The following is a 144,179-nucleotide window of genomic DNA, read 5'->3' as shown; positions in this document are numbered from 1 at the left end:
GTTCTGATGATGATCCCCATATCTATAAGTGGGATCGAAACGTTGTTGACATACAGTATCATAAGTATCACAAATGTCTTGGTTTTATAAAATGATCACATTGGTACCTTTAGCAACTGTGACAAAAACAAATCATCATTTTTACAGCCACTACAAAAATGTCTGAGCTGTAAAATAACTTTTCAGTTGTACTTGTTGTTCCCCACTTACTTCTTTATTTAGTTTTTTTGTGTGTTATGTGATTGAATAAATACTTGCATTTTTCATTTTGAAATTATGTTGACATAGAAATTATTTATCTTCTATGTTTAAAATTTAGTTTTAAAATTATATGAAGGGACCACTTGTTCCTTTACAAAAAAGTTGCACAGTGTAGCAAGTTACATTAATTTTGACTTGAGATACAAATCGGTCTTAATGTAATGAGTTGTTTGAGACCTTGGAGTGCCCGGCTTTGGTCACAATGTTCAGGATTTAGCACAGCTGAGGGTTGAGCATGTAATGTACTCACAAATTGGATGATCAAGGCTTTCTGCAGTAAACACTGTGTTTTTGCATGTTTCCTGTCAGGACATGCAAGCTACATGTCCTTCCTATGTCATCTGTGGCACCCTGCCTTAGTACTCAGTAGGCCTGCCAAAGAGATGATTTAAACAGATGTACAGAGGAAGGAATGGCATTGCCATTGCTTTTAATGGCAAAGTCAGTCTAGCAGTGTACAACTGCTTGGCCAGTCTTCAGTGGCAGACTGTGAGACTTGTTTTACTAGGGGACCTCCAGGATGGCACAGCCAGTGCTGCAATCCCTGGGAACCCTTCTGAACTGACATGCCCTGTGTACCAGGGTACCATATACTAGGGGCTTACACTTAAGTTAGCCATTTCTAATTGGATACAGCCAATTCGACATACACTTTAAGATCAGAGCACTGGCACTGAGGTCTGGTTAGCAGGCCTCAGTGCCCTCTTAAAAAACCAGAAGCATCAGTCGAAAAACGTGGGGGTTACTATACAAAAATAGGCATTTCCTTACAAGGCTCCCTCCAGATGAAAGGTGCTGAGCAACTAACCCTTGCCCTGGTGAGTCTCATCATCTAAGTGGGAGAACCTAGAAAGTCCATTTGTATTGGCATGGTCAGTCTGAGGTCGGTGTTCCACTGTGATGTCCAAACCCTGTAGGGCATTGACCAACTCAACAACTTGAGGCTTTCTCCTCTCATATGTATCAGCCATTTGTGGGGTTTGTGATCGGTTTGAACCATGAAGTGAGTCCCAACAGGTAGAGTCCTAGCTGCTTCAGGGACCAAATCACAGCAAAGGCTGTGAAGGCAACTGGCTGATCCTCGCCAAATTTTTCACTTCTGACAATACTGTACCTATCCCATGTTCAGGAGCATCTGTCTGGACAACAAACTCTTTGCTGAAGTCAGGCACCTTCAAGACAGGTGCTGAGCACAGTCCTTCCTTGAGAGTGTCAAAAGCCTTCTGACATTCCTCATTCCAGTTTACTTTTCTGGGCTGCTTTTTGGAGTTCTAGCAATTAAGTGGTGCCACTATGTATGGTACCATAACTCTTTACAAATCTCCTGTATTTTCCAGTCTGGCCTAAAAAGTGTCCTACCTGGGTCTGAGCCTTAGGAGGCTCCCAAGCCAGAATGGTCTGGATCTTGCACTGCAAAGATAGTAAATGGTCTTCACCAATGTGGTGGCCCAAATACACAACAGAGCCTTGCTCTATCTGGTAACTACTCGTCTTGATAGTCAGGTATGCCTACTGCAAGGCCTGAAGCACATCCTTGAGGTGGAGCAGGTGATCCTTCCAGGTGGAGCTAATTACAGCTATATAATCAAGATAAGCTGCAATGAAACTCTCCAATCTTGACAGTACTCAATTCATCAACCTCTGCAAGGCAGCAGGGGATTTCTCCAACCCAAAGGGTATCCCTTTGTTGAAAGAAGTCATCAGGTGCAGAGAAATCAGACCTCTCCTTTGCTCCTTGAATGAGGGCAATCTGCCAATACCCTGATGTTTGGTCAAAGGTGCTCAGATACTTAGCTGTTCCCAACTAATCAATGAGCTCATCAGCACTTGGAATGGAGAGTACATCAGTCTTAGTGACTGCACTGAGGCCCCTTTAGTCCACACAGAACCTCATCTCAGATTCATCCCCACCCCTTGGGGTTGGGTTTGGGCACCATGGCCCATGGACTACTAGAGGGCACCATCAACCCTAGCTCCGACATCTTGGCAACTCCGCCTTGATGCTGGCCATAGCCTGGTTAGACACCTGGTAAATTTTACTTTTCCCAGGCAGGCTGTCAGTATTGCCTACATCATAGATACACCATGTTGTCAGAGCTGGTGTCAGTGAAAACCGCCCAGCAAATTGCTTCAGCAGGTGATAGCAGTCTTCCCCTTGCTGCTAGCCTATCAGTGTGGGAGAGAACTACTCCTTCCAAATTTCCATCATTATTAGAAAGAAGGTCTAGGAGAAGGAGAGGGTCACAGAGTACCTAAGTCATCCAAGTAGATGACTTTCCTTTCTTCCCCAACCCAAGATGGGGTAGGGCCAGTCCACTTGTCTTGTAAGGCTCTGGGTGCTACAGGTTTTATGACCCACACCAACTGTCCTGGCTGGTATTCCACCATGGAGAACCTTTGGTCATACCAATGCTTGACAAGCTCCTGACTGGCCACCAAATTCTCGTTTGCCTTTTTCATATACTCATCCATTCTGGAGAGAAGGCCAAGAACGTAGTCCACTATGTCCTGTTTAGATTCTTTGAGGGGTCTCTCCCACCCTTCCTTAACCAAGCTTCGTAGACCTCTCTCAGGGTGTCCAAAGAGTATCTCAAAGGGACTGAAGCAACTCCTTTTGGAGAGGCCTCCTTGTAGGCAAACAATAGTCATGGGAGAAGAATGTCCCATCTCCTCCTGAGTTTTTCAGGCAAACCCATGATTATGCCTTTCATGGTTTTGTTGGCCCCCTCATGTAAACCATTTCGTTGGGGATGATATGGGGTGGTGAACTTGTATGTCACACCACATTCATGCCACATTGCCTTCAAATAGGTGGACATACAATTCATGCCCCTATCTGAAATGGCCTCCTCATGAATCCCAGTCCTGGTGAAGATTCAAAGAGTGCTCTAGCCACTGCAGGAGAAGTGACTATCCTAAGTCAAATTGCCTCAGGGTATCTAGTGGCATGGTCCACTACCACCAGGGTGGGCCCGTTTCCTGAGGCTGTGGGTGGGGCAGTGGACCAACAATGTCTATCCCCACCCTCTCAAAGGGGGTCCCCACCACTGGTAGTGGTATTTGGGGAGCCTTTAGTTCGCTTCCTGCCTTGCCACTGGCTTGGCAAGTCACACAGGAGCAATAAAAATCCTTGATCTTCTCATACATCTGGGGTCAGTAGAAGTAATTAACCAGCCTTTCCAAGGTTAGCTTTCCAGAGCTAGCTCTGCCCCAGGTGCCCAGTCAAAGGCAAATCAAGGCTAAGTTGAGGAGGAACTCCCTTTACTGTTAAGGGACCACCAGTCTCTTGGATGCCCCTAGTTTTGGGTCCTTTGGCTTACTGCACAGGAACCCCTTCTCCCAGTATACCTTATGGGTACCACTGGTATTTCCCTTTGGAGTCATAAATCACCACAAGGACTCATACAGTATCATTTCATCACACATGAATCTTTAACTTATCCACAACTCATGTACATGCACCCCAGCCTAAGTAAAGTGCCACAACCTTTACTGGCTTAATCAAATCTTTAATAATAAAATAAGATCATTTTTTCAACTAACAATTTAAATTTAATCTAATCTGATCATTCATGTGCATAATAAAGCATACATTAAAACATATCTAAAACAGTTAAAAAACTTTTTTATATACTTTTCTATTTAAAAATTCATAATGTCATTAAAATAAGATACAATCAACATGTGTATAAAAGAAAGGAGAGAGCAAAAAAGACAATACACTTTGTCTTAATTGTTTGCTAATTCGTACAAATAATCAATGCAGGCACATGATTATGACAAGGTTCTCATCTAGTATGCCAGTATGTTGCACATTTTAGCACTGTATCTGTTTCGAAACGTTTCGGTGGTTTGAAGCCAATACTGACCACCTTCTTCAAGACAACAGACTATCTCTCATGTCAATGTTTATCGTAAATACTGCGTGGACACCTAACTTGGTTCTTGTTCTGTTTTTTTTATATAGGTCCAGAACCACTACATTTATTAATTAAACGATCTGGGTGATTTGACACAATGTGGGTACTCTCGTCCCCTGCTGGATCAATCTCTTTGTCTTAAATGAAGGCTCCCTTATCGCTGAATAAACCTCCAGATTTCCTGACCAATTCAAGCACAAGCTGCTAGTTGCCTGATCAGACCTTCAACAAGTCTCATTAGTGGTGTGCCGCATGTATGCCTCTGTACATCATCCTCATTGGGTTTAGTATATTATTACAAGTATGTTACACTTCAAAATTTTCAAAACAAATTGCTTCATTTTAGCTTTTCTAAGTACTGATACATTCTGAAATATGGGTACATTTCATTTACAGGTACATATTTAGTTGTGTGTTACAGAAAAATGACATTCTACAGATTGTTACATAGTTTACTTTAAGAACTCCTCTCACTTTGCAGTCAGAGAAAAAAAGAAAAGTAAACACCACCCCTCATTAAGCAACAATTTTTCAGAAGACATAGCCTGACATTTGACCCATGTCTTTTATTTAATAGACAGTGGTATAGTTGTAGGTTATACGGCGACTTTGGAACAATCACACACATATCAGTTCAGGATAGTGTTCAGTTACGGTACTGTAAGGTGAGGAGAACCACGAACCGTCCCCAAAGTTGTGGCCAAAGCCAACTTAAAAATTCACAAACGCCTCAGCAGACGTGTGCTGAGGATTTTGTGAATTTCAATGTCTTTTATTACTCTTTTGCAAACCACCAGAAAGGGGCTAGTTGCCCACCAGTGGGTCACGACCCAAAGTTTGATAAACACTGTTCTAGCCACCTGCAGGGAACTGGAGGCAGGAAGAGAAATTCCCTCACTCATGAAACTCTCCCTTTTCAACTTCCAGACCTGTAGTCCTAATTTGGACAGGGTGTTTAGAGGTGGAAGGGGATATACCAGAGGAGAAGGACATAATGGTAGAATCCACATCTGTGCACCTCTAGATGTCTTAGGATGGCAAACCATGATGTCTGTGAATAATTGAGTTGTTGGTTGGCGGGATGAAACATTACTCAAGTGACATCCACAATCCTTGTCTATATTACCTTCTGACAAGTCTATACTTGGCCTGCTTGTCTCTTTAATGGAAGCCTTGGAACAAGTACACACTTGGAGCTCCTGTTGTGCTGCCATCTGTCTAGGTCTCCCTAAACTACCTTGGATCATTCTAAGTAGAGACTGGCCGAACAAAGATAAATTCAGTATGGCACCCGAAATGCTAGGCAAAACTAGTCCTGAAAGAGACATTCATGTCATACACTCTCTGACATCGGGTCCTGTAGCTCTGCAAGACCTCACTCAAACTCCTCTGAACTCCCCCAAGCTCCAAGGGGAGGACCCATGGAGTAACTTCAACCACAGGCCAATTGGTTGAATTAATTGTTTGAGTCAGGGACACAAACTGAGAGGGAGCACACTGCACAACAAGCCGCACCCCCAAGTTGTTGCTCCTTACAGCTCCTCCTATATTCTACATTCATGCTGTGGCTGTAAGGGGGAAGCAGCAAGCATGTCAAAGCAGGTACGGTAAACAATTCCTTTCTAGCTGTTCCTGTTAACTCATCAGTAAGTGTCCCCCGAAGGGCCTCCAAGGTCCATGGACTGTGGCTGGTCCTGATCTGCGGTGCGTCCTACAGCACAGCTAATAACCAATATGGAGAAGACAGTTTCAGCTGCAGCCTCAACATTCGTGTCAGTGTTGGCCACACATCAGTTGTGCGCCAAACCCTCTGGCAATCACTGCATTAACTTGACTTTCAGATGTAATCCTTTAGTGTTGCAATACAGCTGTAGAGGTAGGACAGGTAGAAAAAGCTGTAATCCCAAAGCGGCCCTATACTCCTCGAGCAGTCCAGATGTTCCTCCAGGTAGTCGATTCGATTCAATAAACTTTATTTCGATTAATAACTAGAATCATAAAAGTATACACAGATTTAAAAAGATTACATAAAATTTGTTAAAAAAACACGTAATATATCCATATTAAAATTGCAATACATTTAGACTAAAGGGGTCACATATATAAACATATTGTAAAGTGCTTGTGCATTCCATTAAAGTACAAATCCACACAATAGTCTATTACAATAGATTTCCAATAATAATACTGTTCAATATCGATTTCTAATATTGAGTGCCAATCTAATAAAACTAAGCACAGCACTACATATAGCTGAAGATGACAAGGACAGTAGATACTCATAACCCTCTTTATAATAACGAGATCCACGGGTTAACAAAACAGGCTTAATAAACCGGTTTCTTGGATCTTTATACAAAGTACAAAAAAGATGAGGTGCACTGTGCTTTGTAAAGCCTTATCGTTGCAAGGGGGTAGTCTCTCACACCACCCCCCTTGTTTTGGGAAAGCAAAAAGAAAGTGCAAAGAGCTGAGACGGAACCTTGTCAAGTAAAAACGCCATTGAGTATGCATGATATTCGATAGGTAAAACTGCTGCTGCAGTTTACCCCTATTATATAGTGCATGCTCACTATTTCTTAACATGCCTAACCTGGTACACTAAGCGTTTTTAATCATTAACTTAGACTCCTTGCCAACCATTTCGGGATTTTGGAATATATGTCCTAACCCAATCTTATAAAGGGTTTCCCTTACATATAACAGCCATGGGATCTCCATAGAATAATCAAGCTTAAGGCAGTCTTGTAAAATTTCCTTTGTGAGTTTCAATTCTTCAGACCGCCAAACCTTGCTCCATAGCAGCAGAGGAGAGACATGAATAATATCACTCACAAAATCAATACCCACCTCAGTATGGCAGAAACTATTTGAAGTACCAGATGGACAGATAAAAGGCGCTTTATAACTTTATTTTCCATAACTTGGATCTTGTCACAGTTTTGTATCCCCCACACTCCTGCACCATATGTGGCAACAGGGAGGCATTTTGCTTTATATAAAGTTTTTAGTTCTGCAATCGGCTTTTGACCCAATTTACTAGAAAAACGAAAAAGGGCCTCTATAGATTGTGTAGCCTTTTGGGCGCGAGCTGATATTAAAAAGTCCCAACTCAACGTTTTATTAAATAAATTCCCCAGATAATTAAAATTGTCCACTTTCGCAATAATTGAGTCTTTCACCATAAACCTGCGAGATTTTACCCCTTTGGGACCACAGGTCACCTCCAGGTAGTCAAATCATTAGACTCAAGTGTAAGTGTTTCTAGATGAAATGGATGAAAACTGGAAAAATGTAACTATGTGGACATATAGACTTGTGCCATCCATTTAAGATTTCTACAGTTTTATTATCCAAATATTAAAGTTGCTTTTCATGCACATGTATTAAGGTGTATTTAGGGGAGAGGAGTTGGCCTAACGGCTAGGGCGCTCGACCTCTGACCTGGGGAACTGGGTTCGAGTCTCGGTAATGATGCTGAACATCCTGTGATTCTGGACAAATCACTTAATCTCCACGTGCCTAACAAAAAATGAATGCGTGTCCTCATGTAACGTAACTGGTGCTATGTAAAGCGCTCTGATACCCGATTGGATTCGAGTCGAGTAAAACTCTGCAAAAAAAAATATATGTTTCTAATACAATTTCCTAATTCGATTGTTCGATGGACTGCAATAAAAAGATCCCATTTATTGGATGTACATAGAATTGTAAGTGTCTCCTTTGATCAGCGTATTGCAGATAATATACATGCATCCATTCAGAAGAAAGAAGAGGCAATGTCATTCCATTCAATTAGTTGCATGTTAATACCACAACTAGTAATTGCCGAATGAACACTTTTTCCAAACCTTGTGCATCAATGTTTAATATAAATGTAATGTAAATGTGCAGATATTTATATAGCGCAAATCACCAACCGGTCTCTAAGCGCTTGCTTAGGGAACCCATCCTGGTATTCCCCTGTGAGATAACAAAGCAGGGTATCCACAAGGTGAAAGCAAGGCATCCCGCCGCGAGGGGCCATTGTGGAGATTAAGCAAGCTATTGCCCAGAGTCGCAGAGTGTGAACCCATGAATCGAGTATGCACTGGAGCGAGAATTATCGAGTCCATGGACAATTTATGGACTCAAGACCCAGCCGAGCCGGGAATTGAACCCTGGTCCCGGGCTGACCTCTGCTTCCAGGTCTGCCTACTCTAACCAGTGAGCCACACTTCTCCACTTCTCCAATATAGGGATTCAATGTATTTCAAACCTTGTTGTTCTTGGATATATGTTTAAAGACTGGAGGTTCACACATCAACCAAATAAAATGGTTGAAAAATATTGAACACATTGAAAGTATAGGACTCTAATATGTATTTGTATTATTTAGTCTGCAAATAATAGCCCCTACCTGTGATTCTAAAATCAAATCAAAAATAAATTGGGTGCTTTGTGCATGGGTTCTGATCAATATGCATGCATGAGTGAAATCACCTTGCAAATCTATGCCTTCCTTGTATTTCTGGCTTTGTTGAATGCTCTGGTCTCTTTTCATCATGATATTTGGAACAATGTGAACAGCGCCGCCGTTTGTGAACAGAGGGGGCAACCACCGGTCTCTGGGGCATATCAACAAGCAGCAGCGATAATTATCGCTTGCCGCCCTTAGCGGTAGGAATTTTATCGCCGGCTATCGCAGATAGCGCCGAGACACCTCAGGGTAGTTGCACGCTCAATAAATTGCTTAAAATAAAAATAAATAAATAATTATCGCCATGCTAGCGCTGTATTACCAACACATAGCGCAATGGCGATAATTATTCCTGTGATAGCGATGTTTTCCATGGAACATCGCTGGTTTTCCAGCAATGTTCCATGGAAAACGGCGATATCCTTGTTGATAGGGCTGGGTGGGCTCAGCCCTATCATCCACCACCCATTGACTAACATTGTTTAGTCAAAAGAAAAGCAGGTGTAAGGAAAGTAGTGATAACCAAGGTTAGCGCTACTTTTCTTATCGCTATGCCTGTTAGCGTGCCCATTGATAATTGGAGAAATGTCAGTTAGCGGCATTTCTCCAGTTATTTTGGGACAGAACGCCAGGTGGGCATTACGGGAAAGGGCGCTAAGGCAAGGATTTACGCGAAAAAATCCGAAAACGGACGATAATTTTTTATCGCCACCTTGTTGATATGCCCCTCTGTTTCTTAAATTGTCTGCATTTCATGCATTTAACTCCGAAATATTTCGAGGTATAATGCATGCAGTTTGAACTCTGCAACCCCCTCCCCTAAAACATGCGCCCAAGTCTGGTCTGGGCCAGTGTAGCTGTTCGTGAGAGAGTCACTAGAGGCAATACAGACTGAGGGGCAGATTTATAATAACTGGCGCATCCCTGCATATCAGCAGGGATGCGCCAGTTATTGTGCGCCACAGCTCCACCACCATGGATGCCCCGCATTTACAATGCGGCGCACCCTGGGGCAAAAACGGCACAGATGTGTGACGCATCTGTGCCGTAAAAGTGGCGCATTGCTGGAGTTGCGTCGCAAGCGCGATGCAGCTCCAGCAATGCTTTGGGGGGACCTATCTTCACAATGCTGCGTCAATCCTTACGCCTGCTTCAAGCAGGCGCAGGGTTTTGACGCAGCATGGGCTCAAAAGTGACTGAGTGAAATCTTGTAGATTTCACTCAGCCACTTTTAGGAGGCGTTCCTGCGACGGAACGCCCCCCCCCTGCACAGGTACGCCTACTGCTGGCGCAGGGCTTTACAACGTGACGCATCTCCCAGATGCATCGCGTTGTAAATACCCCGCAGCATGGCGCAAGATTTGCGCCACCGCTGCGTCACAAAAGTGACGCAACGGCGGCGTAAATGAGGCGCAAGGGCCTCATAAATCTGCCCCTGAATGTGCACTAGTACAAATGCGAGCCCAAATTCAGTTAGTGAATACTTTTACTCTAGTGGTCTAAAGGATCCATTTATTTCCATAGTCTACGTTTTTAAAGCTACATGTTCACAAATATGCTGATAAGCACACATTTAAAGAGACAATCGAAACCCGAAGAACTCCTCACTGACACAGTGAAATGTGGCCACATCACTCAGTTAAATGGCCGCTTGCTGCCAAAAGAGCGACATTGGAAAGAAAGTGATTGCCACTTGGCCTTTTCCTGATCAATACTTTACAATTCCAGACAGACTTTTGGGTCATCAATCAGCTGGTTTGATGGGGCACTGCCTACATCTGCAAGTTTATAAACCCGCTATCATGTGTCTGTTTATTCACTGGGCTGAGAGGAGAGGTTAGTAAATGCGGGACCACGATGGTCAGGCCTTCAGGGCAGCCAGAGGTCAATGCTTCCCTCCTCAGATATGCATATCTGAAATTTGACAGTCATCTGCAAAGCAATTTATCCATCTCCATTCTTTTAACCTAAAAAAGAATTCCAGGCAGTGACTAAGGATTGATATGTGCTAGAAGATTCAAAACAGGTCCTTTGTCAATATGATTTGATAGCACATTCCAAATAGGTACCGAACACCCCCCCCACACACACACACGCCATTAATTACAATGGGGCAGATTTATGTTGCACTTGCGCCTCATTTACGCCGCCGTTGCGTCACTTTTGTGACGCAGCAGCGGCGCAAATCCTGCGCCATGGTGCGGGGTATTTACAAACGTGACGCATCTCCCAGATGCGTCACGTTGTAAAGCCCTGCGCCACATGTAGGCGTTCCAGGGCAGGTGGGGGCGTTCCGGCGCAGGAACGCCTCCTAAAAGTGGCTGAGTGAAATCTACAAGATTTCACTCAGTCACTTTTAGGCCCATGCTGCGTCAAAACCCTGCGCCTGCTTGAAGCAGGCGTAAGGATTGACGCAGCATTGTACAGATAGGGCCCCCCAGATCATTGCTGGAGCTGCGTCGCGCTTGCGACGCAACTCCAGCAATGCGCCACTTTTCGGCACAGATGCGTCACGCATCTGTGCCGTTTTTGCCCCATGGTGCGCCGCATTATAAATGCGGCGCATCCATGGTGGCGCAGCTGTGGCGCATAATAACTGGCGCATCCCTGCTGATATGCAGGGATGCGCCAGTCGTCATAAATCTGCCCCAATGTTTATATCGTGGCATGTTGGCCTTTGTCATTATTTAAGGTTGCTCCCATTAGCTGTCAGAATATCCCTTGTTATGTGTTTCACTATTAACGAGTCCTGTCTTTGTATTTTTTTTATTTAGTTGTTATTTTGTAGTTTTATATAACGCGAACTCGACCCTAAGGTATTGGAGCACTGTACATGAGCATCCGTTAAATTACACAAGATCACATTCATGTTTTTTATTTTTTGAGGCACAGGAAAATTAAGGGCCAGATGTACGAAATCGCTTTTTTGCGATTTCCTAATAGCGAATTTTAGCGTTTCACTATTAGGAAATCACACACTGCGATGTACAACAGTGTGTTTGACACTGTTAGGGATTCACAGTGGCTGCAAATGGACCTGCCTCATCAATATTCATGAGGCAGGTCGCAATTTGCGGTCCTTTGTGAATGGCTAAGTTCACAGGGATGGTGGCCTGCTGGGGTCAGCAGACAACCATGTCTGTGATTGCTTTTTAAATGAAGCATTTTTTTTTAATGCAGCCCGTTTTCCTTGTAATGTTTGGCGTACCAATTTACAAAATCAGAATTGACTTTCACACATTCTATCTATAGAGGCCATGGATGTCAATTCCTCCAGCTTCTAGGGGTGGTGGATGTGACATTACACAACTTTTGACCTCCATTACATCACCGGAAGTGACATTGTATCACCTTTGAGCACAAATCTTCCATGAATGTAATTTCACATTACCTTAATCCTCACACACAATCAGTGAAAAAGCTGAATTTAGGAACCTCATGATATAACAATGCAACAACAGTTGCTAGCACAGATAAATGTCTGTTTAAGCTGCCGCAAATGTTTTTCACTAGGATGCTTTCATGATATGCCACTGGAGGCAACAGTTCTAATTTCTGTTTTTATTATTTCGAAAAATATGTATTCGAAAAAACAGCCATGGTTTGATGGTTCTCCAGTATAGGTTAAAGTCAGATGTACTGATAAGTCCCTGGGAGATACAAAAAAATGATTAAAAAAATATTGGTTATGACCACCTGCATAAATTCACATGAGCCATGTCTTGAATATGAACAATGTTATTTGAGGGCATTATGTCTTGTCATTGTTAATACGTGTTGTCACCCATAGGAACCACAAAGGCGGTGAAGATTTTGTTCAAGCATTTCACTTTTCATGGATGTACAATACTGAAACAAGGCAGCAACATATATATAATGTGTGTGTTTATTTTTGGTGTTTCCAGTTTATTTATTTAATCATAAAGCTCTATTTTGCTGACGTCCCAGCAGAAAGTAAACCATTCTCATTAGGACACTGTTTGCCTTCCGATCTTGGCACTGCCTTTGCAACCTCTGAGCCCAGGGGTCGCAAAGGCTGTATCATGGGTCACAAGGGGCAAACCGGAGGTAGCAGATGCTGCCTCTGATGACCCCTAAATGACATTCATGTGGTAGGCTATGAATATGTTTAATTAGAAATGTTATGTACTCGCACATAAATTGGAATCCTGGACATATTTGCATCGATGATTCCAACGACCATGCTATCAAAGAAGTAATATATTTACAAGGCAGGAAAAAATGACTACTAAATAAACAGTTTTGGGTTCGGTTCAAAGAAAAATATTGCATGCACACAAGCAGCATGGCGCTAGGAGCCACCTTTCAATCCATCCCTCACTGCAACACATTCATAGCGCAGCACCCAGTTTATGGAAAAACGTGTGTAGAAATATTTTTGAGTATTTTCAATTTCAGTGCTTATGAAATTGAGTCGACGTGTAATTGAATAATTTTGGGGCTTTGGAAAATATTCCCCAATCTAACTCACATTTGTCATTTAATTTTCATGTTGATCACATAGTATATTTTTCCTTTGTTTATTATATTAAACATGTTCTTTGATCTTGCATCTGGTAAAGCAACTCTGAGTAGAGAGAAAACAGAATTTAGCACAATTTCAAAACAGAAGAATTCCAGGGAAATACAATTGTTCCCCCCATCCTACCCAAGCAGATGGCACTAGCCCATTCGCGTGAACATGATTGCCTTTAGTGAGCTTGCCTAGCTACATAGAGGCCCACAAACAGTTTGATGAATAGGTTCCTCGTGCAGAGTTCACCCAGAGCTGTTGCAATTGACTCTCTCTGTCACTCTCAACCCCACATCAGAGCAACCAAGGAACCATGCACCCACTGCAGTTCCTTTTTGGAGGTGCCCCAGCGCGTTGACCTCAAGCGGCTTTAATTTGTTAACTATTGACGAGCCAGTCACCCAAGAGATGACTGATGACTAAAAGGGCTGCTGGAGGAATAAATATGACCAGTCTACCGCCTCACACCATTTAGACTTTGACTCCTCCACTCAGACAAGAGAACATTTGTTAATTGCCAAAATGTCTGTTTTCTCTGCAATGACTTATGGGGAGCGTTTGACCTTGAAAATTCACATCTTTTAGGCACTAGTCCTATAAATAATATTTTCTGAACCTCTCTCACTGTCACTTCTGAAGTTTTTTCCCTCTCTCCTACTTTCTCTCTCTCTGTGTCGCTCTTTGACACTCTTCATTATATTCTGTCACAGTTTTTTTCTTTTTTCTCCCTCTTTGGTCCCTCTTGCTTTTGTCACCGTCTCTATCTTTCTCTCTCAGTGTTTTTCTCTGAATCATACTCTATATCCATCGATATTATATCTGTCTGTCTTCCACTGTCTTTATATCACCTCCTCTTTCTTCTTCTCTGTCGTGATCTCCCTTGACTAACTCTGTCTTTGCTTGACTTTGTTTCTGTTTTTCTTTTTTTTTTAACTCTCTTGCTTTCTATCTTCCTTTCAGTCTGTCTTGTTCTCTCTTTGTCCTTGGCTCTCACTTTTTAAAACATATAGGGGCATATCAACAACAACCGGCGATAATTATCGCTAAGCGCACTTAGCGCTAGGATAATTATCGCCGGCTAGCGTTGATTTTTATTGCTGAGATAGCGTGCTATTAGCAACACTTATCTCAATAGCGATAAAAATCCTCACGCTAAGTGGCTAACGTGAGATTATCGCTGGAAACCCAGCGATAATCTCACGTTAGCTTGTTGATAGGGACAGACAAACTTAGCCATGATATCCTCCTTCCATAGGATATCATGGCTAAGTCAGAAAAATACCAGACGTAAAAAAGCAGCGTTAACCACAATTAGCGCTGCTTTTTTTGTCTCTAACAGGCTTAGCGATATTCTTGATAATAGGAGAAATGTCGCTTAGCGACATTTCTCCTATTATTTTACTCTGGAACGCCCCCTTTGCATCTCATTAGAGATGCAAGGGGAAGGGTAGAGTAAAAGGGTGCTAACATGCAAATTTGCATGTTAGCACCCTGTTGTTGATAGGGTGCTAGTTTTATCTCTGCTTTTTTGGCTTTTAAAGCCAAAAAAGCAGAGATAAAGCCCTTGTTGATATGCCCCTCACTTCTTTCACATTTGAAAATGGAATGAAACAATTGTTCCCTGTTTCTTTATGCAAAAACAGTGTTACATTGTGTGGTCCTGTTTTCCCTTCTACATTTACTGTTTCCCCCGAAAATAATGCTAATGTATTATCAGAGGTGGCTGCTGACATTTGAAAGTGGTGGTGAGGCAAATTTTTTTACTTAACTTGCAGGCACTGTGAGAAACCAGCAATGTCCTTGGGCTCAACCCCAAAGCACTCAATCATGGTCCATTGTTAGAAATGGGGGTTCTGGTTGGCTAGGGTATGCACCTAAGCCATTTATCTATGATAAGGTACCCCCTGTACGTACTTCTAGGTCTGGGAGAAGGGGAAAACCAACAATAAAATACAACAAAATACTCCCACACGACCTATAGTGATTTCATTGCGGCTATCACAAGCTCTAATGGGCTTCCTTTTCTGTGTGGATCAAAACCTACTACAAGATTTCATTTTAATATTTTATTCAAAACATATTTTTCTTTTTTAGTCCAATTAATATTTTTACTCTATAGTGCACTTTTTTTTAGTATGAAACATGGTAAAGCATCATTTTTGTACATAAAGTGAAAAGCAAAATTTTTACATATATATAGTTAAAACATGACAGACATATGAACAGCACATATCATAGTTCGAATTGTAATACACATAAATATGCTTTCAATGATATGGTAATTGCCTATCTTATCCCCATCAAGAGAAAGAAGAATTTGTAAAGAAAATTCAAGTCATACTGCACCTCTCACTCCATTCTACCGTCACTCAAACCAGACATACATGCACACTTTCACCCTATCTTTCACCACCAAGCTTAAAAAGACGTGCTACTACACTGTATGGTAGAGATCCTATTTATCCATCCATGGTGTGGCCGTCAGCCAGGAGTACATCTAGCCAACGTACGCTTCGGTGGATTCAATTAGTTAGTATCCACCTTCCTCAGGGCCATCCACTTTCTATTCTTAATCTCAATAGTAGAGGTGCGATGGGAGAATCCTGATTGACTAATCAAGAAATTTTCTTTTCCTGCGATCTACTGTTTTCTTGCCAGCCAGGAATGGAATCCTAGTTTAGATACTATTACTGCATAAGAGGTTGGATTATGAACGTGGCGTAGTTATGCTTGTATCTCAGCACTGTGGGGTTCAAGCGTCCGGATTTTTTAAAAGGAGATCTTTTGAGATGGTATCTTCCAATGTATTATAAAGAGACTCTTTGGATAAGCAGAACTAATAGATCCGACATGCCAAATACAAATAAATGCAGCCTGACTGATCGAATTATGAGCCTGCTCTAAAGATCCAATTTATAATTCAAATGAACACGGTTATCGGGAAGTGAAAGAAGCAGTCACAAATAAAATCTATATGGAGAATAAACTGGAGGATCTTGAAAATCATTCCCAAAGGTCAAACCTCTGATAAGTTGTGGTCCCCGAAGGCATTGAAGGTTCTCAAACCCTGCAATGGGTCAACTCCTTTATTAAGCAGAAAGTGCTTCCGGAATTTAATGGAGATCTCACTATTACCAGGGCACATCGAGTCCCAGCCCATCCTTTCCCCAACTCCACGATGCCACGAACAATATTGTTGAACTTTGCAGACTTTCGAAAAAAGGAAAGAATTTTGAAAAAGGCGATCCAGCAGAGGCAGTTTTTAATAAACGAAACCACCAAGTGCCGTATATTTTCTGATATGACTGCCGCTGCTGCACGTAGAAGAAAAGAGTTTGTAAAGATCCTTCATCTGTTCAAAGCCCATGGTGCCCAGGCATCAATTGCCCAACAATCAAAACTGAGAGTTCTAGTTAAGGTAAAGTATTTTATGTTCTCGGATTTGGAAGAAGCACAGGCATTATTACAAGAGATTTCGTATAGACCCGGAGCTTAAGGGAACTTAAGGGAACAGTTTAGAGTATTTTGATTTGCTATACGTGACCACAAAAGGTTTCTCCTGTTTGGTTTTTCATATTATGCTAGGTGTATTTGCCAGCTAATCTTGATTGATGTTTTTGTTTGCCGTTGGGGGTCAGTGGGGGGTCCATGGGGTTACCCAGGGTGTAATTTCATGACACCCAGGAGGCTAGATGGGAGGGACGAAAAGTGGCTAGCGTGGCTAGTGGGGACATTTCCGTATTTCAATGGGTGGGTTCTTTTATGGGGTGGGAAGGGTGGTGTGGGGAAAGGGACTATTGCAGAAAAAAGAGCAGGAGCAGAAGGTACTGATAGCAAGCAACTTAGAAATTCACTATTGAGTAAACCTGGAGTTTACTCTAGAGATAGACACCTTGATAGAAACCAATAAATGTAAGATCCTATCAGTCAACGCCAATGGAACCCTAAAAAAACAAAAGTACGGCGCCCTTATAAAATGGCTGATATCATTTAACCCCCAAGTTGTGTTTTTCCAGGAGACACATTTAAAATCTAACTCTCCTAAATTAATTTTACCCAGGTTTTATTCTAATGCATTTTTTGCGTCTGCTGGCCTTGCCATGAGAGGAGTTGCCATCTATTTTTCTAGAAAATTACCCTGGGAATTTCTACAAGTTCATAGGGATCCACAGGGGAGATGAATATGGATGGCAACAAGGTTACAGGGGAAGACCATGAATTTCATAAATTACTATGGCCCGGTCTCGGATGATATCTCTGGGCTGGTCAAAATTAATGAGCTTTTGAGGGTAGCCCCTGGACAGCGTATTGTAGGAGGGGACTTTAATTTCATGCAGGATTTAAAAAAAGACACTTCAAATAAAAACAAAAAACAACTAAAACCAAACACCAAAAAAATGGTGGGGGCCATTAAGCTAGAATATCAACTAGTAGATCCCTGGCGAAATAGCCATCCTGATTAAAAAAATGTTACCTGCTACTCGCATCATTTTCGAACAGCATATCAAATAGATTTTTTTCTTACATCCAGATCTCTCCAGGTTTTTAATCCAGATATCGGGTGCAATCCCTTCTCGGATCACGCGTTTGTTGGGCTCGAACTCGTATTTGGGGGGGGGAGGGTGGAGTAGAGTACGGCCCAGGTGGCAGCTGGACTGCCTCCTACTCCAAGATCAGGATTGTGTGACGGGCTTTAGAGAATGGATCTCTGAATATTTTAAGATTAATGAAAACACTGCGGAGCCTTTTTCTGTGTGAAGCTGGTTCAAGGCGGCAGTTCGCGGGCAGATAATCGGCTATATGGCTGCCCAGTCAAATGCTCAGAGGCTTAAAATAGCCGAATTACAAACTGCAGTTGAAAAAGAATATGCCCTTTAGCTTCAGCAGTATCCCAACCAACTTGAGCAGGCAAGAACAGCTCTGAGGAATTTTTTTGTGTTGGAGGAGATTTGCAGTTCTAAAATGTAACAGCAAACAGTTTATGAAGATAGCCAGTTGGTAGGAAAACTTTTGACTAATTCAACAAGGAAAAAACAAGAAGCAGCAATAATATCTAAAGTGCTGGACCCCCAGACTGGTTTGGAAGTCGTCAATTGCGAAGAGATCCCATAGATTTTTTAGAACATTTCCACCAAATTTATTCTACAGAATTTTTGGTGGGGGAGGAACTGATCCAGGATTATTTTTCTAATGTAAATATTCCCAAACTCTCAGATAACCGGATCAGTCAATTAGGATCTGATGTAGAATCCGCAGAAATATTGGCATCTATTAAAGCAACAGCTGGGGCAAAAGCATGTGGCCAGGATGGCTTCCCCATTGAATTTTATAAAACTTTTTCAAAAGAATTAATTGCACCTTTGAAAAACCTATTTAATTATTTTAAAAAGGGTGGTTTGGTTCCCGCACCTTTTAAAGAGGCAATAATTGTGTCATTTGTTAAAAAAGATAATAATCCTGAGGATGTTAACTCTTATAGGCCCACTCGGATTATAAGATTTTAATGAAAGTATGGGCCGAGCGCTTCTTATTTGCTGCCCAAGAGATAATTCATAAAGAACAGACTGGTTTTATAGCAGGTACTATGGCGGCCAATACCAAGTTTTTAATACAAGCCCTGGATTATTTTAATACCAATTTTATAAATTATAATGGTCGATGCTGAGAAAGTATTTGACCTGGTTAATTGGAGAACTCTGTTTTTTGCCCTTGGTCAAGTTGGTTTTCCTTCTCAGATCATCAACATGCTACGCAATATTTACCAGGGGGCCTCGGCCCAGGTATTAATTAATTCGAAATGAGCAGGATCTATAAATATAAACCGGGGGACTAGACAGGGTTGTCCGCTTTCGCCGCTGCTTTTTACTTTTTTATAGAGCCATTAGTAATTAAAATAAGAAATAATGCTGCTATCCAATCCCCTATCCCCAGTATGGCTAAGCTGAAACTTTTTGCAGACAACATTATTTTATATTTGATGCTCAATAAAGATAATATGGAAACGGTATTGAGGGAATTTAGGGATTTCGAGCTAATTGGTGGCTATAAAATAAACTCTAATAAAACTGAAGTCCATGTCCTCAACACTGATTTAAATCTTCTCCCATCTTGTTTGAGGACTCAAGCCGCTAAACAAGATCCAATTAGATATCTTGGGATATTTGTATCCAGGCGATACCAACAGCTATATCAACTGAATTATATAAGAATGAAAGATAAAATTAAGAGACTTTTGGATCAGTGGCTTTTACTCCCCCTTTCATTAGTGGGTAGAGTTTAATTAATTAAAATGTCTATACTTCCATTGCTTATATTTTTTTTAGTAATGTTCCTTTAAAAGTACATTTTTCATTTTTTAAAGAAATGGAAATGCTGCTTAGAGGATTTGTATGGGGAAAGAAAGTACCTAGGGTCAAGCTGACTGTAGTACAATTACCTACTGCACAGGGAGGCCTAGCCTTCCCTCACTTAAGAACTTATTATGAGGCTGCTTTTCTATATATAGTGGCTGGCTTGATGGGATCTAAATGCATTCGAGATAGCTTCTTTTTAGATAAAATGTTACAAGAAATTGGTTCTCAAACTCAAGTGTTTTTAAAAACCTCCAAATTTCCCCAAAAAACTAGATACTAGACCTTAAAGGAGTATTCTTTTAGACTCCAGTCCTTTTTTTAAAATACGGGTTCCTCGTATACGCAATATCTGAGATTGAGATAGTGTACCAGCCTCGGCCTCCAGCTTCGAGAAAGTCATCTAACAAATTGGGAAGATTGTGGGTTACGGGAGCTAAGACATTTTGTTATTCAAAACAGATTGATCTCCTGGCAAGAGGTGACGGCAAGGGCTGAGAACCTGTCTTTTTTTAATATATGCAAGTTGTTCACTTTAAAAAAAATACTAATGGCATTTTTGAAGTCCCATATGAACTTGCGGTAGCTCTCTATGGGGCCAAAGTTAATGGCGTAGGAAACTGGTATCGGTTGTTACATCGTCAGGGACAAGTACCATTGATAGAGAGCCATTTGGGTAAAATAGGTGGCGAGACACAATGTATCTTTTCCTTTAAGGACTGGGAAGCCATATGCCATCTAGGAAGTAAATCCCTGCGCGCGGCCAATTTTAAAATGATGGCATTCCTATCACGATGGCTTTCCTATTTGACTCCGGAAGCTTTGGAAAAAAGATATCCGGAGGTTGAAAACAAGTGTTTTCGATGCCAGGCCAACGAAGAGGGCGGGTGGTATCATATCTTTTTTACCTGTCCACGGTTGGAGCCCTTTTGGGGGGCAATTTTTTTAGATATAGAGCTGGCAATCGGGAAGATAATTCAGCCTGAGGCCAAGGCTGTTTTGTTTGGTTTATGTAGAGATAGAATGATGTTAACCATCTTCTGTGGCCTGAATAGCGGAGCGCCCCTACCTAGGAACCATTGCTGAGAAAATCCGAGCAGCTGGACTGTCGTGTGTGCTGGACGCTTTCCCTCCCGCTGCCGCTGCTGTTGATGCTCGCAGCGGTTGCCGAGTGGAGGGAAAGTACTATGAATACCAGAATTCCCGCCAGTGGTACCGCCCCCACACACTCCCACTTCCGCAACTGGAGGCGACAAATACGGAAGGCTTCCTCCGCGTCGCGGGATGCGTGCGGGCGGAGCCGGGCTAACCCCGGGCAAAGGGCGGGCCGTCTGTGGCCATCCGGGGCTGGCCGAGGCTGGGCTGGGACACTCCATTGTCATTTTGAGGAGGCTGCGGAAAGCTACTCAAGGTACTGTTTCATCATTGCTGAACTGTAAATGATTCACCCGTGGTCTCTTGTTACCCTATAGTTATCTATTCGTCTAGTGTGCCCCTTGGAAATACACTGTAAGGGATTACTTTGATCTAGTTACGTTGTGTCATTTTATTTGTTTCTCAACGCGTTAATATAATGGCTACAAAAGTATTAACTTGCTCTGCGAAATTGACCGATAACGGCCAACCAAACTTGAAACATATGAGCAACCCCAAAGGAAACCCCCCACAAGGACCAGCGCAGCAGACTGCAATCGACAGAATGTTGCTCAAGGCTATTGGTGATGTCTCCAATGAAATCGAACGTACTGAAAGACGCCTCTCACTAACCCCCCAATTGAGTTTACTATTATCGCCTGACACTATTTTGCCATTGACTACTGACGATTCGCCCCTGGACTCTCCGTTGACAATTGTTTCCCCCATACAGATAACTCCTATTAGAGGTCCAGAGGTAATTGGTAAAGGGGCCAAGACACGTGCTCCTAAGAAAAAGGCGACTAACAAGAAGCAACCCCAGTATAAGAAGGCTAGGTCTTGTTTGACCCACAACCATCTAGGTGCTGTAGCCGTAGAAGATAGTACTGAACAAATAGTGGATACACAGGTACCACCTGGGTGGGTGTCCCATATTATTTCTAACCTACAGCTACATTTTGAGCAGCTCATCGACGCCCAGACTAAACAAATTCTGAGCAGGTTAGACAAAGTCGTCTCTTTGGTAAAGTCTAGAGGAGGAGGGTTAGGCAACACGCCCTTACCTCTATTGACTAATAACTCAGCCATAGAGCCATTAAGCAAAAACCCATTGACTGCACAAAAAACTAAAGCAATGGAGGAAAAGCAGCCCAACATAAATACGCCTACCATCCCATTAGATAATTCCGTAGCAGGGCCCTCTAGCGCTATTATAAGACCACCTCCATCACTAATCTCGAACCACTCACACAGTGATAGAATACACACATGCCCCCCCCCTGGTTACAGCCCCTGCAATTTTCCCTTCATCACAGATTCCGCTGGGTTCGCCCCAACCGAGAAGAACACCCTCTATTAAGCCTGTCAACAATGGTCCTTGTATAAATTTACCCCCAGAGGGGGTCCCTTATGTCATCATACTCACGGGGGTACCAGAACTTAAATCTGGCTATACAGAATCCCATGATGAGCTTAAGAACAAGGTTACGCACTGGCTGAACAAGTATAGGCTATTGCCAAGGGACGCACAAGGGGAAATCTTGCATGTGAGAAGGGTAAGGTGGTTAGAGAACAGGCAAAAGAACGTTGCAGGGGATTGTGTGGTGATAAACTTTAGAGATTACAGGATAGTAGATCAGATACTGAGCTGGGGCCCGGATGTTTACAGTAGCAATATTAATTCTTTACCTCTGAGGTCCTTTTACACTAATGGAAGAAATATAATGGGTGGACACTGGGCCCGTCAGGATTCAGTTGAGCGTTTTTGAGATGACAAGGATTCCCATGCACCAAAATCATCTGCATTTCTGGGGAACCAAAGTAGTTTAGTCCTGAGAAACAGGTTCGATCCCCTCGCCCCTTTGGAGGAGGTAGATTGACTGCAAGGGACGAAAGATTATGTTGTGCAAACCTTTGCAGCATCAAACACTGACCAAACTGTCTACACAACTAGGACTGTTAACCACCCTAATACGAGCAAGATCGGCACTTACCATCTAACTTGGGGGAGGACCCCGGATAATACTACCGTAACTGAATGCATAACAAGAAATATGTCAGATAGCACGGCACTCATACAGGATAAGGTTGCCGAGGCAGTAGCCCATATGTCCCCACAATCTCAGCAGTTGGAAGTTGCTGACACTATTTCTGCAATTAATATAGATGCAAGTTTGGGAGTATCTGATTATATTATTTATAACAACTCTGGTCCAATAGGGAGTAAATTGCAAGAGGGGATCAATATGGTCTCCTGGAACATAGCTGGGCTGTCCTCGAAGTTCATTAACCAAGAGTGGAGGCAATACATCTCTAGATATCATGTAATCTGTCTGCAGGAAACCTGGGTGGTGGATAATAATCCCTTCCATTTAGCAGGGTACAAATGTTTTTTTGTCCCTGCACAAAAATTGGCCCTGGGTAGAGCAATGGGAGGGCTGATTACCTATGTGAACTTACAGCTAGAAGGAGTATGGACTGTTCTAAATTGGAATTCACCCAATATACAAGCTATCAGGCTTCACACAAGTAAACTCAATATCATTTTGATTAACGTTTATAATACCATGGCGGGGAGTAGGAAGGGGCATATAATATATGACCTCGATAGATGTATGACCCGGGAATTGGAACAAAGGAAGACAGCTGTAGCCCCGTGTGTGGTTTTGATGGGCGATTTAAACTGCCATCTTTGCCCTAACTTAAGGTTCCTGGAGGGCGTCTGGTCTGGCTGCAGATTGACCAAAGGGCCGCATTTTGAACATACCTGTGAAGGGTCGGAACTAGAAAGGGTTTTGAAAATTCATGCGTTAAGGCATACTTTAGACTTGGTGGGTTTTAGAGATAGCTGTGAAGCAATTCCAACCTTTAAGGGAAGAGGAAATTGCTCCATTATAGATTATATAGTGGTGTCTCATTTATTCCTGGATTGGATAACTGAGGCAGACATTGAATGGAGCATATTCAGTGATCATAACCCACTAATACTAAAGATTAAGAATTAGGCATCCCGCAATGTGAAGATAGCGCACAAGACAAATAACCTGGGGGCATATCAACAACAACCGGCGATAATTATCTCTAAGCGCAATTAGCGCTAGGATAATTATCGCCGGCTAGCATGAATTTTTATCGCTGAGATAGCGTGCTATTAGCAACGCTTATCTCATTAGCGATAAAATTCCTCACGCTAACAGGCTAACGTGAGATTATCGCTGGAAAGCCAGCGATAATCTCACGTTACCTTGTTGATAGGGACAGGCAAACTTAGCCATGATATCCTCCTTCCATAGGATATCATGGCTAAGTCAGAAAAATACCAGACGTTAAAAAGCAGCGTTAACCGCGGTTAGCGCTGCTTTTTTTGTCTCTAACAGGGTTAGCGACATTCTTGATAATAGGAGAAATGTCGCTTAGCGACATTTCTCCTATTATTTTACTCTGGAACGCCCCCTTTGCATCTCATTAGAGATGCAAGGGGAAGCGTAGAGTAAAAGGGTGCTAACATGCATATTTGCATGTTAGCACCCTGTTGTTGATAGGGCGCTAGTTTTATCTCTCCTTTTTTGGCTTTTAAAGCCAAAAAAGCAGAGATAAAGCCCTTGTTGATATGCCCCCTAGTGAGGATGACTGATCAAGGGAGACGCCTCAGATGGGAAAAAGTGGACGGGGATGCCTTTTATAGAACCTTAATAGAGAGAGGTAAAGAAACAATTGGGATATGTTTAGATCCCTCAATGGAGGGACCTGCTGTAGTCAAAGCCTTTGAGTCCATGGCTCATCTTATTGATGGTTTATTAAAATCTAATTCCAAAGTGGTAGTTAAATCCTCTCCTAGTTGGTTTAATAAAGATTGCTCTCGGGCCCATAAAGAATTAAAAACATGTCTAAAGACAGTTCCAAGAGATAAGACACGCATTGCACAATGCAGGATAAAAAAGCAATCAAAAAAAGGAAACTGGCACTTCAACTACAGGTATGGGGAGATTTAAGGGATGCAGCAGATAGAAGAGATTCAAGTGCATTCTGGAAAATAATAAATAAACCCTGCTTCCAGGATATTGCTGCCCCAGTAATTGGTACGACTATTCTTCCAGAGCAATGGTCTGATCATTTTGAATTGTTGTATAATCACTCAGTCAAGAACCCTAGGGATAATGAGAGATCCTGTCCATGGGTGTCCAAAATTGAATTTACATTAGAAGAGATGATAGTGGCCATTCAAGGGTTGACACACAATAAAGCTCCTGGTCCGGACGGAATTCCGCCAGACCTTTATTTAAGCAAGGTTGATCTATGGGCCCCGATCCTAACTAGGGTAATAAATACAGCAATTGCTACAGGTATGCCACGATCTTGGTCGGAGGCTATAATAGTTCCAATTTTTAAAAAAGGGAAAAAGGACGACCCGCAGTGCTACCGACCCATTTCCTTAATCGATGTGACAGCTAAGGCTTTGGGCCGAGTAGTCCTAAATCGCCTATTAGATTGGGCTGAAGAACACCAAATAATCTCGGACCTGCAATATGGGTTCAGGACCGGAAAATCAACCACAGATCAGTGTCTGAACCTTTACTTATTAGTGGCTAAATACACCATAGCAAGCGATCAGGCTGTATATTTGGGGTTCATGGACCTCTCGGCCGTTTTCGACCATGTTAACAGGGAAAAGCTCTGGGATCTGATGATCAGATTAGGGGTAGACAAGGGCCTTGTTGACATCCTTAGAGCTCTTCATTGGAACACCTCTGCTAAAGTGCGTTTCAACATGGATGGCGACACTACGGCTTCTTTCCCCTGTACCAGCGGGGTGAGACAGGGATGCATTTTGGCCCCGTTCCTGTTCTCGTTGTATATAAATGAGTTAGAACAGGCACTATGCAAACTGAACGTAGATACCCCTAGAATAGGTTCACGACCTGTACCCGTGTTGCTGTACACTGACGATGCGGTACTTTTAGCTCGTACACCAAGAAGTCTTCAGAGTTTAATAGATGGGTTTGTGAGTTTTATGGCCAGTTTAGAGCTATCGGCCAACCTAAATAAATCCTATGTATTGTTGGCCGGATCTAAACCTTGTAAAAAGTTCCAATACAAAATAGGCACACATAAAATGGAACAGGTTAAGACCTTTTCTTATTTGGGATTACTTTTTGATGGGCTTTTAAATTTTAAATTTTTAATTGAAGAACGGAGCTCAAAGTTAGTGGGATCCATTGGGACCATAATGAGCTTCGGGCGTAGGTTGGGCAGGTGGTCCCCAGAACAGGTATTGCATTTATATGGCTCAATCTGCTGCCCCAAAGCAATGTATGGGGCGGAGGTCTGGGGCTTCACATGTACTCAACAATTACAGATTGAAGAGAATACATTTTTAAGAAAGATTCTCCAAACCTCCCAAAGTACACCGGCCTACATTACCCATTCTGAATTGGGTAGGGCACATATGGAGGACCTGATTAAGGTCAGACCTATTATGGCCTGGCTAAAAATGTGGTCTAATTCAGAAGCAAGTTTGAGCAGACAAATAATAAGAGATTGCATGGATAGAGAGAAGGGAATGAGCATACCATGGCTGAACTACGTAAGGACTGTCCTGGAGGGATTAGGTTGTAAGGACCTCTTCTCTAATCCCATTATGATAACTATAGAGGACAGACTTAGAATTCAAAGAAGTTTTTATACAAAGCAAGCTGCACGGAGAGCGGCCACTGAGGAAAGTAAGCTCACGGTGCGTGCTCATAGCATGGTAAAGAAAGTAGAAGGTATGGAACCGTACCTTGCCCTTATGTATAATGCACAGGATAGGTTTTTAATTACCCGTTTTAGGCTTAATCTTTTACACCACCTGCTGGCTGACCCACCTGGTTTTACTGTTACAATTGAGCATAAGGGTACCTGCGGCTGCGACAATAAGTCTCCGCAGGATACCCTTCATTTTGTTTTATTATGCCCTTTTTATTCGGTACCTAGGCGTAGTTTTCTAGTAAGGATCTTGAAACAAATGAAGTTCAGACATGCCAAGGTTGCTCTTTTATATTTACAAAGGTCTGAAAACCCATTAACACTGGCTTGTATTACGAATTTTATCAAAGTTGCAATTAGACTGAGGAACACCAGGGGCGAAAATTTAATGAATTGTTGATAAATGTAACTGTGGGATTGTAAATGTAATAAGAATGTATTGAAATTATGTTTTCTTTTAATGTATTACTGTACTTTTATGATATTTTTAAATATCGAATAAAGGATATATTGATTGATGTTAACCAAGGCTGAAGATTTTTTTTTTGTTTATTTCTTGTACGGTAGCCCATTCTTTAATTCTTCAGAATTGGAAATCGAGTGATGTTCCCTCTCATTTGAAGTGGTTTAATAAAATGAAAAGGACTCGAAATTTCGAGGAAGTATATGCAAGACGGGAGGGAGCCAATAAGAAATTTGAAAAATAATTGAAATATTTTAGTAACTTAGAAATGTTAAAGGAGGGAAATTAACACTAGATATTGATGTTGAAATTGCAGCAGTTATTGCGATTAAGAGCATTAGCAGTTTTTTTTCTGTGGTTGCACTTTAGAAGCACTAGCTCTTTTCTCTGTTGCTGGACTTTGGAATATTAGCACTTTTTCTGCTGTTGCACTTTATTGCAGGTTTTTGCACATTGCCATTTTCCGAAATCATTGTTGATGCCATTAGTTGCTACAGTTATATCTTTTTAATCTTGTTATGGAAAGAAGAAGCTATTGTATTTTTATTAAGAAAGGTTTCATTAATTAATTTTAATCGCAATATGTATATCATGTACTTAATACTCTGCTCAATAAAAAAGTTTGAGAAAAAAAAAACAGTGTCCAAAAACATGGGGTCAGAGCCCCTGTACTTATACTCAAAATGGCTTTGATGTGGCGGTAACTTCAAACAAATTTGAGAAGTGCACAACACTTCCATTCAATCCCCAGCCCTGACTCCAGACATACTACGGGGGGGGAAACAGCATTGTGAAAGGACAGGCATATCCCTACTCAGGTGCCAGTGACAACTCCTCCCACCACTCTAGCTCAGAAAGACCTATCAGCCTAGTAATGGCCCATCAGAAATGCAGGGGAAATCTCAACTCCCTTTGTGTGACTGTCTAGAGTGAATGCATAAAAGAGACCCCTGTCTATCAATCTAAACCAGATATTGATTGGGGTCTGGCTGTAAAGCACAAAGAGTCATAAGCACATAGAAATTCCCGCTTGCTAAAAGTGGCATTTCAAAAATAGTAATGAAAAATCCACTTTCACAAATCAGCAGGATTTATCGTCACTATTCCAAACATGGCAACACTACTCTTTTCAGATCAGAAATTACCATGGAACACTTATTAGGGAATTCCCAATGCAAACCTATGAGAGGAACAGCTTCACAGCAGTGAGAAACTAAATAGGCTGTTTGTCACTTCAAGGACATGCCACACAACAATGGCTCATGTCCTACCTTTTACCTACACTTTACCCTGTCCCTAGGGCTACCTAATGCTTCCCTTAGGGGTTTCCTATATGTAATGAAACAGGAGTTTCAAACTTGGCAATTACGTTTCAATGCCATATCACTGTGTCAGTAAACTGTGCACGCAGGCCCTGCAGTGACAGAAGCCTGAGACAGGATTGAAAGGCTACTTCTGTGGGTGGCACAAGATGTGCTGCAGGCCCACTAGTAGAATTTAATTTACAGGCCCCTGGGTATGTAGGATACCACTGTTCAAGGGACTCACAGGTAAATTAAGTATGCCAAACATGTGTAGACCAATCATACCAAGTTTAAAGGAGAGAGCACGTGCACTTTAGCACTGATCAGCAGCAGTAAAGTGCCAAAAGACCTAAAACCAACAAAAACAGATCAGGAAAAATACAGAAAGAAGGCAAATAGTTTGAGGATAACCCTGCAAAAAGGGCCAGGTCCAACATCCATTTTAAACAATGTTAATAAGAGACCATGACTAAGAGCCCTGCAGGTAAAATTGAAGGCAGTACGAGTGACTCACAGTGCCTGTCATGAGCCATAAAGCATTTTTAATTAAGAATAATAGGTTTACTTACCCACTACTTCGGTCTTCTTCTCCAGTCCTTGGCTCGAAGGGTGGGGTCCCAGAGTCAACTCCCCTAACCAATCCAAATGTTGCTCTCATGCTGTTAATAATATTAATCAGCATGAGGGAAACACCAGTATTGGATGGAGTGGGGTGCTTTGTTGAATTCATGCATCGGGGGGCTATGCCTGCTCTCCACCTGGCAGTTTAACACAGCATAGGTTGGAGAGGTTTAATGTGTGTATGTCAGACTGGCTGATTCAAGACATCCAGCCAAAACTGACATGTGCACTCAGAGTGGTGACCAATGAGACATTACTACCTCCTGCTGCTGCCAATCAACAGCAATGGTCTGGCTCAGCCCTCACACTTGGTTTGGACAGGCAGAACTTAAAAAGAAAATGGTAATGAAATTATTTTATTACCATAAAATGTGTCACATTTGCTGCATTAGCAGCAGAGGGGCTGACGCTCCTCCGCCCAAATGGAGGAGCCACTGCTGCCTATTTTTACTTTGTACTTTCTCAGAGTTTCTCTAAGATGGCCCAGAGGCCGTATCATGATCCTGCTGCACAGAGCCGAGTGACTTTTTGAGTGTTTGAGGTGTGCAAAGTTCAACATGTAACTTGGAATTTCTCCGGATTGAGTTATGAACTTTAGACAGAACAAGTCAGAAACAGTGAGGGGAAATCTCTGCTCACTGTTTCAGACATGTTCTCTCTAGAGTTCATGCATTACCTTGGAGAAATTCTTAGTTTTATGTTTGAGCTTTAGATATCCCAAGTGAGCTCCATTATGACAGGGCCCCAGGTGTACAGATTACAGAATAAATAGGCTAGCCGCTAGACCACTTCTATTCCATAATTGAGTAAATGTGGTCATGTTTACATAGTCTGAATGTCAAAGAAAATATATGAAAATAAATATTTTTTAAAGGTTAGTGTATACACTTGAAAGTAAACAGACACACATACCATTGTAATGATGCAATCATCTAGAGAAATGTTACCATTAAATACATGTATGACTAAACAAGAAAAGAAATAGTGTGGCCTGAAGATCCCACTAAGCACACAGTTAAGTTAATGGAGAAGAGCTGTTCATAAGTTTCTTTATGTGCCTACCGGTGCATGATTTGCACCAGTACATAGAATTCCTGCATCTGATTGTGCCCCATCACTGGTAGGTTTGGAATATTGTGATGATTCATAGTATCCATTTGTGACTCAGAACCCATACACAGTAATGGAACTCAGAATTAGATCTCTTTTATTTGATGTAGGCTTTTTATATGATGCTAACTCAGCATAGCTTAGAATCAGTGGGCCATGCAAAACGTACAGCATCAACCTCTTCAGAATCATTTCCATGGAGGAAGGAGAAGATAAGAGGCAGAGACTGCTCACAACGTGCTCCCGGGATCCAGACCTCACTCCCCATCTAGACGTGGTAAGCTCCCTCAGTCCTGTTCTTCATGTAAATACTGAAGGCCTTATCGACCTGTAACTATAATAGATCCCAGCTGGTCCCTCGATGTGTGCTCACTTCCCCTACCACTCATCTCTACTCCTGTTTGTCTTTCTATATACATATCCCAGTTCAAAATACATTACCTACTGGCGGTCGCCAGTAGGTAGTTATAGTTAGGACCACGTTTCCATAGGAAATCCGCAACATTCTATTTTGAATAACTTTGGTGCCGGTCGACGAATCCTCGCAAATTTTTCAAAATAGGTGGGGCGCTACGCTCCGCTCCTACCCTGAAAGTCTCGGGGGGATTCGTCAAGCGGGGGCTGAGATAAAAGGGGGGTCCCAAAACGCGTTTTTCCAATGCATTTTTCCATAGGACCTTTAGACAGGGCTACAGCCCGAACGGCTGAACAGAATTTAATGAAATTTGGCAGAGAGGTAGTCCCCAGGTCAAGGAAGTGCCTTTTGTAGGTTTGGTGTAAATCTGTTCAGTAGATTCTGAGAAAATAGCCTTTAAATCAATATATATATCTGTGGCAGCTTACGGTGCGCTTACCGTGCGCTTACCGTGCGCTTACCGTACGCGTACGGTGGCGTGCGCGAGCGCGATTCTGATTGGCTCTTAGATCTTAGTAAACATTCGAGTCGGTCGAAACCAGGAAGCGGCGGCCGCCATTTTCTCTCTCGCTTCCTGAGTTGGGCAGCAAAAACGTACCCCAAATATATGTAAAGAGGCAGTTTCATGAGATCCTAACCACCCAGCATTGATACAGGGGTCCCCAAACCACCCCCAAGCCCAAAAAAAAAAAAATATTTTTTTTCGGAAAATCGCCGATTACGCTTACCGTACGCGCACGGTAAAAAATTATAAAAAAAAAAAAACTATCCACATTCTCCCCACCCTGTGTGCAAATGGTGCCCGAAGAATACATTTCACAAAGATGCGCAAAATATGTCCCCCATGTGCACACGGTGCGCGAAGCGCATCGTGCGTACATGGCCCATCCCGCTTAACGTGGGCACGCGGTGCGCGCAGCGCACCGCGTGACCACTGTGCGTGCACGGCACTAACTGCATAAAGTGGGCGCGCGGTGCGCGAAGCGCACCGCGTGCTCACTGTGCGCGCACGGTGCGCGAAGCGCACCGTGCGCGCACGGAACGAACTGCGTTAACTGGGCGCGCACGCCACGAATGGTGTAAAGTAACTTAGCATTTAAAAAACCTTGCAAATTCACTGAAAAAAACATAGGTTTCACACATGTTATAGTTAGCTGGACATTTTACTGATAAAAAACCAATGAAATTCCCCCGTTATAGTTACTGCAGGCAACTATAACTCACGCGACCGCAATCTTCTGCTGATGACATATGTGTCTTTATGAAAAAAAAATATTTGTAATATATGTAAAGCTAAAATTTAATGGAAGAAGACATGGGCAAATAAGTGTCTAAATACAGTATTAGCATCAGCAGAGGATTGCGGTCGCGTGAGTTATAGTTGCCTGCAGTAACTATAACGGGGGAATTTCATCGGTTTTTTATCAGTAAAATGTCCAGCTAACTATAACATGTGTGAAACCTATGGTTTTTTCAGTGAATTTAATCATATATACAGGCATACACACACCACAAAGGAAGCAAACATTGACAATGTCAATTTTTTTCAGCTATGGTGCAGTGAAATGGTTTTACCAAGTGTCTCTAACCCACTAAACAGGTATGGACTGGGCAGAAATAGTGGAGGTTTCTCTAGAACAAATGACGCTTGAGGTCAAGGGGAGGCAGAAGCAGTGAAACATTATCCAAATTAAGCCTAATTGGGCCTTTTCTGTCAGGTGTAGCTGGGTAACAGTGGCACAGTGAGCAAGTGACCCACATCTGCGCATACCCTTTGCCACTTGGGTATTACATCAAACATACAAACGGTGATGAAAGGAATGCTTGCAATAGGTATAACCACTGGCAATCACTCAGGAAAGTATTCCAACCCATCCTTCTTTTGCCCACCATGCCACCTCAGATTAAACACAGCCATAGGCAAATCAGTTTTGGACCTGCTGCAATAGGAACCTTCCAGCCTCAACTGCCAAGCCAGGTACCAAAAAAAGCAACCCAAGACTGGTTTTGGCCTAAGTGGGCCTCTTTAGTAGCCAGTCTAGGGTTGTTTGTGATCCCTTCTAGAGGGGGCCTCGCTGGGCAGTTGCAATGAGAAGCAGGGTCAGTACTAATCTGCATAAGGAAGGCCTTTGTTTAAAGTTGCACATTGGGTGAAAAAGGTTTGGTTGCAGTGCTAACTTAAGGGAATGCCAGTGGTTAGACTATTTGCTAGCATTCCTCTTATCACCTTTTGTGTGACTTATGCTAATTTATTTTTTTCTGGTTGGAAGGGCATAGGTTATCACAGTGGACTATGAAGGAAGTGCATTTATGGTATATGTAGTGATGTGCACTTCTCATGTTGCTCAGATCAAGTAGCCTCACTTATGCCTGAGGTCAAATGATGTAGAATAACAGATAAGTGTTTGTTCATTTATGCCTGCGATCCATCCATAAGGAAATACATTTTGATTATTGGTTTGGTAGAGTTCCAAATCATCTTATATCCATTCTTCTGAGGGCAATGGCATCAATATATTTGGTTATTGTGATCCTGCATTGTTTGTTAGATAAGTTTCAGGTCTTTGCTTCCTTCTTGAATTTCAGGTTATTGATTTTTTCTTTGTTTCAGGGGAACTAAAAAATGTTGGTGTTTGTGTAAAGAAAAGGTTGCACATATGTTTTATTTCTTGTTAGGGGGAACAACACGTTGAGGGGCTATTCTATAAAACATTTGCTGTTCTGTGAGTATCTTTGAAACTTTGTTTGGATGTAAAATGCTCCCTTGTTGTGGAGAGCCTTAAGGGTACCACGAAGTGTTTTAAATATGGAGTGTCTGGAAATAGAGGGCCATCAATGTGCTTGGAGCACTAATTAGATTGTTTCCAATGAATAAACGTGTACTACTGTTTGATCTCTTTCAGTCGTCACTGAAAGAAGAGAGGATTTCCTAGAGGAATATCATGTGAGTATTCTTGTTGAGACATGCCAAAGATGATTGTGGTTTACACTTTATCTGGGAACCATAGATGTTGGTAGATACATAAAATAATTTGCAGGATGTAGAATGCACTTTCTGTACGTAAGTTTACTTGTGGGATCAGGAAAGAAAGGAGTCCATGATCACTCCCAGAATCGTACTTGATTTCAAATTAATAGTTGGGGTTCAAATTCCTGGCAACAGATGATTGTTGATTTGCAACTCTTCAATTCCATGCAAGTTAAGACCTCAGATTTATAATGCTTATATTTCAAGTGATTTCTCAGTATTTATTCATCAACCACTCAGAGGATTCATTTTGGTTTTCCAGTTTTGGGCTAATTATTATGCCCCCTGCTGGAAAATTGCCCTCTCTGAAGGGTCATCCCAAATGTTTTGTCTGCCTCCTCCTCCATCTCTGACCTTATTTTTGTTGTTTTAGGACTCTAAACATTTTACCACTACTAAACAGCACTACGGTGCATGTGCTCTCTTCTCTAAATATGGAAACCTTGGGGTATACACAATTGACATGTTAAGTTTACTTGTAAGTCTCTTGTAAAGTGGTATAGCATATACCCTGGTCCTGTAAACTAACTGCTACCAGTGGGCCTGCAGCACTGATTGCCACCTAAGGAAACAGCCTTTCAAACCTGTCCCAGGCCTGCCAGTGCCATGTCTGTGTGTGCAGTTGTCTGCCACTTCAACTTGGCATTTACAAATATTTGCCAGACCCTAAGCTCCCTTTTTATTACACCCCTAAAGTAGGTCCTAGGTAAACCATAGGGCAGGGTGCTGTGTAAGTAAAAGGTAGGGCATGTACTGTTAAGTTTTGCATGTCCTAGTAGTGACAAACACTCAAATTCATTTTTCACTACTGTACTCACAGGGATTGAATTCGGGTTGGTGTCCAGAGAGGACCAATTTGCTGATAGGAAACGGTCCCTGTGCAAGAATTGACATCCCAGCCAAAATAATAAAGTTTCACAAATAACAAGCAATAAATGAACTTCTCAAATGTCTGGGCAAAAGCTATTTGAGTGCTATCTAGGCCAAACCTCATATAGGTGAAGGCCCTGATTTGAGACTCTTAGCAAGGTGTCCCTCATAACCAGGGTTCCTGCAGAGGACGACCTTTGCTAAAAACACTCAGGCCCCACAAGAAGGTGGAAACGCATCGGTATATATATTACAGTGGTCAGGAGACAGCCATTTCTAAATAAAGAGAAAAGAAATACATACACGAAGGCGAATAGTGGGTTGACACCTCTATGACCTCCTGAGTGACCTCTGACTACTAAGAGGCCCATTAGGATGGCAGGCGGACTTTAGTCTGCATGCCACCCTAGCGGTGCTGGGACTGGCTGCCAGTGGTGCGGCGGTCCCGCACTGATGATTAGGATGCCACCACCACCATGGCGGTGGCATCCTCCATCCCCAGCATTTTGGCGGGCGGTGCTCACAGCAGCGCCCGCCACAATGCTGGGAATGTACTGCTTGCATTGTCATGCACAAGGTGACAGGCACCGCAAGGTGCCTGCCACCATGTCCATGACAATGCAGGGGGGTACCATAGGTACCCCCAATGTGCACCCCCGACCCCCCCAATACCCTGGGGGCCCACAACGGGCCCCCGGAAGAGAATTCCGCATGCCGTTGCAGCCACGGAAAGGCATGTTTCCGCCCCCATGCTAATATGGATGGCGGTGTCAACCGGGCGGAAAAGCGGTGGACGGTCTTCCTGTCCGCCGCGGTACCTCCCGCCATACTAATATGGCGGGGGTAAATGGGTGGCTGGCGGGGAAGGATGTAGGGCGGATCACCTCCGCCATGCGGGTGGAGGCGATCCGCCCTACATCCTAATGGACCCCTTAGAGTCATCAGGCATCTTTTGAACCACTTTCTTCTGAGGGCTAGAACATGTGCCCAGTTTAAAGACACACATAACCTTGAGCGGTTTACAAATGGGACACTTTCTTACTAAATTGTGATTATATGTGTTGGACTTATAAAAGTAATGTCATCATGTTGGATTATGAAACAAGGATGTATTTTGTGTTTAAGGTTTTGAAGATGTTATTTTGAAGTAAAATCACTCAAATCAGAGACAAATCACCTCCCTTCTTAAATATGCCATGTTTTCCACCTAATGTAAAGTGTTGGTGCAGAGCTCCACATGAAAAAGGGATGTGGGGAATCCAGTGGTCAAAGAAAAGTATAATTTAAATGAAGAATATGAAGTCTTAATTGACAACCACAGATACGACTGATTGGCAATTAGATTGAGATTTATGGTTTGGGTTACATTCTTTTTCATTATACTTTTAGAAAGAGGGCTTTTCTCTGCTCTAACTGCTCTTCATGACTGCAGCCTGTCTTCAATACACGTCTGGGGTGGGTGACTTCTTCACTTTGTGCATTACCTCTCAGCAGTCACAAATACAGGAAGGTTAGGTGTGTCTGAACACTCATTAGCATTCTGATGGCCCATCCTGGGCAGCAAGTGAGGGAGAAGCTGCTACTTGCACCTGAATAGGTAGTGTCCTGTCCCCACACAAAGGGCTGACTACCCCCTGCTGACAGTCTGGAGGCAGGGCTGGGAAGAAAGGAATCTCTGTGCACTTCAAAGGCCCTTCTTTAAACTTTATTTATTATTTTATTGATTATCAAAATAGATACAGCCATTACAATCATTATTGATCACTGTAAAACATAAATATTGCTGTCATGCAAGCATCATATTGACATAGTAGAAGGCATTAGGCAATATCCGATCTCAAAAACAATGATTAATATAATATACGTATTTGCAGTGTGAGGTTGGCTAATCATATTACTGAAGGACCCCTCCAGGTCTATCGATGAAACAGGCTGTGTCTGCTGAACAAGTGACGCCTCTATCCCAAAGAAACATAAATATACTGAAGTGGTGTGAGAGTAGTAGTGTTAGATCCTGCATTGCAAGACGATATCTGATATGACTTGTTAGTGTGTAAGCCAGATGACCTATCCTATACCTGTGGGTACTATACCCGAGCTGAACTGAGAAGTGGTGGAGTTGCGAATGGTGTCAATGTAAACCTTATATGGGCCCCAGATATCCTTGGGGCGAGCTGTGCTGGGTAACGTGCTGGAGTAGATCTCGCTATTTGTGCTGCAGTGAGATAAACTGTTCAACCAGCCTTGTGATGTGGGAGACACCTTGCTGCCCCAGTGTAATGGGATCTCTCGTTTAGCCAACAGGAGGCTAAGGGATGCATGTTTCTGGACTGCTTTAGGAAAATTCACCATGTAACCCTGGAACGCCACTTCCGGAATAGGAACAAGGCTAAGCCCAAGAATGTCCCCTAATGTTGAGTGCACTAGTTCCCAGTATGGGCATATGCAGGGGCAGGCCCAGGTCAGGTGGGCAAAATCAGCGTGCTGGGTGCCACATTTCTGGCATGTATGCGGTCTACTGGGGTCGCTTTTATGCATCTTGGCCGGTGTCATGTAAATTCTTCGCAGAAACTTATAGTGTAATAATTTATGGCGACTGTTCAATGAGATGTCCTTGGTAGCTCTAGAGCAAACGGCCCACTGGTCGTCCGTAATTGGATGACCCAAATCAGTCTCCCATGCCATATGAAGCTTGTCATCCATGATAGGGAGTTGTGCGATGCAAAGTTTGTAAAGTTTAGAGACAATGTGCACTCCGCTCTCATTTTCAAGAAGTAGGGACAGTTGAGCGAGTGAGTCAGGCTCTAACGGAAAGCCATTGATCATGGCTAGCAACGCTGAGTATAATTGTATAATTATTTAAGAACAAATTTGTCCATAAACGTGGCCTCTTGGAATCGAGTCTCCTCAGTGGCCGAAAAGATGTGTCCGTCTGGTTACAAGTCACTTATCGTTAAAATGTTCAACTTAGTCAATGTGCGTTGCACAAGTTTCTCACCTGTAATGGGGAGCCAGCGAGCATTAGGCAGAGGCAGGGCCGAGGAGTACAAAACCGAAGTGCCAGTGTAGCGATGGAGCCTGCTCCATGCCCAGTTATTGGTCGAGACCGTCTGTATGTCGACAGGAGCCCTTGGGCAAGACAGCAGCAAGCCGTTCAGGGAGGACAAAGTCGGCCTCAGGGCACAGAAACTGAATCCTGGTGTCAGGGTGGTACCAAGCAAAGATGAAATTACATTGTGTCACTTGATAGTATAAGTAGAAGTCCGGTACCCCAAATCCGCCCCTATCATATGGTAAAGTGAGTATCCTCCAGCGAACAAGTGGCTGTTTGCCACCCCAGAACAGCCGGATGAGATGGGATCGCAGTGATAAAAGGAAACTATGTGTGAGGGGAATGGGGATATTATTGAAAAGATATAAAAATGTAGGTAAGATCATCATCTTAATTATGGTGATTCTGCCTGCAATGGACAGTGGGAGACGCAGCCATTTCTCTACCTGAGTCTCCAACTTTTCTACCGCTTGTCCATAATTAAGTTAAATAATCTGGACCGGGTCTAAGTGCACATAGATACCCAGATATTTGATTGAATCCGAGCACCATTCCAAGGGAAATTCACAAGTCCAAGAGGTTGTGCTAGTGGTTAAGGGAAAAATAATTGATTTGTGCCAATTAATGCCTAATCCAGAGTGCAACTCAAAGCGAAGGATCTCCCGGAGGAGCGGGTCTAGGTTCAGGTGCGGCTCCCTGACATATAGGAGAGTATCGTCGGCATATAATGAAACCAAAAGGGGGCCTGTTTTAAACTGTAGCCCCTATGTAGATGCCGTTCTTGAAAGTGCCGTATTAAGGAATCCATGGCGAGAATGAACAAAAGGGACGACAAAGGACATCCCTGTGTGCTGCGGGTTAGCGAGAAGGAGCAAGAGAGGGTGCCGTTTATGCGAAGCCTTGCCATTGGTCGGCTATATAATAAGCCTGTAGTGGCTATAAAGCCAGCTGGCATGCCCATGCGACGCATGATGGATACAAAGAAGGGCCACTTAAGTGTGTCAAAGGCTTTTTCTGTGTCAAGGAGAATTGCCGCAGCAGGAACCTCAGTGCTTATTCTATGAAGTACCTTGAACAAGGTCCACAAATTTAAGGAGGTCGAACGATGCGGGACAAAACCAGATTGTGCTGGGGAGATGATGAATTCCATTAATTGCGAAAGCCTATTGGCAACAATTTTTGCAGGTATTTTATAATCTACATTTAGTAGTGAAAGTGGCCTATATGAACCACAGAGGGAGGGGTCTTTACCGGGCTTAGGGAGGAGAATGATTACCGCTTCACTTAATGTAGGAGGCAGTATCTGTTTTTCCAGGGCCTCGGCATATACTTCAATCAATTTCGGTGCCAGTAGGTCGGAGAAGGCCGTATAAAACTCCCCGTTAAAGCCATCGAGGCCTGGGGCTGAGGAGCCCCGAAGCACCTTGATAGCTCCACGTACCTCATTCTCAGTGATAGGCTCTGCCAGGAATTCCTGCATATCTTTTTCTGGGTAGACTAGGGCAATCTCCGAGAGAGAAGCCTCCTGTGCAGTAGGGTCACGGCGCAGCCTAGAGTCATATAACGCGGTGTAATATGACCGGAATTCATCCCTGATATCAGCGGGAGATGTGAGTAGAGTTCCATCTGTGGTGCGGATCTGGGTGATGTACGATTTGCTGTAGGGTGGCCTGAGAGTTTCAGCTAGTGAACGACCTGGGCGATCTCCTTCTCCGTAACGTCGGGTAGTTTGATATTTGCCCAAGTAGGGGATTTCGCGATCCGCTGTATTTCTGTATTCGGAAAGGAGGGCCAGTCTCCTTCCTTGCAAGTAGGATGTGGGGGCATGTTGGGACTCGGTGTCCAGAGCTGCGAGTTCTGCCTCTAGTCTCGTCAGTGTTGTGCGTAGAGCTTTAAGCACCCCTGCATGTTTGGAAATGCATACACCACGGATGTAGGCTTTGAACCCCTCCCACAGCACAGCCCAGGTGTACACCGAGTCGATGTTAATAGTGAAGTAGTCCTCTATAGCCTCTCTGACCTCATGACAGAAAAGGTCGTCTAAGAGCACGCAACCAGGGAAGCGCCACTGCCTCTTGAACCCCTCTGGTCGCGGGACTTGGAGACAAAGCTGGACCGGAGTGATCCCAATACGTTCTAGGATGTGTATTCAACACCTAATAGCAGGAGGACACACAAGGGGAGAGCAACCAGAGATCGATCCTGGTCCATGTGTTGTGTTGTCCTGAATAATGTGTGAAATTGGTAAGAGTAGGGATGCGCCTGCGCCATATGTCTATCAAGGAAAACTGGTTGCATAATTCAAGCAAGAGCGCACCGCGCTCGAGGTTTTGTATCTGGTGAGGCGGAAGTACTATCCAGGTGGGTATTTAGAAGGAGATTGAAATACCCACCTATCATAGTCAGACTGGGTTCTAATTTGGAGAGCTGTGTGTGCAGTGCATGGACAAATTCCGGGGAATCAGTGTTAGGGGCGTTGACACATATCAATGTGACCTTGCGACCCATCATGAACCCTGTGACAATAGTATACCGGCCCTCCTTATCATTGACAACTAACTGGCAGCCAAAGGGGACCCTCTTGTGTATGAGAACTGCCGTTCCTCTCGCATAATTACTAAAATTAGTGAAGTACCTGGGAGCACCCCAGCTCCAAGCAAAGTGTGCAGTGTCTGAGACCGGTAAATGTGTTTCTTGCATGAAGGCAATGTCTATATTGTGGCTGACCAAGAAATGCCCCACCTGCCGTCGTTTACGATTGTTATTGAGACATCGGACATTCCATGACAGCAGAGACAAAGTGGAGGGACCATTAATCAAACCCGGCTGCACCATCCGTGAGCTTTGAGGAGTCTAAATAGATTGAGTTCCAGTTTGGAAGCAGTGGACCAAAACAATAGACAACAATGGCGATAATCATTAATGACGGCATTTGAACTTCCCCGTACCTCCCTCCCTCCACCCAGCCTTACTGCAATAAAGGTAAGGCACACCCCAACCTGCAAACAAGAAACAGAGTACCAATTTATTTTACAGTGGAACAGCGCTACTCCAAAGAGGTACATCAGGACCAACCAGAACAAACCAAGGGGGGTGGCAAAGCCACATCAGACGACCAACTGTGAAGTACATATTGAACCGGATCATAATATAATCCCCATGTAAACTAATAAAAATAAAAGGCAGCAGAACAACAATGTCACCCAACACCGAAGCCGGGGAATAGTTCCAAACTTGCAACAGAGCCACTATGAGGAGGAGATGGGCCACCTCTGTCTTCGTGTGACTGGTCATTGTTGCGCTTATATGTGCGACAGAATTCTTGGACCTCATTCGGATTGTCAAAAATTCATACCCGGCCCCCAAACTCCACCCTGAGCCGTGCAGGATATAGCATGCCACATTTGAGGCCAAGATTTCGGAGGGTGGCCTTAAACTTGCACCTGGCCTCCTGCACCATAACAGTGAAGTCTGGATAAAGAGAGACTTTGGAACCCTGTCAGATAGTGTCCCTGCGTTCTTTTGCCAAGCGAAGGGATGTGTCACGATCCTGGAAGTTCATGATATGGGCGATAAGAGGGCGAGGAAGTAGGCCCGGGTTAGGTCATGGTCCCAAGGTGCGGTGGGCCCGCTCCACCACAAATCCAGGAGTGAAAGACTCCCTCCCGAACAGATCCGACAGTAGGGTTTCTACAAACAGGTCCAGGTGACCTATGGCGGTGGACTCTGGAACCCCGAGGATACTAACATTATTGCGCAGACTGCACGCTTCGAGGTCCTCATTCTTTATGGCCACTTCTTTCAGTATACGCTCCATTCTGTCTAATCTTTTGGTCGATTGCGCTGTGCCATCTTCACTGTCGGAGATCCATGCCTCCGCCAAGTCAAGACGCCTATCATATGCCTGGATTTTGGTGCCCATCGATTCGAGAGTTTTGTCAAGGGAGTCGAAGCAGCTATCTAGTGACCGCAAGTCAGCTCTCATGTCCTGTAGCCATGCAGCTGGAGGGGTTGTGGTGGTATCTTCACGATCAGGGCTTGGGCCACATTCCACCATGTCAGGGCCTTCTTCCATGGTCTTCTCCACAAGTTTCTCAAACGGGAGAGTTCTTTGTTTCGGGCCCTTGCGACCCATGCCGCTGTAGAGTATATTGAATCCGGTCGGCTAGCCATAGATGCCTTAAGATTGTTGCAGGGAGCGCCACTGGAGTTGAGTCTAAGAGGACGCAACTGATCCGTTGCAGATATACAGATCCCTCAGGACATTACAGCAGTTAATATAGTGCCCGCAGTATCTCAATCACCTCAACTGCAGAACCGGGCCCCTAGCGTCGCTCAGGGATATGGCGGTGCGCTCGAAGCAGTGTTCTGGCTGGAGAGCGATAGTTAATATGTCAATCTGGTCTACGGTCTGTGGTTTGAGGGAAAGGCACCAGGGTCCAAAGCCTTGTGGCGCAGTACAGCGATGGGCCAGGGAGCAGCAACTTTTGGGGGCCGGGGGTCTCCAGCCGAAAAAGAACCCCACGAGGTCAGATTAAACGCGGGGGGCCGCTTGAAGCAATGCAGCTTCGCCTGCAGAGGCAGTTGGGGCCGTCACCTGGCTGAAGTCACTCGCACCGCCTGGGCAGTGGAGCCCTCTGTAGGCCAGGCTGAAAGGCGTCAGGGCCTGCACGGGAGATGCACCGGGCACCGGGGGCAACAGGCAGCCTCAAGCTCACCCCCTCAATACGCCGCTCACGCCGCCGTCATTTAGGCCGCCACGGTGACCCAATCTCAAGGGAGGGCCACAGGGGCTAGGCGGCAGCGTGGCCACAAACCCGCAGGGGCGCCAGGCAGGCCCCACCTCTGCCCAAACGATCGCGCTTGATATCAGAGCGGGGGGGACAGAGGCACACCAGACCGGCACCAGGGCCACTCACGGCAATGAAGGTCCCCGATCCAGGAAAGAGGCTGCTCTGATGTCTGTAGGAGCTTCATTCCGCCGCCAAGAGTGCTCGGGTCACCATTTTCCCTTTGTCCGCTCCGCAGGCGCAGGTTTCTACAGCGCCGTCATGTAGGCTCCACACAGTCCCGAAGTCATCGCAAGTTATGTAGCACCGCTTCGGGTGTACAACGACGTCTGTGTCGCCATCGTAGTTGTACAGGATGTGGGGGAAAAGACGTGTGTCGTCGGTCGGCTGGCCGGAGCTTCAACGCCACTCCCCCTCAAGGACCCTTCTTTGAGGTCCCCCCACTTCAAAGGCACAACTGGGGATAAGTAATGGGTCTCTGACTCATCCAAACCAGACACTTCTGGAACTACAACTGGACTCTGTCGGAAGAACTGCTGTGCTGCATCAAGGGCTGAAACTCTGCTGGACAGCTGACCTGGAAGGCCGGCTTTTCTGCTGTGCTGCCCTGCTGGCTGCTGCTCTCTGACCCTACTGAGGAGAGCTGGACTCTGCCTTGCAACTGAAGTGATCTCCAAGGGCTTGTTGGCTTGCCTCTTGTTGCTTGAGACTCAGGGATATCAAAGTCTCTAATCCTGCTCCTATGCCTGGCTCACTGGAATTGGACGCAGATACTTGCACCAGAGAAATCAATGCCTCTCCAGTCTGCTTGCAGCAGAACCGGAGCATCAACCCTGTTACTGTAGAAGAACCTTGCATTCACAACTGCCACATCGCATCCAGAACCACCACATCAACCCTGTTACGTGAGCCGCACCTGGTGCATCATCTTTGAAACCACCACACTCGGAACCAACGCTTTGCCCAACGGACCCAATGCATTGCCACCACTGCTTGTCTGCACTCTGCATCTCTCTGCTTGCAACCCGGATCAAGGCAATCTGTTCACCTGGCCTGCGTGACTCTTGTCCCCAGCCTGCGCTCCATCGCAGTTGGCTTGAACTGTTGACTTTGCCTCAGTGCAACAATATAACCCCCTTTGGCTCTTAGTGTCTCAAAGTACTAGAACCCTTTTTATTCTTTAAAAATTCATAACTAAACTTCTACTTGTTGCATTTTTGTCATTTTGGTGTCAAACTATTCATAACATCATAATCAATTTTTCTAAACCTGTGTGCATTTTTTTGTGGTGTTTGCATTGTGTTACTGGGTGTGTGTGTTGCACAAATGTTTTACACATTGCCTCTTTAGATCAGCCTGACTGCTCTGTTCCAAGCTACTAGAGGGTGAGCACAGCGTATCTTTTAGTGTGTATCTAGCTTACCCTGACTAGGATTGTGGTTCCTGCTTGTTTAGGGTGCCTTCTCTGACAACCAAAAACCCCATCGTTTTAACTCCTTCGGTGCTCATGACGAGCCCAGCTTGTCATGAGTGACAGTGGAGCTGGGCTCAATGCGAGCTGGGCTCGTCATAACGGCTGCGCTCCGCCCAAGCGCTATTGGTTCCCCGCCTGTGCGGGCGAATAAATGAGTGGGCGGAGTTGTGATGAGCCCAGCTCGTCATGAGCACAGCTTCACTGTGACTCATGATGAGCTAGGCTCGTCACGAGCACCGCGACGCCGTGCTCACCCATCCACCCCCCCGCACCGTGGGGGAATTACCCCCGCAGCGAAGGGGTTAAAGCATGTGGTGGTCACTGCAGATAATAAAGGTTTCTGCACTGTTGGCCCATTTCACAAACTGCGTTTTGTAGGACGTTAAGTTGCAATACAGCACTATTAATTACTACAAAATGCAGTTGACAAACCTATGAGCAGAAATGTTGACCTCCATGTCTACTATCATTTCTGTGTTGATTTCTCCACACATGTAAGTTACTTAGGCCTTGATTACAAGTGCACGGCTAAATTCCAATCCCTTGGCAAACAAGTGTTTGCACAGGGATCAGAATTATCAGTTGTGTGATGATTATTACACCTTTAGAGTTTTCTCCTTATAAATTCCAACAGGTCAAACCTGCCCAAATTTATCAGGGGAAAGGACCCATAAAAAAGGGAAAACGTGTTATTCAGTGTGTTAAATACTGATTCCCCATGTTATGCCTCGTTTTAAAGGGCACAACATGCAATTGGCAAAAATGATCAACCTTTTTACACTCCTAGCCCTGTTGTATCAGATTTTAAAATGTCTGGTAATAATCGCGTTCCCAGCTGGCACTCATAATGAGGGCCATAGTAGTAAAGTGGGAAGGCTCAGTAGGATTGGAGGGAAAATTGTGTATTTTTGCTATCAAATGAGAGGAGCTTAAGTAAGGATAATGGGGGGCATTAAGGAAGGGGTGATGAGGTGTTTAAGGAGGTGGCATGCTAACACAAACACTCACCCCCCAAAAAAAACATTGCTATTCACAATCTACAAATCTAAAATTGCTAATAACCTAAAGGTGACAAAATAGTAGTAAATGTACTCCAGTGCAGCTTTTGCTTAAGTATAGCACCATACAAGGTCACTCGTGGGTAATGCAACTTACTGCCATAGAAAATAATGGGGACAGGGACTTAATATAACACAAAACAAGGATAGAGGGACTGGGACTGTTTCAAGGTACAGCACACGGGATCCTACAGCTCTGAGAACAAAGAGTGGGCAGTGCCTGTGTGGGTGTCTAGGTCAGGAAAGTGGTCACCGGAGGTGACTGCTCCTTTTAGGAGCAAGGGCCCTCACACACCCCGAGGGGTGTCATGCTTCATCATCAGGCAGCTCCTCTTTTGGCCGGCGCTGCAAAGCCCAATGGGCCCCTCAATGGGGCTCTTTGCCAGAGAACTTTTCTTTTTTTGCCGAAGTGAGGTGCATGAATGAATGGCAAAAAATGTGATTAGAATGGGTAAGGGTAAGGTGTGTTAAAAATGACTATGGGGATCCAAAGCTAGATCTCGGTTTTAATAATAGGATCACTTGGTCAATGATATTTGAGCATAGAATAGATATAATGGTATATTTACCTGTAGTAAGAGTGCGTAAAGGTCAACATAGGTCAACATGTTTCATGCCTGTAACAGTCCCTAGCAGATCTTGGCATTTCATCAGGACTGATAGGACGTAATTCTACTCCCTTCGGGGGTGGAGGTTAATAGAAAGTATATGCACCATGCCCTGTGTGTTTAAAATAGACATTCATAATAGGCCCTGTATACTTTATAGAGACATTCTGAACATCTCCTAGGAGAAGACCATGACATTTGGGAACAGATGGCCCCAATCCAACTGTACAGGGCGAATGCTTAATAAGCATGCTAACAATGCTTATCGAGGAGGAGCCTAGCGCGCAACCAAGATGGCCGCGTAGGTGCGAGGCTCCCGAGGACCACCACGACCTCCTGAATTAATCCTGGCTATATCCTGTCCTTGTTGAGGGGACTGCATCGGTGAACCCGAGCTGAGGCGCCATCCGTTTTTCCTTTTCGAATCGGACCCCGGACACCGGTGGGAGCACCGATTGAAGGTTGCGGCCTTCTCCGCGTTGGCCCCCCGGATTGGAGTAGTGGGGCGATCCGGGGACAAAGCGAACAACAGCGGCGGGCAGGGCTGGGCGACTCGCGTATCCCGTGCTTTCACTTTCGCTTTTGCGCTCTCCTTGCCCTCAAGCGAGGTAGGGTTGCGGAGCGGGGTGCGGTGGTGTGGCCTTGTCCAGGTGCCCGGCTGACCCGCCGGCCGCGAGTCGTCCCGCGGCCCAGTGGTCGCCCTCCCCCCCCCCGGAACCCGTGAACTGGTTTATCGGCCCTTTCGAGGAGATTGGCACGACGGTGGGAGAGCAGGCATGTCCACCAAACAAGATGGCGACCGGGCGAAGGTGAAGACGACCCGCCGCGGCCCGGCGCCTCAATCCAACAGTATGGACCGCTACACCCTCCAGAAGGGATCTCCGGAGACATCGCGCACATCCCCGGCGGGCCCGACGGAGGCATCTGCTCAACCGGTGGATCTGACCCTCCGGGACGTCATGGGCGCCATCGCAGAGATGAAGGCCTCGGTGGACCAGCGCTTCGACACCCTAGCGCAAAAGATAGACTCGGTCCTGGTGGATGTTAGCCTTGTGAGGGCTGACTTGTCCAAAACCAACGACCGGGTCGATTCCCTGGCCCACACCACAACGAGCCTCACGACGGACGTGGTGGCCCTCCAAAAGGAGGTGCGCCGGCTTGGCCAGGCGAGCGCCCTGATGGACCGGCGACTGGAGGATTCCGAGGGTCGGGCCCGGAGGAATAACGTTCGCATTGTGGGAGTGCCGGAGGGACGAGAGGCGGAGGCGGCAGATCTTTTTGTGGAAGAATTGATCCTTACCCATCTCCAGCCCCGGGGGCTGAGTAAGCTTTTTGCGGTGGAACGTGCTCACCGGGTCCCTGGGGGCAGACCTAAGGCCGGTGCCCCGCCGCGGCCTCTCATTGCCCGGATTTTTAATTTTCGGGACAGAGACGCTATCCTGCAGACCTCCAGGCAACAGGGACCGGTCAAGCTTGATAACATGGATGTGCATTTCTACCCAGACTTTACTCCGGCGGTCCAAAAACTGAGATTGAGTTTTCTCGGAGTTAAACGTCGCCTACGGGACCTGAACCTTAAGTACTCAATGCTTTTTCCAGCTAAGCTAAGGGTGGAGGTGGATGGACGCACGCACTTTTTTGACCGACCCGAGGCGGCTGGGGACTGGTTGGACACTCTGCCTGGAGATCGGGGCCGAGGGGGTGGGGGGGGTGCGGTTGGCGGGGAGGGCCCGCCGGATCAGAACTGAGGGGTGAAGAATAGGCCTTGCTCTGGACAACATTCCTTTACCATTTACTGATCGTTTAGGTTCCCCTCCGATGGAGGTCGTGTGGGGTCTGTTGGGGGCTTCCCTCCTCCTCTGGGGGACTAGTTAGTTTTCATCTATGGGGCGACAGGCACACTGCACTTTGGGGGGGCTGTCTGGGCTCATGCAGGGGTGCAGGGAGGGGGGAGTTCTGTTGGGATGGGGGGGTGGGGGGGGTATGTTGTTTGTTTGCACCGCAAGGCAAGCCCTTTACTGTATTGTTGCTCTCGAGATGCTCTGTGGGGGACGACTGATTGCTTCTACGTATGATGGGGGGTAGGGATTTGACTGTGTTGTCATGGAATGTTAACGGCCTGGGGGACAGGATTAAGCGTGGTGTGGTCCTGCAGTACCTGAAACGTATCTCACCAGATGTTATCTTCCTGCAGGAGACACACCTTATAGGTAACTCCTTTCATGCCATGAATCGGCGAGGCTATCGTTTGGTGGCCCACTCGGGCTTCACCTCGGGCTCGCGGGGGGTGGGTATCATGATTAAGAACTCGCTCCCGTTGGAGATTGATGAGGTGCGCCATGATGAGAGGGGACGCTACACTGTTCTGGTGGGTAGAATGGAGGGTAGAGTGTTTGTTTTTATTTCAGTGTACGTCCCGCCTGGGTTACAATCTACTACATTTGCGGATCTGGGGCGCCTCCTCCTGGACCTCCCGGGTGGCCTGCTGGTGGTTGGGGGGGACTTTAATGCGGTAGTTTCTGGGTCTACGGATCGCCATCCCCCTAGGGACCTCCCCCGGGCACAGGCCTGGCTGTCCGGCCTTCTAGATACTCTGGGCCTGGTGGATTGCTGGCGACTAAAGCATCCCGCACAGCGGCAATACACCTTCCACTCGGGTGCCCATGGTAGCCTCTCGCGGCTTGATTACATCCTTGTCCCGGCGGCCTATGCTGGGAGGGTGGGAGAGGTGTGCCACCTGGCGCGGGGCATTTCAGATCACTCCCCAGTCCTGTTACATCTCGATGTCTTCCCTAGGGGGGAGGGCAGGGTGGCTCCAATCAATGCTTGGTACTTGCGTGACCCCACTATTCGTGCCGACTTGATCAAATCCTTACAGCGATACTTTGATGAGAATGTGGGGTCTGTCCCTTCGGCCATCTCCCTGTGGGAGGCTTTTAAGGTAGTTCTCAGAGGGGAGGCCCTCTCCTCTATCTCCCATGCCCGGAGGCGCGAGCGGGAGGAGGTAACCCGGGTGGAGGCCGAAATTGCGGAACTGGAGGGTGACCTGGGGAGCGGGGTAACAGACGCCAAGTTGCATGTTCTGCACCTCAAGCAGGCGGCCTATAGGGCCCTCGTCACGGAGGCGGCCAGGGGCCTCAGTAGAGAGCAACAGGGGCGACTGTATGATGTGGGTGATAAGGCTGGTAAATTGATTGCGTGGTTGGACAAGAGGGAGAGAGCGAGTCGTGTGGTTCCTTTGATTGAGGGGATGGATGGTGTGCCTGTCACCGAGCCGGAAGCCATTGTCTCCTGCTTCGCGGATTACTTTCGCGAGGTGTACTCCCCGGTTTCTCCCTGCTCGGAGGAAGATTCCCATGCCCTGCTTCGGGACATCGCGCTGCCCTCCCTTACGGTGGAGGACAGGGATTTGTTGGACGCTCCTCCCACCTCGGACGAAATTGCCCTGGCTATTCGCTCGGTCGCATCCGGAAAGGCCATGGGCCCCAATGGTATCCCCATCGAGCTTTACAAGCTGCGACCGGATGTACTGGCGCCCCACCTGCGCGCCATGTTCCTGGCGGCCCACTCGCAGGGTTCCCTCCCGCCGGACCAGCGTCTGGCCACAATCGTGGTGATCCACAAGGAGGGGAGACCCCGTGAGCGGGTTACATCCTATAGGCCAATCTCGCTCTTGAACGCGGAACCCAAAATCCTCGCCAAGGTACTGGCCAACCGGCTGGTTGGCGTGGTGGGCGATTTGGTCCACCAAGACCAATCTGGCTTTATACCCCATCGCAACACGGCTCTTAATCTGCGACGCTTGCATGGGGTGCTCGCGCGTGTCCCGTTTGTGCGGGAGCCGGCCATCTTGGCGTCCTTGGACGCCACCATGGCGTTTGACACGCTTGAATGGCCATACATCTGGGCGATGCTGGCGAAATTTGGATTTGGACCGGGATTCATCAGCTGGGTCAAATTGTTGTATTCGGGCCCATTGGCGCAGGTGGTGGTGAATGGGCGAGTCTCGGCCCCCTTTGCGCTGGGGCGGGGCACGCGTCAGGGTTGCCCCTTGTCACCGCTCCTGTTTGCATTGGCCTTGGAGCCCTTGGCGGAGTGGCTGCGGTGGCACCCCTCCATCCGTGGTCTCCGCTGGACCCCCGAGCATGAGGACCGCGTGTCCCTCTACGCCGATGATATCCTTTTGTATCTCGCCTCCCCGCGTAACTCGCTGATTGTCCTGGTTGATGTTTTGCGCTCCTTCGGTCGCAACTCAGGCCTTGTCATCAACTGGGCGAAATCCTGCGTGTATGTGCTCTCCGGGGAGGCTCCGGCCCTACCACGGGACTGCCCGATCCAGATTGCCTCCCAGGGGTTCCGGTACCTGGGTATATATATTACTCTAGACCCGGAGGCCCGCTACGAGCGGAACTTGCTACCCCCCCTCCAGCGCTTGCGGGAGGACGTTGCGCGCTGGCGGCGTCTTCCGCTTTCGCCGCTTGGCCGAGCGGCCTTGTTTAAGATGATGTCCTTGCCGCGCTTTCTGTATGCGCTTCAGAACACTATGGACTTGGTTCCGGCGCGCTACTTCCGTGAGGTGGAGAGCCTGCAGCGGCGCCTGTTCTGGGACGGGAGGACGCGTATTGCTTTGGCTAAATTGACGCTCCCGTGGTACGATGGGGGGGTTGCCCTCCCGGACATTAAACGGTATTACTGGGCCTCCCAGCTAGCTGCGATTAATCATGGCCTTTACGGGCCCGCCCTGAACCCGGCATTTGAAATGGACAAGATGCTCCTGCCCGGTGGCGACTACAATCGAGCGCTCTACTCTGGCGCGCCCGACTCCCGTCTGACGGGACCGACGCGTGTCATGGTGCGTGTCTGGCACGCGGCTAATGCAGCGATGGGGTGGAAGGACCGTTTGACCCGGGCGACACCGCTATATGCGTCTGAGAGGTTGGGCTCCCTGTGGACATCGAAGGGCTTCGAGAAGTGGGACACGATCGGAATCAGCACAGTGGGAGACCTCTGGACAAGGGGTGGATTCAAAACTTTTGAGACGCTGCGGACGGAATTTCAGCTGCAAGGCAGTGAGTACTTTCGGTACTTACAAGTCCGCCACGCGCTGGGCTCCGTCTTCCCTGATGTCGCGTCCATTCCGGAGTCTTCCCCCCTGGAGGACAGAGTGCTGGATGGCCATGTCCCGGACAGCACGATCTCCCTTATATATAAAAAACTGATCAACGACAGATCGTGCCTGCTGACTAGTCTCCGCGAGGCCTGGGTTGCCGACGGGCTGGAACTGGACGACGAGGACTGGATTTCCGCGGTGGCCTCTCCGAAGGAGGTGGCCATCCCGGCTCGTCTTCGCTTCGTCCAGCTTAAGATCCTCCACCGGGTCTACGTGACGGGGCCAAGGCTTCTACGTATGGGCTTTGTTGGTGACGGATTGTGTAAGCGTGGCTGTGGTGCCTTGGCAACTTTTATGCATATTCTGTGGGAATGCCCACAGGTGGAGCGATTCTGGCGTGGTGTGCATGAGGTCCTGCGTGTGGTAACGCGTGTTGCGCTGTCGCCTGAAGCGAGGAGATGCTTGCTGAATGTGTGGGAACCAAATGACTATTCGGTCCCGCAGACGCGGTGGGTGACTCTGGGATACATGATAGCTAAGCGTGACATTGCTCAATTGTGGGGATCCCAGAGGCCCCCGGCGGTGTCGGCCTGGAAAGAACACATGGATTGGTGTATGTTTCGTGAAAAGGTGGTGTATGTTGCGAGGGGTAAGCCTGGGGCGTGGGTGAAAATCTGGGGCCCCTGGAACGCCTATCGCGGGGGTATTTGTGAGCCGCCACTGCTACCGGCCGCCTCACCAGCTCCGTCCCCTTAGCCGACCCCCTCCCCCAGCCGCGGGCATGTGGTTCCCCTGTCCCTGATCTATTCCCATTCCCCTCTTCAGAGTTTGGCTGCTGGTTGGGATCCCCCACTTAAGGAGCACGTGCCGTCACTTTGGATGGCGGGTTGCCTTGCGGGTGTGGTTTTTTGTGTTGTTCTGTTTTGAAAAAAAGGAAACCGTATTGTGGGCTTGGAGTTATGGGGCCTGCGCTATTGATATCTCCTGATTTACCGATCTGCACCGCCAAGAGACTCTTACTGTAGGTATGTCATATGCTTCTGCCACTCTAGCGGCCGGCCGGATGGTTGTAGGCCCATACTTGTAACCCTTTTTTTTAACATGTAATAAACGGTTTAAAAAAAAAACAAAAAAAAAAAAAAAACAATGCTTATCGAAGTGCAGAAATGCTGGCAACCTACCGAGGCCCTTTCTATTAACCTCCATCCCTGTGAGGAGTAGAATTAGATCTCAGTGCTGACAAAATGCCAAGATCCACGAGGAACTGTTCTGCATCATAGTATTTGAGGCTACCTCAATAGGTGAATTAAAGTCACCGCTCAGAGTTGTGCCCACCTGTTAGACCTGGCATCCTTGGCATGGTCCCCCTGTCTTTTCACCTCTACCTCCTGTATTTTTTAACTGTGTGCTGGATCTCGTTTTTGCTGGTTTAGGTGCTCTGGGCACTTTGCCACTGCATAGTTGATTTACTAATACGGCCCAAGGACTGTGCACTATATGAGCCCGGGGCCTGAAATTCACATTCTACTAGTGGGCCTGCAGCACGGATTGTGCCACCCTCGCAAGTAGCCTTTCAAAAGTGTCTCAAACCTGCCACTGCAGTGTCTGCATGCACAGGTTTTAACTGCCATGCCGACCTAGCAAGTGCACCCATTTGCCAGGCCTAACCCTTCCCTTTCAATATATGTAAAGCCCCTCTAAGGTAGGCCCAAGGTACCCACATGGGCAGTGTGTGTGAAATATAGGACCTGTGCTGGTGTTTTACATGTCCTGATAGTGGAATACTGCCACTTTCTGAGGAGCACCTGAAAAGATCAATGCAGTGCCTGTGAGCGGCTCAAGAAATTGCCGCAGTCCGAATCCCGACCACTGAGTTTCCATAGTCCGAAGCTCCTGCTCCAACACCCACGCAAGCCCTGCTGTGCACCTGAAGAATTGGCGCATCGCCTGTCTGCGTTTGCGGAAATTAATGCAGCATCTGGATCGCAGCTGCATCAACCCGCAGTGCTTGGATTTTCCACGCATTTACCTGTGTGTGCCAAGTTCGACACCCGCAGACCCGAGTCATCCCAAATTCGACACATTGCTTCCCCTTACAGTCCAGAGCCGATGCAACCTTTCTCCTGCAGGCAGTAGAACCGATGCATCACCTCTCTAAAGACTCAGGAATCGACACACCGCTCTGTTTTCCCGTGCCTCGTTCCTCTGTAGCTGCTTTGTTTGATGAATTTTGACGCATCCTAAGGTACTTTGTGAAAAACACACGCATTCATAGTTTCCTCTAGACAGAATTGGTAAAACCTTAAAAAAGTGATATTTTGATAAATGAATGTTGATGTTGACTTTGTCCTTTTGGTCTTGTTTGGTTTATGTTAGAATCCGGGTTCTCTGGTTGGCACAGGTAGGTACTTGTGACAAGCAGGGAACCTTTCCTCTAGTCAGGGTAAGGGGTTACACTCCTAAAATAACCCCTGCTCACCCTCTAGGTAGCTTGGCGCGAGCAGACAAGGCTTACCTCAGAGCGTTATAGGTTAAGCATTTGTGAACACATACAGTAACCAAGTGACAACACTTCAAATGGACACCACACAGGTATTTATATTAAAAATAAGGATTCTTTATATAGGATTATCACAAGACCATTAAACGATTAAAAATTACACAATACGGTTGCTTAGTTGGTAGAAGATTGCTTAGTTTCCCTTAAGTTCTTTTTTTTTTTTTTTTGAAACCGTTTATTACAAGACTCAAAAAATATACAATTATGGGCCTACAACCTTCCGGCCGGCCGCTAGCAATAAAAGGAGCATACGATATACATTTATAAAACACATGGTGCTGCGGCCGAGCATACACAGGAGGTAACATCATTGCGAGCCACACTATCCAGACCCCACTATACGGTTCCATTTTAAACTTAAAGAACAACAAATACAAACAAACCCACAAGGCAATCCTCAACCGGAAATAGCAACACGTGCTCCCCTAGAGGGGGGATCCTAGCCATCCATAGGAATCTCAAGAGGGGGGGGAGAGATCAGAACTAGGGCTGGGTACACCTAATGCCCAGGTACCGGGGGGATGAGTTGGCTAAGGAGACGGGGCCGGCGATGGATCAGGCAATAACGGCGGAGCACAGATTCCCCCGCGGTAGGCGTTCCAGGGGCCCCACACTTTCACACATGTCCCAGGCTTACCTCTCGCCACATACACCACCTTTTCCCGAAACATGCACCAATCCATATGTTCCTTCCAGGCTGAGACAGTCGGAGGCCTCTGGGATCCCCACAATTGGGCAATATCACGCTTGGCAACCATATACCCCAGAGTCACCCACCATGTCTGCGGCACCGAATAGTCGGTAGGCTCACACACATTCAACAGGCATCTCCTCGCTTCGGGCAACAGCGCCACATGCGTAACCACTCGCAGCACCTCATGCACACCACGCCAGAACCCCTCCACCTCCGGGCACTCCCACAGGATATACAGAAAAGTCCCCAACGCACCACACCCACGCTTACACAAACCGTCCTCAGCATAGCCCATACGGAGGAGCTTTGGCCCCGTCATATAGACCCTGTGGAGTATCTTGAGCTGGACGAAACGAAGGCGAGCCGGTATGGCCACCTCTTTCGGGGAGGCCACCGCGGAGGTCCAGTCCTCGTCGTCCAGCTCCAGCCCGTCGGCTACCCAAGCCCCACGAAGGGCAGTCAACAATTCTGAGCGGTCGTTGATCAATTTTTTGTAGATCAGTGAGATCGTGCTGTCCGGGATGTGTCCATCCAGCACTCTATCCTCCAGGGGGGAACACTCCGGGATGGAGGCAACGTCCGGAAAGACGGAGCCCAGCGCATGACGGACCTGCAAATACCGAAAGTACTCGCTGCCCTGCAACTGAAATTCCGTCTGCAGCATTTCGAACGTTTTAAATCCTCCCCTCGTCCAGAGGTCCCCCACTTTGCTAATGCCTATTAAATCCCACTTCTCAAAGCCCTTCGAGGTCCACAAGGAGCCCAACCGCTCAGATGCGTATAGTGGTGACGCCCGGGTCAAACGGTCCTTCCACCCCATTGCAGCATTGGCCGCGTGCCACACTCGCACCATGACACGCGTGGGGCCCGTTAGGCGAGCATCGGGCGCGCTAGAATAGAGCGCTCGATTATGGTCACCACCTGGAAGTAGCATCCTGTCCATTTCAAACGCCGGGTTTAAGGCGGGCCCATATAGGCCCTGATTAATCGCAGCTAGCTGGGAGGCCCAATAATACCGTTTAATATCCGGGAGGGCAATCCCCCCGTCATACCAGGGGAGCGTCAGCTTAGCCAGGGCAATACGTGGCCTCCCGTCCCAGAACAGGCGGCGCTGCAAACTCTCCACTTCGCGGAAGTAGCGCGCTGGGACGAGGTCCATAGTGTTCTGCAACGCGTATAGGAAACGCGGCAGCGACATCATTTTAAACAATGCCGCCCGGCCGAGCGGAGAAAGCGGCAAATGCCGCCAGCGCGCGACATCCTCTTTCAGACGCTGGAGGGGGGGAAGCAAGTTCCGATCATACCGAGCCTCCGGGTCCAGAGTAATGAAGACACCCAGGTACCTAAATCCCTGCGGGGTGACCTGGATCGGACAGCCCCGCGGGAGGATAGGAGCCTCCCCAGAGAGAACATACACACACGATTTAGCCCAGTTGATGACCAGACCGGAGTTACGACCGAATGAATGTAAAACATCAACCAGTACTATGAGTGATTTACGTGGGGAAGCTAGGTACAAGAGGATGTCGTCAGCGTATAGGGATACGCGGTCTTCATACTCAGGGGTCCAGCGGAGACCACGGATGGAAGGCTCCCACCGCAACCAATCCGCCAGGGGCTCCAAGGCAAGTGCAAAGAGGAGCGGCGATAAGGGGCAGCCCTGCCGTGTGCCCCGGCCCAGCTCGAACGGAGCCAACACTCTTCCGTTCACCACCACCTGCGCCAATGGGCCCGAATACAGCAATTTAACCCAACTGATGAACCCTGGGCCAAATCCAAACTTCGCAAGCATCGCCCAGATATATGGCCACTCAAGCGTGTCAAACGCCATGGTGGCGTCTAAGGACGCCAAAATGGCCGGCTCCCGTATGAACGGGGCACGTGCGAGCACACCGTGCAAACGCCGCAGATTAAGGGCTGTGTTGCGATGGGGAATAAAGCCTGATTGGTCCTGATGAACCAAATCGCCCACCACGCCGACCAGCCGATTGGCCAGTACCTTGGCAAGAATCTTGGGTTCCGCATTCAGTAGCGAAATGGGTCGATAGGATGTAACCCGGTCCCGAGGTCTCCCTTCCTTGTGGATGACCACGATTGTAGCCAGACGCTGGTCCGGCGGGAGGGAGCCCGCCGAGTGTGCCGCCAGGAACATAGCCCGGAGGTGGGGTGCCAGCGTATCCGGTCGCAACTTGTACAACTCGATAGGGAGACCATTCGGACCCATGGCCTTGCCGGAAGCGACCGAGCGTATGGCGAGGGCGATCTCGTCGGAGGTGGGAGCGGCATCCAACGACACCCTGTCCTCCCTGGCAAGGGACGGCAGCGCGATATCACTGAGCAGGGCACGGGAATCCTCTTCCGAGCAGGGAGACACCGGGGAATACACCCCATGGAAATAATCCGCGAAGCAGGAGACAATTTCTTCTGGCTCAGTTACACACACACCATCCGTTGTCACAATCAGCGGGACCACACGATTCGCTCTCTCTTTTTTGTCCAACCACGCTATAAGTTTACCAGCCTTATCACCCACATCATACAGTCGCCCCTGTTGCTCTCTACTGAGGCCCCTGGCCGCCTCCGTGACGAGGGCCCTGTAGGCCGCTTGCTTGAGTTGGAGGACATGTAATGCAGCATCCGTCACCCCACCTTCTAAATTCCCCTCCAACTCGGCTATTTCAGCCTCCATCCGGGTCACCTCCTCCCGCTCGCGCCTCCGGGCGTGGGAAATAAGGGATAGGGCCTCCCCTCGGAGTACTGTCTTGAAGGCCTCCCATAGCGGTACGGCCGAAGGCACAGACCCCACATTCTCATCAAAATATCGCTGAAGGGATTTAATCAATTCAGCGCGAATGGTGGGGTCGCGCAGGTACCAAGGATTTATTGGGACCACCCTACCCTCACCCCTCGGAAAGACATCAAAGTGCAGTAGGAGCGGGGAGTGGTCCGAAATACCCCGTGGCAAATGGCGCACCTCTCCCACTCTCCCAACATAGGCCGCCGGGACAAGGACATAGTCTAATCGTGAGAGACTACCATGGGCTCCCGAGTGGAAAGTGTACTGCAGCTGCGTGGGGTGTTTTAAACGCCAGCAGTCCACTAATCCAAATGTATCCAAGAGGCCGGGTAGCCACGCCTGTGCCCGGGGGAGGTCCCTAGGGGGGTGACGATCCAGAGACCCAGATACCACCGCATTAAAATCCCCCCCACAACCAAAAGCCCCCCCGGAAGGCCAAGGAGAAGGCGCCCAAGGTCCGCAAAGGTGGTCGACTGCAGCCCCGGTGGGATGTATACTGATACAAAGACAACCACTTTGCCCTCCAGTCTTCCCACCAAGACCGTATAACGTCCCCTGTCATCGTGGAGCACCTCATCAATCTCCAACGGGAGCGAGTTCTTCACCATGATGCCCACACCCCGTGAGCCGGACGTGAAGCCCGAGTGAGCCACTAGGCGATAGCCACGCCGATTCATGGCGCAGAAGGAGTTGCCAATGAGGTGTGTCTCCTGCAGAAAGACTACATCGGGCGAGATTCGCTTCAAAAACTGCAGGACCACACCCCGTTTGATCCTGTCCCCCAGTCCATTCACATTCCAAGACAACAAAGTTAGTTCCCTACCCCCCATCATATACCGAAGCCATCATTCGTCCCCCGGAGAGCACTATAGAACTGACACAATAATACGTTTGCCTTGTGATAAAAACGAACAACACCCCATCCCTACCCACCCACCCCAACAGAACTCCCCCCTCCCTGCACCCCTGCATGAGCCCAAACAGCCCCCCCAACGTGCAGTGTGCCTGTCGCCCCATATATAGTTAGACTAACTAAACCCCCTAGAGGAGGAGGGAGAACCCCCTATAGACCCAACACAACCTCCATAGGAGGGGAACTTACAAAAACTGACGCAGAATCAAAAGTGGCATCATTTTCGTCCAGAGTGAGGCCCAATGTTAGACCCTCAGTCCTGATCCAGCGTGCCGTCTCCCCCCGCCGCCCCCCCCGCCCCCCGATCACGATCCCCGGGCAGAGTATCCAGCCAGTCACCGGCCGCTTCGGGACGATCAAAGAAGTGCGTGCGACCATCCACCTCCACACGCAACTTGGCCGGGAAAAGCATGGCGTATTTGAGGTTTAGGTCCCGAAGACGGCGTTTGACGCCTAGGAAGCTCAGTCTCTGCTTCTGGACCGCTGGGGTGAAATCAGGATAAAAATTAACCTCCATATTGTCAAGCTTGACCGGTCCATGCAGTCTGGAGGTTTGCAGGATAGCGTCTCTATCCCGAAAATTAAAAATCCGGGCGATGAGAGGTCTCGGAGGGGCTCCGACCTTCGGCCTTCCCCCGGGAACCCTGTGGGCCCTCTCCACAGCGAAGAATTTGCTCAGCCCCCGTGGCTGGAGATGGGTAGCAATCAGGTCCTCCACAAAGAGATCCGCCGCCGCCTCCTCGCGTCCCTCGGGCACCCCGATAATGCGGATGTTGTTCCTCCGTGCCCGACTCTCGGAGTCCTCCAGGCGTCGATCCATGAGCGCAGTCGCCTGACTAAGCCGGCGCACCTCCGTTTGCAAGGCCGCCACATCTGTCGTTAGGCCCGATACGGTGTGGGCCAAAGACTCTACTCGGTCGTTGGTTTTGGAAAGATCGGCCTTAACCAGGCCAACATCCACGAGGACCGAGTCAATCTTCTGCGCCAGTGTATCAAACCGCTGGCCCACCGAGGCCTTCATCTCGGCAATGGCGCCCATAACATCTCGCTGAGTCAGATCTGCGGGCAGGTCTGGGGCATCAGGAGGGCTCTCAGGGGACTTGCGCGGTCCATCGGGAGATCCCTTCTGGAGGGTATAGCGGTCCATACTGTTGACCTGATGGACGGCGCCACGCCGGGTCGATTTGGTCTTTGCCCGGTCTCCATCTTGTTTCGTGGCCATGGCCACCAGTCTCCCAGTCGCACCAGCCACGTCGTGTAGGGCAGGAAAGCAGGGCCACGAGCTCCGGGGGGGCCTCCTCAAAGCAGCGGGGTGAATCACAGCGTGCAGGCAGGCAGGGTCTCCCAGCAAGGCCACACTACACCAACACCAAGGCTCCGCGACCCAACCTCGCAGAGACGACAAGGTGGTGCGAAAGCAAAAGCGAAAGTGCGGGGCACGCGAGTCGCCAGGCCCTGCCTGCCGCTGTTGTTCACTTTGTCACTGGATCACCCCACAGCGCAAATCCGGGGTCCGGCGAGGGGAAGGCCGCACACCTCAATCGGTGCTCACTCCGGTGTCCGAGGTCCGATTCGGAAGCGGGAAACGGGTGCCACCTCAGCTCAGGGTCACCAACATAGTCCCCTCATCCAGGGCAGGATAATTTCAGGATAATCGTAGGAGGTTGCGGAGGTCCTCGGGAGCCTCGCACCTACGCGGCCATCTTGGTTGCGCGCTAGGCTCCTCCTCCCGACGTTCCTCTCCCTTAAGTTCTTAATGCGACACTTTAAGTCAATGTACCTTAGATGCGACACGCAGGGCAACGAAAGTGTTGCAGCGATGCAGATGCGTTGAAGTTCTTGGTGCAAAAGATATAAAGACGGGATCTTCCAGATGCGTTACCCTTCTCCGATGTTGCGAGAAGGCTCGACTCGATGCGTCAGCTACAGCGGCGTCACCCTTGACGAGATGCGACGACAGCGGCCTTGGCAGCAGCACTCTTCTCCGACGTTCCGATACGCTTCCGCTCGATGTGATGCTGCAGCGGCGACACCCCTTCTGCGAGATGCGACGACAGCGGCTCCGACGGCGGCACGCTTCTCCATGGATGCAAAGAGCTTTTCTGGATGCGGTGCAATGCGACAACTACGATGGCCGCGATGGCGACACGCTTCCTCCTCGATGCGAGATTCTCCTCTCGCTGCGGTGCAATGCGACAGCTGCGATGGCAACACGCTTCTTCAGTGTTGCGAGACACTTCCGGAATGATGCGAGACGCTTCCGCTCGATGCGATGCTGCAGCGGCGACACTCTGCGAGATGCAACGGCAACAGCTCCGACGGCGGCACGCTTCTCTTCCTGGCGTCGCGCTTCCAGCTCCTTGCCACACGCAGTCCCTCAGAAGGCCCAACAACAGCAGCAGGCACTTCCAAAAGACTTAGGGGAGCTGGGGATGAAGTCCACTGGTCCTGGGACTTCATTCAGGGTGCAAGCCCTTGGAGATCTTTTAGCACAAGTTGAAATAAAAGTCTTTGTAGTCTTTTCTCCTCTCAATCAGCAGCAAGGCAACCACTGCAGGCCAATCCCCCAGGTCAGGGACAGTTACTCCTCCTACAGCTTTCCCAGTTCCTTCTCTTCTGGCAGAGGTTCTTCTTGTTTCAGCAGGATCTGATCTAATTTCTTGGGAGCAGGGTCCCAATACTTATACCCCTAATTACTTTGTTCCTCTGGGGTTGAGGGGCCTTTGCCCAGTCCAAACCAGTTCTTGAGCACTCTGTTGACATGACTCTGCCTTTCTATTCAGGGTGCAGGGCAGAGACATCAGCCGCTCCGCAGGAGGTGGAGCCAGCATTGTGGTAGCAGAGCACAACCCTATTCAGAGCCCAGGTGTACTCCTCCCACCCATCTGACTGCCAATCTTCTTATTCACCACCAGGCTACCTAGCCTTGCCCCTCTGGGTTTCCCCAGCCCTGTCACTCACACAACCAGACAGGCAGATACACATCATAGCAGAGGCGGGCTGAAATGGTCAGGCAAGCAAATACCAACTTTCTAAAAGTGGTATTTGCAAACCCAGAATATTAAAATAAACTTTACTAAAAGATGTATTTTATTATTCTGAGTTCAGGCATACTAAACTCGAATTTCTACCATGTTCCCTGGGTCTGTTAGGATCATAGAATGTAACAATTCTAACAGCCCATTCTGGCCTATGGAGAACAGGTAGCCTTACAATAGTGAAAAACGAAAATGGCTGGAATTCACTATTAGGACAGGCCACACACATCAGGGCTTGTCCTACCTTATGCTTACAATGCACCCTGCCCTTGGGCCTACCATAGGGGTGACTAATATGAAGTAAAGGGAAGGTTTAGGGACTGGGAAGTGGGTGCACTTGCCCAGTCAGCATGACAGTACCAGACTGCACGCAGGTTCTGCAATGCAGACCCTAGATACATTTTACCAGGCCGCTTCTGTGGGTGGCACAACCAGTGCTGCAAGCCCACTAGCAGCATTTGCATTTACAAGCCCTGGGCACTCCTTGTGCACTTTACTGGGGTCTGACAGTAAACCAAATAAACCAATCATGGAATCCAACCAACATATACATTTTAAATAGGGAGCACTTGCACTGTGGCACTGGTTGGCAGTGGCATAGTGCTCTGAGCGGCCAACACCATAAAAACACATGAGGCACAGCGACAAAAAGTGGAAGGGAGACTCACGCCAAGTTGCCAGGTCTAACAGTTTAGATAAAGATACTTTGTTTTTCTAAACTAGAGTGGTGTACATTTGTAATGTTTTCACTGTGTTACTGTGTGTTAGGGTACAAATCCTCACACATTGCATCTGAGATAAGTCTGTCTGCTCATGCCAAGCTACCAAGGGAGTGAGCAGGGTTTACCTAGGTATGTACCTCCCTTATCCTGACTAGAAGGAAGGGTCCCTACTTGAGCAGGGTGCAAACCTCTGCCAACTAGAGACCCCCATTTGCGACACCTCCTCTCCTCAAATATAACCAGTTCCTTTAATGAGGTTCTTGGAAATCCCATCTGTCCCTGATTAGGAACCTGGACAAATGCTACTGTCATAATTACATCTGTAACATTTCTATGTCCATTATAAATTGCCTCTACCTTTAGTCCTAGATTAATAAAGAGCAAATATGACAACTACAAAATATTCACCCTGCACTACTGAGAATTATAGGAAGCAAAGTATTTCTGGTTGAATCCTTTTCATCTCAATCTGTTGATGTCCTGAGGTATGATGTGTGATTCCCCAATGAAACAATTGATGCTTTCTAGATTGTTAAGTGAAGTCATTAAACTAGGGTCATTTGGGCATGCATTGATTGGAGCCGTAACTTGAAATCCCCACTATAGCGACCAATACAATATACAAGAATACATGTACTAATCCTGCTGATCAGATCTCATCCAGTCCTTCTTGTGCATGTCTGTTATCTGCTCACTTTCATGCTAATAATTAGAGCTGAGCGCTGTGGTCAATGAATCCTTTTCTTCTGTTAGCTTTTTCCTTCAAAGGGCTGTCATTCTCTTCTAGATGCATCATAAACCTGCCCTTCTTCTTGAATGCACTTCTGAGCGACTTTCAGATCAAGCACCCAAACAAGCAGGAGGGTCCATTTGTAATTCTTTAGTTCTGCAGATAATTTATCAACAATGGTTTTTTGATTCCATTTTTTTGGGCAAGGCGACACGTGGAAATTCCTGCATGATAATGTGTCCCTGAAGGCCGATTTTTTGTTTTCACTTTAAGGCTTGACAATTGTCTGACGTATAAACAAGGAGTTTGACCAACATGTCTGAGGGTATTTTACACCTCTACAGAGTCGAATAACCCTGTGTACTGCCAACACCTTCATATATTTCCGACTCAAACATCACATTATCTCTGATGTTTTCTTACATGATGCCTTCAGTTCCTTCGAATCATCCCTTTCCAGTCTTTCTTACCTTTATGTTATTATCTTGTATTTTGCTCCAAGAGTTGACCTTAAAATCCATTAAATACATAGATCCGGCAATTTGAAAAATATGCATAATTTCTTCTGTATTAGACATGAGTATATAACTCTTAGCATTTTGAAGATTGACATATTCTTTGCAGCCTCATACAAGCATAAAAGGATACCATATGGATGTTTCTCCTAGGTGGGACTATACTAGAGCGGCAAAAGGAACATTTAATGTTCTACTCATGTATGGCACTCCTTAGCTTTGTAGTTATTTTTATGCTTTATATAAGCCTCACAAATAGACTGGTACCCGCAGTAACTTGTAGGGTGGTTTGTCAATGGTGTACACCATGCTTGCATTACAGCTTTATTACATAACGCTTTTATTAACCACACCAGCAGAATGGTGCTTATGAGGGTCTTCCTGTCATGCATTCAAGCAGCAGAGTGCAATCCTTCTTCTCTTTCTCTTTGCTCATGTAGAGGATAATTGCCTTAGTGTTAGTGATGACTGGAGAGGTTCATTAGAGAGACAGAAGAGGCTACACAATGCTCAACATAAACCAGACGTGGCTCATAACTATAAGCTGAAGTGAAAGAAAACTAGCATCTTCTCTTTCACCTTTTCTCCCTCTGGAGAAATTCTTCACCTAGGTAGTTGTTAGGTACATGCTGTGATCTCAGCAACATGTATCACTTTGCTTGTGTTCTTGGTATGATTGGCTGCACCTTGGTCTGAGTCTCAACTATTTGCTCTCAGGGCCAGATCTACGAAGCATTTTCTGTTTGTGACTAGTAAAATTCATTTTGGCATGTACAGATGGCAAAATGTGACTTAGTAACTTGTTACCACATCTCACTTTGCTTTTGCAATTTGGTACTAGGCAGGGGAGTATTTAGGGTGTCCCTTCCTGATCCGAATAGCACTGGTATGTATGAATGTTTTGCAACCGCAAAACATTTGCAGTTACCACCAACTTCAAGTTGGTGGTAACCCATTCGTAAAAGAGAAGGCATCCCAAAGGGACCCCCTTCCCCTTTGTGAATGTGGGTGCCAACATTTTTTAAGAGCAGGCAGTGGTTCCACGTACCACTGACTGCTCTTTAATAATGAAAAGGAAAGGTGGCTTTTCATTTTTCTTTTTGGAATGCATTCCGTTTTCCTTTAAGGAAAACAGGCTGCATTACAAAAAAAATGATTGCTTTATTTAAAAAGCAATCACAGACATGGTGGTCTGCAGACCCCAGCAGGCCACCATCCCTATGATTGTAGCCATTCATAATGGGTCGCAAATTGCGACTTGCCTCATAAATATTGATGAAACTGGTTCATTTGCGAATCACTGCGAATCGCTAACAAAGTCAACCACACTGTTGTACTTCGTATTTTGCGATTTCCTAATATCAAATCGCTAGAATTCACTATTAAGAAATCGCAGTCACGCATACACTGGACACCTCCAACATCCACCCTTAATTCTTACTTTTTAAATGTATTGATATTCATAGATGTAATGTTCCTTTTATTTTGATTTCAAATCTTATTTCGGTAGTCTTTAGAATTATTGCCCAGAGAGATGAGTTATCATTCTGACATTCAAATTACAGTTAAGTTGAGACTATTCCAAAGATCAATATGTTGACGCATGTAGCTTTGCAAAGTGCTCTTGTGATTGCCAAGGAAATAATTCTGACTGAAAATGTATAAAGAAGAGGGGAGCCTGCAGTGCTGTACAGTATGCGAGTGCCCCCTCCCCCACCCTCCAACTCCACGTGCAGGGTTTCTCGGTCAGCAAATTAAAGATTAGAAGAGCAGGTTGAATATGTATACCCAGCATAAAAGTGCTGACTCTAAGTGACGCAGAAGAACGTTTTCTACATTATGTGAATGAATCAGTCCCCTAGTCCAGGAGAGTATTTTTAAAACTATTTATGCACTGCTCTTTTATAAACGAAAGTGCCGGACATGGCAACAGGGGGTGTAAGCAAGTGATGGATCAATATATTTTTATGAGTTATGGTTGCTGGAATGGCTGACATTGGCAGACTCATGAATCAGGTATGTTTAAGTATTTCTGCTGAGTTTAGTGATCGCTGTTTTATTTAAAGTTATTCACTGGCAATGCTGCGGTTACACTTGTATCATTCTGACAAGTGCCCTGCGGCATTGCACACAAGTTGATCGAAATTTATCAAAACGTTCAATTTACTATTCTTTGCACCTTATGAGAGTTTGACATTTTAACCCTTGTCTAGCCGTCAACCTAGAAAAAAGGTTATGAAACCAGTTAAAGTAACTCATTCTTGCCTAAAACCATGTTATACGTTCTGCCTTTGTTTGTCATTCAGTCAGATTGTTATTTCTTGAAGCAATCGGGATATATCATTCATTTTGAATGTATTCAAATTGCACTGAGATCCCCTCCATCACCGGGGTAGTTATTTTAGCACTTACACTTGAAGTACGATGCTATGCAGTAGGAGGGGAATGACTTTTCCAGCTGAGCCTCATCTGGGACCAGATCATGCAGACTGGACTAGTATTTGATTTTATCCACCGATTCCTGTGCATTGACCTGTACACTGACAATCAGTGTAAAAACAGTACTTTGTATCAATTGGTCTGTGCAAACAAAATAAAATGTTTATTAGCTGTTCCATGAAAATGGTGGTGTTAGTCTAGTGGCAAATTGCTTGTTACCACTAACCCTGGGTGGGTAACTCCGCTCCGCCAGTGAGTTTGCGGAGATTTGCCTACTCCGTGCTCCGTTGCGAATGCGGAGGTAGGCAAAACTCCGCCTCCGTGATGAAGCGGAGTTAGCCGCTCCTGTGTGTCTGCCGCCTCCCGTGCCAGGCCGCTCTCTTTCCCGCAAGACGTACAAAGTAGTGTTTTTTTTATTAGGACGCGAGGAGCAGGAAGTAGAGCGGCCAAGAATGGGAGGCGGCAGACACACAGGTAAGTGGCTTCTTTTTTAATTTTTAAAGAATTTGGGAGGGGATAGGGAGCGTAGGGTATTTCCAGTGAGTTTTTTTCAAACTCCGTGGAAATACGCGTAGAGGCACTACGCCTGCTACGCCCAGGGTTACCACTGAAATAATAGCTGAAATTGACATTGTGTTGTGATATCCTAGTTAAACATATTTCTGCTTTATTGTTTTGGTGTTCTAGACTTTTACGGCCTTCGATCGAGTTGCAATTTGGTAGGAAAAATCTCAAACATGAAAAAAAGAACATATTTTGAGATTTACAACGTCTCTTTTTGGATATTACTGTTCCCTTTCTACGATGTTCTAACAACTTCTGATCCTTATCCTGCAAGGAGAGGATCCGGATTTTATCAATGAGTTTTTCACTAAAATGCTGACTCTATTAAGTTAATAGAACAATTTATTCAAATACATTTTGATATTGTATTTGTTTTCTTTGCTTCTACTACGTGCTTTCACATGTACAATGGCTGACTCTCCTAAAAAATTCTTATCTGGATTCTTGTTGCAATAAAATAACTGGCATAACAGAAAAGACCATCACCTAAAAACAACAGTGTGAAATATATTTTAGAGTTAATTCACAAAACATTTTGCATATATAAGTACAACTTAACCGTGCAATTTATGTCATCTGTTGGTGCCAATAGCAGATCATAAATTAAATATTTAAGGTGGAATCTGCTCCAGATTTTCACAGCGAAAAGGAAGCGGCTAAAAGATTTATAGATTATGAGTATTTTTGCAGTTTAACATCTAAAATTGGAAGTAGAATATTTCCTCTTAGGTGACGGGCTGACGGTGACCATTGGGAAGACAGTAAGCGTCATGATGGCTTTGGTATTCACAAACTGCAGCGATAGCCAAACTCAGGGGCATATTTACTAGGATATTGTCGGAGCGCGTCATTAAGCCAAGAAGGCTAACGCCGCGCTCCGACAGTTTCTAAACGAAGGCATGCACCGCATTCACAATAATATGATGCACCCCTGCCTTTCCCATAGCGCTGGCACAAAATGTAGCTGCCTAGCACCAACACAGGCACTCTTGAACCATTGGGCAAGGGTGCTTGCGTTGCAGGGAAAGATTGTTTATGTGCAGGAAGGTCTCCCTTCCTGCACAGAAACAATCAGTAATAAAGCATTTCTCCTCACTTCGGCTGTTTAAGACCAGGTTTTCCCTGGTCTTAATTTTGGCGCTGCCCTATATTTACTCCTCCCTTGTAAATATGGAGCAGTGTCAAAATCAATGGGTGATGCGGTAGAACGCCCACCGCAACACCCATTGCCGACTCCGTTCATGCTAAGTGTAGCTTGAAAGGGGGCCATATTCCACTTGTGAATAAGGCGAAGCCCCTATTGCCACAGATACGTCAGAAAAAATGATGTTCCTGTGGCGAAAGGGTCTCGTAAATATGCCCCTCAGTTTTCACACTCGCAAGTGGTAATCATGATTTAAGTGTGCTAACTGGGTACAAAAATATCTTTATATTTTATGAAGGAAGGAGTTCCTCCATCTGGATAAATGTTTTCCAGGAAGCTGGACTATTAACATTTTAAAGTACATTTGCGCCATAACCCTACCTGTAAACAATCTACTGTGCACAAAAAACTAAAACTGCGATTGGTTTAGGTGTGTATGCATTGACTGTTTTGTTAATCATAATTTAATATTAACTTTATGAAAAGCTGCTTTGTTCTGAACCGACCTCATAGATATTACTTAATGTATCAAGCTATGGCATGCGTTTTTCTTCTGCCTCGATACTCAGCGTGTGACAATATATTTCCATCCATCCTCCTCCCCGATGCACACTTAAATATCTAAAAAAGGATTTTTAAGTACAGAATGTCTAAACATAACGACGTGTGAAGTTGTAAAAGTGATGTGCTGGAGACAGAGTTTTTCTTCTCACGCCCAAAGCATATAAAAATCAATCGTGTATTAAAATGATCTCAAATCCAGGCAATTAAAACTCTACATTTGTAAGCACGAGCCAGGACTTCTTGTCAGTTTTTTCCACTTGTTGAAAATCAGTTGTAAGCTTTATTTTGAATATTTACTTTTATTCTGTGGGTTCTTTGCTGCCTATCGTTTATCTTACTTAAACACACTAGGAAATACTTGTCCATATAACCTGCAAGGAGTAGCAAATAATTCAAGTCAACATTATCATATTCGCGTAATACAAACTCTCAGGACATGTGCCCAATTATTAGGAATTTTCGTGAAGTATATAAATATATATTCATATTTAATATGTGCAAACAAGCTTCAGCAGTAGATACATTTTAGCAAATTTCTCCGAGCCCGTCATTTTAGCATCCCACCACAACCATGCCTCATTTAATGAAAGCATATCTGTTATCTCGGTGTTCCTGTAAGCTTTTCAAGTTTTAAAGGGCTTGGAGTGTACCACTAACATGAATCAATGCTGCGCTTCCTTCTGCTCGATCATACATTTTTGTTCTGCATAGCTGTTGACATGATTTTAAAATTGAATACAAATTCAGGAGCAGGGGGCATATGTATCAACATCACCATTTGCGATTCTCAAATAGTGATTTTTAAAGAATCGCTATTTGAGAATTGCAAAACGGGATGTATTTAAAAAATCGCAAACTTTTTGCGATTTCTTAAAATTCCTTAATTGCGATTAGCAAATTGCGAAATCGCAATTAAGGAATACCTGCCCATTCATTTCTATGGGCCAGGAGACCCATAGGAATGAATGGGAAGTAATTCTCAAATAGCGAATTCGCAATTTGCTAATCGCTATTTGAGAATAATTTCAAAGGTGCAAGGGTGTCATGATGACACCCTGATGCACCCCTGAAATGAGCATGTGTGTGCATATGGCGCACATACATGCCCTAAGGGCATGTATGAGCGTCACGTGGCACTTTGCAAAATTAAAAATAGTGCATTTTGAAAGGAAATCGCAAATATTTGCGATTTCTTAAGGATAATTCGCACAACTTGGGTGCTTTTTACATATCATTTAAGAAATCGCAATTTGCGATTTCTTAAATGCTTACGCAAAATTAAGAAATCGCTAAATTAGCAATTCCTTAATTTTGCGATGGGATTTTGCCTTATACATCCCGTTTTGCGAATTTTTAATCGCAAACGCTGTATTTTGCGAATCGCAGCGTTTGCGATTTAAAATTTGCTTGATACATATGCCCCCAGGTCCCTGTGCCAGCTCCCCTGTTGTCTTGCCTCTGTCCTTGCTGCCACTGCGCCTTCTACTTCTCCCTGTTACCTCGCCTCTGGCCTTGCTTCCAGCTTGCTGCCTCCTGCTGACCCACGGATCTCCCGCACACACTGCTCGGCCCCCGTTTGTTTAGTGTCTCTCCTCGTTTCCGTTTGAACTCCTCTGTCCAGTATAGTACAGTCCAGTATAATTGTTTCTTTGCTTTCATTGCCCTTCCTTGTTTTTGCCGCTGCCCCTTCTGGTTTTTCCTGCCCATCCCTTCCCGCCTGTTTTTCACCTCCCACCGGCCGTGTCCTCTGCGCATGCGTCCCTCCCTTCCCTTGACCTACTCAATAGTGGCCACAACACAGCCGTGCAGTGGACGCACGCAGCAGGCATGCTGCGGGTGTGCCAAAGGGAAGCCAGTCTGCACCCATCCGCGGCTGGATCGTGCTCAGCGACAGGACCACTGGCCAACCCGTCAACTGCCGCTACACTGGAGCTTCTCGCCCTGGACATGAGAACATCACCTGCTGCATTCCTCCCCGCGATCAACCAAAGGACCCTTCACTGGCCGGCAGTGCCAATTCTCCTGCATCACAGGACCACCATTTTGTTTTTTTAAATTGTTTTTATTTGAACATGAAAGGACACAACAAACAATTAGCGAGTCAATATACTTCCAATATTTCGTTACATGTCATGAAAGCGACAACAAGTTGAGGAAATCTCAGCATCCAAAATATACCTTTCCAGGGTATCAATGCTCACAGTCCCCCTCCCCTCACATCACAGTCCATAATCATCCGATTCCTTTGCCTGAACTGTGGTATTGGCAGACATATCATGCCTCTATACTCATTCCATTTCTCCCACACCTTGGTTCACTTACCTGGACAGCCCCAGCTTTCATATACAGTTTTTCCGGCTATCATACACCAGTCCATATCTTTCTTCCACTCAGTCAATTTTGGGGGCTCTTGGGCACCCCATAATCTTGCGATATTACTCTTAGCAACCATAGATCCCAGTGTTACCCAAACACGTTCTTTACTGGTAAGGTCTATTGCGTCCCAAATACTTAGGAGACACCACTGTGCCGATTTCTGCATCACTGAACTATGTATCTCCAGCATGCAAGGCATCACCTGTTCCCAGAATATCTGTACAACTGGACAGTCCCATATAATGTGAAAAAAAGAGCCTTCCTGCTCGCATCCCCTCAAACAATTTGCTAGGTCAAGTTTACCCATTTTCATCAAGGTTGTGCAGGCAATGTATGCTCTATGAAGTATTTTTAACTGTATCAGCTGAAACCGTGATCTAATGGCTACCTCTTTGGGCAAGGCCAAAGCTTCCATCTAGTCTTCATCCTCCAATTGCCCCAGTGCTTGTTCCCAACGGACCCGAAGAGTTAACAAGGGATCTGTGGAGTCATTCATAATTTTACGGTATATCAGAGATGTCGCCTTCTTCTCCAGGTGCTCATCAAGGACCCTATCTTCCAGTGGAGAGGAGTCCGGCAGTTCCTCTCCCCTTTAACGATTTAACGTCCCCCTGTACCCATAGATCACCCAACGGTGGAAAGGCCAACCAAATCCCACTTCTTGAAACCTTCCTGGCTTCCCAAGAGTCCCAAACATGCAGAGTCCCACAATGGCGTCATCTGAGTGAGTCTACCCCTCCACCCACGAGCTGCAAGTGCCTCTTTCCAGATCTTCAGTGTAGTGGCAGTTGGCACAAAAAAGGAGTCTGCCTGATCACCTCTGTAGATAGCCATTAGGTACCCCGCCGGCTGCATGTTATGATGGCCCATTTTATACACAGGTTCATCCTGCGGGTAGTGTACCCAGTGGTTAATCACTGTGAGCTGGGCTGACCAGTAATATTGCCCCCCATCGTACCATCCCCTCGTCAATTTTGGTAGAGAGATTCTTAAAGAGAGCCACCGCCCCAAAAAAGCAAATTCACTGACTTGTCAATTGTCTGAAAGTACGTGAGCGGAATTATATAAGGAGTATTCTGAAACATGTAAAGAAACCGTGGCAGTGGCACCATCTTAAATAGTGTGGCTCTACCTAAAAGCGACAGTGGGAGCAACTTCAAATGCTGCACATCTCCCTGTAGTTTGCAAAGCGGGGGCTCCAGGTTTCGCTCATAAAAGATCTTGGAATCCCTAGTGATATAGATGCCAAGGTGTGTGAACCCTTCAATTGCTATAGGTATCTCATATTGTCTAGGCAGGGTGGTAGGGCTCCCAATAGGACATATAGTACTGATTTTTGCCAATTAATAGTGCATCCAGAATATTTCCTATAGATTGCGAATATATGTAGAATCCTATGTAGGGTTATCTTTGGGTTCGCGATCTATAACAGGATATCATCTGTATACAGAGATATTCTGTCTTCCAGGTCCAGTGTCCACTTCAGCCCCATGATCTTAGGATACCCCCTAATCCACACTGTCAAAGGTTCCAACACCAGAGCAAACACCAATGGGGACAAAGTGCATCCCTGTCTAGTACCCGATGCAACTCAATAGTCTTGATGTGTTATTATTGACCGTCACTTGGGCAAGTGGGTGGGAGTAGAGTAGCTGCAGCCAGGACAGAAACTGTGGTCCAAATCCTTGCTTCACCAACACTTGCATACATAAAAGGCCAAGGCCAAGGCGTCTTCTCAAATTCAGTGCTGTGTTTCTCACTGACATAAACCCGGACTGATCCAGATGAATGAGGGTGTGTAAAAATTTAGTCAATCGAGTTGCTAATAACTTGGCCAATATTTTCGTTTCTGCATTTAAAAGTGATATTGGTCTATAGGAGGTACACTCATCCTTAGGCTTACCTACTTTATATATCACGACTAAATTGGCTATTCTCTGATCTCTGGGTAAGGTGCACCGATCACGACTTTCCTGAAACAGTCGGAGGAGCTTTGGGGCGATCTTAGTTGCTCTCTGTTTATACAGTTCAATCGTTATACCATTAGGACCTCCTGCTTTTCCGGATTTTAGTGCCCCGATCGCTTGTGTAATTTCACATTCCGTTATTTCTGCTTCTAGGGCTTCTCTATTCTCCTCTACAAGTTTTGGTATGGGTAAATGAACCAAGAATTCCCGGGCTTTCTCTAATGTGGCTGAGTGTGAGGCTTCAGGTACCTGGTTATACTATGATGCAAAGTCGTCCGCAATGGCCTCTCCCTGTTTTACCAGTTTACCATCACTCTGTTAAATCTCGTAGACCCACCTCACTGCTTCCTCTCTACACTCAACTACATCTTCAGCTCCAGCAACAGAATCAAATTCAGCCAATTTGGCTGGAGTAAAGTACAAATTAAACAATGTTTTAAAATGCTGTGCCCTTAAATTAGATGAACGTAGCCATTTTTTATTTAATATAAGCGCTAAATCAAGGTCCACATCCGGGTTGTCTAACTTAATGGATAATGCATGTTCGGTTTTTTCCATATCATCCTGTACACCCTCCATGAAATGATTGTAAATATATTTGATTTTATTTCCCCCTTTCCCTACGTAATCCAATAACGGGCAGCGTGTAGTAGCAGTAATTTTCGGTCTGATTGCCTTTAACAACCGAAGTACCTGACTATAAAAAAGCCAGTGAGTTAGTGGTATCCCAAATTTGACCTGGATTACATCAAACCCAATAACCGCTCCACTTTCCCACACATCCCCGATGGTCTCGATTCCGTGCTCTTTCCAAAATTGATAGTGCATACCTGTATCCAGCCAAATTGTTTTCGTGGGGATTGGTGGAGAATGATAAGTGCCCTAGGTGTCAGACCGGCCCAGCAGATTTATTACATATGTTTTTTGATTGTGATAAGCTATCCTTGATACTGAGAGAAATCTCTGATTTTTTGGCTGGATTGTTAAAATGTAGAATTGTACTATCTTCTACGCAGGTGTTGATAGGTGTAGATAGCAAAGCAGACTTGTCTAACTCTGCTGAAGCATTGGTATTTGTATCGGTTGCTGTGTTACGTATTCTTATTTCAACAGGATGGAAAGATCTTTCCCCCCCAACCTTTCAAATGTGGATGTCCAGGTTTTTGGCGATACATAATATTGAGTCTTGTCTATATGATCAAAAGAGGGAAAAAATAAGGGAAATGGGTAGAAATATGTGGGCTCCTCTTGATAGCTGGAGAAGATCAAACTGATGACTAATGTTGTGATTACTTTCTGATTTTGTATTATGTAATTCTTTTCTTTCTTAATCAGCTCGGTTGGAGGAGAATGTTTATATATTCTACCATTGGTTTATTTGTAATGACTGATTGGATTACTATGTACACCAGGCAAATTCTCAATAAAAAAAAAAAAAAAAAAAAAAAAAAAAAGAATCAAATTCAGCCACATCACAGAACTCACCTGGACCAACCACACCATTGTTGACTTCACCCTTGCTGATGCTCAGACCACCATCACCAAGATATCACAGCTCATCCTAGTGCAACTGGGGCAAGATAAATGAGACACAGTGGGCACAGGCACTCAGCATCACCCAACCTGAAGCTTCATCAGACCTGGACCTGGACATCTAGAACTTCTCTGCATGGATCACCAAATGTACAGACAGAGTCTTCCCATTAAAACCAGCAAAACCCCCCAAGAAATAAAAATATGCCAGCTGGTACACCCCAGAGCTCAGAACCACCAAGAACAACTGCTAGAGACTTGAGAAACAATAGCGCACCACATGGAACACCTCTGACAGAGCCGCTCACAAAGCAGCCCTCAGCAACTACCACCTGTGCATCAAGGAACCAAGAAAGCAGTCATCACGGTCCACATCGACATTGCGGCCAACCATACAAAGGAACTGTTCAAAATAGTCAAGGAATTCTCCAATCCAACAGTCCCAGAGAACACCACCCACCTCTCCCAAGAACTCTGTGACACCCTCTCAGTCTACTTCCCCAGCAAGATTGCCATCATCTACAACAATTTCGTCCCCCAAACCACTGCTCTCAACCTCAACAACCTCAACCAACCAGCGAACACCAGCTGAAAGATCACCCCTGGTCTTCGCTCAACACTCAGACCACTATGGCCATCATGTCTTCAATCCACTCTGGGGTGACCACCGAAGCCTGCTCCTACCATCTCTTCAACTTTGGAACCAACCCAATCAGCACACAACTCACCAGGATCATTAGCAAATCCATTTCCACAGCAGCCTTCCCAGACATATGGAAACATGCAGAGGTGAGAACCCTCCTAAAGAATCCCGCACCAACCCCAGCAACTTCAAAAACTATCGGCCAATCTCCATGCTTCTCTACCCGGCCAAAGACCTCGAGAAAGTCATCAACCAACAGATCACCAACTACCTATAACAAACTACCTACTTGACACCTCACAATCAAGATTCTATGCCAATAATAGCACTGAGACCTCACTGATTACTGCCACAGATGACATCAGAACCCTCCTTGACTACAGAGAAACTGTTGCCCTGATCCTCCTTGACCTCTCTGCTGCGTTCAACAGCATCTCCCACCACACCCACATCGACACAGACTCCACCATACAGCAAAAAGCCCTCAAGTGGATTGCATCTTTCCTTACAGGATCCACGCTGAGCATCAGGTTGCTTCCCATCACCTCCGAACCCAAGGACATCATATGCGGCATACCCCAACACCTACATGACCCTCCTTTCCGACGTCGTCAGATTTCATGGCCTCAACATAATCTCCAACGCAGACGACACTCAACTAATCCCCCAGTTCACTGAGGACCCCTCCAATGCAAAAACCAACTTCTGCAACCTCATGACCAAGGTAGCCAACTGGATGCGAGACAAATGCCTCAAAATCAACTCTAACAAGACAGAAGTTCTGATCTCAGGAAGAACATGTCTGCTTGAGACCACAGCTGGTGGCCAGCAAAACTCGGACCAACACCCACAACGACAGACCATGCACTCAACCTAGGCATCATCTGCGACAGTGAATTGACCATAAAATGACAAGTCAATGCAGTTGCCTTCTCCTGCTTCCACACCCTTTGCATGCAGAATCTTCAGATGGATCCTAGTCAATACCAGAAAGACTGTCGCTCAAATCTTTGTCACCAGTGACCTCAAATACGGCAACACTCTATACGTAAGCATCTCCTCCCAGCTCCTCAGAAGACTCCAGACCATACCAAATGCTGCAGCTAGACTCATCCTTGATCTTCCTAAATGGAATCACATCACCCCCACCTCAGAAACCTCCACTGGCTCCACATCCAGAAGGGATGCCACTTCAAGATCCTCAAGCATGCCTACAAAGCTCTACACGATCAAGGACCGTCCTACATCAACTTTCGACTGAACTTCCATTTCCCCACAAGACATCTGTGCTCCTCCTCACTCACCCGTGTGCACACCCCTTGCATCCATCGTAGCCACAGCAGGGGATGCAACTTTTCCTACTTCACTGCCAAGACCTAGAATGACCTGCCCCTCCGCCTCCGAACAGCTCTATCTCTGGCGGGATTCAGAAAGAAGCTCAAGACCTGGCTTTTCAACTGAGACATGGCACCCTTAGCGCCCAGACACCCCTAGGGTTGACAGCTCCATGATATGCAAATGCTGATTGATTGAAAACCATTATGAAATTAAAGAACAAAAAAGATGTAAAGGAAAAGCTGGAAAATCTGTCTAGTAAAATCGTCTTGGGAACTGGCTGCTTTGCAGCCCTACCCATGTCCCTAATCCTGCTCAAGCCCCTTTCAGGGCATTGGGGGACTATGTAACACTTTTCCCTGCCAGGTAACATTCTCGTCTTCCATCTACCAACCTCCACACTTCCATCCCAGGCGCACCTCCTTGTCCTGGCCCCCTCGCACACTATTGCACCTTCTCAGAGCAGGAAGTAAATAAATGTGTGTGTTACACCCCATGCAAAACATTTGACAATACTTTTTTCTGCATTTCTGGAATTTAATCGGAGGATATATATGTAGGGATACCATTGGGAATCATTAATTAAGGCCACCCATTTCTTGACACATATACCCTCATTAATCAGGCCCTATTACTAAACAAAGTAAATATTCGACAACATTAGATCTGGGAGAAATTTTAATTATGCCAGAGTAATTTGTGTAATTTTTATATTCTTACATAATAAAATGTATGCAAAATTACGCCATTACATCACAAGAAATTTCAATGCAAGATGTACCGTTCAGATAATTTTTTAACATGATAGTATTTCAGGTAGATTTTTTACCCAAGTGGACTGTCTGGATAATTGTGAAAATACAAATCTGAAAGTGAAGAGCAGTGTTCTGAATGTGAGTGGCAGTTTGTTTAACGTGGCCAACAACAAACATCTCAGTAACATTTTTTAAACAAGTGGGCCATTCAGTTAATTTATGAACACAACACTACAAATCTGAATGCGAGCTGCAGTATTTTGAACACAAGCAACCCGACATCAACTCCAAATTATATTTTCAAGTTGAATTTTTACCTGAAAGGACCGTTTGGTAATTGTTTGGGGAATTGTTTGAGTGCAAGATACATTTTGTGTAATTTCACATAATTTAGCAGTAATTTCACATAATCACACTACTCGAAATTACTAAAGTGCAAGAAGTGAGTTGTACCTACTCATAGAATCGTTCATTTTATGACTGATTCACAATACCTTTTCCATGTTTATTTTTGTCTTGCTTATGGAAATGCAGGAGTAAGTCACACATACATCAGGGTACTACTCAGCTTACTCCTGACTGACCTGTTTAAAATATTTCAAATATTTTTTGTATTTTAGGTCTTGGTCCTTTAATGATGTGTGATCTAAACAAAGGGCATAATCAGAAACAATTACCCTACACTTTGAGCTATGCTTCTAAGCAACCAAGACCATGTTAGCCAAGTGAATGAGTATGGCATGACATGTTCTAGTGGTGTGTATTGAGGGTGGGAGAATGTTCACTGTACAAGAACATTTGAAACAAGCGTTGGCAAAGGCAAGACGTTTTTTTCTTTGGGACCTATTGGATTTGCCATTACCTGTTGGTGATCCTATACAGACAGCATTGGCAAAAGATGGTATGAAACATGCCCAAAAGAAAAAACTAAAGAAAAATAAAATATAAGTGGCAACAAGCCATTTTGTAGGTGCGAAAATGCTAGATGATATATTCACATTTATGTGTGATACTGAGTGCTCACCCCGGAAATTGAATTATTGCAAAAGATTTTTTTTAAGGTGAAGGTCAGTCAGAAATAAAATACAAAAAGACATGATTGCAGCAAGTAGGAAGGCAAAGAAGGAGTGGGTAGGTCGAGTGGTGGGAATAAAACAACAAAACCAGTATGAGAGGAAAAGCAGCACATGAGGGAGAGAGCAACACTGAGGACAGTGGGAGAAGCATACTAGGGAAAGAGCAATACAAAGGGAGAATACACGGAAGCGAGAGCGAGACACAGTCTGGGGCACTGGGGAGAAAGCACATGAGAAAGACAGCAACATGGAGTATGGGGAAGGGGGAGACATTTTTAATAAAATTTTCCCTGAAACGAAATGTCTTCATGCGCTCCTGAAGGGTCAGCCATGAAATAATAAAACAAAATATACAGTGGGGGGGACTCTTTCTGAGGCAGACCATTATGGGCTGCTAGAGTGTTCCTCTCTCCATTAAATCTACATTGGATAAACATAACGTGTATTTGCAAAGCGCATGTGTATTTGTAAAGTGCAAGTTCGCCCAGAAGGGTATCTCTTGACCTGAATAACAGATGTGTATTGTTACCCAATTCAAGGGAGTTAGTCTGTCGAAGCCTTACCTTCTCACAAACTATAGTTCATTGACCAAAATGTAGTGCTTTTCACTATTTGCCATTGAAATGTGGGTAATCATTGTATGGTGCCCTCCCGTATTGCACTGTATGTGCATGGTGCTTCACTGTCCCTTGTAAGGCCCAAAGCACTTTTACATCACTCCCAAATGTACTGTTGCTTTATATAAATTACACACACAATAAGAGCTGTGTTTCTAATGAGCTATGCATTATTATCCACCTCTTCTCTTACCACAATACATGAACTCCGTCTATAGATGTAAAGAGAGTGAATTGCTTCATAAAATTATTATTCTATGGGATTGCACAAACAACAGCAGTTGACGTTCCTTGTTTACTGAGTCATTAGCATAAAATTCTCAGTATTTTCCCTTTTTATCACTTTCTTCCAAGAAAACACTTCGGTCTTTCCGGGATTAGAGTGCACGTTGTCGAGCAAATGTCCTTAATATAAAGCAGCACTTTTAGCGGCACTCATCTGTTATACGTCACCTTCAATAGCCCACGCTGAGAAATGCATGCATAATTTATGGCACGTTAATGCCCCTGATGCGTCAATGTCCAATATCAATTGTGTTATTTCACGATATCATCACAGGCTTAATCATACTTTGCCTTGTGAATTGATGGTGCACCCCAGGAGCACCTGCCTTTTCTTTATGAGTGCCATATAACCTGGCATGAGATATATTTCAGCGCATATATTGAAATAGCTGAATAAAGGGTTTGCAGGACAAGATAACATTTGGTTCCAGAGCAATTTGCATTTTATTTATTAGCATGCTTTATCATGAATGAAAATGACTATGAAGTTGTGTGTATATTGATGCTGTATAGTAGGAGATCAATTATTTATTCTAAACCAACCGCCTTGAATTAAGATGCATGATTATACCGAGAACCGGGGCAAGGGATGTGTCTAATCAAGTCTGTGAAAAAGTAATGTCCTGCTAAGTTAAATTATGAATAATATTCAAACCACTTGTCATCATTACACGCTTGTATGTAAACCCCCATGTTTAATGTAATGGTCAATGAGAGAACAGCAATGTACCCCTGGGAGTAAACACTCTTCCTGTGTAGATGTTACATGGCAAAATATGTACAGAAGCCAGAGCTGTGTTAGGAGAAGTTTAATGTTTTTTTACCTCTGCTTAAATGTTGACATTTTGTACTGTGGAATAAATTGGGGGCCTTATTTATGAGGCCTTGCGTCAGTGTTGCGCTGCCGTTGCGTCACTTTTTGTGACGCATCGGCGGCGTAAAACATGCCCCCTGTTGCGCCCTATTTACAAAGTGACGCAACTAAGCAGATGCGTCACTTTGTAAACCACTGCGCTACATTATACCTGCGCCAGGTAGAATGTATGCAGGGGGCGTTCCCACGCAAGTAAGCCTCGTAGAAGTGGCGCAGTGAAATCTATGAGATTTCACTGCGTCACTCCTAGGACGCAAATGCGTCAAAACCTTAAGACTGCCGCATGGCAGGCGTAAGGTTGATGCAGTGCTATATCCATAGGCCTTCCCCTGCATTGGTGAAGTTGCGTCACGCTTTAGACACAACTCCAGCAATGCATCATTTTTGCACCGACAGATACGTCAGTAAAACTGACGTATCTGTCATTCCTTGCGACATGATGCGTCATACAGTAAATATGACGCATCCATCATGTCGCAAGGAGAGCACAATGAAAAGTGACGCATCGCTGTTTACATGCAGCGATGTGTCACTTTTCATAAATGAGGCACTAGGGGGCACATTTATGAGGCACTTGTGCCCCTTTTACGCCGCCGTTGCGTCACTTTTGTGACGCAGCCGCGGCGTAAACCCTGCGCCATGTTGTGCCCCATTTACATCGTGACGCATCTATGGAGATGCGTCACGGTGTAAATCCCTGCGCCACATGAAACCTGCGTCAGGTTTCATGTGGGCGTGTCTACTCAGGGGGGGCGTTCCGTCGCAGGAACGCCCCTGAAAAGTGACTCAGTGAAATTTATAAGATTTCACTGAGTCACTTTCCCAACGCTGATGCGTCAAAACCCTGCGCCTGCTTGAAGGAGGCATAAGGCTTGACGCACCATGTTAGGAATAGGGTAGGTTGGAACAGTGCTGGAGTTGCATCGCGCTTGCGACGCAACTTCAGCACTGCGCCAACCTTACGCCGGCAGATGCGTCACGCATCTGCTTGTCCTTGCGCCACGATGTGCCGCATTGTAAATGCGGCGCATCTGCGGTGGCGCAAGGGCAAACTTGCGTGACGCATATTCCCTGGCGCATCCATGCTGATTTGCAGGGATGCGCCAGGGAACATAAATCTGCCCCAAAGTATTTAGTTCAAGATCCAGATCTTAACCCTGCCAAGCGAATGGTTGAGGCGCTGTTGCAGCCGGAGGTATAGAGTGTGTTTCCGTTCCTTTCTGAATTGTAGGAGTAATAATGCACAGGCAAATGTTATTCCATGTCCTGTGTGGGCACTTCGAAAAGAGTTGTCTTTTGCTGTTTTGCTTTTTACTATCAAAAAGTTACTACTTTGTTAGGTACATTTATCTTAAAATTGCATTCTACAGACAGATATTACCCAACACAACCTTTTATTTTTTTTAAAATTCTTTTCACTGCCATTTTAAACATTGTATAAAAGTACTACCGGCACTCAAGGTCACTTCTAGTAACGATATAATACGATGACTAGCTGGTGTAGGAATTCATTTGCATTATGAATCATAGCACTGTTTACAACTTTTAAATTAATGACAGAACGATTCTGTAACATATCTTGTTGATAACCACAGACATCCTCAGCTCACCTGAAACACAGAGAGTAGTTTGGGTCCCTGTGTTTAAATTAGACCTGGACAGAGCTCGCGCAGTTTCACTATGTGGAATTCTGAGGACTAGCAGAATTTTGTGGAGTTACTGGAAAACTCTGCCAAATTCCGCAGAGCTTTGCATGCAGATGCAGCACCGCATGGCCACCCCAGCGTCGGACACTGTTCCTCCCGCCTAAACTACAAGACTGCTCCACCCAGCACTGACAATAGTATCAAGCTGGGGAGAGGCGCCAACACAATTACAATGAACGCTTGCACATGTGTACTCCACACCAGAAATAAGAAACCAGTCTGTCCTCACATAAAAACAATAACAGCACTAGAGCAAGCTCATGAGGTGAATCCGTTTCAACCTTCACAAAATGTTGATACTATCCCCTAACTTTAAAAGAAACTGCTGATGTACCATTGCTTCCCATTTCACCGCCACACCAGTCTCCTGGACAGTGAAAAAAAAAACACTGCAAAGTCCGTGCACCTCAACTGACACGCCCTAGTGACCACAACTCCACTCAGTTCCCCAGACCACCAAGGCAGTGACAGAACAGCACAGGGACTCACTTACCATGTCTGCCAAAGCCCACTCCCTCCGGCTTGACCCACAGCTCTGCCTCCCATCCCCGGAATGAAAGAGGATTCCTTGACATCATGAAATGGGGCTGTTAGTTGACGGAGCTGTGAGCTCGGGTCAAGCAGCAACTACAATCCTCATCAGGGTGAGGGCCAAGCAAACCTCAAATTGACCTGTGTTTGACCACCTGGTAGCTTGGCACAGAGCAGTTAGGTTTAAGTTAGAGGCAATGTGTAAAGTATTTGTGCAATACTTCAAACAGTAAAACAATGAAAACACCACACAAAAAGGATCTCTCACCGAGTTAGAGAAATAGAGCAATATTTAATAAAAAAAAATAAGACAAATACAACAAAATCCAATCAGTAGAACTGGAGATTTGAATTTCTAAAGATTTTAGTAAAAATAGTGCCAAAAAGCACAAATGGCAACTTGGGATATCTGGTTGTGCTGGAGCAGGTCAAAGTCACTTTCAGGCTGTATGCAATGGAGAACGGATCAGATACATTCACTAGGTTAAGCCTGCTAAAGTTTACCTACTCAAACTTGTGACAAGAGTCTTGTTAGCGTTGGAGAGGGTCACAAAGAGCAGGGAAAGCATTGTGGGAGTATGTCAGCGTAGAGCAAAGAGCCGGTTGGCGTCATGTGGGAGTGTTGCTCGAACTTCATGTGATCAATACTGGAGCTCAAAGAGTCAGGCTGATGGAGCTTCACACTGAATCTCTGTCTCGTTGAAGAAGTCTCCATGCGAACTGGCCCATTTGCAGTTGTAAAGAGCCCAAAAGCTTGATTTCAGTTCACTGAGCCACACCAAGGGTCCAGTACCTCAGGGGCACCACTTGGGGGTCAGGAACTCACTGCTACTGAGTCCAGGGGCTGGTTCCGGATGTTGGAGAGCCTTTTGCTTCCTTGAGGCTCAGATCAGGAGGCCAGCATACTTGCCCTTGGAGTCACACTAGGAGTCCCTGGGTTCAAGATGAGGTTGCACGTCCAGTTCTTCCTGCCCAGGCAAGAGTGCAGAAGGTAGAAGGTCATCAAACAGCAGGGCAGGAGTACCTTCAGAGCAGCAGTCCAGCAGAGTGCCAGTCCTTTCAGCAGCACAACATTACTTTCTTCCTGGCAGAGTATCCACAGGTCCAGAAGTGTACTGAAAAATTGGTGTCTGAGATCCAATATTTATACCCAGTTGTGCCTTTGAAGTGAGGAGAAGCTTCTAGAGGCCTCCCTTTGAAGTGCACAGGTGCCCAGACTACCTGGCCCTGGCTCCAGAACCAAAGGTCTCTAACCTTTTTTAACAGCTACTAATATTGTTAGTGCTTTATAATTTTTTTGTTGTTGCATGTATAGTAATTAAACCAAGCAAAAGCTTTCTGGGCTGCACACAGGTGAGATACTGAGTGGTAGCTGGAGATCTACAGAAGCTCACGAGCTACTGCTTGAAGACCCTGCTACAGACTAACCACAGGGGGTATGCAGCTCTTTTTGTGGAGGCAAAACATAGTCCATTCAAAGTGAGAAAGGTTGTGCCCAACTACTCCTTCCCATTCTGCCAGTGTTGGCCCTTTCAGTCACACCTAGGCTCTCCATTTTGGGTGGCTTTCTAGGAGGAATACACAAAGCCCAACTGTCACCTACTCCCAGCCATATGACCCAGAGACAGGTTGCAGACACCAAAGCCCTTATTTATGAAAAAGTAATGCAGCGCGGTGCCACACGCCATTTGGCTGCACTGTGCTGCGTTACTTTCAGAGCACAGGGATGCATCATATTTACAACAGAATGATGGATCTCTGTACTCTTCCTTGCGCTGGCCCACAATTGGCTGCCCTGTGCCAATACAGTCACCCTTGCACCATGATGAAAGGGTGCCCTCATTGTGGGAATGGTTGTTGAAGGGCCACCTTACTGCAAAAACCAAACACAATAGGTGTTTTCCTCTTTCTATGTGTGCTGCAGAGAAAGATGAAAAATAAGGAGAAATAAAAGTATTTTTGCGCCTCCTTATGCCTCCCCTGGGAGGCATAGGATTCTGACACATTCTCAGGTTTATGAAACCTCGTAAGTATGGGAATGCGGCAAAATCCAAGGGTGTTGCATGGTAACACCCACAGCAACATCCATGGGATGCCTCTTTCACGCAAATTGCTGTGAGAAAAGGGGAAGTATTTGCAATGACACGAAAAGCCACACAGGGTGGCTGTAAATATGGAGCACCGAACTGAGCCACCGGTGCCTCACAAGAAGTGACGTACCAGCAGCGATAGGGGCTTGTAAATAAGCCCCCAAATGGCTAAGGCAACAGTATACCAACTTTCAAATAGTGACATTTTCAAACTTGAAATGTGAAACCTGACCTCACCATGAGTTAGGATAATAAATCACAATTCAGGAGGAACTAAACATGAAATAGTTCCCTGGTCCCATTTAGAAATTACACTTATACAATGTAATAAGGAAACTCCAATGTTATCCTTTGGGAGAGGTAGGCCTAGCAGTAGTGAAAAACAAATTGAAGTGTTTTTTCACTACCAGGACATGAAAAACTTAAAAGTACACACCCAACCTTTTAAATACAGTGCACCCTGTCCTCTGGGCTATCCGAGGTCTACCCTAGGGGTGTTTTATATGTATTGAAAAGGAAGGTTTGTACCTGACAAAAGGTTTACTTTGACTGGTCAAAATAACAGTTTAAAACTGCACACTAACAGGGTGCAATGGCAGGCCTGAGACAGGTTTAAAGTGATACTTAAGTGGATGCAACAATCAGTGCTGCAGACCCAGTAGTAGCATTTAATTTACAGGCCCTGGGCACAAGTAGGGCTACTTTACTAGGGACTTACTAGTAGAGGTGCACATAAGTCACAGAGTTTTACTCTTCAGAATTCCGAGGAATTACCTAGAAACTCTGCGAGATTCAGCGTATTTTTGCGGGTTGCAGAAACCTGGTATGTTGCGCTGATTTTTGGCTCCGGTAGCATATCTTGTGCTGTAAAATTTATGCAAACTGCACCATGAGGCAGCCCAAAGGGTGCTGCTTCTTTCTGTTACTTGAGTAGATTTTCTACTCGAGAAGAAGCTTTCGCAATGCAAGCGGCAGCTTTCTCAATGTGAGTCGTAGCGAACTGCCGCGACTACCTACTTGAGAAATCTCACCGGTTGTTGATCTAGCGCTCATTTTTTCTTGCTCACGAGCTTAACGTTGGAATCTGCAGGCAAAAAAAACTGTACCACGTGGCGGTAAGCAGAGTTTTTCCCAAACTATGTGCTCCAAGAGCAGTGCAATGTGGGCAGAACTCCACAAAGTAAAGTAAATATGCCAATTTGGTATGAGCTAATTTTACCATGTTTTAAGCAGAGTGCACAAAGACTTTAGCACTGATTGGCAGTGGTAAAGTATGCACAGTCCTAAAACCAATAAAATACAAAATCAGCAAAGACAGGAGGTCTGAAGGCAAAAAGTTAGGGAGAAAACCATGTCTAACATGTACTTGGATTGCATGATATTAATGGAGCTCATAAGCTTGATGTTGTCTTTGTTATTGCTGTTCACACAGTCACATCGAGGGTACAGTCAGTAATGTCAGTCTCCTATTTGCTTGTGTAATCCTCTCTTTTGCAGTAGAAATCTGGAAGGAGTGTTGGTGGGGCTTCCCCATCCATGTCTCCATTAACCCAGAACGTTGCTCAGTCATGCATTAAGGCTATCAGTTTCTGAGAACTTCGGCTCCATGCTTGCTCACATCATCTTTGCATGTTTGGCATTAATGAGAACCAACCCCTAGACATGTTTAAGGGCAATCTCTAATTATGGGCTCCATTTTGGCAAATGTTTTTAAAGCAATAATAGTGGGTTGCATCCCTACTACATGGAAAGATGCTGTGGTGGTGCCGATATATAAGAAAGGCAACAGGAATGATCCTGTATGCTATCGGCCCATATCCCTAATTGATGCAACATGTAAAGTGCTGGAGAGGGTAATTCTCGCCTGTCTGGAAACCTGGGCTAATGACTCTGGTCTTATATCTCAATCACAATATGGTTTCCGGAAGGGAATGGGAACGAATGAACAATGTCTCAACCTGTTCCTAGTTATGGGTAAGTACATGAAGGCCAAGGGTGGGTCAATCCACCTGGCCTTCATGGACTTTTCTAGTGCCTTTGACACAGTCACTAGAGGGAAGTTGTGGACATTAATGGAAAGAATGGGCTTTGAGGAAGCACTTATTACTTTGTTGCATAGATTGCACTCGACAACCTCTGTCTCTATACGCTATGGACCAGGGGGTGAAAAAACTAGGCCTATTGCGTCTACTGAGGGTGTCCGACAGGGATGCATATTGGACCCCTTTTTATTCCTTTTATATACAAATGGGGTGGAGACATTTTTATTGGATCAGCAGCTGGACTATCCGAGCATTGAAGCAAAGCGGGTTCCCCTTTTATCATATGCGGATGACACAGTACTGATGACTTTAACTGCTAATAGCCTACAAAAATCTTTAATGGCTTTTACTGACTTTATGATGGCACTGGATCTTAAAGTACATTTTAGTTAGTCTTTTATTATGGTGTGTGACCCAAAACAAACAAAAACGAGGAAGTTTGTGGTAAAGGAAAATACTGTAGACAAAGTACCTAATTTCACATATCTGGGGAACGTCTTCAACAATAAACTGAATTGGGATCATCTGATCATAGTGAGGGCCCAACACACTGGCAGAATCATAGAGGGCTTGTTCCGCTTTGCATGCAAGTTGGGTCATAAGCCAGTCGCGGAAAAGCTTGCCTTGTATAAATCAAAATGCCGGTCAGTCACAACTTATGGGGCAGGAGTATGGCACTATCAAAAATGTAGCCAGATACAAATTCTGGAAAACACATTTTTAAAAAGTCTATTGATGGTCCCTATTAATTCTTCTATGAAATTTTGTCACTCCGAATTGGGAGTGGATTATGTTGAAGACCGAATTAAAATTGCCCCATTAATTTTATTGGGGAAAGTTTGGTCTACAGAGGAATTGTCATTCACTAGAGAGATCATGAAGGACTGTATGAGCCTGGAAAATGTATCGTCCATTCCTTGGCTCCGTTATGTTAAAAATGCATTCAATGAGATTGGACGGGAAATAATTATGAAAATCCCGAAAGCATACCAGCTAATATGAAACGAATCATAAAAAATGCTTATTACAAAGAATTAGGAATGCTTGACTCGGTCGACGAGCTTTTAGTTTATAGGCAGCCAAGAGACCAGGAATTTTATTTATCTTTAAGCAGCCAAACACAATCACGTTTCCTTCTGACTAGGTTTAGTTTCTGCACAGTGCACTTTCTTCTGGCTTTTCCTATCCCAGTGAGCTGGTGTGAGAGACTCACTCCCTGTCCATGTAATCATTAAGCCCAACAAAGCACAATGCACTTTATGCTCTTTTGCACATTATATAAGGGCCCGTTTTATTAGGCCAATTTTGAAGGAAATTTGTCCTAGTTCGCATCAAGAGGGTTTTAATTATTTATTATCTTTATCTTCGGTTGCCATCTGTAGTGCTGTGCTTAATTTTATTAGAACTGCATTATCAATTAAGAAACGTTATTAATTGTGGTGGGAAATCCGGGTAATGCGATTGAAGGCTTTAAATCCATGCAGTTATTTTTGGATAGTGATAGAATACGCTGAAAGCTTAAGATCATGTTTAAAATTTTTATTTTGTGAAATCTAAGTATTTATCCACCACAAATGTTGTATTGGAAAATTTTAAAGATGTTTTATGTATGATGCTTACTTTTATGATTCAATGAATCGAATAAAGTTTATTTGATGATGATGATGAGAACCAAGGCTCCATTGTTTTCTGTGAAGAATATCTTGGAAGCTTCCTATTTATCTTCTCCATTTCTTCTTGTCATCAGTCATCTGATCTGAGCCAAATAATTATAGTGTGGCATTAACTCCAGTTCCAGCCCCCACTAGCTATGTCTCCCTCGGTTTCTAATTCTGTGGAGACACACCTTCATAAACCTCTCCCTACTGAAGCTTCAGCTGATTGGATACTTTCTATGCTTTAATTTTCTATATATGCTTTCATTTTATATGCTTTTATTTTTTAATCATAATTTCACTTACATACAGTTGACGTTTGCTGATGGAATCATTAGACTAATTTCTTATTTGCCTTCTACCAAATTTATGTTGTTATGCTATGTGTATTTGTAATGGGCATGCTGGCACTGAGCAGGTGTGTATGTCTAGCCCTAACTAGGGTAGGTTGTTTAATTGAAAAGCCAGGTCTTCAGCTTCTTGCAGAATTGAAGAAGAGATCAGTGAAGGCCAGTGGGGAAGGCAGATCTCTTTACTCAGCTCATGGTTGCTAGTTCAATACTGACCACCAGCCACGCACCCCGCATTTCTGAGGACTCTTCATGATTAGATTAAGGGTTTTGGAAGTATTTATTTTCTTTATCTTTTTCACAGAGGTACTAATGCCAATCAAGTACATCTACTGCCATGTTATGTGGTTATATTATTTTATAATGTGTAGTCTTTTGTTGTGCTATATTATTCAATACTATGTTATTTTTTATGTTACATTTGTTCAGTGCCTTATTATGTTATTTTCTTTATTAAGTGCAATATTAACTCGAGATATGTATCAATATCAATCTAATATATCGATATCTGTATCTGCAAATGATAAATGTAGAGGCAAATGATGAACTGTGAGTCACAGGACTATGATGGTTTTCAAAAACCTTACACTTTTACATGATATAAATATTGCTCCAGGTGTTTTCAAAAACAAGGATTGAAGTGGATGCTACATTGAACCATATCAAGGGTATTCCAGGCACCAGCACTGCATTGCTAATAAAGGAAGCACAATGGAAGGCCTGTCAGGTGAACAAATTAAATGTGCAGGAGTGTACTTCTTCAACATCCAGTCCCAAAGCGGTGGTGCAGTGATAAGACAAGCAATGTGGATAACACAAAGTTTAAAAATGACTCAAGTTGGAGCTAGTATATAGCCCTTTCTTCAGAAACAGAGATTTTCTCTGCCAGGTTTAGAATGTATGCTACTAAAAATGGCACTCTCTGCAACTTAGTTAAAAGGGTTACTGGCAAATCCAGTAGAATGTCACTGATACAATCCACCCTAGGCCCTACATATGTTAACATGGACAGTGGAAGCCACAGTTTAGAAATTGTAGGTTCTCATTTCCGTGTATCATGCACAGGGCATCTGCCACCTTTACAGTGGCTTTATACATGCACATCTTTTGTTTGCTGTACGATGCAACACACACACACACACACACACACACACTGTACAACAACCTTTTTGGAACCCAGATGATTTGTTGGAGTTGTCCATCATCCTTTCCCAGTCTAGCATTGATGTGCTTCTCCAGTGTGAACGTACCCCGTAACAGCCAGGAACACATTCATCAGTAGGTGTTTGCAATAGGCCAACAAGGAAGGCACAACTAGAACTTTGAGCAAACACAGTCACCGGGAGAACAGTCAACACTTTAAAGAACATCATGCTAATAGAATCAATTATAGGCAGAAACCAATTACACTGTGAAGAGAAACGGACATCATCATGGTATATGGTAGAGCCAACCATGAAATGCTCCAGAACCTACTGCCTGGCTGAGACACTCACCAACATACGTGGGCAAAGCTAAGATGCACCGTCTCATCACCGGTCATACCATGCTGAACAACCTGATATCAGCACTGAAAATCTGTAGAGGATGAAGAGGAGGGATATGAGAACATGGAAACTCTAGATGAGAGGATAAGAGACAATCTCCACCTGATGATTCTCATCACAAAAAGCAAGGGAAATTGCACGAAACATGCATGAGTCAACTCTTCCAAACCATAAATGATAGGGAGACGCTAGTCTTGAAATTGAACAAATTCTAAGCGGAATAAACCTCTCCAGGTGTTTTACTATGACATGAGTGGGTTGTCACACAATTGCTGGTGTTCTGATGCAGGGCAGGTGACCCAAGCTGAAGTCTTGTACCAATACAGTTATTCAATGAAATCACAAATCCTTCCTCCTGTTTCCACTAAAATATACCTACCGCCCACTGTTGTCTATTGAACCTGAAACAGTACCTTAGGTTTTCATTGTGCAATGACTCAAGCATTCCAGTAATGTGCAATAATAGTAGACAGCAGCAGAAAACGATGATTTTGAAATGCAGAGTGATGAGCACTGACCATGTGTCTCTTGTAGATCAGGAGAAATCATGAATACAACAAAGTAAATCACAACAAAGCAGAAGCTGTAAAACAGTAAGGTTCAGAGTAGACTCTTTTTATGCGTCCAATGTGTACAACACTTGAACTTCTGCATACAAATCACACTTTTCAGAAACAATTTCAACTTTACTGTGTTGATTTGACATCAGATAACATATCTCCGGGCTGTAGGGTTTACAACGCTAAATCTAAAATGAAAATAATCACAGAGGTGTTCTGAAGTATGAACATTGATTCAGCTGAACGCTGAAGCATTAGTTTGAAAGTGAAATTTCTAGGAGGACGTTTGTGGTGCACATCATTTTTGATAAAACTTTACACTGGTGAACTTTGTGCAGCGCGGTCAAAACTACAAATACACCATTTGCAAACGTCTGTGAACAGTATGTAACCCAGCGGCCAGGGTGATAGGTCCTCGTCATTCAGAATGGTAATTTCTCAGAGAATTATTTTGATCAAGGGAATTCAAATGACAGTTTCTGCTTGTAGAAAAAAAAACTGTTCTACCTAATTGTGGCAGCAACAGTGGACTTCGTGCTTCTCGAAAGCCCCGAGCACTTTCGTCTAATAATATATTTTTCCTTTAATTTTCACAAAGGATGGGGTTAATATCGTTTTGCTGTTCTCAGAAATTAGCTTTATTCTTTTCCGTTTTGTTACAATACAATTCCAAATCAAAACAATAAAATTCCAACTCAAGAAAATTAGCATAATACAAAATGCATTTTCTGGAATTCAGCATACCACCAGAGTGAGTAAAGATGTCATTATGTTTCTAGGGGTTTATCCGGCTGTGAGGATGTGCGTCTCTAACTCTTAAGTGGCCAATACCCTGACAGTAAACTCAAATCCTTGGAGTTAGATGACTCAATAAAATACATTTTAAAAATCCTTTTCTTTCAAACACTATAAAAGCTACTCTTTCTGCAAACAAAAATACTGAGGGGCAGATTTACAAGCCCCTTGCGCCTCATTTACGCCGCCGTTGCGTCACTTTTGTGACGCAGCGGCGGCGCAAATCCTGCGCCATGGGGCAGGGTACTTACAACGTGACGCATCTGGAAGATGCGTCACGGTATAAAGCCCTGCGCCACATGTAGGCGTTCCTGCGCAGGGGGTGGCGTTCCAGCGCAGGAACGCCTCCTAAAAGTGGCTGAGTGAAATCTACAAGATTTCACTCAGTCACTTTTAGACCTATGCTGCGTCAAAACCCTGCGCCTGCCTGAAGCAGGCGTAAGGATTGACGCTGCATTAGCAAGATTGGGCCCCCCAGAGCATTGCTGGAGCTGCGTTGCGCTTGCGACGCAACTCCAGCAATGCACCACATTTACGGCACAGATGCGTCACGCATCTGTGCTGTTTTTGCCCCATGGTGCGCCACATTGTAAATGCGGCGCATCCATGGTGGCGGAGCTGTGGCGCACAATAACTGGCGCATCCCTGCTGATATGCAGGGATGCGCCAGTTATTGTAAATATGCCCAACTATAGTTCTGCTTGAGCTCTTTATGATGACACTATCCTAATGAAATAGTACTTTCTCCTTGTGTTGTACTGTAGGAAAAATATTTACAATTTATTGTTAAAATCAACTCTTCGGAAGTTAAACCATCAGTTTTGTGTGTGTTGATGAATGACCAAAAGAAACAGTAACCAATATTTTTTCATGTCACAGACAAATCACCCAAACAGTAGGTACACATCTGTAATATGCTAATATGAAAGAGAGATCTGTCATTGATCAAAAATACCTCTCTGCTACGTTTACTGTGTTGTCACGTTAGATCTCAATTGAGAAATGGACAATTCCAAAAATCAAACAGAAGGATAAAGTATTTCAAAAATAGTTTGAAAATGATATTTTCCTTATAGCAACCCATGTCTGTAACTAACAACATGACAATCCATGTTTCGTTGAGCAGTGAAATAAGTGGTAAATGGACAGGGGAAATGCACTCCATCTCTTGTAATGAAATCCTACATTATGCAGTGCTTGCTGTCTTTTGAAGTATTAAATTAATACCACCTCAGGCAGGCTTTTCTGAGAAACGTGGCGTAAGATGTTTTTCCATTAGCTGGAAACCCACGCACAAGATGCAATATTTCACAAATATTGATATCAATTCATATTTATTCTGTATTTTTTTAAACGTTGGCTTGTCCGATTAAACATGTTAGTATGATTTGAAAGCAAAATAATGAGACTCGATTTTGAGGTGGGATTTGTGTTAGTCACACAGGGGGATATGTACAAGGACTGGCGAAAACTACCGCTAATGCTAGTTAGCGGCAGTTTTCTTACCGCTGTGTACTGCTGAAAACTATCGCCTTGTTAGCGACATATGTACAAGACATCGCTACATGGCGATAAGAATTCCGGCGTTAGCATGCGAAAACCAACAAAAGGCCTATTAGTGGCAAAAAAAGTACGTTAGTCAGCCCAACATGAGTTTTTTTTTGCCTCTATTGGAAAAAATAGTCGACCTTCAATAGAAAATAGGGAAAAAAACACCAATGAAATGCAGAATGGAGCAGCCAGGGCCAAGTGCAGCACACATCAACAACCCCCTCAAGCCACCCAACATCCAGGATGACCAGGATGAGAACCTGGATGCCTCACTGGACCTGCGTCTCGAGCCGGGGTGCATGGAGGGGTTTACCAATGGTGGGTGGCGCCTCTCTGCATCACAGGCCGGATGATGTAGCGCTGGCTGGACACTGTGGAGGGTGACGCCCCTGAGCTGCGCTGAACTTGTGTGACCGGAGTGCTGCAACTTCACGCCTAAGGGGGCCCTGCTGCATCAACTGCATCGGGAGGCTCACCAGCGAATTGTCGGCGACTGCTGTACCTAGGCTTCTGAAATCCCACCTGGCTGAGGCTCCTGCTGGATGAGTCACAGATTTGAATAAAGTGCAGCGGATTGCGCAACGGTGTCAATGTACAGGTAAGGAGAAGGTGGGACGCATAGTGGAGGAGTCCCGGGTGTCGAGTTGCCCAGGCCTAGCACCTGTAGATGACGCACCCCCAGTGGCAGCTCATCCACTATGGCGCAAGAGCGTCTCCCCAATGCTTCCGAGCAGTGCAAGAAGAGGAAAAATCATCACATGATGATAACTTCCTGATGTAATCGTGCTATGATTCCGTTGCGGGCGGGAGGGTGGGTAGTGCTGCTCCTGTCACGGTGCAGGGCAGGGGCGACGTGGCATGCCAACTCAGATGAGCAATGACTGTTCGGTTGGCCTGCTCAGGCCGCCCAAAGCAGGGATGCGCACTGTCCTTTTCGCAATGCAGGCTGCATTACAGCCTGCATGAAGAAGATGCCCACCCCTCTAGCCCCTGGTTGAACTCCTTGTCCCGATGCCAATGACCATTCCCAATGCCGCATTGCGTTGTTGTGATTGGCTTATGGAAGGGAGCCTGGCTGCCTACTTCCTGTTCCTGGAAGCAGACCTAGGAGAGCAGGAGCAACGAAGGCACGGGACCCGGCCTCAAGGTAACATTTCTCTCATTTAAATATTTACAACACCCGCTCACACACACACACCCACGTCCACGCCCCCTCCAGTGTCCTTTCCAGCGTTTCCCACCTCCCACCTCCCAGCTGTCCAGTCCACCCCGCAGCACTTCTCAATGTCGGCCGATGTGCGACCATGCGCAGTGGGCAAAGCCTGTCTGCGTCCATCTGCCCCTGGACCGCGCACAGCACCAAAGACCCTTCCTTTCGGACACTTCACTGCTACAGCACCAGCACCCTCCTTGCCATCAACCCTGGACGCCACATCGCCTGCCAGGTTGGACCTCACCATCGCCATCACTGACGGCTACTAAATCACCAACAAGGCCACCGTCCGTTCAGGAAGAGGCATTGCCATCACCTACAGAAAAACACTCCGACTGACCACGCACTCTAATGACCCACTGGTGACCATGGAACACCTCAACTTCCAGATCCGGACCAACCCCAAACCCATCCTCTGTGGCACCCTCATCTACAGGCCCCACGGCCATGGACGACATCCTACTCAAACTCAAGTTCCACCTGGACAACCCCAGTGATCAGAACACCACCCCCTCCTGAGGAAGCTCCTCAACATCAGAATCAAGCAGCTAGTCATCACAGCAAGCCAAATAGCAGGACACATGGTTGAGCATGTCTCCTCCGTCAGCGGGAACTTCAACTACAGCCACACCACTGGACTCTCCTGGACTAACCATCATTGTATAAATTGTAGGAAAGTAGGATCTGATTCTTATGGTTACCCCCACTTTTGCTGATGTCTCACTGTTTTTTTACTAGTCTGACTGGGATCCTGCCATCCAGGACCCCAGTCTATCTGCTTTCTCCCTTAAATTGCTATGTATGTACTTTAGCTACACTCCAGATTGGATATTGGGGTACCCTTATCAGTCCCTGGTATATGGTACACCATGGACCCAGGGCATAGGTACCCCAGAGGCCTCCAATGGCGTGAAGCATGTATTATGCCACCCATGAGAGGCCATTCAAAATGACACAACAAGTCTGCTACAGCAGCTTGTGTAAGCTGGTGCTTGCACCACTTACTTAGATATAGGTTCACCATATCTATCTAAATCACTACACTTAAAACCCTGTCAGTCACCCCTATGGCAGGCCTTAACAATCCTGAAGACAGGGTGCTGAGTTTTATGTGAAAGGGTGCCCCTGCATGAGCAGAGCCCCTTTGCAGCTTTCGGAGACCATTCTCCGAGGTTGTCTGTGATGCAGCCAGACATATAGTTTAAGTTGCATTATAACCTCGCGGTAAATGCTAACTTTAAAACGACTGCTTAGAAACATGTCGTGTTTGGTGTCAAACACCTTGGAATCATACCTCCACACCAGTAACTGGTGTGGGAGCTATGATTCCAACCTTCTGAAACCACTACTGCGGGTCACCGGTCTACCCGGTACCAGCTTTCTCGACCCTGGCAGCACAAAATGGACGCTGCCAGCCACAGACACAATTCTTCTCTCCTGCTGCTGAGCCAAGCTCAAGCAGAGGAAGGCAAGACAATAGGCATCTTGTCACAGGGAGGTGTGACCACCTCCCAGACAGGGTTTAGTGTATTGGGGTTGGGTGGGTGCACTCTGAGAGTGCCAGAAAGTCTGCACTGGGGCACATTTGGTGTCCCTGTGCATAGTCTAGCTCAAACCAGTTCTGGGAGCCATTGGAGGCCTCTGGGGTACCTATGCCCTGGGTCCATGGTGTACCACGAAACTGGACAAAGGACATGGGTGTAGCCACCCCTCTGTCCTGCCCCTCCCCTAGGAGGGTCCCCTGAATCTGTCCAACCCTTTCCCATGGGTATAAAGTGGGTTACCTGGCTACAGGAGTTTAGATTTTACCTTGAAAAGATTCTACTAAGAAGAAACCAAGTTTGACTGTCTGTCTGTATGACGCTGGATGACTGAAGAATCTTCCTTGGAGTAAAGGAGTTACTCCCCTGCACTAGCAGGCACCTAAGCGCATCTGACCTGCTTGCATCTCCCGAGCTCCTGAGTACTCCGAAGATTTCAACAACACAGGAGGTGGGTTTCCAAAAGTCCCTGAGGTTGATCTGCCCTCTCAGTGATTCTGAGACCAGTATCCCTTGTGGGGACCGCGTGACCCGAACCCCTGTGCACCACATACATTTGCAAGTGCATATGCTTGTTGGTGATTCCTGAGCCTGTACATTGGACTCTGAGTAGTCCTGACCCCGAGCAGTATTTGCACTAAAGGAATCCGGCCTCCTCGCACTGAGTGCTCCGTTGGCTGGTGCTTTGCAAACTTGCTTGAGTTGTCCTTGTTATCCCTGGTCCGTTGGCCTGTGGGTCCTGGCGAGGGTCACCTTGTTTGTTTTTGGGCTTCTCTGGTTGCTCCCAACGTGCCCTGACTCTCCATTACTTGGAGAGTCCCCAGAACCTTGCTGGTCTACACTGTAACCTGTTTGTCCTTCCCGCATGGGGTGCATTTGCCAAGGCTTTTTGGTGCTCCAGCTGAACAGCGACTCCTCAGCACCCGACATCCTTTGTGGGAAAGCTCACCTCTGGATCCTGGTTGTCCTCGACATCTCCTGGTCCCCGTAGCTGCAGAGTCAAGCATCCCTTCTTCGCAGCTGAAGAACCGGACATCGGTGGGCATTCGACTATTGAGCCCCTGTCCACCTGAAGTGACCCAGACTCTGTTTCCTCTGCTTTCAGGTTCCTCTCACCTAGAATCCAGGCTTGGATTTCACCGGAAACCCTTCACCTTCCTGGCAGCAGTACTTCTTTGCCACTCTCCATTCAAAATGACGGAGGCTTCTGACAACACTTGACCCCTATGCACCCGGCTCCTCTGGGATAGGTAACATGGGTACCTGGGTACTCACTGGTGGGTTGGCTCTAGAACCTCTTATGTTCCAAACGGTTTGCTTGAAGTCCTCGTAGAAGTATCCTTAAACTATAACTTTGCAACCGCGACTTTCTCATAGAGTTGTACGGAGCACGTGGTCGTGTTTCCTCACTGCACCCGTCCTCCGTGGGCTCCCTGTGTCACTGCCTTGGGTGGTTCCATACGGTCCCAGTGATTCTAAAAGCTTTAGGCACTGTGTCTAGTCAAGTCGTGATTGTTATACCATTTTCTTAGTATATGGTTTGGTCTCCCCCTGGAGCCCGCTGTGTTTTGTGCTACTTACGAATCCTCTATTGATTCAGTATTGTGTGCTTTGTGCTCTAATCTAGTGTAGAGACTAGTAGAGAGTGTTATAGAGTGTTATATTAATAAATACATATATTTATATAACTACTGTGTGGTTCTCCTTTCATTTAGTTATTCAGGAGGTGGTATTCTGGTAAAACAAGCTGCTTTACATTCCTTCAAGATTAAGACTGAAGGCTGCTCTCCACAGCTACCACTAGGATAGCTTTCTAAAGGTTATCTTTAACCTCATACATCATAAGGGTCGTGTAGACTGGTTCAGGGTGCCCACTTTAATTAATGGACAGAATATACCAGGCCTCCTTATCACATACATCACGTCTTCACCAAGCCCACCATACACCACCTCCATCATCACCCCCCTCGCAGCTGGATCAAGGCCACCGAAGAACTCCCTCAGCACCATCACTACACCAATGCTTACAGACGATGACACCCAAGCATGCAGCCGCCACCGATGGATCTCCAACTGCGCCAATAACCTGGCACCCCTCAAGAACGGCACTGCGCCATTACCTTACACCTGCCTCATGATAGGCGTAAGGGTGAGGCAGTGCCACAGAGATAGGCTGGCCCCATGCATTGCTGGAGTTGCGTCATGGTTGTGACACGACTGCAGCAATGCATAACTTTAGTGCAGACAGATACGTCAGGATTCCAAACGTATCTGTTATTACTTGCATCATGAAGCACTGTCCAGTGAATACAGCGCACAGTGGTGTCGTTCGCTGTAACACTTTCATGACTGAGGCCTAGGAATGTGCACTATATTATTGATGGGGTGCATTCCTGCCCTGTATTTTTGTCGCAGGACAGCACAGCATCATTGCTTGCAGTGCTGCCCAGAGCCAAAACCTGCTGAAATGAGGCCCCAAAGCGTATCTCCATTTTTAAGACCAGCTATTTTCTGGTCTTAGAAAACTGGCTCTAACTGCAGTTAGCTGCAGTTTTTTGGGTGTTCCAAACTTCAAGAATCCTCTTGTACATATCATGAAGTGTGGGTAGCGGTCCATTTTGCACTGGAACACCTCCCTTGCATGTCATTATCACTAACAGAAGTGGCAATCTTTATAGTGGGCGTTTTTGCCGGAAAACTGCGGCCTCTACAACAGCTCCCACTACAATCTATGCTCAGTCTCCAGAAGCAAACCAAACACTTGCACTTACACCAGAGGATTAAAACACCTAAAAATCTCTTCAGCTTTCTCCACAGTAGACCACATTACTAAATAACTGCCAACTTACTCACTCACCCTGAAGCCTTCTCTGCTATCAAGCACGCAAACGATATAGCAGTCATCACCACACAACACAAACAACATGTACTTTTTGTTATTGAAAACTGGCTTACAGCTATCTCCACACTTATTAGTTCGAGCATCAGCGCGCTAGTGCTGTCTGCAAGACCTGCTGTAATCACTCATAATGAGTGTAATCCCGCCTGCTGCTTGCCATTCATTTAATCCTGCTACGCTTTTATTTCCTCTCTTCTTACTGGTTGGTGCTCCTCATAGATCATTTCCGTTTCTAGGGAAGAAGCACCAGCCAGCTACGGTTTCCTTACACTCTAGGTCTTTACGTATGCTTGGAGAGGGCTACTTATTTATTAGCATTGCGCCCACTTCACTTTTATGCATGCACTAGCCACGCACACACATTTTGTATACATGGGCTCCAACTACTTATTGATTCCAATGGCGTCCACTTCAGTCGCACACACATAACTTTTCTATACAGGGGCGCCAACTACTTATTTATTCCCTTGGCGCCCACTTCAGTCGCAACCACGCGCATTCATTTTATGTTCACGGGCGCGGTGCTTTCTTTCAGCACAGCACCCACTTTCAGTTTAAAACACCAGTATCCCTATCTTCTAGCATGCTGGTTGTGTGGTTTGGGTAATAAACTATTACCTTCATTATGAGAAGCTACGGCGTTACTGCAGGAAGTGCTTACAGTGCATTTGGCAGCAGCAGCTTGGCGCCGGATCTTTCATTGTCTACCTTAAAAAAAGCAGCAGCCACACAGACGATCCCCTTCCTGTCACTGTACATTTTCTGTGCAGTCCCCGTACTTTACTCTCAACATGCAGCCTACAGCAGCGGCACTGACCTTCAGCCACAGTTCAGCATACTAAGACTTAGACAGATCAAAAGGTACATTTCAAAGTGATTCTCTTTAATTTCAGATTTAAAAATAACACACAACATTTGTTTTACAATGGGTCTCCACCTTTCACTCTCGCTTGTCTTTCTGGGAACCAAAATGTTTTAAAGAGAAACTTAACCCTGCGCTGTGCTATCCACTGCCATCTCCTACAGGATGGAAGTGAATGGCACAAGTAATAGCACACGCTGTTAGGGAGAGGGGTCTGCCATCCCCACAAGCCCATATGTTCACAGAACAAGAGTAGCCAAAGCTGAAAAAGAGCTTACCGGTAAGTTCTTTTGATAGTGCTGTGTGTTCTTTGTGTGCATGTGTTTCTTTTACAGTTAATGTTTATGGAGTGAATGTGTATGGGTTTTTTCTGTACATGGAGAAGGTGTGTGAATTTCTGATCAGACTGTGGCTATTCTGTTTTTGTGCGCAACAGGCATTATGGATGTTTGCTAAAACAGTGTGTATGTCTGAGCTTGACGTGTCAGACATGTTTTGTATGCGTATGCATTTTTTTGTTGTTGTGTGCATGTGCGTACGTTATATTTGTGTAAACTTTCATACAAAATGGTGTGCTCGCTTATGTCCGTGATGCGTTTCTGGTTCTGCTTATGCTGTGTTTAAAATGTTTAAAAGATTTGGCTGAGGGTACTTTGCATGTTATGTAAGCTGTGTACTGACTGTTTTTAAACATTAGCTATTATATATTTATTTATTTTTTGTCATCATGACCTTCAGCTAGAGTGTCAGATTGCTTCACATAAATAGAAAGACAAGCATTGGCAATGCAATAGGCCTCGCTTTTGCGAGAGTTTGAGCTATTATCGCTGTAAATGACAATGCCTTTTATCTATATGTTGGTTTTCAAAACAGATAAATAACATGATTTATCATTTACAATGCCAATAGCTAAAACTCTAGCAAATGCCAGACCTATTGCATTGCAAATGTTTATTTTTAATAATGTCACTAGGTCAGAGAAACCAGGAGGCCCAGCCATCGTACATCGAAACACTTGAACGTTCACAAAACACCAACACAGATAAACCCATACAACCCTTCTCTGTGTCACCCTTACCTATCCTATCATCTTTCAAATTATTAAGTGGTGACATTTGTATATCTCCAGCACCCACCAACATCTACCCTACCATCTACATGTCACACATAAATGAAGCAATCACACAAGCCAACACAAAATCACCAATAACTAGGTGAACACACAACAAAAAGAACCCCTTGACTAAGCATGACTCTCACTAATGGACTGTCCATCACAAGATATGAACAGCATTCTAGAAGAATGTACAAACAACTAATTAACTGCTCAGATCTACACTCCTCTTATGCAACGAACAATCAAACACTAACCATTAGCAGCATGGCATGAGCAACATGAGAACACCAATGAAAGAGATATCAGAAAATGTTCCTAACTGAAATGAAAGCTAAAAATTATAATAATGCCCACGCTCAAGCCAACAAGTAGAGAAAAACGCACTTTAAAGCAGTACAGCATTGCATGAATCAACTACCAACACTTATTTGACAGCACTCAAATCAGAGATTAAGCTGGTAACAAGTGATACATCATAAAAATATGAAACACTAACCTCCCAGTCATTACAATCAACAATCACCGCATCACACCCCATGTCCTTATCAAACGGTTTGTATAATGCAATCTAAAAATCTCCCAACACAATCAGTTCACCTAAATGTTCTACACTATCATAAAATCACTTGCACTGAAAGCCTACAACTCCATCCACAACATAACCAACACCCCCTCTTAAAAGTTGTAACACTTGTCCTATGCACACGCTGGTATCATTGACAGAAGTGCCTGTCTGTTATTCATAAGACTTTATCACAATCGTGTAAATCAAAAACACAGTGAGATCAAATCTTTTTGAACATTATTCCAGAATTGAAACATCAAATGACTCAATTCTGTAATAATGTTAAAAAAGATTTGATTTCACTGTGTTTTTGATTTGCACGATTGTGATAAAGACTTATGAATATCAGACAGGCACCGCATAGAAAGTGAATAAGCAATCACGCACACTCGGGAGGCACTATCACCCACACTCAAGCAAAACCACCCCACCTTTGTATTTACCCTCTTAAAATTGATATTCCCATCCTCCTTATAAATGAACAAATTATTTCTCCTCCTGCATAAAATTAAGCTGCTATTCAGTCACACATCCCTTCTTCGTAGGTGAAATACTCGAAAAGCAATGGTGCATGATATCCAAGTTCTGAGTGACCAACATCTGCTTTTGTAGACAAATTAGCCGACTTCTCTTGGCAGTACTAAAGCCACAACGATCTTAATATGAATGTCATGTTAGATGTTAGAGACTATAGATTCCTATGTCCACTTGCCCTAATAATTCTCTCAGCCTTATCAATATCATCAAACATCAGTCCTTTATCTCCATTTAAGAGTCCCAAATAGGAATAATGCACACTTTCCTAATTTGACACATATTTTAAATAACCTCTAGACATCAGTCATTTCCAAGCTAATCATTTCATACCCTTGACCTCCATCTTGACACATATGATATTTGTAACTAACTAGCCCTTTTTTGTGTGGTCACCACATTTTTGCTCAATTTTATTGCTACTTTTTAGACTCTGCACACTCAGGTACTGCCGCCAAATGCCCAGTGTATGTGCTCTGATCCCTATAATATGTCAAGTCAGGCTTATCCCTAATTGGAATATTTAATTCATCTCATGGAAAAAAAAGCCAAATGCCACCTGTGGACTGCAGCACATATTGTGTCATCCACTATTGTGACAAGAAAAAGATGGCTCCAAGCATTATTTTGTAACCTGACTACTGCATCATGAGCTGTCAAAAAACCTATTTTCACTGGGGGAAAGCTTCCTATTAATACCTGCAGCATGATCTGGCAAAATAACTATTTTAACTGGGGAAAAGCTTCCTTGGAAATAGTAATCAGTCAAGTCTCCCATGTGAAGGCATGGTAGGGTATATGCTATGTAAAACTGTTACATGTTGGAATTTCATGTTACCATGTCTCTGCAGTGACAAGCCTCCCAAAGCTATTTTCACTGTGAAAGGCTCTGGCTATCCTCTGAGAAAACTAAAGTACAGATTAAAATACTAATTCTGCTATCTCCTGTTTGGAACCAGCTAGAAAAATAGTTCAACCAATATTTTTACATAATAATAAAAGCCCAATTCAGTGGTGACATTGGACTTTTAATAAATATTTAGAAAAAGTAACATTTAGAAAGTTACATTTTCCCTGCTTGAAGCTCCCGGAGGATAATTTGAATTAGCTGTCCAGCAGCTGCTAAACTAGTGCTAGACCTTAATGAGGTGTGAAAACTGCACACAGGACAGAAACAATGAGCTAGGTGTGGAAATGTGTTTTTCTTCCCTTGTGGGAAGCCTAGTTAAAGTGGACATAGGAAAGTTATTAACTTGTAAACGGCCCTGCCCTTTCACCAGTAAATGTCATGTGAGACCTGAAGAAGTCAAACCTTTTTCTCCCTGGCAAAGACTGGCTACCAACCCAATGCGCTGGGAGTTACTCCAGAGTCAGTTCTGAGTGACCAGAGAAGAGGGGACTGCTTATTTGCCTGGGCACACCTCAGGGCAGGCACATAGGCTCAGCACATTTTGGGAGTAAGGTGCACTGTGGATTTGTCTGTAGTAGAGCACACAGGACCAGCTGCAGTAGGTAGGGTTGTGCCCGGGAATCTACCCTATTGGTTTGGTAGGAGCCAGGAATCTCCAAATGAGTCAACAAGACATCCTCCTCAGAACACTTTCTGAACCTGTGGAAGAACAAAAGAAGGATTGCACATGCAGTTTGAGAGCTGTGAGGAAACATGAAGAGCTGAGCCTGCTCCAACTTGCACCCACGACAAAGACGTAGACTCCAAGGGTCAGTTGACTGACTTCCAGTAAAGCTACAGGGATATAACAAGCTACAAGATATCTTTTTCCTGAAAACCCCACCTGACCAGCAGGACCCAATGGGAAACAACCAATACAACGCAGTCATTGCAACACACTACCTTTACAATGCAGTCATTACAACACAACATCCTTTACATCGCATGTCATTACAACGCAGCCATTACAACACATGTCACTACAACGCATGCCATTACAACGCATACCACTACAACGCATGCCATTACAACACATTATAAGGTAAGTAAAGGGAAGTAGTAATTTCTACCCCTACACTATCCAACACTTACCCTACTGTTGCACTCACTGGAGTGGGATTAGTAATTTTTACCCCTACACTATCCAACACTTACCCCACTTACCCTACTGTTGCACTCACTGGAGTGGGAATAGTAATTTTTACCCCTACACTATCCAACACTTACACTACTGTTGCCCTAAAAGTATTATGCGTTATAATGGAATGCCTTGTAAGTGTAGTTTCTAAAAATGCATTGTGATGGCATGCATTGTAAAATCATCTGTTGTAATGGATGTTGCGATGTAAAAACCGTGTTGTAAAGGCATGCGTTTTAAAAGTTTGCATTGTAACGTGTCCTATTCGAACCCAATATTCTGCCGAGCAGTCGGTCTCCCCACCAGCCGCATTGCGAGTTTCCCTCAGGTCAGGCGGAGTATGATGGCAGTTCATTTTGCGCTGGAAACGAGCCAAATTCCTATGCTGCCAACATTGATCACTTGATCCCAGTATTTTTGCAACCTTGTGCTATTGTTCTCCAGAAAGTAGCATGATCTTTAGTTCTGACCGCAGCAATGAGGTAATTCCAATTTGCATAATCCCAACTCTGTGCTGCCATGTTAAGCACCTTCTTATATTCTGTCTTAAGACACTTTACTTGTACCACATCATTAGCCTTGAGTGCCACTAGTAATCGTCTCTTGGCTAGCAGGCAATCTCTGTTATACCAAGGAGTGTTAGATGGCCTCCTAGATGCTCTTAAATTTGGGCCCATTTTTTGAGGTTTAGTCAAAAAGTATTTCATTTTCATAAGCAAGGAGTAGTGGATTTGCACTATTGGTATTTCAAATGGGCAGGCGTCAACAAAAGAAGAAAGGGCATCTGAAAAAGCATTATAAATGTTGGTCAATGGCTCGACTCTATTGGCAATGTGAGATCATCTAACGGTTCTACCGTTAATGCCAATCCTCAATTGAGAAGGATTGTTTGTAATTTCAGAAGCTCATCCTTCAATCAAACTCCCTGACAGAGTCAAACACAGTGCATACCTTTAGTGGTGTTGCAGGGTGTAGAGTTAATACAGAGAACTTTTTGCCTATCCATTTCTTTAAGCTCTTTATTGATAATGTGTTTTTGTATGATATTGTTGAGCAGACCAATTTGAATGCAGAACATCATTTGCAAGACAACAGTGATGCGCTTAAGACCCACTATAGAGCTACCTGGTAAACTTCTAAAAATCTCCATGAAATAAAGCAGTTCTGAGGTTTAACATTTTTTTTTTTTTTGTTAAACTTTTTATTAGAAACCGTTGATACACAATAAAATACAGACAAGGGCCTACAACCACCAGGGCCGGCCGCTATAGAGCCCGAGGGCCCGCAGTGCAACGCCACACATTCAAATGATCCAGAGGCAAAGCTCCCGGCAGTTCGTGAGCACATGTAACAGGCCGTGGCCATAGGCCAGGAGCATTCGGAATAAACAGTTTCATTTTTTATTAAATATAAAACACACTCAAGGCAATGAGAGTCTGAAATAGCAGCGTGCTCTTCCCAGGAGGGGGAATAACGTACAGTGTCCAAAGCAGGTCTTGTCTGGAAGCGGTAAAGGGGGGCAACGGGAGAACAAAGCATGGAACACAACTCACACCATCCCGCGGAATGCGTGTCTAGGGGGACAAAGCAATATGGATCTCTAATGGCAGAGGCGGGGTGCAGATACGTCCTCGATATAAATTCCATGGACCCCATACCTTAGCCCACTTCCCTGGCTTGCCTCTCGCCACATACACCGTCTTTTCCCTAAACATACACCAGTCCATATTCTCCTTCCATACCTCGATCGTGGGCGGCCTCGGGGAGCCCCACAGCTGTGCAATGTTACGCTTAGCCACCATGTACCCCAAGGTCACCCACTGCGTCTGTGCCGCATTACAATCATTCGGTTCCCAGACATTCAACAAGCACCTCCTAGCCTCTGGCAACAGAGCAACGTGCGTGACCTCCTCCATTACGGTGTGGATACCGTTCCAAAATCGCACAACCTCCGAACATTCCCATAAGATATGGAGAAAGGTACCCGACAGGCCACATCCACGCTTACACTGTCCATCCAGCGAGTAACCCATACGCAGCAAACCGGGCCCCGTGACATACACTCTATGAAGGATCTTCAGCTGTACGAATCGTAAGCGGGCCGGGTTCGCCACCTCTTTCAGGGAGGCCACCGCCGATACCCAGTCCTCGTCGTCCAATTCCAAGCCATCGCCTGTCCAAGCGTCCCGCAGACGGAGCAGCAAGTCAGCGCGATCATTAATGAGTTTCTTATAAATCAGAGAACTAGTGCTGTCGGGCACGTAGCCATCCAACACTCTATCCTTCAGTGGGGAGTACTCGGGGATAGCAGCAACGTCTGGAAAAACCGAACACAGCGCATGGTAGACTTGAGCATACCGGAAGTACTCTCTATCGTTTAATTTATATTCAGTTTTAAGCATTTCAAACATTTTGAAAGACCCCTTCGCCCAAATATCACCCACCTTACATATACCAATCATATCCTATTTCTCAAAGCCTTTCGATCTCCACAAACAGCCCAACCGCTCAGAGGCATACAACGGCGTCGCCCGAGTCAAGCGATCCCTCCACCCCATCGCAGCATTCGCCGCGTGCCACACACGTACAGCAACCTGCGTGGGCCCGGTCAACCGCGTGCCCGGAGTCACCGAGTACAGCGCCCTATTATAGTCCCCACCCGGGAGCAGAAATGTATCCATCTCGAAGGCCGGATTCAAGGCAGGACCGTATATCCCGTGGTTCACTGCCGCCAACTGAGATGCCCAATAGTATTGTTTAATATCGGGGAGGGCGACCCCCCCATCGTACCAAGGGAGCGTCAACTTGGCGAGAGCAATCCGCGGCCGCCCGTCCCAAAACAGTTGGCGCTGAAGACCCTCCACCTCCCGGAAATAACGGGCTGGCACGACATCTAGAGTATTTTGCAAAGCGTACAAGAAGCGAGGTAGTGACATCATTTTAAACAATGCCGCCTGTCCAAGTGGCGAGAGCGGAAGCCGTCGCCACCTCGCGACGTCGGCCTTCAATCGCTGGAGGGGAGGGAGAAGGTTTCGCTCATAGCGGACCGCGGGATCCAGTGAGATAAAGATTCCCAAATATTTGAACCCCAGGGTAGCAATCTGGATAGGGCAATCCCGTGGCAGGAGGGGGGCCTCACCCGAGAGGACGTAAACACACGACTTGGCCCAGTTGATGACCAGGCCGGAGTTGCGACCAAAGGAATTCAGTACGTCCACCAATACAATCAGCGACTGTCGGGGAGAGGTGAGATACAGAAGGATGTCATCCGCGTAAAGGGAGAGAGGTTTAACATTTTTGATGGGATTTCTAAGGAAAACATTGTTGTCTTAATATTGGTCTACTAGTTCCTGGATGGCAACTTCGATTTTTCTAGCAACCATGAGTCGAGATAGGTAATTGCTTCTGCAGTGAATGTTGCATTTTGTGGATAATGCTATAATGTTGCCATGATGGTGACTGTGTCTTCAAGATTTGGACTGACCTTGACCATTTTGTTGATTGTTTCTCAGAGATCTATGTTCCAAGTCAATAAATATCTGTGGACGAGCTTCTGGTCCTGTTCAAGGGCCATTTGGTTTTCAGACAGTACATACCCAGCAAGAGAGCACATTATGGTATTAAGATGTATATGTTGTTTGAAGGTGCCACTGTATATGTGTATAATTTTAGGGTGCACACTGGTTGGATTTCTTCAATTGACCTTCCTGGTTGTCCTTTCACTTTTGGAGTCAGCAAGAAAATTGTGTGGGAATTTGGCAGAGCACTTTTTCACAAAGGGCACCATTTATATGGGGACAATTTCTATGCAGGTGTGCAACCATTTAAAGAATTGTTCAGAGTAGGCACCATGGCATGTGGCACAATCCACTCTAACCATAAAGGCTACCTTAAAGAACTTGTGCTAAAGAAACTTCAGAGGGGGCAGAACAGTGCCTTACATAGTATTGACCTACTCACATTGACATTTTCAGACAGAAGAGATGTCCATATGCTTGCATCTATTCATGATGAAAGTACTGAACCTCCGGCTGTTTAGTGTCAAGTTGCAGAAGTGTGCAAACCAGTGTGCATTCTAGACTCTAACAAAGATACTGTAGACCAAAGGTTGGAGCCTTACAATGCTGCTCGAAAGTCTTATATTAGGTACGAAAAATTGTTTGTTCATCTATTTAATTTATTATCTTTTAATGCTTGCGTTGTTTTCAAATATCATTCTCCAGGATCCAACATGAGTTTTATACAGTTTGAGCAGTCTATAATAGGCAGACTTATTGCAGTAGAGGAAGCGATTGTACCCTGAATCGGAGTGGTTGAGGGTGTGGCTAGATTGAAAGATTGCCACTTTCCTGAGTACATTCCTCTAACACCCAAAAAAAGCTTTCCTTCTCGGACATGTAGAGTCTGTGTCCAAAGAGGAGTACGAAAGTAGAGCCGCTTGTATTGCCCAGAGTGTCCATCTTATCCTGGCTTATGTGTGCTCACATGTTTTAAATTGTACCAAACGCAACTCAAGTATTGTGAGGAACCAAAGAGTAGAAGAGAACTGACTGCCGTCTGTAGTGCCATATACCTGGTTGGCAGTAGTTTGATGCTTTTAGCTACACATGTTGTGTAGTTGTGTATGCTGTCCTAGATGTTATTTCATGTTCTTTTTTTGTATTTGATTTTTTTTTACTGTTTTTAGTTGGATGTTTTTTTTTCCTGTCTGTGCTTTGTGTGTGAAATCTATTTATTGTGGAAATGTTAGAATTGAAAATGGTGTGGAGCTTCATGGTGATGTCTGAGTGCCATTTGACTGGTGGTGTGTAGACTTGCATCTAGTAGGAGGTGTGTGTGGACTTGGGTTTGGATGATGGTGTGTGTGGACTTGCATCTGACTGGTGGTGTGTGTGTGAACTGGTGTTTGGCTGGCGGTGTGTGTGAACTGCTGGTTGACTGACAGTATGTGTAGTGGCGGCTGGCTGGCAGTATGTGTGTAATTACTTTCTACTGGTCAATACACAAACATTGCCAGCCAAACACCAGTCCACACACTTCACTAGCCACAAGGTGGTTTACTTGGTGTTTCAGTCCTGTGATGGATCATTGTGCCAATGTCCATGTAGGTGGGGGAGGACGATAAGGTGTGGGAGGAAGGACAAGACTACCATCGAGACATGAAACACATTCATAGACAAAAACCTGAAAAGTAAAGTTAAAAATCCACCCTCAAAACACATTACATTCCCAAAAATACATATACAATCAAGTTAATCATCAAAATAAAAATAAAATCGCACAATTTAACATATCAGCGGAACATCCCAAAACTACAAACTATTGAAAAATACTGACAGTAATGCATCTAAATATTACAAAAAAAACACAAACAACACTATAACTAACTTATATACATCCCAAAAGCTCCTCTACTTGTAAAAAAATGTTTTAAATCCTTAAAAGCGTTCTTACCTATTTCGACGAACAGCAGCCCCTTACCTTTCCCTAGTTCTCAGAAAAGAACCTAAAAACAACACAAATAGATTACAAAATAGAAAATAGCAGTAAAAACAAATTGTTGCTAAATGAAAAAAAAAGGACTATCTCCCCATGGAAATGAATGAGAAATATGCCAAAAATGTTGAATGAATGTATAATAAATGGAAAAATAATATTAAACATGTTAAATATGTCCAGAAATGTTGTGAAAAAATGTGAAAAAATTGTAAAGTATACATTAAATATTAGTATATATTCAACTATTTTTATATATAGAGAAAAAAAGTTAACAATATTATTGAAAATATGTATATAAAAAATGGAAGAATTGTTAAAAATTGGTTAAATAATGGAAACTAAAAGTTGAAAATGTACAACATGAAATATTATTTAAATATAATTTACATATTAGGCATTAATAAAAAAATATTTAACAACTTTTATATACATTTTGTTTTCACCTTGAAGTATATTTGAATAAAATAGTAAAAATATGCAATAAATAAACTGTGAAAACATAAATACAATTTGAAAAATGAATGTGTGATGTCTGTATTATATCAAAAAGGTAATTAATTATATCATTGGTTGCAAACATACTACTATTTTTTTATTATATTTCTAATGACCAACAACACTAATAAAATAACACAAAGCATGTCTACTATAGACAGTTCTAAGTAAAATAAACGATTTCAGAATAAAATAATAAAATTGAATATTTACATTCCAAAATAAATCATGAATGTTAGACTCTAAAGGGGTGACATTTAACATTCCCAATCCAATCTAACTATATTGGGGGAAGCTGTTGGACAGTAAAGGGGTGACATTTACCATTCCCACTTCACTCTAAACCAATTTGGGGAAGGCGTTGGGGACTAAAGTGTTGACATTTACTGTTCCAACTCCAATCCAACTATATTAGGGGAAGGTGTTGGATACTATAGGGGCGACATTTACTATTCCACCTCCAGTCTAAACCTATTTGGTGAATGTGTTTGACACAAAAGGGGTGACATTTACAATTCCCATTCCAATCTAAACCAATTTGAGGAAGGTGTTGGACACTAAATGGGTGACATTTATTATTCCCATTCCAATCTAAACCAATTTGAGAATGGTGTTGGACACTAATGGGGTGACATTTAATATTCCAACTCCAATTTAAAACTATTTGGAGAAGGTGTTGGACACTAAAGGGGTGACATTTGCTATTCCCACTACAATCTAACTTTATCTGCAAAATGTGTTGGACGCTAAAGAGGTACAATGTACAATATCCACTTCAAAATAAAGCATTTTACACAAGGTAATTAAATATTTTAAATGTACACTCTATACCTCATACTCACACACAAATATTTAACTATAAAATTAAATATTCTCTTATAATACACTAACCAATTCTACAAACCTATGTATACATATTTACATATTAAAATATGAAAAAATATTTTATTTACAATCAATAATTATTATATTTTTGGAATTATATACTACCATGCCTAAAACGTAAACCCCAAAATGACAAATACAATTAAAAAAACATTTAAATCAATATTATATTTAAAAACATTCAAAAAGTATTTTAAAAATAAATTACAATTTTAGAACACAAAGGGCCTAATTACGATGTCGGTCAGAAAGCACCCGCAGTCTTGTCAGGGTCGGTCGTTCCTCCTGAGGTTGAGTCGAAAGCGGTCACTCCGATCACAGTATTATGATGCACTCCAATACCTGGCTTACTGAGCGACGCGGTACTTTTGACTCCGACGAGAATATTCGACCTCAGAGGTTTCAGAATGGTCCAATGGAGCAGATCGGGGCACGGTCTGGCCCTGGAAGCGCCCCCATTACGATGCATATTCCCAATGTGCCGTACAACCACCTCATCAGAGCTGGCGGAAGGGGAGGCTCACACAGCTGAAAATCACCTCAACACATTTGCTTTCACATCACCGCCGGTAAGTGACACACCTACCCTTACACATTGAAGTGACCACAAAGCGAAGGTGCAGTAATGTGAAAGTGCCCTGTAGCATATTGAGCATGCGGAATGAGGGAACGTCAGCATCGATTATCTACAGTGTGAATTGGAAATACAGGGACAGACCCAACATAAAGGTAGGATTAGAAATGGGGATGGGCACATCGATATATGTACAGAAATATGTATGGATGAGCTCACATCTTCTCTTTGTGCCACATGTTATGGCAACTTAACATCAATGCACACCTAAAAGTATGCACCACCGAAACCCATACACTGGCACACAACATCCTCCCTGAACCCCATACCCTCATCACCACTCCGGGGAGCAAAGACTGAGGATCCAGCTGATCTCATACACTGCACCTTGAATGAATGTGTCTCAGTTCAGTGTCGCGCTGCAAAGGTATACCTTGACATGTACCACATGAGGGGGCTTAAAGGTGCATTGGAGGAGCAAGCACTGACAAATGTATATCAGTCTTTGAATAGTAATTGGACTTGATAGTACCTAGCATTACCATAATAGAAATTGTATGCACCGAAAGCTGCCATCCAAACTCCATTGAGTGCAGCAACATCTTGCAAAAACAGAAAGCAGACTTTGCAGCTGCATCACTTACCAGTGCCCCAGTACTATTAGCTGAGATATCTGTAACACTACACAATCGCCTACTGTCTTCGTTGAGCCAATTACACATCCCTATGCATTGAAATCACATGTGTGTCACCAAAGTGAATTGTTAATAATAGCCTTTGCCAATGTCAAACACGCAGACATCTTAGGTACAATGTGAGGTGTGCATTCACTCATCTAGATCTGGTCATATGCCAGATGTATTGACATATCCTATGTGTAGCAATATGTAAAAAGCACATTCATGCGGCTCATTTGGCTGAAAAAGGTGGCCACATAGACATAATACACATCCCTATGAGTCTCCACCCCGATTTCCTTATTAAACAAATCTACTCAAACTCATGTTGTGACAAACAAGATAAACCAGGCACAATGCAAAGATCAATAGACTGATCCACTCTGCCACAACTCCGAAGTCTTAACGCTTGTGGCTGTGCCTCTGTTCGTTCATGACACATCATAACTGGACATATACACACACTCAACTTCACTTGACACACAAACACTCCTTGACAACCCTGACCCACACTTAACAACAAACATGACCCTCTGATAGCACATACATCCCCTATCATGCAGGTAACCATGGTCAAGTATAGTGCATTATATCTCTGGGTGGAAGATCAAATGTGGGGTCATGTGTGCAGCAAGACAGACTATAAAGGCACATCAAATCAGTATGATGTGGCCATGTTCAGTTTACAGATAATGTATATGGACAGACTCACATACTCTAACTGTGCATTAAGCCCAGAAGCTGATGTACATTTGTCTGCAAAGTAGCGTAAAATGCATCAATCACACAATAATATAACTATCTATCAACTCCTGTGACACCCATTCGTGTACCATAACCTAGGTCCTCATGCAACTAACACATACATCAGTAGTGAATTAGTAAGTACAGAAACACAGTCTAACTTACTAAGCATTGTCATGGACCCACACATACCATCCACATGAAATAGGTAACTAATGTGAATGGCATTACAACCATCCAAATTTCACTTCACAGGAGGCCAAAGTGGATAAACACCTTGCATAAAATTGACCTCTAATTTAAGAGGAGTACTGGAAGACAACAGGGCCAGGACACAGTCTGTTTTGTGCGTAGCTCACACTGTCCATGGGGACAGGAAATTGAGAATCAGTCTCAACTAGGACTAATGTGTATTGGCACAAAGTTGCATCCACATGCTTCAAAAGTGTCATTGGAAGTAATTAACAAGATCCGCTGAAGGAACAGCAATTGGCCCATATCTATTAAGTCAAATTTTGCAGCTTACACATTGCTCTGTGTGCATGTGTGTCCAAAGTAACTATCATGTATGTAGCGTCAAAACACCTCCAAGTGTATTGACAAGAAGATTCACTTTGTACACATAAGATACATATGCAACATACATCTCATAGAGTTTTGACCATTGGTACACTTGCACAAAGGACTTAGAAATCTGCCTAAACTATAAATGCATACAATCTCCAATGCAAGGTTTGACCCTTTACCCCACACTCCTACACAAATCTCATACAGACATTGACACCCAGCCAGCCAATGTAGGTACACAAATCCACACAACATCCCAATAGACTTACCTACTCTATGAACCATGTGCTATCATTGTCATACTAACACAACTGCACTCACACATCACAAATGACAACATGAATGACAGTTAACTGCAAGAACTATGTTAGGACACATACACATCCATGTACTTAACCCCTGTTACCAGCTAACACCTATTGTCACCTACCCATAGTCTAAAACATGGAATCTGGTTAAAATGAGATAGGATGTATTCTGGCACACGCTTATGGTAAGGTCCTGTCTGACGTGTGACATTAGTACTCATAAATCTAAATTTGCCGGCTACTACATTGGACACCAGTGCTGTTTGCAAACTTTTTCACACCGATCAATCGCTACTTACCAAGGCCTGCAATTACACATTGCCTACTACCTGGATGTATCGCATGGCATGTCACAGTCAAGTTCACAAGCATCAAATAACACAAAAGTGGTGTTGCCTCAATATAGAGACCAGGGCAAACAATGGTATTTGGGATGAACTATGTTGATGATTACCGAGATACGTAACAGGTATAGTCTTGCACATTGTGTTGTTATGTGCCCATTATAAAATGGAATAGCACTACTGGCAATACCCAGCCTATTTTAGCCTTACATGTCTCAGATTCAAGGGATCTAACCATGCACCTACGACTATTGTTGTATATGCTACATTTTACACATTACATGTTTCTTGATTGTTTCAAAACCCAAAAGTTAGAACAGTGGCTGCAATACATGAACATGCACGGTATTGTATGAAGTTCATCAAAGTAAAAACTCACCCCCTCCTTGCTGCTGTCTGGCTCTCAACTGCCCATTAAGTTTGGGATAGGCCACTACCAGGATGCAACGCTTTAGGAGGGTCAGGGTATGGTGTGCGCCCCTTCTGCCTGGAGGTGCCTGGCCCAGCTGCACTTCATCTATCTTCTTGGCTTAGCTCTCAAGTCCTGCTACCATTTTGAGCAGTGGCCACTGAGCCAACATGTGACCCCCAGGGGCTGAACCTTCCAAGTGAGGGTCTTCCACAGGAAAACCTTCTGATGGGTGGTGACCTGAAAGGATTACGTGGTATCAGGCACTTAGCACACATGCAAGATGTACATATCCACATACTTTGTCACATAGGTCATGAACAGCTGTCTTAACCTATATACAACCTACCAGACTAGAATTTTCAACTCTGCACCTGCTGTCAAACATGCAGCTCTTACATATTTAATGACATATTTTCATTTCCCTTTGAAACCACACTGTAGCCTGACCTTGCCCTAAGTGACTAAGCAACACCTCTTGCTACACTGTGGATTGGAGAACAACACAGATGGTATGAAATCTCATAACTGCTAACCTCAGCACACCTATGTCTTCTGCGGACGGGAACAGCAGTATTTTGGCCCTGGACATACACCTAACTAGTATGGCTATTTACCAATGATTACACTGTGTCAATAAAATATTTTTCAACATGATCTACACATGGCCTGAATGAACATTATAACCCATACACCTTGTCGCCTTCCTACATCTGACATGGCCATTGTTGAGCACTGTAATTTGTTATGTGAGGGCTTGTGACATGGCTGAGTAACACTGATATTACTTCCTGTGTGTGGGGTTGTTGTTGTGACTGTATACATTAACAACTTAACCACATATGCAAAATGCATTTCACATTCACCATTATGACTCCAAAAGCAAATGTTTTTTGAAATATGATAGAAAACAAGTCATCATTATGTAAACCTGATGTGTACATGCCAAACTAAAACACCATATGAAGTTGGTGGTCGATGATGAGATATTGGCAACAGATGTCAATGTGTTTCTCATTGTAAAAATCTGCCCAATTGTTCTCACCTGCTCCTCTGGTGTGCCATACAGCTGCCCAGGAAAAGGACTATGTCTACCAGCATTTTCACCTCCTCTGGTGTGAAGGCATGGGCCCTGATCCCTGTACAGTGAGACATTGTAGCTCCTAGAGCATAAGAACAGCAGCAGAGAGATGAGGAAGTCTGTAAAAGTGCAGTTTATGAAGGCAGGTGATCTGTATTGCAAAATTCAAGATATATCTAAACCGCATGGGTGCTCTTCTGTGCTGGCGGTCAAAGGGATAGGTCCATGTGGTCGCATTTTCCGAAGTTGTCCAATGGCTCTTATTGCTGCCTGACACTCAGCCTACTGCACAGTTCAAAATAGCCGGTGGTCCGCGTGTAAGATTGTTACATTAATAATGGAAGTTTACAGCATTGGTCTTCACTGTAGGCGGACACAATCAGTGAGCTGCAACTGTCACCATAACAAGTTACAGCCTATGGCTGTGTCTACCTCAGTTCTGAGCCGCCTATCACGACTTTTGAATGATGGTTCGGTTGGTGCAAAAAATCTTGCCAATGTTGTTGTTTTGTACTATACCATGCCTGCATGCACTATATTGTGTGTTAAAGGAGCCTCCAAATCAAACACCAACACTCCCACAATGAAGTCATCTTGAGAGGACCCTGAAACACTTGTTGGCAGGCTAACCAACATGAAAGTATATACTACAGTTTCTGAGTTCCCATTTTCTCTCAGGCAGTATTCAGCCCATGTCCATTAACAGGTGTAAATACACCAAATTACAGTGTTGAGAGCCAATGTCACCCAGTGTGTGGTCTGTGTGATGTCCAGGTGGAAAGGGGGTATGTGTCTGATGATGTGCAGAATCCTACATTCCCAGAGCGCCAATACACACAAAATTCAAGCACCCTACTGACACACTGCAAATAAATGGAGCATTGTAAGTGGTCTTTGTGTACTATAATTAAATTTACATTTGACTTTGGGTTGTGTATGTCGATGTATGTGCAATGCAGACATGACACCAAGACAGTGTCCACCATGTAACATTTGACTAAAATATGATATACAAATATGGTAGCGTAAAAAAGAAATACAGGTATAGTAATTACATGATTAGTAAAGTATTATAATTAACAAAATAAAGAATTAACAATTACATTACAACAGCCTCTAACAAAACATAGATTTAAAAAAAAAAACTCCCATCTAAATCCATTACAGAGGCAACACCCCATCAGATGACATATTTAAATAAATGTGTAAATTAATAACATTATTGTTTTTAAAAGCACAGTATGAAAATGTATCATTTACAATCAAAATGTAAAATATTATAGTCAATTGATTAATTACCTGACATAATTAATTAATCAATTACCAATTGCAAACCAATAACAAAAACCAAAGTATATATCTTAAAACTACCTCCTAACCAACTTCGCCACAAATCTTACAATTCATCAATGAAAAAAGATATTAGAACTAATCAATTAATATAATTATAAAAAAATATGAATAAGTAAAAATATACAATCAAGACTTGATTTGCCTTAGAAGTTAGGGAACTCCCTCAGACTCATTTGTCTGTGGGTGTTCCCAAACTCCGATCAGTCTGCATTATTCTAGCTCAAGCAAATACTTTTCCAGGAAAGGGAATGGCTCACCCCCAGATATGCGTAGGGTGAAGGGATTTTTCTATGAACAGATTATCAAATTTTAAAAAGTGCCTTTGCATATTGGATCCTGTTCCCTTGTGTGGAGTTGTGCACTATGCAGAACTTTGCAAAGTGGGACTAGGATCCCGCTGGAAAGGTAAAATGACCTTACCAGTATTAAGCCTGGAAACCTGCACCCTGAGCAATTTTCCATGGATACTTCTAGGAATGTTTTTAAATTCCAAGAAGTAGGAAAAATAGGTGGAGATATCCCTACATAAGTTTCCACATTTTCTGAAAATGGGGCTTGATTCTTGTGTAGGTTTGTGCTTACATCACTGACCTACATTATGCATGATCAATGCACAAAAAATGTGATGCTGACTAACATGTGTTAAAAATGGTCACATATCACATACAAAGTGCTCATGGACAAAATACATTTGCTCTGGGGCAATGCCCCCCGGGAGCAACAAAAGTAATTTCAGATAAGCAAAGTGGATATGAGCAAGATGTCCATGGACAACATACTCATGAGATTCTTGCCCATGGGCAATATGGGTATGGATCCACATGAAACATTCAGGAGTACATGCGAATTAATAACTTGCATGATGATGACAGAAAGTGACTGGCATGGTTACAGGTATTATCATTATAAACAATGAACATTTAATTGTTCATAGGTCCTAACCTTTTAACTTCCAAGTATTATTTTTGAACATTGATCTCATATATGATTCGTTTACATGAGCACCAGTTCAAGAGCAATTTCACTGGTGTCAGGCACAGTGGTAAAATCTGCCGAAATCTTACAGCTGTGAAACTGGAGCACTTACTCATCTGAAATAACGAAGCAAAAGCTTTTCCCGCTTTTTGTATCAGTATATATCAGTAAATAGTCAATGTTTTTTCTTCTACTGTGAGTAATTCCCCATTCCTAATGGCACTTGGTACACTGCTTTGTTTCAGTTCCCCAAATATCTGTATTTGTAACTTGTGGAAATCTGGGAGGACCATGCATGTGAATAGTGCAGATTTTGCCCCTTTGTGATGGGATCCTCTGCGTCCACTGAATCCTCTGTGTCTGTATTCTGCTTGTTACTGCCCACTGCAGTATATTTCTTTACCAGCCATTTCTAGTAGACATATATTCTAGATTTCAGTGTTTAGGATTGTCATTGTTACCTCAGCCTTTTGATCCTTACAAAAAATAATTGCAAAAAATATAAGCATAAAAACCTGACCTAATAAGCCGCATATTCGAAAGCAGGGAGCAGGATTTCATCTCTTTAGGTGCTGCACAATAGGGGTGTGCTCCGATCACAGTCGAAGTTCGGATGGTGCGTGGGCTATACAGTCTCAGGTGGACATATCTGTATCAGGGCATAGGGAAATTTCCTTATCTTACAGTTCTTGGGTGGGGAGCAGTGGTATGGGTCCTGAATATCAGGTAGAAATATTGCATACCTTTATATCATCCCCAAAATATTGAGAACAAAAATATTGATGGGTAAGTATATATTGATTTCATATACCTAACTCCATATATATGTACCTAGACAATATATATCTTCAAGGAATGCGGATGTGCATTTAAGAATAATAAATCTATACTTCCCTATATCCACTTAACTTTCAATATTTTTGGCATTCAATATTTTTGTTATAATAGTAAAGTATCAAAATATTCCTGTATTTGATAATCTACACTACAACCAGCAGCAGTATGTGCCTTCTTGTAATGCATCCCATTCATAACCATATGGTCTGGGCTTAATGTATTTGGTTCCCAGAAGCCAACGCCTTGTAAACTGGGACAATGAGTACTGCTGTCAGGGCCTCATAGGCTTGCTATGACTTCAATAGAAAGAAAGAATGAAATGGCATACAACACTCAGGAATTGATTGTGAGATAATGACTCACAAATGGTTTCCTTCGGGCCAAATCCAAGTCAGCCCACCAAACACAGTGTAACGCAATGGGTGTGCATACCAGTGCTAGAACAAAGAAAGGAAAGGATGGGTAGACAGTTGGAGGAAGCATTCACATCAACAGTGAAATGTGAAACAATGGGTTTAACTTCATAGCTGAGTTGCAAGACAGTACTTACTGTACCAGGGTTCAGTACTATTTAATGTAAAGGGCCAGATAATAACGCAAAGCATGAAGTGTGTATGACTTAGCTAAAAACTGTCACCCATTTAAAAAAATGAATATTAGATTAATTTTGAAGAATAGGCCTGTGTGGAAATTTTATCATGCATATATAATTGGCCAATAAACCATCATGCAAAATATGGTTTGAGAAAAAAGGTCTAGGAGGAACTGTGAACCAGGGTATTTTGATGGACAGTGCTGTAGTAGTACTTTTAATCGCACAACCTACAAAAACAAGATGCATGCATCTCGTTTTTTCAAAGTGCATGTATTATTTACCAAAACTGATTTTAGAGTGGACTTTTAGCCCGAACCCACTATTGGGAAACTTTATCATGCAATTTCTGTTTTATAAACACAGTAGCAATTTCCACCTCCAGGTGTGCACCCTGAATATTGGACCCACAAACAAGCATCTAGGGACCGGATTCGGGCTAACAGCCCTCATCAGCTAGGCTAGCTTGAATCCAGTGGCAAAGTGAGCAAGGGACTCATGTCTGGGCAGACCCTGCTAACTTAGGGTGAACAAAGTAAACACAAGGAGATGTTGGACGGAGTGCTGAACATTGCAAACACTCACCCCCAGTCACAGATCTGGGTTGAATCCATCATCGTTCTTTAGCTCACTTTGCAACCCCAGTTAAGACACAGCTATCTGCAAATCAGTCTTGACCCTGTGCCTCATGGGAACAGTCTAGACTGAACTGCCAAGCCATGTCTTCCCTGGACCGGAAACAAGCATCCTGGGACCGGTTTCGGGCTAACAGCCCTCATCAGCCAGGCTAGCTTGTATCCAGTGGCAAATTGAGCAAGGGACCCAGGTCTGGTCATACCCTGCCAACTTAGGGCGAACAAAGCAAACGCAAGGAGATGATGGACGGAGTGCTTAACATTGCAAACACTCACCTCCAGTCACAGAACTGAGTTGAATCCATCATCGTTCTTTAGCTCACTTTGCCACCCCAGTTCAGACAGAGCTATATGCAAACCAGTCTTGACCCTGTACCTTATGGGAACAGTCCAGACCGGAATGCCAAGCCATGTCTTCCCTCGACCGGAAACAAGCATCCTGGGACCGGTTTTGGACTAACAGCCCTCCTCATCCAGGCTAGCTTGAATCCAGTGGCAAAGTGAGTAAGGGACCCACGTCTGGGCATACCCTGCCAACTTAAGGTGAACAAAGCAAACACAAGGAGATGAAGACCGAGTGATAAACATTGCAAACACTCACCCCTATCACAGATCTGGGTTGAATCCATCATCGTTCTCTAACTCACTTTGCCAGCCCAGTTCAGACACAGCTATCTGCAAATCAGTCTTGACCCTGTGCCTCATGGGAACAGTCCAGACCGAACTGCCAAGCTATGACTTCCCTGGACTGGAAACAAGCATTCTGGGACCGGTTTTGGCCTAACAGCCCTCATCAGCCAGTCTAGCTTGTATCCAGTGGCAAACTGAGCAAGGGGCCCACGTCTGGGCATACCCAGCCAACTTAGGGCGAAAAAAGCAAACACAAGGAGATGATGGACGGAGTGCTTAACATTGCAAACACTCACCCCCAGTCACAGAACTGGGTTGAATCCATCATCGTTCTTTAGCTCACTTTGCCACCCCAGTTCAGACATAGCTATATGCAAATCAGTCTTGACCCTGTGCCTTATGGGAACAGTCCAGACCGGACTGCCAAGCCATGTCTTCCCTGGACCGGAAACAAGCATCCTGGGACCGGTTTCGGACTTACAGTCCTCATCAGCCAGGCTAGCTTGAATCCAGTGGCTAAGTGATCAAGAGACCCACGTCTGGGCATACCCTGCCAAACTTAGGGCAAACAAAACAAACATAAGGGGGATGATGGATGGACTGCTGAACGTAGCAAACACTCACCCCAGTCACAGATCTGGGTTAAATCCATCATCATTCTTTATCTCACTTTTCCACCCCAGTTCAGATACAGCTATATGCAAATCAGTTTTGACCCTGTGCCTTATGGGAACAGTCCAGACCGAACTGCCAAGCCATGTCTTCCCTAGAACGGAAACAAGCATCCTGGGACCGGTTTCGGGGTAACAGCCCTCATCAGCCAGGCTAGCTGGAATCCAGTGTCATAGTGAGCAAGGGACACACGTATGGGCATACCCTGCCAACTTAGGTTGAATAAAGCAAACATAAGGAGATGATGGACGGAGTGCTGAACATTGCAAACACTCACTCCCAGTCACAGATCTGGGTTGAATCCATCATCGTTCTTTAGCTCACTTTGCCACCCTAGTTCAGACACAACTATATGTAAATCAGCCTTGACCCTGTGCCTCATGGGAACAGTCCAGTCCAAACTGCCAATCCATGTCTTCCCTGGAACGGAAACAAGCATTCTGGGACCGGTTTCGGTCTAACAGCCCTCATCAGCCAGGATAGCTTGAATCCAGTGGCAAAGTGAGCAAGGGACTCACGTCTGGGCAGACCCTGCCATCTTAGGGCGAACAAAGCAAACACAAGGAGATGTTGGACGGAGTGCTGAACATTGCAAACACTCACCCCCAGTCACAGATCTGGGTCGAATCCATGATCGTTCTTCATCACTTTGCCACCCCAGTTCAGACACAGCTTTATGCAAATCAGTCTTGACCCTGTGCCTCATGGGAACAGTCCAGACCGAACTGCCAAGCCATGTCTACCCTCGACCGGAAGCAAGCATCCTGGGAGCGGTTTTGGGCTAACAGCCCTCATCAGCCAGGCTAGCTTGAATCCAGTGGCAAAGTGAGCAAGGGACCCACATCTGGGCATACCCTGCCAAATTAGGGTGAACAAAGCAAACACAAGGAGATGATGGACGGAGTGCTTAACATTGAAAACACTCACCCCCAGTCACAGAACTGGTTTCAATCAATCATCGTTCTTTAGCTCACTTTGCCACCCCAGTTCAGAGTCACAGCTATATGCAAATCAGTCTTGACCCTGTGCCTCATGGGAACAGTCCAGACCAGACGGCCAAGCCATGTCTTCCCTGGACCGGCAAGCATCCTGGGACCGTTTTTGGGCTAACAGCCCTCCTCAGCCAGGCTAGCTTGAATCCATTGGCAAAGTGAGCAAGGGACTCACGTCTGAGCATACCCTGCCAACTTAGGGCGAACAAAGCAAACACAAGGAGATGATGGACGGAGTGCTCAACATTGCAAACACTCACCCCCAGTCATGGATCTGGGTTGAATCCATCATCTTCTTTAGCTCACTTTGCCACCCCAGTTCAGACACAGCTATATGTAAATCAGTCTTGACCCTGTGCCTCATGGGAACAGTCCAGACCGATCTGCCAAGCCATGTCTTCTCTGAACCGGAAACAAGGAGCCTGGGACAGGTTTCGGGCTAACAGCCGTCATCAGCTAGGCTAGCTTGAATCCAGTGGCATAGTGAGCAAGGCACACACATATGGGCATACCCTGCCAACTTAGGGCGAATAAAGCAAACACAAGGAGATGATGGACAGAGTGCTGAACATTGCAAACACTCACTCCCAGTCACAGATCTTGGTTGAATCCATCATCGTTCTTTAGCTCACTTTGCCACCCCATTTCAGACACAGCTATATGTAAATCAGCCTTGACCCTGTGCCTCATTGGAACAGTCCAGACCGAACTGCCAATCCATGGCTTCCCTGACCGGAAACAGGCATTCTGGGACCGGTTTCGGTCTAACAGCCCTAATCAGCCAGGATAGCTTGAATCCAGTGGCAAAGTGAGCAAGGGACCCACGTCTGGGCATACCCTGCCAAATTAGGGTGAACAAAGCAAACACAAGGAGATGATAGATGGAGTGCTTAACATTGCAAACACTCACCCCCAGTCACAGAACTGGGTTGAATCAATCATCCTTCTTTAGCTCACTTTGCCACCCCAGTTCAGACACAGCTATATGCAAATCAGTCTTGACCCTGTGCCTCATGGGATCAGTCCAGACCGAACTGCCAAGCCATGTCTTCCCTGGACTGGAAGCAAGCATCCTGGGACTGGTTTTTGGGCTAACAGCCCTCATCAGCCAGGCTAGCTTGAATCCAGTGGCTAAGTGATCAAGAGACCCACGTCTGGGCATACCCTGCCAAACTTAGGGCAAACAAAACAAACATAAGGGGGATGATGGATGGACTGCTGAACGTAGCAAACATTCACCCCAGTCACAGATCTGGGTTAAATCCATCATCATTCTTTATCTCACTTTTCCACCCCAGTTCAGATACAGCTATATGTAAATCAGTCTTGACCCTGTGCCTCATGGGAACAGTCCAGACCGAACTGCCAAGACATGTCTTCTCTGGACCGGAAACAAGCATCCTGGGACCGGTTTTGGACTAACAGCCCTCCTCATCCAGGCTAGCTTGAATCCAGTGGCAAAGTGAGTAAGGGACCCACGTCTGGGCATACCCTGCCAACTTAAGGTGAACAAAGCAAACACAAGGAGATGAAGACCGAGTGATAAACATTGCAAACACTCACCCCTATCACAGATCTGGGTTGAATCCATCATCGTTCTCTAACTCACTTTGCCAGCCCAGTTCAGACACAGCTATCTGCAAATCAGTCTTGACCCTGTGCCTCATGGGAACAGTCCAGACCGAACTGCCAAGCTATGACTTCCCTGGACTGGAAACAAGCATTCTGGGACCGGTTTTGGCATAACAGCCCTCATCAGCCAGTCTAGCTTGTATCCAGTGGCAAACTGAGCAAGGGACACACGTATGGGCATACCCTGCCAACTTAGGTTGAATAAAGCAAACATAAGGAGATGATGGACGGAGTGCTGAACATTGCAAACACTCACTCCCAGTCACAGATCTGGGTTGAATCCATCATCGTTCTTTAGCTCACTTTGCCACCCCAGTTCAGACACAACTATATGTAAATCAGCCTTGACCCTGTGCCTCATGGGAACAGTCCAGTCCAAACTGCCAATCCATGTCTTCCCTGGAACGGAAACAAGCATTCTGGGACCGGTTTCGGTCTAACAGCCCTCATCAGCCAGGATAGCTTGAATCCAGTGGCAAAGTGAGCAAGGGACTCACGTCTGGGCAGACCCTGCCATCTTAGGGCGAACAAAGCAAACACAAGGAGATGTTGGACGGAGTGCTGAACATTGCAAACACTCACCCCCAGTCACAGATCTGGGTCGAATCCATGATCGTTCTTCAGCTCACTTTGCCACCCCAGTTCAGACACAGCTTTATGCAAATCAGTCTTGACCCTGTGCCTCATGGGAACAGTCCAGACCGAACTGCCAAGCCATGTCTACCCTCGACCGGAAGCAAGCATCCTGGGAGCGGTTTTGGGCTAACAGCCCTCATCAGCCAGGCTAGCTTGAATCCAGTGGCAAAGTGAGCAAGGGACCCACATCTGGGCATACCCTGCCAAATTAGGGTGAACAAAGCAAACACAAGGAGATGATGGACGGAGTGCTTAACATTGAAAACACTCACCCCCAGTCACAGAACTGGTTTCAATCAATCATCGTTCTTTAGCTCACTTTGCCACCCCAGTTCAGAGTCACAGCTATATGCAAATCAGTCTTGACCCTGTGCCTCATGGGAACAGTCCAGACCAGACGGCCAAGCCATGTCTTCCCTGGACCGGCAAGCATCCTGGGACCGTTTTTGGGCTAACAGCCCTCCTCAGCCAGGCTAGCTTGAATCCATTGGCAAAGTGAGCAAGGGACTCACGTCTGAGCATACCCTGCCAACTTAGGGCGAACAAAGCAAACACAAGGAGATGATGGACGGAGTGCTCAACATTGCAAACACTCACCCCCAGTCATGGATCTGGGTTGAATCCATCATCTTCTTTAGCTCACTTTGCCACCCCAGTTCAGACACAGCTATATGTAAATCAGTCTTGACCCTGTGCCTCATGGGAACAGTCCAGACCGATCTGCCAAGCCATGTCTTCTCTGAACCGGAAACAAGGAGCCTGGGACAGGTTTCGGGCTAACAGCCGTCATCAGCTAGGCTAGCTTGAATCCAGTGGCATAGTGAGCAAGGCACGCACATATGGGCATACCCTGCCAACTTAGGGCGAATAAAGCAAACACAAGGAGATGATGGACAGAGTGCTGAACATTGCAAACACTCACTCCCAGTCACAGATCTGGGTTGAATCCATCATCGTTCTTTAGCTCACTTTGCCACCCCATTTCAGACACAGCTATATGTAAATCAGCCTTGACCCTGTGCCTCATGGGAACAGTCCAGACCGAACTGCCAATCAATGGCTTCCCTGACCGGAAACAGGCATTCTGGGACCGGTTTTGGTCCAACAGCCCTAATCAGCCAGGATAGCTTGAATCCAGTGGCAAAGTGAGCAAGGGACCCACGTCTGGGCATACCCTGCCAAATTAGGGTGAACAAAGCAAACACAAGGAGATGATGGATGGAGTGCTTAACATTGCAAACACTCACCCCCAGTCACAGAACTGGGTTGAATCCATCATCGTTCTTTAGCTCACTTTGCCACCCCAGTTCAGTCACAGCTATATGCAAATCAGTCTTGACCCTGTGCCTCATGGGAACAGTCCAGACCGAACTGCCAAGCCATGTCTTCCCTGGACTGGAAGCAAGCATCCTGGGACTGGTTTTTGGGCTAACAGCCCTCATCAGCCAGGCTAGCTTGAATCCAGTTGCAAAGTGAGGAAGGGACTCACGTCTGGGCATACCCTGCCAACTTAGGGCGAACAAAGCAAACACAAGGAGATGATGTACGGAGTGCTGAACAAAGCAAACACTCACCCCCAGTCACGGAGCTGGGTTTGAATCCATCATTTTCTTTAGCTCACTTTGCCACCCCAGTTCAGACACAGCTATATGTAAATCAGTCTTGACCCTGTGCCTCATGGGAACAGTCCAGACCGAACTGCCAAGACATGTCTTCTCTGGACCGGAAACAAGCATCCTGGGACCGGTTTCAGGCTAACAGCCCTCATCATCTAGGCTAGCTTGAATCCAGTGGCAAAGTGAGCAAGGGACTCACGTCTGGGCAGACCCTGCCAACTTAGGGGGAACAAAGCAAACACAAGGAGATGTTGGACAGAGTGCTGAACATTGCAAACACTCACCCCCAGTCACAAATCTGCGTTGAATCCATCATCGTTCTTTAGCTCACTTTGCCACCCCCAGTTCAGACACAGCTATATGCAAATCAGTCTTGACCATGTGCCTCATGGGAACAGTCCAGACCGAACTGCCAAGCCTTGTCTTCCCTGGACCGGAAGCAAGCATCCTGGGACCGGTTTCAGGCTAACAGCCCTTATCAGCCAGGCTAGCTTGAATCCAGTGGCAAAGTGAGCAAGGGACCCATGTCTGGGCATACCCTACCAAATTAAGGCAAACAAAGCAGATACAAGGAGATGATGGACGGAGTGCGTAACATTGCAAACACTCACCCCCAGTCACAGAACTGGGTTGAATCCATCATCGTTCTTTAGCTCACTTTGCCACCCCAGTTCAGACACAGCTATATGCAAATCAGTCTTGACCCTGTGCCTCATGGGAACAGTCCAGACCGGACGGCCAAGCCATGTCTTCCCTGGGCCGGAAACAAGCATCCTGTGACTGGTTGCAGACTAACAGCCCTCATCAGCCAGGCTAGCTTGAATCCAGTGGCAAAGTGAGCAAGGGACCCACGTCTGGGCATATCCTGCCAACTTAGGGCGAACAAAAAAACAGAATGAGAAGATGGACGGACTGCTGAACATTGCAAACACTCGGCCCCAGTCACAGAGCTGGGTTGAATCCATCATATTTCTTCAGCTCACTTTGCCGCCTCTGTTCAGACACAGCTATATGCAAATTAGTCTTGACCCTGGGCCTCATGGGAACAGTCCAGACCGGACGGCCAAGCCATGTCTTCCCTGGACCGGAAACAAGCATCCTGGGACCGGTCTCGGACTAACAGCCCTCATCAGCCAGACTAGCTTGAATCCAGTGGCAAAGTGAGCAAGGGACTCACGCCTGGGCATACCCTGCCAACTTAGGGCGAACAAAGCAAACAAATGGAGATGATGGACGGAGTGCTGAACATTTCAAACACTGACCCCCAGTCACTGATCTGGGTTGAATCCATCATCTTCTTTAGCTCACTTTGCCACCCCAGTTCACACACAGCTATATCCAAATCAGTCTTGACCCTGTGCCTCATGCGACCAGTCCAGACCGAACTGCCAAGCCATGTCTTCCCTGGACTGGAAGCAAGCATCCTGGGACTGGTTTTTGGGCTAACAGCCCTCATCAGCCAGGCTAGCTTGAATCCAGTTGCAAAGTGAGGAAGGGACTCACGTCTGGGCATACCCTGCCAACTTAGGGCGAACAAAGCAAACACAAGGAGATGATGTACGGAGTGCTGAACAAAGCAAACACTCACCCCCAGTCACGGAGCTGGGTTTGAATCCATCATTTTCTTTAGCTCACTTTGCCACCCCAGTTCACACACAGCTATATCCAAATCATTCTTGACCCTGTGCCTCATGCGACCAGTCCAGACCGAACTGCCAAGCCATGTCTTCTCTGGACCGGAAACAGACATTCTCGGACCGGTTTCGGGCTAACAGCCCTCATCAGCTAGGCTAGCTTGAATCCAGTGGCAAAGTGAGCAAGGGACTCACGTCTGGGCAGACCCTGCCAACTTAGGGCACACAAAGCAAACACAAGGAGATGTTGGAAGGAGTGCTGAACATTGCAAACACTCACCCCCAGTCACAGATCTGAGTTGAATCCATGATCGTTCTTCAGCTCACTTTGCCACCCCAGTTCAGACACAGCTTTATGCAAATCAGTCATGACCCTGTGCCTTATGGGAACAGTCCAGATCGAACTGCCAAGCCATGTCTTCCCTTGACCAGAAGCAAGCATCCTGGGACCGGTTTTGGGCTAACAGCCCTCATCAGAAAGGCAAGCTTGAATCCAGTGGCAAAGTGAGCAAGGGACCCACGTCTGGGCATACCCTGCCAAATTAGGGTGAACAAAGCAAACACAAAGAGATGATGGACGGAGTGCTTAACATTGCAAACACTCACCCCCAGTCACAGAACTGGTTTGAATCTATCATCGTTCTTTAGCTCACTTTGCCACCCCAGTTCAGAGACACAGCTATATGCAAATCAGTCTTGACCCTGTGCCTCATGGGAACAGTCCAGACCGAACTGCCAAGCCATGTCTTCCCTGGACCGGAAACAGGCATCATGGGACCGGCTTCGGGCTAACAGCCCTCATCACCCAGGATAGCTTCACTCCAGTGGCAAAGTGAGCAAGGTACCCACGTCTGGGCAGACCCTGCCAACTGAGGGCGAACAAAGCAAACACAAGGAGATGATGGACTGAGTGCTGAACATTGCAAACACTCACCCCCAGTCACAGATCTGGGTTGAATCTATCATCGTTCTTTAGCTCACTTTGCCACCCCAGTTCAGACACAGCTATATGCAAATCAGTCTTGACCCTGTTCCTCATGGGAGCAGTCCAGACCGAACTGCCAAGCCATGTCTTCCCTGGACCGGAAGCAAGCATCCTGGGACCAGTTTTGGGCTAACATCCCTCATCAGCCAGGCTAGCTTGAATCCAGTGTCAAAGTGAGCAAGGGACCCACGTCTGGGCATACCCTGCCAAATTAGGGCGAACAGAGCTCTATGTAAATCAGTCTTCTTGACCCTGTGCCTCATGGGAATAGTCCAGACCGAACTGCCAAACCATGTCTTCGCTGGACAGGAAACAAGAATCCTGGGACCGGTTTCGGGCTAACAGCCCTTATCAGCCAGGATAGCTTAAATCCAGTGGCAAAGTGAGCAAGGGACCCATGTCTGGGCTTACCCTGCCAACTTAGGGTGAACAAAGCAAACACAAGGAGATAATGGACGGAGTGCTGAACATTGCAAACACTCACCCCCAGTCACAGATCTGGGATGAATCCATTATCGTTCTTTAACTCACTTTGCCACCCCAGTTCAGTCACAGCTATATGTAAATCAGTCTTGATCCTGTGCCCCATGGGAGTAGTCCAGACCGAACTGCCAAACCATGTCTTCCCTGGACAGGAAACAAGCATCCTGGGACCGGTTTCGGGCTAACAGCCCTTATCAGCCAGGATAGCTTGAATCCAGTGGCAAAGTGAGCAAGGGACCCACTTCTGGGCTTACACTGCCAACTTAGAGTGAACAAAGCAAACACAAGGAGATAATGGACAGAGTGCTGAACATTGCAAACACTAACCCCCCAGTCACAGATCTGGGGTGAATCCATCATCTTCTTTAGCTCACTTTGTCACCCCAGTTCAGACACAGCTATATGTAAATCAGTCTTGACCCTGTGCCTCATGGCAACAGTCCAGACCGAACTGCCAAGCCATGTCTTCTCTGGACAGGAAACAAGCATCCTGGGACCGGTTTATGGCTCACAGCCCTCATCAGCCAGGATAGCTTGAATCCAGTGGCAAAGTGAGCAAGGGACTCACGTCTGGGCAGACCCTGCCAACTTAGGGCGAACAAAGCAAACACAAGGAGATGTTGGACGGAGTGCTTAACATTGCAAACACTCACCCCCCGTCACAGATCTGGGTTGAATCCATAATCGTTCTTTAGTTTAATTTGCCACCCCAGTTCAGACACAGCTATATGCAGATCAGTCTTGACCCTGTGCCTCATGGGAACAGTCCAGACCGAACTGCTAAGCCTTGTCTTTCCTGGACCGAAAGCAACCATCAGGTGACCGGTTTTGGGCTAACAGCCCTCATCAGCCTGGCTAGCTTGAATCCAGTGGCAAAGTGAGCAAGGGACCCACGTCTGGGCATACCCTGCCAAATTAGGGCGAACAAAGCAAACACAAGGAGATGATGGACGGAGTGCTTAACATTGCAAACACTCAACCCCAGTCACAAAACTGGGTTGAATCAGTCATCGTTCTTTAGCTCACTTTGCCACCCCAGTGCAGACACAGCTATGGTCAAATCACTCTTTACTCTGTGCCTCATGGGACCAGTCCATACCGGACGGTCAATCCATGTCTTCCTTGGACCGGAAACAAGCATACTGGGACCGGTTTTGGACTAACAGCTCTCATCAGCCAGGCTACCTTGAATCCAGTGGCAAAGTGAGCAAGGGGCCCACGTCTGGGCATACCCTGCCAACTTAGGGCAAACAAAACAAACAGAATGAGATGATGGACGGACTGCTGGACATTGCAAACACTCACCCCCAGTCACAGATCTGGGTTGAGTCCATCATCATTCTTTATCTCACGTTTCCACCCCATGTTCAGACACAGCTATATGTAAATCAGTCTTGACCCTGTGTCTCATGGGTATAGTCCAGAGCGAACAGCCAAACCATGCCTTCCCTGGACAGGAACAAAGCATCCTGGTGCCGGTTTCGGGCTAACAGCCATGATCAGCCAGGATAGCTTGAATCCAGTGGCAAAGTGAGCAAGGGACCCACGTCTGGGCATACCCTGCCAACTTAGGGTGAACAAAGCAAACACAAGGAGATGATGGACGGAGTGCTGAACATTGCAAACACTCATCCCCAGTCACAGATCTGGGTTGAATCCATCATCGTTCTTTAGTTTACTTTGTCACCCCAGTTCAGACACAGCTATATGCAGATCAGTCTTGACCCTGTGCCTCATGGGAACAGTCCAGACCGAACTGCCAAGCGATGTCTTCCCTGGACCGGAAGCAAGCATCCTGGGACCGGGTTTGGGCAAACAGCCCTCATCAGCCAGGCTAGCTTGAATCCAGTGGCAAAGTGAGCAAGGGACCCACGTCTGGGCATACCCTGCCAATTTAGGGCAAACAAAACAAACAGAATGAAAGAATGGACGGACTGCTGAACATTGTAAACACTCACCCCCAGTCACAGATCTGGGTTGAATCCCTCATCGTTCTTTAGCTCACGTTTCCACCGCAGTTCAGACACAGCTATATGCAAATCAGTCTTTACCCTGTGCCTCATGGGAGCATACTAAACCGAACTGCCAAGCTATGTCTTCCCTGGACCGGAAACAAGCATCCTGGGACCGGTTTTGGGCTAACAGCCCTTATCAGCCAGATAGCTTGAATCCAGTGGCAAAGTGAGCAAGGAACCCACGTCTGGGCATACCCTACCAACTTAGAGCAAACAAAGCAAACACAAGGAGATGATGGACGAAGTGCTGAACATTGCAAACACTCACCCCCAGTCACAGATCTGGGGTGAATCCAACATCGTTCTTTAACTCACTTTGCCACCTCAGTTCAGACACAGCTATATGGAAATCAGTCTTGACCCTGTGCCTCATGGCAACAGTCCAGACTGAACTGCCAAGCCATGTCTTCCATGGACCGGAAACAAGCATCCTTAGACCGGTTTTGGGCTAACAGCCCTCATCAGCCAGGCTAGCTTCACTCCAGTGGCAAAGTGAGCAAGGTACCCATATCTGGGCATACCCTGCCAACTTAGGGCGAACAAAGCAAACACAAGGAGATGATGGACTGAGTGCTGAACATTGCAAACAGTCACCCCAGTCACAGATCTGTGTTGAAACCATCATCGCTCATTAACTCACTTTGCCACCCCAGTTCAGACACAGCTATATGTAAATCAGTCTTAACCCTGTGCCTCATGGGAACCGTCCAGACCGAACTGCCAAGCCATGTCTTCCCTGGACTGGAAACAAGCATCCTGGGGCAGGTTTTGGGCTAACAGCCCTCATCAGCCAGGCTAGCTTGGCTACAATGGCAAAGTGGGCAAGGAACCCACGTCTGGGCTTACCCTGCCAACTTAGGGCGAACAAAGCAAACACAAGGAGATGATGGACGGAGTGCTGAACATTTCAAACACTCACCCCCAGTCACGGATCTGGGCTGAATCCATCATCTTCTTTAGCTCACTTTGCCACCCCAGTTCAGACATAGGTATCCAAATCAGTATTGACCCTGTGCCTCATGGGAACAGTCCATACCGAACTTCCAAGCCACGTCTTCCCTGGACTGGAAACAAGCATCCTGGGACTGATTTCGGGCTAGCAGCCCTCATCAGCCAGGCTAGCTTGAATCCCGTGGCAAAGTGAGCAAGGGACCCACTTCTGGGCATAACCTGCCAACTTATGGCGAACAAAGCAAACACCAGGAGATGATGGACGGAGTGCTGAACATTGCAAACACTCACCCCCAGTCACGGATCTGGGTTGAATCCATCATCGTCCTTTGGCTCACTTTTCCACACCAGTTCAGACACAGCTATATGCAAATCAGTGTTGACCCTGTGCCCCTCGGGAACAATCCAGTCCCGACTGCCAAGCCATGTCTTCCCTGGACCGGAAACAAGCATCCTGGGACTGGTTTCAAGCTAACAGCCCTCATCAGTCAGGCTAGCTTGAATCCAGTGGCAAAGTGAGCAAGGGACCCACATCTGGGCATACCGTGCCAACTTAGGGCGAACAAAGCAAACAGAAGTAGATGATGGACGGAGTGCTGAACATTGCAAACACTCACCCCAGTCACAGATCTGGGTTGAATCCATAATCGATGGGAAACATCCTTTACAACGCAGTTATTTCAACGCAATGCCTTTACAACTCAACCATTGCAACGCAGGTACACTTACATTGCATGATTTTACAATGCATGCCATTACTACGCATATTTAGGTAGAACGCATGCTTTTACCATGCATTGGTAAGTATTGTATGGTAAATGTTTGTTATATTTTTAGATAATGCATGTTAAATAATTCAAGTAATATTTATAACATAATAATTTATTTATAGTTCATTAGTTTTTAATATATTTATATTGGTATTTAAGGGTTAATATGTTTGTTAATAATATTTCATAATTTATGGAATAGTTATACGTTGTGAGTAGTATTTAATTTTGTTGATAATAATTATTTTCTTCATTTTAAGGTTTATGTTAAAATTTTTAGTAAATTAATATTCAGGTATAAATAAAGTTTATAAGCATTTATTTGCTAGGTAAAAACTTAAAGAAAGTATTATTAAAAACGAATTAAATATTATTCAATATTTTAAATAAAAAAATACATAGAGAAAAATAAAGGTAATGTTAGGTTTAAATACTATTACTGTTAATAGTAAAATGTGATTAATGATATATATATTTTAATGGAAAGATATGGAATTAGTTATTAATAAATGTAAAAAAATAATATATAAAAAATGTTTAAATTAAAATATAATTATTTGGTATTTTATTAAAGGTAAATAAACATGTACAAAGAAATAGGAAAGGGGTCATTTCTTTTTCAGAATTATTTTTTGTTAATTTAACATTTTGAGAATCATTGTAATAAATTCTGAAAAAATATAGAAAAATTGAGTATATGTTAACATATATTAAAATAGTTTTGTATTTTATTATGTAGAGTAACAATTTAGAATACATTTTCTAATAACTTTCTCAAGCTTTTCAGTTGTTTTCAATGAGAGAAAATTTCCTTTTTTCATTTTTACTAAAACATATGACGTCGACGCGTAGATGTAAGTTTCATCATTATGGAGATCGTCGCTGGAGAGAACAGAAGCACGGGAGAGCTGCGTTAAGGTAAGATGCATTTACATTGTTAAAATACATTGGGGTCTATTACAAAGTCGAGCGGATCGCCACTGCCCGCATGGCGGTGGTGATCCATCCGACATTATCCCTCACCCACCTCCCATTTCCCTGCCATATTATGATGGCAGGGGTAACGCGACAGACGGGAAGACCGCGTGCTGCTTTTCCGCCCGGTCGACGAGTCGACCGGGAATGAAAAGGGTTGAATATGGTGGCGGTGTCTGCTAGACACCGCCATCCATATTATAATGTCTGCTGGAAGCAGCCTTTCCGCCGCCACAGAAAGGCATGTGGTGTTCTCAGTTGGGAGCCCGTTGCGGGCCTCCAGGATGTTGAAGGGGTGGGGGGGCACATGGGAGTACCTATGGTACCCCCCTGCATTTGCATGCACGACGTGGCAGGCACCGCGCGGTGCCTGCCACGTTGTGCATGCAAATGCCCAAATGCATTTTTTGCTTTGCGGCGGGTGCTGCTGACAGCACCGCCCGCTGCATTGCAACAAATGCAGGATGCGCCCGCCAGTGTGGCGGGCGCATCCTAATTGTGTATGCAGGACCGCCGCACACATGGCGGGTGGTCCCATTTCATGATGCAATGGCGTAATAGACCCCATTGTGCAGTGGTAATGTTTATTATAAGGAGAGATGAGGGAGGTATATCTATTTAGTAAATGTGTTTTACGTATGTTTAATGTGCTTTCACAAACTAATTTTCACCATTACATGTTGCAGTAGTAGTTCCACGTCGGGTCTTTTAGTTCTAAAACTACATTTGTTTTGTTAAGCTGTTAATGGTATATATATATATACAAAAGTGTTTTGAAATGTGTACCTTTTTGGTTTAGTGGTACGTTGTTTAATAAATAACAAATTTTTATCAGTTTTGGGGTTAGATGTATTTAGACTTTGGTTAAACTGTAATACACTTTGGATGTGTTCCTGAAAAAATTTCTACAGGATTTTGGCTCTAGATGGATTTCATTTTTTAATTTGTTGCACTTTTTCTATGTAAAAAAAAAATCTGTATTTTTTTCTTTGGTTTCTTTATTTTGGATTTCTAGCGATATCAAAATATTATTGGATTTTGATTAGAAGTGAATTGCAACATTGGAATTTGTTGCGTTTTTTCAGAAAAAAAATATTTTTGGGGACTTTTTTATTTGGTGCGTATTTTCACATATGCACTGCATTTAGTGTGCATATTAATATATTTTTTTATCGGTGGTGGATTTTTTAAATGGATTTGCTGTTATTTACTATTGTTTAAAGAAAAAAAGGACTCTTGGTGAAGTAATGGATGGAATGTAAGTCCAAGAGTTGAAGATAGACAACTTCTGAAGGTCAGAAGACTCAACTTTTATATATAATTTTAATATTTTTTTAATATGTTCAATTGATTTAGTAGTTGTTTTAGGGTAAAACAGAGAAGTAAAATAAATGTGTTTTAAAAGTGTAGGATGTGTGCAAGATTATCAAGGTATTCTGAAGCCACTGTCAACGAAAATTGTTAAAATACACCCAATAGTCTTTCTGACATTTCCTTAGTTCTGGTAGAAATACGTGGGTTCAGACTACCTGTTAATGATTGCGCCATTCTAATTTCTTGGAAACTTTGCTCCTTCTTCAAAATTTCCAAAAAATGATAGAAATTAGGGTGAAGTTTGCCAATTGCTTTGTTGAAGGAGTTGTGCATCCCTCTATGGCATTGTTTGTTTTTGCTCCTCCTTCTAAGCAGGTCGAGTAACAATTCCACCAGTCCACATGGAAACGCGGTCTCCTTCTGTGACCCGACCTGCTTAGATGGCCAATCCATGTGTCTTCAAAATACTTTAGTATAGGTGCAAATTTATCTTCATTTGCTGTGAAATATTCAGATTCAGTAATTGAAGTGTAGTATTCGTCTACACTGTCAGGAGGAACAAAGCAAAGTGCAATTAGTTTTTTTAGTTCAAACTGTAGTTTACTGTCTGATATATAATCCTCAATTAAGGATGTTTTTTGAAGTTTGCACCAATATGCCTGAGAAAAGTGAAAGAAACATCCTTGAATTTTGGTTTCTGGATTGGTTTTTGTAATTCTTTTAATCATAGATATTTCAAAGTCAATTATTACTTTTCTAGTACTTTTGTTAGATGTTTTAGATTTTATCACTGATAAAAATTCAGTGTATGTTGAGGATTGTTTATCAGGCAGTAAACTGTATACTAAGGGTATTACTGTATTGTTAATGTATGCGTGAATAGTGGATATTTGGTTGAATGGATGGGGCGTGCTTTTAAACGTTCCATCCATCATCCAAATATAATTGTTTTCTAACCGTACTAAATTTTGTGGTGTGCTGAATATTAGGATTCTCTTTTGAGGGTTTTCTTTATCATACAATCGGAAAGTTTCATTAGAAGCAGTAACAGAGAGTTCAGGTGTAATAATAATGTCAGAGTATGTTTGGGGTGTTTCTCTTTGTGGGTTACTTGTCTGCTTTTGACGTTGAATAATTCTTCTCAAATTAGGTTTTGTGGGCATACTACTTGCAACATGTGGGGGAATTTGTTGTGATACCTCCCTTAAAAGTGAACCACCGGGTTCATTGGAGGTGAATGCAATATCTTTAATTTCATTTATTCTTTCACGAACTTCAATCTCCATTTCAGAGGCAGAGTGGTTATGGTCTGTGGTCCTTAAAACAGTGTCGCCAAGAGTAACCGCTCTGCCAGTGCAATGGGTTGAGTAATATTGGACACACCTCCAATGACACCTGGGTTCAAATAGTCTCTCCTTACAATAAACATACCCACTATGCTTCTTTGGATGGTGTTGTCATTTTTTTTCTGTAAAGAGAAGAAAGAAAGAAATAATGTTATTTATTTAAAGATTAGTGATATATACCTGTTTAGAGGGAAAAGGACAGTATGTTTATAAGAGGTTTTTTTACAGTTTACAATGTATGCATTTTCAATATCTGGTTATTATTTTTATTTTGATGTATCTCTATTTTTGTTGTATTTTAACATAAACAATCCTGCTTAATTGGGAGGAGGGAAATTTAATTAATTGGACAGGAAAACAAATCAATTTATCTTACCTTTGAATTAGATGTTGCAATGTTCTTTTGTGTTGGAAAATTTGTTGTGGTTTTCTGTGTTTCTGAAAATAAAAATATGTTTTGAGTTTTATTAGATATATGTAGTTTACTGGTGAAGTTTCCTATTGAGAATAACATAGCTCTTTATATTTGTTGGCTTTTGTTTTTGTAATCTTACCGTTATAAAATTGTTTAGGTTGCTTCTTCCTTTTATTTAATATGTTGTGTTGTTTTGTGGTCTGAAAAAGATTACAGAAAATTAATGTTAGTGTATTAAAAATTTGTTACATAAATTCCATGAAATATAATAGCATCTTTTTGGTTATGGAACAATAAAATCATGTTTTATAATTATATACAATGTACTTAAATTTGTGTTTATCTGTCAACATTTTTTATTCAAGCATAATCAATTTATTTACCTGTTATATGTCTTTCTGTGTGGGAGATAAAATATTATTTTCTGGAAAATAATTTCAGTACAGTTTAAAATATAAATAATTATTGATGTGGAAATGACCTTGCTTTGGTTTGTTTTTTTCTTATTGTTTGAAGGTTTGAAAGCTGGAAAAAAATTTAACATTGTTAATATTTTATGCTGATGATGTATTTTGTGTTTGTATGTCTTCTCATTTATTTGTTTCTTCTTAGTTGGTTATATTTGAGAGAATTACCTTGGTATATGATTTTGCTGCTGTCCAGTGGATTTTGAGATTTCTTTGTTGAGATGTTTATTTTTGATGTTCTATTGTAGTAATCTGTTGATATAAAACATGTTTTAGAGTAGAAATAGTAATTTTAACGTTTTAATATTATGCATATTTATGGAAAGAAGTAGCTCTTGGAGTAAGAATTTTCTTTTAATTTCATCACTATCCAGCATTTTCTCTGAGTCAAGCATATTTTAGAGTAGGTATAGTAATATAAACATACTAGTATCCTGCACATTTTCAGAATCAAACACATTTTGGAGTTGGGATAGTTATTTTAACTTAAACACTATCCAGCATTTTCTCTTAGGTAAGCATTTTTTGGAGTAGGAATAGTAATTTTAATACGTTATTATCATGCACATTTTCAGAATCAAGCACCTTTTGGAGTTGGAATAGTTATTTTCACCTAAACACTATCCAGCATTTTATGTGAGGCAAGCACCTTTTGGAGTTGGCATAGTTATTTTAACCTAAACACTATTCAGCATTTTCTCTTAGGCAAGCATCTTTTGGAGTAGGAATAGTCATTTTAACATACTACTATCCTGCACATTTTCTGACTAAAGCACCTTTTGGAGTTGGAATAGTTTTTTAACCTAAACACTATCCAGCATTTTCTCTTAGGCAATCATCTTTTGGAGTTCAAATAGTAATATTAATCTAAACACTATCCAACATTTTCTGTGAGGCAAGCACCCTTTGAGGTAGGAATAGTAATTTTAACATACTACTATCCTGCACATTTTATGAATCAAGCACCTTTTGGAGTTGGAATAGTTATTTTAACGTAAACACTATCCAGCATTTTCTCTCAGGCAAGCACCTTTTGGAGTTGGAATTGTTATTTTAACCTAAACACTATCATGCATTTTCTCTTAGGCAAGCATCGTTTGGAGTTTGAATAGTAGTTTTCACCTAAACACTATCCAGCCCTTTCTGTGGGGCAAGCACCATTTGCAGTAGAAATAGTCATTTTAACATACTAGTATCCTGCACATTTTCAGAATCGAACACATTTTGGAGTTGGGATAGTTATTTTAACTTAAACACTATCCAGCAGTTTCTCTCAGGTAAGCATTCTTTTGAGTAGGAATAGTCAATCAATCAATCAAAGCATTTGTATAGCGCGCTTGGGGAGGGGGGGTCCGCTACTGCTCGAACAGCCAGGTCTTGAGTTGCTTCCTGAAGGCGAGGTGGTCTTGGGTCAGGCAGAGGTGGGTGGGGAGGGAGTTCCACGTCTTGGCGGCCTGATAGGAGAAGGATCTTTCTCCCGTTGTGGCTCTTCGGATGTGGGGGACGGCGGCGAGGGCGTGGCTGGTCGATCGAAGCTGGCGGGTGGGAGTGTAGAAGTTCAGGCTGTCATTGAGGTATCTTGGGCCTTGGTTGTGGAGAGCTTTGTGTGCGTGGGTGAGGAGTCGGAACGTGATTCTCTTGTTGACGGGGAGCCAGTGCAGGTTTCTCAGGTGTGCGGAGATGTGGCTGTGTCAGGGGATGTCCAGGATGAGTCATGCTGAGGCGTTCTGAATGCGCTGGAGTCTTTTCTGGAGTTTTGCAGTGGTTCCGGCGTAGAGGGAGTTGCCGTAGTCCAGAAGGCTGGTGACGAGGGCCTGGGTGACCGTCTTCCTGGTTTCGGTGGGGATCCACCGGAAGATCTTACGTAGCATGCGTAGGATGTTGAAGCATGACGAGGAGACGGCGTTGACTTGTCTGGTCATGGAGAGGGAGGAGTCCAGGATGAAGCCCAGGTTGCGTGCGTGGTCTGTTGGTTTGGGTGCGCTGCGCAGTGCAGGAAGCCACCAGGAGTCGTCCCAGGCAGAGGGCGATGATCCCAGGATGAGGACTTCCGTCTTCTCTGAGTTCAGTTTCAGGCGGCTGTTCATCATCCACTCGGCTACGTCTTTCATCCCTTCGTGTAGGTTGTTTCTGGCGGTGGCGGGGTCGTTGGTGAGGGAGAGGATCAGCTGGGTGTCGTCGGCGTAGGAGATGATGTTGAGGTTGTGTTGGCGTGCGATGGCCGCGAGGGGGCTCATGTAGATGTTGAACAGCGTGGGGCTGAGTGATGATCCCTGTGGTACGCCGCAGATGACTTCGGTGGCTTCTGATCTGAACGGGGGGAGGCGGACTCTCTGTGTCCTTCTGGCGAGGAAGGAGATGATCCATTCCAGTGCCTTCTCTGGATTCCGATGTTGTTGAGGCGCTGCACTAGGGTGCGGTGGCAGACCGTGTCGAACGCCGCGGAGAGGTCCAGGAGGATGAGGGCCGTTGTTTCCCCGTTGTCGAGCAGGGTGCGGATGTCGTCGGTGGCTGCAATGAGGGCGGTCTCGGTACTGTGGTTGGCCCGGAAGCCAGACTGCGAGTGGTCGAGGGATCCATTAGTCTCGAGGAAGGCGGCCAGCTGTCTGTTGACGGTCTTCACGATGACATTGGCAGGAAACGGGAGGAGCGAGATGGGGCGGTAATTTTTGAGGTCGGTGGGGTCTGCTGATGGTTTCTTCAGTAGGGCGCTGAGTTCGGCATGCTTCCAGCTCTCTGGGAAGGTTGCGGTGTCGAAGGAGGCGTTGATGATGTCCCGTAGATGGGGTGCGATGATGGAGTCGGCCTTTTTGAAGACGTGGTGAGGGCAGGAGTCGGTTGGTGATCCGGAGTGGATGGAGTTCATCGTGCGGATGTTGTCTTCGGTGTTGATCGGAGTCCAGGCGTGGAGGGTGGTGGTGGGGGGCGTTGGTGCGGTCGTAGGGTGCGTCAGCTGTGGGCTGAAGCTGTTGTGTATGTCTGCGATCTTGCTGTGGAAGAACAAGGCGAGCGAGTTGCAGAGGTCTTGCGATGGGGTGATGTCGTTGTTTCGGCGCTGGGGTTGAAGAGCTCTTTGACGATGCTGAAGAGTTCCTTGCTGTTGTGGGCGTTGTTGTCCAGTCGTTCCTTGAATGCGGTTTTCTTGGTGGCGTGGATCAGTTGGTGGTGTTTTCGAGTGGCGAGCTTGAGGGTGATCATGTTGTCTGGTGTCGGGTCTCTGCGCCAGGCTTTCTCGAGGGCTCGGCAGTTCTTCTTGGAGCTCTTGAGTTCGTCGGTGAACCAGGATGCTTTCATACTGCCGGGTCTGCTGGGAGGGGTCCTCAGTGGAGCGAGGTCGTCTGCGCAGTTGCTGATCCACCTTGTGAGGTTGTTGGCGGCTTGGTTGGGGTTCGCTGAGCTGGCGGGAGGGTTCTGGCTCAGGGATGCGGCGAGCTGGTCGGCTGTGATCTTGTTCCAGCTTCTGCGGGGAACCTGTTGCTGGTGGTGGTGGAGCGTGGTCCTTCTGAAGCTGAAGCTGAAGTGGACGCAGCTGTGGTCCGTCCAGTGGAGTCCGGTGGCGTGGCTGAAGGAGATGTCCTTGCTGGAGGAGAAGACGGAGTCAAGCCTGTGGCCGGCGTAGTGGGTGGGGGTGGTCACCAGTTGCTTGAGTCCGAGGTTGGCGAGGTTGTCCAGCAGGGTGGTGGTGTTGCGGTCGTTGTTGTTCTCCAGCTGGAAGTTGAGGTCCCTGAGGAGGATGTAGTCAGCGGAGGGGAGGGCGTGCGGGCTGATGAAGTCGGCGATGTCTTCGCTGAATTGTGTGCGTGGTCCCGGGGGTCTGTAGATGAGGGTGCCTCTGAGGGTGGTCTTGGGGTCGGTGTGGATCTGGAAGTGCAGGTGTTCGGCGGCTGTGAGGGTGTCGTCAGAGTTGGTCGTGATGCGGATGGTGTTCTTGTTGACGATGGCGATGCCTCCTCCCGTCTGGTTGACGCGGTCCCTCCGGGTGATCTTGTATCCGTCCGGGATGGCGATGGCGATGGCGATGTCGGGCGCTGAGGAGGCGTTCATCCATGTTTCCGTGAGGAAGGCGATGTCTGGAGATGTCGAGTCGAGGAGGTTCCAGAGCTCCACGGCGTGTCTGTGGATGGAGCGGGTGTTGAGCAGGATGCACTTGAGGTGGTTGCTGCTGGGGGTCGGCTTGGCGGGTGCGGTGCAGGTCCAGGTGCAGGAAAACTTGCAGGATTGGCAGGTGAAGGGTCCGTGGGTGCGTCCAGGGGTGGCTCGGTGGCAGCTGGGGACTTGACCGGTGTTTAGTTCGTAGAGGGAGGCGGCGTCGTTGGTCCTGCGGGTGGGCTGGCATCTGCGGGGGCCAGGGGGTCTGGCGCTGGGCGCGGTCCAGGCGCGGACGGGCGCAGTCGGGCTTACCTTTGGCGCACCTTCGGCGCACATACGGCGCTCCCGCTGCGCGCGTCCGCTGCGCGGTCGCTCAGGGGGTGTCATAAATAAGGAGCCGGGAGGGAGGGGCAGCTGGGTGGCGGGAGCGGGGAGGCAAATGGGAATACAGGGGTGCGGGGCCGCAGGGAGGCAGCGGCTGGAAAGAACAGCGAGCGAAGGACGGGGGAATCAGGAGCGGGAAGAACAGCAAGCGAAGGACGGGGGAATCAGGAGGCGGCAAAAGGCAGGCAAGGCTGGCGGCAAAGCGGCAAGGAGAGTGGGGTGACCAAGCCTTGGGAAGGCTAAGCGGACACAACCCTAAGGTCCCCTACTGTCCCCTTAAATACGGAGCCGGGAGGGAGGGGCAGCTGGGTGGCGGGAGCGGGGCGGCAAATGGGAATACAGGGGGGCGGGGCCGCAGGGAGGCAGCGGCGGGAAAGAACAGCGAGCGAAGGACGGGGGAATCAGGAGCGGGAAGAACAGCGAGAGGAAGGACGGGGGAATCAGGAGGCGGCAAAAGGCAGGCAAGGCTGACGGCAAAGCGGCAAGGAGAGTGGGGTGACCAAGCCTTGGGAAGGCAACCACCCTTTGGAGTAGGAATAGTAATTTTAACATACTACTATCCTGCACATTTTCTGAATCAAGCACCTTTTTGAGTTGGAATAGTTATTTTAACCTAAACACTATCCAGCATTTTCTCTCAGGAAAGCAGCTTTTGGAGTTGGAATAGTTATTTTAACCTGAACACTATCCAGCATATTCTCTTAGGTAAGCAACTTTTGGAGTTGGAATAGTAATTTTAATCTAAACACTATACAGCATTTTCTGTGAGGCAAGCATTCTTTGGAGTAGAAATAGTAATTTTAATACATTATTGTCGTGCATATTTTCTGAGTCAAACACCATTTGGAGTTGGGAAAATAATTTTAACTTAAACACCATCCAGCATTTTCTCTTAGGTAAGTATTTTTTGGAGTTGGAATAGTTATTTTAACATAGACACTATCCAGCATTTTCTCAGAGGGAAGCATACTTTGGAGTAGGAATAGTTATTTAACCTAAACACTATCTAGCATTTTCTAACCAGCAAGCACCCTTTGGAATAGGAATAGTCATTTTAATACATTATTATTATGCACATTTTCAAAATCAAGCTCCTTTTGGAGTTGGAATAGTTATTTTAACCTAAACATTATCCAGTATTTTCTCACAGGCAAGCACCCTTTTTTGTACATTTTCTGAATCAAACACCTTTTGGAGTTGGAATAGTTAATTTAACTTAAGCACTATCCAGCATTTTCTCACAGGCAAGCACCATTTGGAGTAAGAATAGTAATTTTAATACATTGTTATCCTGCAAATTTTACGGGAATTTTTTTTTAACATTGAATATATTTTGTAAAGTGAATAATAATTATTTTTTGGGGTGAAGTCTCGTTCGTTTTAGCATTATTTACTATAAAACAACTATTTTACATTTTGTTTTAAATGACAAAAAAAAATATGTTGTGACTTACTTTAGATATATATTGTCCCATATAGAGTATTTAGTAAAGTGGGTTGGAGGTTTGAATTTTTTTTATTTGCGTCTTTAAAAATTGTTAAGTAGCTATACATTTCTATAGTTTGTACTTACATCGAGTTTTAGCTGGCTTTCTTCGACGAGTAGAATTTGCAAAGTGTAATCTCGCGTGCAGTCTCTGGTAATCAGGTAACTACAATTTTAAAAATGGTGGATGGGTCCTTTTATACGTTTTGTTGTCTTGAATGTTATTTAAAAGTAAAATATGTTTTGCGTTTGATTTCCCTTTGGGTTTTTAATGGTGTGTGAGAATATAAATAATTATTTTGTTATGTTACTTTTCGTATCTTTTTATTTTAGTTGGTTTTAACATCCGTTTTGACGATTTCCAGGTCAAAGTAATTTAATTGAGTTGTAGGACTTTTTTTTCTCGTATTTTTCAAGTAGAACTTTTCTTTTTGGTGTTGGTATTAGTTGTGTGTTATTCTGTTTTTGTTATATGAAAATTTACGATTTATTAATAGTAGTTTAATTTGTGTTATTAAGTAGTGTTTTCTGTTTGTGTATTTTTTTGTGTTTACATAATAACATTTTGAAAATGTTGATTACATGTATGTTATGTTAAAATGTTGTAAATAAATTCGTTTATATTAATTTATGTTTTATATTTAATTTATATGAGTATTATGCATTTTGGTAATCTTTATTACAATTATAAAGTAAAAATAAGAATAATCCTGAAAAAGTACTCACGTGTTAATTTTGTTACCCGGGTATTTTTTTCTTCTATTGGGTAATTCAATTAAATATTGTGTTATAAAATAGTCTGTGTTGTAGCAATTATTTAAATACATTTATATACATTTTATTATCTAAATTATTAATATTAACACTGAGCATTCATTTTAATACTCAAGTATTAAGTTTAATGCTTGTGTATTAATTTCCATTATTTATGTTTTAATACACTCCCGCACCCAAAACCCCTGTTGTCCCTGCATCCCGCTCCATGGGTTTATTATACAAAAAAAATATATATTGCGTTGTAAATGTGTGCGTTGTTGTAGTATGCGTTGTAATGGATCATTCAATTTATTATACTACATTTGCGTTGTAATGGTATGCATTGCAAAAACTTGCGATGTAATGGTAGTTGCGTTGTAAAAGTTGCGTTGTAAAGGCATGCGTTGTATTTGTTTGCGTTGTAACGGCATATATTCATAATCGTTCTTTAGCTCACTTTGCCCTCCCAGTTCAGACATAGCTATAGGCAAATCAGTCTTGACCCTGTGCCTCATGGGAACAGTCCAGACTGAACTGCCAAGCCATGTTTTCCCTAGAACGGAAACAAGCATCCTGGGACCGGTTTCGGGCTAACAGCCCTCATCAGCCAGGCTAGCTTGAATCCAGTGGCAAAGTGAGCAAGGGACCTATGTCTGGGCATACCCTGCCAACTTAGATGGGGTGCGATGATGGAGTCGGCCTTGTTGAAGACGTGGTGAGGGCAGGGGTCGGTTGGTGATCCGGAGTGGATGGAGTTCATCGTGCGGATGGTGTCTTCGGTGTTGATCGGGGTCCAAGGGCGGAGGGTGGTGGTGGGGGGCGTTGGTGCGGTCGTAGGGTGCGTCGGCTGTGTACTGAAGCTGTTGTGTATGTCTGCGATCTTGCTGTGGAAGAACGAGGCGAGCGAGTTGCAGAGGTCTTGCGATGGGGTGATGTTGTTGTTTCCGGCGCTGGGGTTGGAGAGCTCTTTGACGATGTTGAAGAGTTCCTTGCTGTTGTGGGCGTTGTTGTCCAGTCGTTCCTTGAATGCGGTTTTCTTGGTGGTGTGGATCAGTTGGTGGTGTTTTCGAGTGGCGAGCTTGAGGGTGGTCATGTTGTCTGGTGTCGGGTCTCTGCGCCAGGCTTTCTCGAGGGCTCGGCAGTTCTTCTTGGAGCTCTTGAGTTCGTCGGTGAACCAGGATGCTTTCATACTGCCGGGTCTGCTGGGAGGGGTCCTCAGTGGAGCGAGGTCGTCTGCGCAGTTGCTGATCCACCTTGTGAGGTTGTTGGCGGCTTGGTTGGGGTTCGCTGAGCTGGCGGGAGGGTTCTGGCTCAGGGATGCGGCGAGCTGGTCGGCTGTGATCTTGTTCCAGCTTCTGCGGGGAACCTGTTGCTGGTGGTGGTGGAGCGTGGTCCTTCTGAAGCTGAAGCTGAAGTGGACGCAGCTGTGGTCCGTCCAGTGGAGTCCGGTGGCGTGGCTGAAGGAGATGTCCTTGCTGGAGGAGAAGACGGGGTCAAGCGTGTGGCCGGCGTAGTGGGTGGGGGTGGTCACCAGTTGCTTGAGTCCGAGGTTGGCGAGGTTGTCCAGCAGGGTGGTGGTGTTGCGGTCGTTGTTGTTCTCCAGGTGGAAGTTGAGGTCCTCGAGGAGGATGTAGTCAGTGGAGGGGAGGGCGTGCAGGCTGATGAAGTCGGCGATGTCTTCGCTGAATTGTGTGCGTGGTCCCGGGGGTCTGTAGATGAGGGTGCCTCTGAGGGTGGTCTTGGGGTCGGTGTGGATCTGGAAGTGCAGGTGTTCGGCGGCTGTGAGGGTGTCGTCGGAGTTGGTCGTGATGCGGATGGTGTTCTTGTTGACGATGGCGATGCCTCCTCCCGTCTGGTTGACGCG

The sequence above is a fragment of the Triturus cristatus genome, chromosome 4_1 (assembly GCF_964204655.1).
Source record: "Triturus cristatus chromosome 4_1, aTriCri1.1, whole genome shotgun sequence".
Lineage (NCBI taxonomy): Eukaryota > Metazoa > Chordata > Amphibia > Caudata > Salamandridae > Triturus > Triturus cristatus.
Note: the sequence above shows the minus strand (reverse complement) of the source record.